A 144,179-nucleotide genomic window follows, 5' to 3' on the forward strand; every position below is an offset into this window, starting at 1 on the left:
TCTTTGTCTTTATCAAACTAATGTGTTTGCATATTTTCCATGTGGAACCTGTCTATGTTTAGGGAGGTAATAGCTTAGGCTAACCAATTCTAAATGACTCTAGTAGGCTACTTCGCAAAGTAGGGTCGTCACTAACGTTAGTTACTCCAGCCACAAAGTCACAAACCTTGCCTGTTTCTACAATTTCGCTTCTTAAGATCTGATTTGAAACCTAACCATAACATTCACCACACTGCTAACCATATGCCTCACCTAACCTTGAATTAAGACAAAAAAGCAAATGTTTGTTTTCATGAATTTTTACGATAATTATAGCCAATGTTGACTTGGTGGCTGTGGTAACCAATGACAACCACAAAGTAGCCCAAACGAAAATGAAGCAATTATTCCAAACCACAGCTCATTGTCGGAACACATATTTCCATACTTCAGATAGTCCATTTTGAATTTGTGATAAAATTGTCGTTATTTAGCAAGGAATGTAGCTCGTGTATCCCATCCGTTTTTATACGCATTTAATAATGTAGGTGCACTCAGCACGCATGTGTAGAGGTTGCGGTCAGAACGCAATTGAGTGAGTCAGACTTGAATGAGGAAAGGACGTTTAGGGAGCAGAGGTGTGACTCTTTGCTTGGTTTCTTTTTTGTCATGCCCCGCAAATGCACATGTACAAATTATTCATAGCATGTTATCGTTGTCTTCAAGACAACATTTCGACCAAATAGTAAATATCGATTTTTTACTTTGTTCAAGTAGAGGAGACCAGGGATGGTTGTAACACTTTTCACCTTTTCATCAGTTTCTCAAATATTGTTTATGGTAGTGTATTCAAAACTTGATACAAACAACCTACATCTGTCCTTTACAAATTGGTGTGGTTATTATATATGTAAATCAAACTGCAAATTCATGGTGTTGTTCCCCCCCCCCCACCCTCACCCACACACACTAAATAGTCTTTCTCAACCAAACAACAACTAGGCTAAACTAAACACCTGAAGAGTTTGTGGTGTATGGTTTGCGTGCATGCGTGTCTGAGTGTGTGACTGAATGTTGGACATGATCATATAATCAGAGTCACGGTTGTGACAGTGGTATAGCTGTCCTGGGTTACAGGCTTGGTGGGCCCATCATTTGCATTCCAAGCATTGCACCCAGACCTCCTTGGACTTGTTAAAATGCTCCATGCTCACAATTCAGACGTTCTCCTCGTTGGAAGAATCAGAATCTTCTGATTCAAGGTGCTTTGTTTTGGCTCTTTCTTAAGCAGGACAGTCTTGTCTTGCCTTGCTTCTTTCCAGATGTTTTTTTATGCAGGGCCATTTTTATTTCTGCCTTCTGAGTGCTTGGCTATCTATTGCTCTTCCAGTGCCTGCTTGACTGGTGTATCTGACAAAATCACTGTCTTTCTCCTTATCCTAACCCTTGTTGTAATTTTCATGGGCCCTGCTTTTGGGAAGGGGCGTACATCAACTGGGTTAAAATCAGAAGAATAATCAGGTGTTTCCCAGCTATGTGGGGAGGTGCCTTGTGGAGACGTGGCCTGGAAGGCACTTGGAGAGGTGGCCTGGAAGGTAGTTGGAGAGGTGGCCTGGGAGGCAGCTGGAGAGGTGGCCTGGGAGGCAGCTGGAGAGGTGGGCTGGGAGGCAGCTGGAGAGGTGGGCTGGATAGCAGTGGGCACAGTGGCCATAAATCAGCTGCCCTTAAGAGATACTCTGACAACTTCTGCTCCTGCTCATCCATGAAGACCCTGTTTCCACTACGGTAGCCTACATGAGGAAGCTCTCTCGACCCCTTCTCCAGTAGCTTCTTTCTCTCTTTGCAGAATCTGTACAGCATCACATGACATATGCTCGTTTCAAAGTGTGGAGAGGTACTCCCCTGTCTGCCTTTATTTTCCTTTATCTAGGCATGCTGAAAGTAAAACAAAATATGTACCAAAACCATTCAGTTTTACTCAGGGTTAGTTATAACATTTTCTCACAAGTTGTTACCATTAACCCTGATCCTTGCAGACATTAGCTAGCTTCCATTTGAGCTAAATGTTAAAACTTTAGCATTACTAACTTGCATCAAATATCTCTACACAGACTGGTTATAGACCTGATAAAAGTTTGGTGAATGGAACTACAAAGCAGTTGATACCATCACAAAAACACATTTTCAAAATAATTGCTTTCTTCCCTCAAAATCACATTTCTGTGATGGACATTTATCACATGGACTTGCTTTTTAACATAAGGGTTCATGACTAAACTGAGCATGTGCACAGTGAATCACATGATTCTACCTCGCTCCTGGTTGGAGGAATTGCAAGTGTTAGAACGATTCCGTTACAACCATCCCCGGTCTCCCCTACTCCAGTCCTACTCCATTACTCATGTTTTTTTCTTATGCCTGTTTTGCAGGTTATTTGGGCATTAATATGTGTCACATATCAGTTGGCAAACAATGTAAAAAAAAATATATATATATCATTGAGTTAATAAAGCCTTATACAAACATGGTCTCTTTTTGCTTTCTTGAGTAAGGCAGCTCAATAATGTAGGTGTTTCAGCCTGGCTCAGTGCTTTCTGTGGTGGTGGGGCAGCCAGCGGAAAATACAGAACGTTGCACCTGATTGGCTCAGTTTTCTGTCACTCATGGGATAGTACATCATCCCCAATTCTAAGATTAGAGCTCAAAGATGTTTGCCCCTTGGGTTCTGCCATAGAAGTGCCCATCCAAGAAGGCTCAAGGTCATTGGCCACAGATAGAATGACATCACGTTATATCTACAGTAGCTTTGATTGGACTGATCATGTCAACATCATACTGTAGCGACCCGCACAGACAGCTGTGTGTTATGTGCTAGGCTAGGAGGTGGTTGTGTTGTACTGACCAGTACCCGGTGTTCGCGGGGTCCGACATGTCAATCAACCTGCTATCTGCCAATCACGGAAATGCCTGGAATGTTCTGATGCCGGGCATCCTGGTGGTTGGCGGAGTGGCGTGGAGGGGGGTTGGGCATTGGAAGTTAAGACCAGGTTCAGCCTTTGTTCTCTCTCTCTTACGTCTGGGCTTCACAAGAGAAGGTCACGATTGGCTTGTGGGTTATCTGTCATCTATTTGGCGTGTGCTACGGCCCAAACAGTAGCCTGTGTAAAGTTGGTTCAATAAACCGTCAATTCGCAAACTCAAGCCTCTGTCTGGACAATTGTTCATTTATGATCTAGTCAGGTCATTACATTGGTGTCAGAAGTAAAAACGTTGATACAAGTTAGCCAGCTAGCTAGCTGACTTATGTGGCTAGCTACCGTAGGTGAGAACGGGGATTGAAAATGCTTCGAGGGAATCCGAAAGTGAAGGTGGAGGTAGGGGACGATTATGGCCAAGGAGGTGCGTGTGAATGGACGTCGGGGGTTCTGTCTGAGGAGGTCGTCGGAGCGCAGAGGCCGCTTGAGGGAGGACGTTAGAGTGATGGCCGCTGAAGCGGGCATGAGTGCTTCGTCGAGTGTATTTGCGCGGATTCTGGTGGGCGGACCGAAGTGGCGACGTCGACGCGGGGTGACGAGGAATCTGGGGCTCAGGATGTAAACAAACATGGCGGCGCCCAGTTCCCGGCTGCGTCCGTATCTGTTAAGACCCGAAGTATTCCGGTAAGGCGGATTGGGAAGCTTTTCATGCTCAGTTTGAACTGTTAGCTCATTTTAGGGGTGGTCGGATGAAGAAAGGGCACTGCAGTTGGCTTTATGCCTCACGGATGAAGCTCTGGCCTGTTTGATATTGATTAGCCCCGAGGACAGGCATGATTATGGTGCTCTAGTGGGAGCACTGAGGAGGCGCTATGGACAGTGTGTACAGCCCGGGCTACTGCGCTCCGAACTGAGGAATAGACGCAGGCAGCCTGGAGAGCCTCTACGGGTGCTAGCTAATGACATTGAGAGCCTCTCTCGGCGGGCATATGCTCACATGCCCCCTCCGTGCAGAGCGAGCTAGCACGGGACCAGTTCATACAGGCGCTCTCCCTACGGAGCTGCGCATACAGACCCAGCTGGCTCATCCTGAGTCATTGGAGACAGCCTTGGAGATGGCTTTGGAGAGGGAGCTGGTGTGGGCTGGGGCTTCAGCTGGGGCTTTGGTGGGGGTGCAGGGAGACACACCCTCTGTGCGAGCTGGGGGCAGAGCAGCCCGGAGCCGGAAAAGCCTGCTTGGGTGGCCGAAATGACAGAACTCATTCGGGCTGTGTCGCTACAGGCGGCACGAAACACAAGCCCTGGTCCCAGGGTCTGCTGGGGTTGTGGCCAGCCAGGCCATCTGCGCCGAGATTGCCCCATGTCCCCCAGAGCTCAGGGAAACAGCTCGGGGTCCGCATAGACCGGGTAGTGCGGACCCCTGGCTTTCTATCCCAACCACCATCATCTTCAGGAGGAGCCCACCGGCACAGACGGGAAGCAAGGCTCCACTTCCCCAGAAGCAGACGAGGGCAAGCGGATGGAGCCTGTTGTTGTGGTGGGCCGGACCTGTGTTGGGGACTTTTGTCATGTCCCTGTCACTGTGGAGGGGGTGCCCTGCTCCGCCCTGGTGGACACTGGGTCCACAGTAACCCTGGTGAGGCCAGATATTGTGCCAGGTTGGACTCAGTGTGAGCCTACAACTGTGCAGCTCCGCACAGTCACAGGTGAGCTGGCACCCATGAAAGGGAAGGGAATAATGACTCTGACAGTAGGGGGCAGGACTGTGCGTCATCCTGTGTGGGTGGCGGCTGTGCAGGACCCTTGTATCCTGGGGTTGGACTTTCTTAGGAGCACAGGCTGCCAGTTAGACCTAAATAGGGCACACTGAGCTTCCAGGGAGGGACGGAAGTCACCATGGCCCCCTAATGTCACATTCACTCAACCCAACAAACCCTTTACTCCAACAGTTAAAGCAGCAGAGACTCATGGCTGCGCCCCCTCCCCACAGCTGTGTGTGACTTTTCCCCAGTCCCCTGTCACCCCTGTCACCTCCCCTGTGTGTTACATTCCCCAGCTACCTCCATGACACAGCCCTCTGTGAGCCCGGGCCGCACCCCCAGCCCAGCTACCCCAGATGGGAGAGGAGAGGACACTGTCTGCAGTGAGGGAGATATGGGGGAGGAACTGTGTTGGTCTTGACCCCGAGCAGCAGGGACGGTTGTGGCAGTTGCTGTTTGAATTCAGAGACAGCTTTGCGTTGAGTGAGGAAGAGGTGGGTCAGACCCATCTGGTGCAGCATGAGATCGACACAGGTGATGCTCGACCCATCAAGATGCGTCCCCGCCGTATCCCGCTGGCACGCCAGGAGGCGGCAGACAAGGCTGTGTTGGAGATGCAGCGGGCAGACTTCATTGAGCCCTCAGACAGCCCCTGGGCGGCGCCAGTCGTCATGGTTCCGAAGAAGGGGGGCAAGCTGAGGTTCTGTGCGGACTACAGGCGGCTGAATGAGGTAACCAGGAAGGACTCATACCCCATACCACGTATCGATGAGTCGCTGGACCTGGTTAGGGGTCCTCCTGGTTCTCCTCACTAGACCTCCGCAGCGGCTACTGGCAGGTGCCCCTCTCCCCAGAGGCCAGAGCCAAAACTGCGTTCCCCACTAACAGAGGACACTGGCAGTTCAAGGTCCTGTGCTTTGGCCTGTGCAACGCTCCAGCTACTTTTGAGCGTTTGATGGACAGGGTGCTGGATGGCATCCCCGACAGCAGTGTCTGGTATACCTCGATGACATCCTGGCCCATGGCAGCTCCTTCCAGTCAGCCCTGGGGGCGCTACGGCGTGTGCTGGAGAGGGTGGCTGCCGCAGGTCTGAAGCTCCACCCCGAGAAGTGCCACTTCATGAGGAGAGAGGTGTCCTTCTTGGGCCACCGAGTGGGGAAGGAGGGGATCAGCACCATGGAGGACAAGGTAGGGGCTGTCAGAGACTGGCCCACCCCCACCGACCAGCGTCAGCTGAAGAGCTTCCTGGGCCTGGCCTCGTACTACAGGAGGTTTGTACGGGGCTTCTCAAGCATTGCTGCTCCACTGAACCGCCTGCTGCCGAAGGACAAGGCTTTCACTTGGACAGTGGAGTGTGAGGAGGCGTTCAACACCCTCAAACGTGCACTGATCGAGGCCCCGTGCTCGCCCCCTGACCTCACCTTGCCCTTTATCCTGGACACAGACGCGAGCAATGTGGGCATGGGTGGGGTGCTGGCCCAGGTGGGGCCAGAGGGGGGAGAGAGTGGTGGCGTACTTCAGCAAAACATTTGACAAACATGAGCGCCGCTACTGTGTCACCCGGCGGGAGCTCTTGGCTGTTGTGGCTTCCGTCAAACACTTCAAGTACTACCTGGGTGGTCTGCCCTTTACTGTAAGGACTGACCACTCTGCTCTCCAGTGGCTCATGTCTTTCAGAGAGCCAGAGGGGCAGGTGGCACGCTGGTTGGAGGAGCTTCAGCCGTATGACTTCACGGTGGTGCACAGGGCAGGGGCACGCCACTCCAACGCCGACGCCATGTCCCGTCGGCCCTGTACTGCAGACGGCTGCCGCCACTGTGAACGGAGAGAGGGACGGGAGAGAGAGCTGCGGGCAGAGGAGGGTGTCTGTGCCACAGTGTGTCGGGCGAGCGGGCCTGTCTGCTGTGAGCTGCAGACTGTCGACGTGGCTGAATGGCGGCAGCAGCAGGGACGGGACACAGACCTACAGCCAGTGCTACAGTGGGTAGAGGCGCAGGTGAGGCCACCATGGGAAGAGGTGACAGCGCTCTCACTCGCGACCAAAGGGTTGTGGTCGAAGTTTGAGAGACTGCGGCTGGCTGATGGCGTGCTACAGCGGGCATGGAAGGAGTCAGCTACGGGAGAGGAGAGGTGGCAGGTGGTGGTCCCAAAAGCATTGCGGGAGGCTGTGCTCCAGAGTACTCATGGGGGGGTGGGGACTGGACACTTTGGGGTCACAAAAACACTGCGCCGTCTCCGTCAGGGCTTCTACTGGGGGCAGCACAAGAGGGATGTGGAGGACTTTGTCGCCGCTGTGACAACTGCACAGCGAGAAAGGGCCCCCCAGGCCGCTCTCATGCTCAGCTCCAACAGTTCCCAGTGGGGGCTCCCATGGAGAGGGTGGGAGTGGATGTAGTTGGGCCGTTCCCCACCACAGACAGTGGAAACCGCTGGGTGCTCAAGGCCATGGACTATTTCACAAAATGGCCCGAGGCCTATGCTCTGCCTGACCAGGAGGCAGAGACCATCGTCGACGCCCTGACAGCGGGGATGTTCAGCAGGTTTGGAGCTGCAGAGTCCATCCACAGCGACCAAGGCAGAAACTTTGAGTCCCGTGTGTTCGCCACCATGTGTGAGAGGCTGGGTATGCACAAGACCCGCACTACTCCTCTCCATCCTCAAAGTGATGGCCTTGTGGAGCGCTTCAACAAAACGCTTGGACAGCAGCTGGCCATCGTCTCTTCCAAACACCAGCGTGACTGGGACAAGCACCTGCCTATGGTCCTCATGGCATGCCGCTCCGCTGTCCAAGACTCCACCTCCTGCACGCCTGCCCTCCTCATGCTGGGGGAGAGATCCGCACCCCTGCGGAGATGGCGTTGGTCGGCCCCTGGATAGCCCTCATGTTCCTCCGGGGCCGGAGTATGCCCGGAGACTCCAGGACCGCCTGGAGACAGCCCACACCTTCGCCAGAGAGCAGCTGGTGAATGCAGGTGTGAGGCAGAAAAGGAACTATGACGTGCACACCCGGGGAAGGCACTTTGTGGCTGGGGAGCTGGTCTGGGTCTACAGCCCCTAAGGAAAAAGGCAGATGCCCCAAGTTGGACAGTCACTGGGTGGGACCCTGCAGTGTCCTGGAGAGGGTAGGGGAGGTTGTGTACCGGGTGCAGCTTCCTCCCAGGGGAGAAAGGTGGCACTGCACCGGGACAGGTTAGCCCCATACAGAGGGGCCTCTTCTCCCCAAACCCCAGGAACCCCCACAATTCCCCTCTCTGGCAATGACATTCTCCAGGCACCCACCCTCAGGTGCCGCAGACAAGGCTCCAGACAGCCCACTCCCCCTGTCTCCCCCTGTGTCACCGCGTGGTTCCCCAGAACCACGGACTGTATTACCCGTTCCGCTTCCTTGTCCCCCATATCCCTGCCTTCATCCCCTGGTTCCCAGAGGGGCACTCTGCGACCATCACGGCCACGCAGGCAAAGGAGACCTCCGGGTCGCTTCAGAGACTTTGTTTGTTCCCTCGGGACGAGGGACTTTGTGGTGGGGGGCTGTGTAGCGACCCGCACAGACAGCTGTGTGTTATGTGCTAGGCTAGGAGGTGGTTGTGTTGTACTGACCAGTACCCGGTGTTCGCGGGGTCCGACATGTCAATCAACCTGCTATCTGCCAATCACGGGAATGCCTGGAATGTTCTGATGCCGGGCATCCTGGTGGTTGGCGGAGTGGCGTGGAGGGGGGTTGGGCATTGGAAGTTAAGACCAGGTTCAGCCTTTGTTCTCTCTCTCTTACGTCTGGGCTTCACAAGAGAAGGTCACGATTGGCTTGTGGGTTATCTGTCATCTATTTGGCGTGTGCTACGGCCCAAACAGTAGCCTGTGTAAAGTTGGTTCAATAAACCGTCAATTCGCAAACTCAAGCCTCTGTCTGGACAATTGTTCATTTATGATCTAGTCAGGTCATTACAATACTTTCAAAATTTTATCTAGCAAGCTAGCAGTCGTCACCATGAATTAAGTCGACACTCAAATCCTTTTCAATCCTTGTCATATGAAGAGATAAAACATCTCGGTGCTCATCGAACATTGAACATAAACATTACACAACAAGTTCAAAATCGCAAATTCAACAATGAGTGATTTGGAAAGGAATCAGTGGCAAACTGTGAGTTCACGGGAACTGGGAACTTGGGAAAAACGAGGTACCGCTGGGAAAATGCGTTTTAACAGTCATTTAACTCATTGTTGTAAATCTGTCGTCTTTCTCTTTGATAACAACATTTTCCCATGAAGAATCCGCCGCGCCACTTTCCTGTTCAAGCACATCACAACAACGTGAGTCCAAAAATGTCTTATACTGCTTCATAAATTATGTATGATGCCAGAGAGATATGTATACTGTAGCTAATAAAGTAATACTATGTGTATGTTGTGTAGTAAGCTGTTAGTAGCCCATGTGCCTCACCCTAATAATCTGGTCTATTTTCCTCAACGCGGTATTGTAAACACGTCTTTCGTGGCCGGCGTGTGCTTGTTTGCCTGTAACCTGTTTTAGAGAAATGTAATCATTGAATATTGTAAGAGATTTCATTGTCTGTTTATATGTAAGAACAGACCATAGGCAGTAAATGAGGCTGAATGAACTGTAGCAGTGGTAAGGTGTTGGGACAGCTTTATGTAGGCCCTGATAGTTTGTGGGCACCTTTTGGCATCGTCATAGTGCAATTAATGTATTGTTTAGTGTTGTGTTGTGGCTTTGTTGGCATGCATCCCACATTTCTTTTGTTTGCCCCACCAAGATTTACATGCTGACCTCACCACTGTATCTTCCGTAGCTTTGATAAGGCTGATGTCAACATCATACTTTCAAAATCTTAGCTAGCAAGCTAGCAGTCATCATCATGAATCACGTCAACAATCTACTGGCAAATCCTTTTCACTCCTTCTCATATGAATAGAAATTATACAGTGGGGCAAAAAATAATTTAGTCAGCCACCAATTGTGCAAGTTCTCCCACTTAAAAAGACGAAAGAGGCCTGTAATTTTCACCATAGGTACACTTCAACTATGACAGACAAAATGAGGAAAAAAACCTAGAAAATCACATTGTAGGATTTTTTATGAATTTATTTGCAAATTATGGTGGAAAATAAGTATTTTTCTATTCGATTTGTTTCTATATGTACAGCTACACCATAAAATGTTTGCAACCAAATTTAACTGAAATATGACATTGTGTGTAATTGCATTTTGTAGGAGTGCAGTGTAACATGTTGGTTGTCCAATACCAAAAATGCAAGAAGTTCATGAAGTTGCAGCCTGTGTTCTCTTATGGAGATTTCATCAATCAAGGTGAATATATGAACTGTCTGATGTATTTTCTTAATTGTACCATTGGGCTTGATTTGGGTCAGACCCATTCTGTTGCCACCTTGGTGACGTTTCTCTCTGTATTCTGATTAGTCTCTCTTTTTTGAAGTCCAAAATAGATTTGGACTGCCCTCTGCAGCACAAATGCACATTTTTGATGATTCCCAAACTGAGGTTGAGGAGGATGTCCTGCTGGACCTGATTGAGGCCATTCCAGACCTCACAATCAAAGATCTTGATGAAGGTATTTTTCTACAGCCACTCATATAAATATCGAGTAACATGAATGATAGATTGATTTATATTTGTACCATAACTTGTCCAGGAGTCCCACACAAACCTATTTGACCACAGTAAAAGTCTAGCAACACTAACTATGACCTAGCATTTTGTTCAAACTCATCTGTTTTGTAGTCTAGGGACTCTAGTGAATAGATTGACACACAATCAATTGTTTTTCCTGTAAATTGCTATATTTGTACCATATAGTGTCCATACTCCCCACATTAAGTTGTTTGATCACAGTTAAAGTCCACTTCCTATGACTAGCTTTTTGTTCAAAGTCATCTGTTTTGTACAGATAATTGTGTACGGTGCAATATGGATGTCCAATTTGAAAACGTATTGCATTTCAGATGATAGGTCACACTTTAAGGGCCGCAGAATGAGCAGCGATGCTCCTCTGGGTGTAAACTCTGTGTATTTGGAAACTATAAGTGCTCCTGAGTAGAATGGTCCCCCCCCTTTTACTCTGACACAAAGTACAGAAAATTGTGTTTGGTGCAATAAATTATAGGAGGACACACTCAAAAAACATTGTTGACCATTTAGGCTTGAAATATATACATATGGAATCTTGTAGTAACCAAAAAAGTGTTAAACAAATCCAAATATATTTTAGATTCTTCAAAGTAGCCACCCTTTGCCTTGATGACAGATGTCATGACTCTCTTGGCTAAGGATCTAAGACCTCAGATCAGCTTGACAATTGGCTTACATGACCAGACCCCTCTCACCCACGGAAGAAGGGGGGCTGTGACGGTCTATGACACCTCGCGCCAATAGTGAGCCTTATGCAGCAGAGAAACCTCTCTTGCTTTTTAGTATCAAGATTGGAATGTCTTTGTTACAGAGACATTTTGCCACCCAAAAACTCTAACGTCCAAAGAGTGAACTTTGGAACAATATTTCTAAGATTGGAATGTTAAGAATTGTCAGTGGGGACTAAAGAATAATCATGTCATATTGCTTTTTATTTTGTGATGTTATTAAAAACTGTATGAACCAAATACTGTAACTTAGGAAGGAAACCCCCTTCAGCTGTTAAGTTTCCATCCAATATGATGTTAATAATACAATATGAAGAACGATGAAATAATTGTTGGTAAAATAGGAATGTGATTTTAGTTTTCTAACGAGATCATAGTGTTCACATTCTTTGCACATTAACTAAGCCATGCCCCGAATGAGGTCAGAAGAGCATGTCAGTGTGATGGAACCACCCTTTTCGATCAGAGTGTTTAAAAGGACTCACTAAGACCTCACCTAGCAGACCAGCAGACGTGGAGCGTGAGCTAAACGTTACAAATGGTTGAAACTCCCAGACCAGAAAGCGTGCAGCTGTAGCTACACATTGAAATGGTTAGAAACTCTGAAACTCAACACGAGTTGAAGAAGATAAACTCACTAGACCAGAACATTTGACAGTCTGCAGATGTAAATGGATCTAGAACTTTGACTATCTACCCGAGAAAAGAGGCAAGAAGCTCATCACCTTTGGAGACCGGACAACTAAGAAGAAAGACATTGTGACCTCTGGTGAACAACCAGAGCCTTACACCCATCGAGCCATTCCCCATAAATGGATTGATTGGTTTCAACAGAGAGACAATGAACAAAGACATCTACGTGTGAATACATTATGTGTCTTACCCAAATGGGCGGCGGCTTGTGTGTAAGGTATATGGTTACTGTGAGCATATTTTCCAAATGTATGATAAATGTCCCTTTTTATCTATCTCTCTATTTTCCCCAACCCCTTTTCCATCTCTGTGTAACAAGCTGTCATATCTTGTCAGTCCACTGGGGACTTTTGTCTCATGTAAGTGTGTATGTGTATGCTGTGTTAATATTTAGTTAGTAAATCAATAATTAAATCAATTTGTGTAATACTGAATAATCAGAAAATGCTTGGGGTTCTTGCGGATTCAAGAAGTCTGCGACGTTTAGAATGAGACTGATATAAGGTAATGATTAATAAGTGACTATTATCAATATATAACTATATCTTTAGAGTTTAATTTGGGAGATGGTAACTCTATAAACAACTTCTTCCGTGGTACCCCAAAATCCAAATGAGTTAACTGTTACATGATTAATTTAATTGTGTAACAATTAAACATAGTTAGTGGATTGACTAAATAGCAATCATCAGATTAATGAAAGTCACGTCACGACAGCTTTGCACACTCTTGGTATTCTCTCAACCAGCTTCACGAGGAAGGCTTTTCCAACAGTCTTGAAGGAGTTCCCACATATGCTGAGCACTTGTTGGCTGCTTTTCCTTCACTCTACGGTCCAACTCATCCCACGTCATCTCAATTGGGTTGAGGTTGGGTGATTGTGGAGGCCAGATCATCTGATGCAGCACCAACACTCCTTCTTGGTAAATAGCCCTTACATAGCCTGAAAGTGTGTTTTGGGTCATTGTCCTATTGAAAAACAAATGATAGTCCCACTAAGTGGGAACCAGATGGGATAGCATATCGCTGCAGAATGCTGTGGTAGCGATGCTGGTTAAATGTGCCTTGAATTCTAAATTCGCTATTTCTGTGCTTTTAGGGCCCATAATGCAATACTTCCCGAAAATGGGTGTGGTTTCACAACGTTTTCCGATTTGAAGAAAATGGCATAAAATATGCAGCTGAAGTCCAATGAGAGCAGATACAAATTCATTTCTTTAACTAATTATGACAAATGTTAAGAAAATGTTGAGCAATGTAATGACTTTTCAAATAAGTTACCTTATGTTATGTTGGCTGACAATTTGTTAGATACGCTATCCTTACAAACCGCGTAGTATATCATTACAGCAGTATGTACCGGTATGTTAGCTAGCTACCTAACGTTTGTTGGCTACTAATACATCGAACTTCCCAGTATATTGACTATATGTTATCTAACTAACTAAAAAACGTTTATTGACCTGATTATTGCTGTCATTCTTAGTTTAGCTTAGTGGTATAGTCAATGTGCGTTCTCAATGGACATTTAGGTGCATTTGTTAATTTGCTCGGACTATCTACTCCAATTTCAGAGCACTTTCGTCTGAGTGTACCTGTGCCAGAGCACAGAATAACTGATGAATTTTTGAACACTCAACACCAGTTGAATATGGCCGGTGTCAGTAAACGTTGGCAAAAAATAGTAAATTGTTGCCAGCAGCGTAGTTACACTCACCAACGCTCTGGATAACATGAAAACAGCCGAACCAGCTCTGCTAGGGCGAGTAAAATGGTCAGAGTGAGGTTGTCACGCCCTGACCTTAGAGAGCTTTTTATGTCTCTATTTTGGTTTGGTCAGGGTGTGATTTGGGTGGGCATTCTATGTTCATTTTTCTATGTTTTGGTATTTCTTTGTTTTGGCCGGGTATGGTTCTCAATCAGGGACAGCTGTCTATCGTTGTCTTTGATTGGGAACCATACTTAGCTAGCATTTTCCCACCTGTGTTTTGTGGGTAGTTATTTTCTGTTTAGTGTTTTCTGCACCTGACAGAACTGTTCGTTGTCGTTTCTCTCTTGGTTTAGAGTTCCTCTGTCCAGTGTCTGTGTTCTTTTGCCCATCTTAATATTTTATTTTTATTGGCCAGTCTGAGATATGGCTTTTTCTTTGCAACTCTACCTAGAAGGCCAGCATCCCGGAGTCGCCTCTTTACCAGTTGAAACTGGTGTTTTGTGGGTACTATTTAATGAAGCTGCCCATTGAGGACTTGTGAGGTGTCTGTTTCTCAAACTAGACACTCTAATGTACTTGTCCTCTTGCTCACTCCTCTTTCTATTCTTGTTAGGGCCAGTTTGCGCTGTCCTCCGTAGGGAGTAGGATGCAGCATTGTACCAGCTCTTCAGATTCTTGTCAATTTATCGCATGGAATAGCCTTAATTTCTCAGAACAAGAATAGATTGACGAGTTTCAGAAGAAAGGTCTTTGTTTCTGGGCATTTTGAGTCTGTAATCGAATCCACAAATGCTGATGCTCCAGATACTCAACTAGTCTAAAGAAGGACAGTTTTATTGCTTCTTTAATCAGAACAACAGTTTTCAGCTAACATAATTGCAAAAGGGTTTTCTAATGATCAATTAGCCTTTTAAAATTATAAACTTGGATTAGCTAACACAACGTGCCATTGGAACACAGGAGTGATGGTTGCTGATAATGGGCCTCTGTACGCCTATGTACAGAGGCCGTTTTCAGCTACAATAGTCATTTACAACATTAACAATGTCTACACTGTATTTCTGAAAAATTTGATGTTATTTTAATGTACATTTTTTTTTTTTAAACATGGACAAACCTTTGAAATTTAGTGTGTGTAGATAGATAGATATATATAAATACTGTTTTTATAAATCACAGAAATACTTGGAATTTTATTTGTATTATAACTAGTACGAAATATATCGACAATTGTGCAAAGTTATAATTTTTACCCTAATTATTAATTTACAATGTATGCAGAACGGAATTATTTTGAAGAGTCCAAAAAACATTTGACCTGGAAGTACTTATTTATTTAGCTGTGTGAGTGTTTACATTAACCGGATGCTTCAAATGTATACATCCGGTGAAACATCTGTTTCTGTCTGATGGGACTGGCTCAGTGCGTATCCTCTTAGGAACATGGCCTATGATTAGTTAATGCTGGTGCTTAACCCGATGACAGACTCAAAACTGTTTTGCTACATGAGAAGGTACAAGAAAAAGGAGTTCAAACTTGGCAAGGTGGTTAGCTAGCTAGCTACGGTAGATCGAGAGGGGGTGTCGCTTGCTGTAGAAAAGGAAAACAACATGGCGGCATTGGAGCTCGAATGGATCCCAGAGACTCTGTACAACACTGCTATATCAGCAGTGGTGGACAATTACAGTCGATCGCGAAGGGATATTCGTTGCATCCCTGAGAATATTCAATTTGATGTGTATTACAAGGTACGTTCACAGTCTAGTTTGCTAACTATATAACGTAATGTTCGCGAGAAGTGACTCGTTTTAGCTAACATTGGCTATCAAACGCTTTGCAAAGCAAATACCAATAGTCATCTGACGACAAATTGTTTGTTAACATGTCTTAAAAGTGCATTTATTGCTGAAGTCCTAAATAGTAGCACATGTGTTCATGATTTTAATTGGGAGTGTCTCTAAACATCCTATGTTGTGATATGTGAAAACATTGTGTTTTGGACAAATTCTACATGTTGATAATCATTCTCTGACACGCCTGTCCTTTTTTTGCTTTCATAACCTGTTTTCGTGTTTCCCCAGCTGTACCAGCAGGGTCGGCTCTGCCAACTGGGGGGAGAGTTTTGTGAACTGGAGGTGTTTGCCAAAGTTCTACGGGCATCTGATAAAAGGTACTTGTTTGGTTCTGTATAGGTCATTATCAATCAAATGTCACAATGTGGTGTAGAGCATTCCATTTGGCTGCTGGGGGGCATGGAGACCCCTGGCTCTGCTAAAACCATTGACAACTGCGTGATGTTTAAGGAATTGTTAAATACATTTTTTAACTAGGTCTATTTGGTTTCAATATAATCAACTCTTGAATAGCATAGACAGATCTATGAATTTAATTTTATTCCACATTTAGCTCTATTAGAGTTATACAGCAAGTAACAGCATGCTTTTCATGATCAGTAAACATCAATTGATCATGTAATTTCAGATATGTGAGGGTAACTTATCCATTTGGCATGTATCTAGCTAAACAAATTTATGCCATTTATCATTTAGGTTGCTTCATCAGAGATTAGGCTTTTGGAAAGATCCTGACATCGGCAAGTCCTGGTAATGTTGTCAGTCGGACTTCTGTCATCACGACTCTAGACGGAAAATAAATCAAACAATATGTGGATATATCCATCTAGTTTATCACCTGAAAGTTAGCTTTTTAACTGACCATGTTGACATGATCTGTTATTCGCTAGCTAGCCAATTTGCAAACTGACGTGGTCCATCAGTCATGCCTGTCAGCAGCAATCGGGATTAAACACTCTTGAAAACAATGTTGAAAAGAGGATAATCTTAACTTCAATAGGTAGTCCTGCTTGTTGCCTTTGGAGTTCAGAGTGGACCGACTTAAACTCAATCATATGTTTGACATCTTAAATGATCTTGCTCCAAGTTATATGAAAAAACACATTGATATGGTCTATAACCAGCACAGTTACAATACCAGAGCTAGTGTTATGTCTTGTAAAATCACAAGAGTTAACAGTACTGCGAGGAGCACTTTTTTTTTCAATGCAGACATTTGTCTATGGAATAGCCTCCCCTTGGAGATCAAGCAATGAAAAAGTAGAATAGGAAAAAAAAGTAGAATAGAAAAGGTTGCCCAACTAAGAGAAACCACTCCACTGTCTTCTTGTGCCCTTACTGCTGGTCAGGTTTATTTATTTGAAAGATGGGTATGATTGTTTTTTAAGGTTAGAAAATGTGTAATGAATATGTTTTTGTTTTTTAAAGTTAATGAAAATTGCCACTTTAGGATGTTAATATACATTATTGTATTCATTGTTTGTTATTTTGGATTTTCACTGTTAATTTTCTGTATTCAGGGTTCACTCGAACATCGTTTTAAGCTTTGTTTTACTATTGACAGTTGGAGCTGATGTTGGAGCTGATTTTGGGATTGTATATTCACTGTTTAATCAAACTTTTAAAGTCAGCTACCGATATCAGGGCATATATTCTTAAATATGTCAAGTTTTTGTCCTTATTGCCAAACTTCATGAATACTTGCACCCTCAACTTCAAAACTCCTTTGCTAGTGTTGCGACGTTGTATTAGTTAATGTGACGACTGTTGCTTATCGAATGATTAAAGGTCTCTAATTGCGTGATTAACTGAATCAAGCAATTATTAACTCATTAACCTGGGGCACTATGGGAAAATGAGTTTTATTGAGTTTCTATTTCACAAACTAACTCTAAGAATATGAGAATATCGATTTTTACCACAGTCGCTAATTAATCAGTTTCCTCTACAGTGTCATTCTGAACGTCGCATAATCCGGGAATCTGCACGGACCCGGGTCTCACCAATGAGTTCGTACCACACCAATCTTAGTTGAGTATTTATTTACTAGAAAGCTAAAATGATGATAAAAGATACACATACACAACACACAGTCTAGGCTATTGATTAGAACTTAGTATATCGGGCCAACACACTATGGCGCGTGTCACCCAAAATGGGGATTTAAAAGGGAGAAAAAGAGAAAGTACACGAGAGAAATATATAGTTGGGTGCATTTGTCAGCTATGCTTATTTTAACCATAGCCTTGCCCCAAACTGCCGCTCTTATGGGCCAGAATATAATGATGTAATTACGTGTGGTAGGTATCAGATGGGAAGCTCCGCGTGGGTCGTTTAGGCTTCTCAATGAAGCACTTCTCAGGCGCAACTCTCTGGTCGTCCTCACAATGTCAGTGTCCTTTTGGTCAGACAGCTCTGTAGCTCAGGGCTCACAGCGTAGGAATGAAACAGTGTAGATACCACGATTCGATGGGTAGTGGAGGTTAGGTGGTCTGGCTTGAATTCACCTGCTTAGACACAGCTACTCATTAGTAGCATGGGTAGAAAAATATTTATTTGTCTTCAACCTTGGGTTGAGTTTTGGGTTCGTTGACTTTTTAGACCTTGGCTGCAGCTCGGGTCACTTAGTCTGATATGTTAATTCTTCACTCAGATGTCTTATACCCTCGGGTCAGAAGTGGGCGTCACCGCCTTTAGGGCAATTCTCTGGGCGTACCAAGTTAAGAGTCAAGGTCTAGATTTGACTCAAATCCATTTTTAGACAACTAACTAGAGGTCGACCGATTATGATTTTTCAACGCCGATACTGATTAATGGAGGCCCCAAAAAGCCGATACCGATTATTAATCGGCCGATTTTTATTTGTACTTTTTTTGGTTTGTAATAATGACAATTACAACAATACTGAATTAACACTTATTTTGACTTAATATAAAACATAAATAAAATCAATTTAGCTTCAAATAAATAATGAAACATGTTCAATTTGGTTTAAATAATGCAAAAACAAAGTGTTGGAGAAAGTGCTGTTTGAATGAATGATTACGGGCCTGCTGCTGCCCAGTCAGACTGCTCTATCAAATCAGACTTAATTATAACATAATAACACACAGAAATACGAGCCTTTGGTCATTAATATGATCGAATCCAGAAACTATCATTTTGAAAACAAAACATTTATTATTTCAGTGAAATACGGAACCGTTCGGTATTTTATCTAACGGGTGGCATCCCTAAGTCTAAATATTCTTGTTAAATTGCACAACCTTCAATGTATGTCATAAGTACGTAAAATTTGGGCAAATTAGTTCGCAATGAGCCAGGCAGCCCAAACTGTTGCATATACCCTGACTGCGTGCAATGAACACAAGAGAAATGACACAATTTCTCCTGGTTAATATTGCCTGCTTACCTGGATTAGTAGTTATAACTAGTGATTATGATTGATTGTTTTTTATAAGATAAGTTTAATGCTAGCTAGCAATTTACCTTGGCTTCTACTGCATTTGCGTAACAGGCAGGCTACTCGTGGAGTGCAATTGTTAGAGCGTTGGACTAGTTAACTGTGCGGTTGCAAGATTGTAACCCCTGAGCTGACAAGGTGAAAATCTGTCGTTCTGCCCCTGAACAAGGCAGTTAACCCACAGTATCTAGGAAGTCATTGAAAATAAGAATGTGTTCTTAACTGACTTGCCTAGTTAAATAAAAGGTAAAAATGTAATTTATTTTTTAAAATAATCAGAAATCGGTGCCCAAAAATACAGATTTTCCGATTGTTATGAAAACTTTAAATCGGCCCTAATTAATCGACCGTTCCGATTAATCGGTCGACCTCTACAACTAACTTCACATTTAATCTTTACCAAAACATTCTCTTTGATTTGGACATTTTCCACACAACGTACAATATATAAACACCACGCATATCCTAGGAAAACTCTTACAGTTACAATGTTTTCGTAATTACGTCATCTATTAACCTTTAATAACAAAACAAAAATGACATACATTTTCATATTCCATCTATCGTCATGACCACCATTGTGGCTGACAGAAGAGGACACAGGAATGTTGTCTGTGGCCTAATATTTACCATGGGCGTGAGGGGTCATAAAACCCCCACATCTTCAGACCCCTAGATCTCTCCTCTGTTGGGGTTGAGAGATAATCTGTAGGGTTGTGGTCTCCTGTAACCTGACCTGATCAGGACAGTCATGACACTAGTTATACAAGCATGTAACTAAGAAATATTCTTGAAATAAATGTAAAAATGATTTATTGTTTTGTTGACGCGAATCCAAGTTCAGTTTTGAAATCCATTGGCGTAGGGTTAGCTGGATGTTTCGAACTGGTCTTGGAACTGTGACAACAGGCATCCTCTCCCCGCTTAGCTCAATGGGATATGTAGTGATATGATTTTGTCAACACAGCCACATATGTACACAGTCTTGTACCCTTATTTTTTCTAAACTGCTGATTTATATCAGACTTTATTAATATAACGAGTAATCCGGGAATGTCTGGTTAATTGACACGCAAAAATAGCGACTCTACAGAGCACAATGACTACAATGAATGGATAAATTACTTCTGGACATGGAGCCGAGGAGCTCCTCCTCACCACACAATAGGAATCTGACCCCACAATTACGTGAAATGAAAGGGATCTGACAAGAGCCTTAAGCCAATGTTAAATGCCCTTGTCACACATTGACAGATGAGCCTTTATGCTGCTGTTCTCATGTACAGTTGAAGTCGGACGTTTACATACACTTAGGTTGGAGTCATTAAAACTAGTTTTGCTACCACTCCACAAATTTCTTGTTAACAAACTATAGTTTTGGCAAGTTGGTTAGACATGTACTTTGTGCATGACACAAGTCATTTCTCCAACAATTGTTTACAGACAGATTATTTAACTTTTAATTCACTGTATCACAATTCCAGTGGGTCAGACGTTTACATACACTAAGTTGACTGTGCCTTTAAACACATAATTTGAGTCAATTGTAGGTGTACCTGTGGATGTATTTCAAGGCCTGCCTTCAAACTCAGTGCCTCTTTGCTTGACATCATGGGAAAATTACTTTGGTGCGAGAATTGCAAATCAATCCCAGAACAACAGCAAAGGACCTTGTGAAGATGCTGGAGGAAACGTACAAAAGTATCTGTATCCACAGTAAAACGAGTCCTATGTCGACACAACCTGGCAGCTCAGCAAGGAAGAAGCCACTCCTCAAAAACCACCATAATAAAGCCAGACTACAGTTCGCAACTGCACATGGGGACAAAGATCGTACTTTTTGGAGAAATGTCCTCTTGTCTGATGAAACAAAAATGGAACTGTTTGGCCATAATGACCATCGTTATGTTTGGAGGAAAAGGGGGAGGCTTGCAAGGCGAAGAACACCATGCCAACCGTGAAGCACGTTGGTGGCAGCATCTTGTTGTGGGGGTGCTTTGCTGCAGGAGGAATTGGTGCACTTCACAACATAGATGGCATCATGAGGTGGGAAAGTTATGTGGATACATTAAAGCAACATCTCAAGACATCAGTCAGGAAGTTAAAGCTTGGTTGCAAATGGGTCTTCCAAATGGACAATGATCCCAAGCATACTTCCAAAGTTGTTGCAAAATGGCCTTAAGGAATACAAAGTCAAGGTATTAGAGTGGCCATCACAAAGCCCTGACCTCAATCCTATAGAAAATGTGTGGGCGGAACTGAAAAAGTGTGTGCGGGCAAGGAGGCCTACAAACCTGACTCAGTTACACCAGCTCTGTCAGGAGGAAGGGGCCAAAATTCACCCAACTTGTTGTGGGTAGCTTGTGGAAGGCTACCCGAAATGTTTGACCCAAGTTAAGCAATTTAACGGCAATGCTACCAAATACTAATTGAGTGTACGTAAACTTCTGACCCACTGGGAATTACATTTACATTTAACATTTAAGTCATTTAGCAGACGCTCTTATCCAGAGCGACTTACAAATTGGTGCTTTCACCTTATGACATCCAGTGGAACGTGATGAAAGAAATAAAAGCTGAATTAAATCAGTTTCTCTACTATTATTCTGACATTTCCCATTCTTAAAATAAAGTGGTGATCCTAACTGACCTAAGAGAGGGAATTTTTACCTGGATTATTATTTAATTTAAAAAATGTTTTAACCAAGTAGGCCAGTTGAGAACAAGTTCTCATTTACCACTGCGACCTGGCAAAGATAAAGCAAAGCAGTGTGACAAAATCAACAACACAGAGTTAAACATGGGATAAACAAATGTACAGTCAATAACACAATAGAGAAATCTGTATACACTGTGCCAATTAAGGAGATATGGCACTAGATAGGCCAATAGTGGCGAAGTAATTACAATTGAGCAATTTACATTGGAGTGATTATATTTGCAGATGAGGATGTGCAAGTAGATATACTGGTGAGCAAAAAAAACAAAACAAATATGGTGATTTAGGTAGTTGGTTGGATGGGCTATTTACAGATGGGCTGTGTACAGCTGCAGTGATTCGGTAAGCTGCTCTGACAGCTGACGCTTAAAGTTAGTGAGGGTGATATAAGTCTCCTACTTCAGTGATCTTTGCAATTCATTCCATTCATTGGCAGCAGAGAACTTGGAGGAAAGGTGGCCAAAATAGGTGTTGGCTTTGGGGATGACCAGTGAAATATACCTGCTGGAGTGCGTGCTATGGGTGGGTGTTGCTATGGTGACCAGTGAGCTGAGATAAGGCGGAGCTATACCTAGCAAAGACTTATCGATGACCTGGAGCCAGTGGGTTTGGCAACGAATATGTAGCGAGGACCAGCCAACGAGAGCATGCAGGTCACAATGGTGGGTAGTATATGGGGCTTTGTGACAAAACGGATGGCACTGTTATAGACTGCATCCAATTGGCTGAGTATAATGTTGGAGGCTAATTTGTAAATGACACCGCCAAAGTCAAGGATTGGTAGGACAGGCAGTTTTACGAGGGTATGTTTGGCAGCATGAGTGAAGGAGGCTTTGTTGCAAAATTGGAAGCCGATTCTAGATTTAAATTTGGATTGGATATGCTTAATGTGAGTCTGGAAGGGGAGTTTACAGTCTATCCAGACACCTAGGTATTTATTTTTTTTATTTTTTATTTCACCTTTATTTAACCAGGTAGGCTAGTTGAGAACAGGTTCTCATTTGCAACTGCGACCTGGCCAAGATAAAGCATAGCAGTGTGAACAGACAACACAGAGTTACACATGGAGTAAACAATTAACAAGTCAATAACACAGTAGAGAAAAAAAGGGGAGTCTATATACAATGTGTGCAAAAGGCATGAGGAGGTAGGCGAATAATTACAATATTGCAGATTAACACTGGAGTGATAAATGATCAGATGATCATGTACAGGTAGAGATATTGGTGTGCCAAAGAGCAGAAAAGTAAATGAATAAAAACTGTGGGGATGAGGTAGGTGAAAATGGGTGGGCTATTTACCAATAGATTATGTACAGCTGCAGCGATCGGTTAGCTGCTCAGATAGCTGATGTTTGAAGTTGGTGAGGGAGATAAAAGTCTCCAACTTCAGCGATTTTTGCAATTCGTTCCAGTCACAGGCAGCAGAGTACTGGAACGAAAGGCGGCCGAATGAGGTGTTGGCTTTAGGGATGGAGCCAGTGGGTCTGGCGACGAATATGTAGCGAGGGCCAGCCGACTAGAGCATACAAGTCGCAGTGGTGGGTAGTATAAGGTGCTTTAGTGACAAAACGGATGGCACTGTGATAAACTGCATCCAGTTTGCTGAGTAGAGTGTTGGAAGCAATTTTGTAGATGACATCGCCGAAGTCGAGGATCGGTAGGATAGTCAGTTTTACTAGGGTAAGCTTGGCAGCGTGAGTGAAGGAGGCTTTGTTGCGGAATAGAAAGCCGACTCTTGATTTGATTTTCGATTGGAGATGTTTGATATGGGTCTGGAAGGAGAGTTTGCAGTCTAGCCAGACACCTAGGTACTTATATCATTTGTGGTTGTCCACATATTCTAAGTTAGAACCGTCCAGAGTAGAGGTCGACCGATTAATTGGAATGGCCGATTAATTGGGGCCGATTTGAAGTTTTTATAACAATCGGTAATCATCATTTTTGGACACTGATCATGGCCAATTACATTGCACTCCACGAGGAGACTGCGAGACAGGCTGACTACCTGTTATGCGAGTGCAGCAAGGAGCCAAGGTAAGGTCCTATCTAGCATTAAACGTATCTTATACAAAACAATCAATCTTAACATAATCACTTGTTAACCTGTTTCTTCTACCCGGGACGCTTGCGTCCCAACTAGAGCTCTGGAAATGCAAATGCGCTACGCTAAATGCTAATAGTATTAGTTAAAACTCAAAAGTTCATTAAAATACACATGCAGGGTATCGAATTAAAGCTACACTCGTTGTGAATCCAGGCAACAAGTCAGATTTTTAAAATGCTTTTCGGCGAAAGCATGAGAAGCTATTATCTGATAGCATGCAACACCCCAAAAGACCCACAGGGGACGTAAACAAAATAATTAGCATTTCGGCGTTACACAAACCGCACAATAAAATAGAAAACATTCATTACCTTTCACCATCTTCTTTGTTGGCACTCCTAGATGTCCCATAAACACTATTTGGGTCTTTATTTCGATTAAATCGGTCCATATAAAGCCTAGATATCGTTATATGTAGACTGTGTGATAAACGAAAAAAACATCGTTTCAAAACGTAACGTCATTTTTAAAATTCAAAAAGTCGACGATAAACTTTCACAAAACACTTCGAAATACGTTTGTAATGCAACTTTAGGTATTAGTAAACGTTAATAAGCGATAAAATTCATCAGGAGGCGATGTAAAGATTATTAGCTGTCCGTCTGGAAAAATGTCCGGCTAGAAACTCAACGAAAATATCCGGTCCTAGACCGGATTAGATACGGTGTCCTGTATGTGTTTGACCAAGAAAAACTTGAAGGGAAATGACAAGACTCTAGACACCCTGTGGAAGCTGTAGGTACTGCAACCTCAGTCAATTAATTGTGGTTCACGTTTATCAATGGGTTCAAGTAGCGCATGGATATATTTTCCCCATTTTCAGTGATCAGTTTTTCCTGTGCTTTTCGATGTAAATGCCGTTCTGGTAAAGCCACAGCAGTGATTTAACCAGTTTTTTAAACGTCTGAGTGTTTTCTATCCACACAGACTAAGCAAATGCATATACTATATTCCTGGCATGAGTAGCAGGGCGCTGAAATGTTGCGCGATTTTTAACAGAATGTTCAAAAAAGTAGAGGGTCGGCTGAAGAGGTTAACTACACATGGTTGATGATATTACTAGTTTATCTAGCTTGTCCTGCGTTGCATATAATCGATGCTGTGGCTGTTAATTTATCATTGAATTACAGCCTACTTCTCCAAACGGGTGATTTAAGAAGCATATTTGCGAAAAAAAAGCACTATCGTTGCACCATTGTGTACCTAACCATAAACATCAACGCCTTTCTTAAAATCAATACACAAGTATATATTTTTAAAGCTGCATATTTAGTTAATATTGCCTGCTAACATGAATTTATTTTAACCTCTCTAGGGTACGTGGGACGCTAACGTCCCACCTGACCAACATCCAGTGAAAGTGCTGGGCGCCAAATTCAAACAGAAATCTCATAATTAAATTCCTCATTCCTCACATGTATTATACACCATTTTAAAGATGAACTTGTTGTTAATCCCACCACAGTGTCCGATTTCAAAAAGGCTTTACGACAAAAGCATACCATGTGATTTGTTAGGTCAGTACCTAGTCACAAAAAACAGCCATTTTTCCAGCCAAAGAGAGGAGTCACAAAAAGCAGAAATAGAGATAAAATTAATCACTGACATTTGATGATCTTCATCAGATGGCACTCATAGGACTTCATGTTACACAATACATGTATGTTTTGTTCGATAAAGTTCATATTTATATCCAAAAATCTCTGTTTACATTGGCGTGTTATGTTTTTCCTCCAAAAAATCTGGAAAAAAAAGCTAAGTCAATTTACAGAAATACTCATCAATAATGTGGATGAAAATACAACTTATGCATGGAATTAAAGATCTACTTCTCCTTAATGCAACCACTGTGTGTCAGATTTCAAAAAAGCTGTACGGAAAAAGCACACTGGAATAATCTGAGTACAGGGAACGGAGCTAACTCTCACGGGCGCCTGACTGAGCACATGGCCTTCTGGCAGACCCATGACTCAATCAGCTCTCATTCTCTCCCACTTCACAGTAGAAGCCTGAAACAAGATTCTAAAGACTGTTGAGGTCTAGTGGAAATCTTAGGAAGTACAATATGACCCCACAGACACTGTGTATTGGATAGGCTAAGACTTGAAAACCTACAAACCTCAGATTTCCCACTTCCTGGTTTGATTTTTTTCTCTCTTTTTTTCTTGGGTTTTTGCCAGCCATATGAGTTCTGTTATACTCACAGACATCATTCAAGCAGTTTTAGAAACTTCAGAGTGTTTTCTATCCAAATCTACTAATAATATGCATATCCTAGCATCTTGGCCTGAGCAGCAGGCAGTTTACTCTGGGCATGCTTTTCATCCGGATGTGAAAATACTGCCCCCTACCCCAAAGAAGTTAACTAGGGAAATTGTGTCACTTCTCTTGTGTTCTGTGCAACAGAGTCAGGGTATATGCAGCAGTTTGGGCCGCCTGGCTCGTTGCTTCAAGCATTGCGCTGTTTATGATTTCAAGCCTATCAACTCCCGAGATTAGGCTGGCAATACTAAAGTACCTCCAATAGTCAAAGTATATGAAATACAAATGGTATAGAGAGAAATAGTCCTATAATAACCACAACCTAAAACTTCATACCTGGGAATATTGAAGACTCATTTTAAAAGGAGCCACCAGCTTTCATATGTTCTCATGTTCTGAGCAAGGAACTTAAGCGTTATCTTTTTTACATGGCACGTAATTGCGGTTTTACATTCTTCTCCAACACTTTGTTTTTGCATTATTTAAACCAAATTGAACATGTTTCATTTTTTATTTGAGACTAAATAGATTTTATTGATGTATTATATTAAGTTAAAACAAGTGTTCATTGTTCATTCAGTATTGTTGTAATTGTCATTATTACAAATATATATGGGAAAAAAATTGGCAGATTAATCGGTATCTGCTTTTTTAGTCCTCCGATAATCGGTATCGGAGTTGAAAAATCATAATCGGTCGACCTCTAGTCCAGAGTAGTGATGTGATCTTAGAATTCCTCACAATCAAATGTCGACCGCATTATCTACCAAGAGAATTCTCTTCAATTAAAATCGCAGCCGCATATATTCCCCCCCCCCAAGCAGACACATCGACGGCCCTGAACAAACTTTATTTGACTCTGTAAACTGGAAACCACATATCCTGAGGCTGCATTCATTGTAGCTGGGGATTTTAACAAGGCATGCTTCAAGTGGGCCACCATTGTTCCTGTTCCCAAGAAAGCCAAGGTAACTGAGCTAAACGACTACTAGCACTCACTTCCGTCATCATGAAGTGCTTTGAGAGACTAGTCAAGGACCATATCACCTCCACCCTACCTGACACCCTAGACCCACTCCAATTTGCTTACCGCCCCAATAGGTCCACAGACGACGCAATCGCAACCACACTCCACACTGCCCTAACCCATCTAGAGGAGGAATACCTATACGAGAATGCTGTTCATCAACTACAGCCCAGCATTTAACGCCATAGTACCCTCCAAACTCGTCATCAAGCTTGAGACCCTGGGTCTCGACCCTGCCTTGTGCAACTGGGTACTGGACTTCTTGACGGGTTGCCCCCAGGTAGTGAGGGTAGGTAACATCTCCACCCCGCTGATCCTCAACACTGGGGCCCCACAAGGGTGCGTTCTGAGCCCTCTCCTGTACTCCCTGTTCACCCACGACTGCGTGACCATGCACGCATCCAACTCAATCATCAAGTTTGCAGACGACACGACAGTGGTAGGCTTGATTACCAACAACGACGAGATAGCCTACAGGGGGGAGGTGAGGGCCCTCAGAGTGTGGTGTCAGGAAAATAACCTCACACTCAACGTCAACAAAACAAAGGAGATGATCGTAGACTTCAGGAAACAGCAGAGGGAGCACCCCCCTATCTATCCACATTGACGGGACAGTAGTGGACAGGGTAGTAAGTTTTTAATTTCCTCGGCGTACACATCCCGGACAAACTGAATTGGTCCACCCACACAGACAGCACGTTGAAGAAGGCGCAGACTTCAACTGTATGTTTGTATCACGTCTTTATGCCCTGTCTTTGTGTGTGTGCCTGCAGACACCTCCTGCACCACTGCTTCCAAGCCCTGATGGATCATGGGGTGAAAGTCGCCTCCGTCCTGGCCAGCTCCTTCAGCCGTCGCTGCTCCTACATTGCAGAGTCTGATGCCCATGTGAAAGTGAAGGCCATTCACTTTGGCTTTGTTTTAGGTAGGCCCCTGCACCCATCAACTTTCCTCACTTTTCTTCAACTTTTGTGTCTGGTTGTACTAATGTTGACCCTGTCCTGTAGGTGGCTTTCTGTCTGACGCAGGCTGGTATGGTGATGCAGAGAATGTGTTTCTGGCGTGTCTGCAGCTGTGCACACTGCATGATGAGGTTCTGCACTGGTACCGTGCTGTGGAGTGCTGTGTCAGGTAAGTTGGTCCCAGAGAGTTAGTATATTCTGTTCTGATTCTAGTTCTATGGCTGGTAACTCCTAGTTTATATTTGACCACAAAAGCTTGCTAGACTCAACACTTTCTCTTAGGTTGCTTCATGTCCGGAATGGCAACTGCAAGTACCATCTTGGTGAAGAGACTGTCAAGTTGGCCCAGCTGTACATGGACAAACTGGCCAAACATGGTCATCAGGCCAACAAAGCTGCACTCTATGGAGAGCTGTGTGCTCTGCTCTTTGCTAAGAGCCTTTATGATGAGGTATTTTGCGTTAAAGAGATACTTTATATCAAGTGGTGGTTAGATTTTTTGGTGTTCTGGTTTTTCCTGTAGATATCATCACCTATATCATGTCTTGTGCAGGCCTACAGGTGGTGCATAGAGGCAATGAAAGAGATCACAGTGGGTTTGCCTGTTAAGGTTGTGGTAGATGTCCTAAGACAGGCTTCCAAGGTATGAGTGCTCCCTTTCCCTGTGTTGGACTATGAATGGATAAACAAATAGTTTTTGAGATGTTCCCATACGGTCATATGAGCCACTGTAATGCTGTATTAGTAATTTATGCTACTACAGACTGTAGTTGGCACTTAGCTTGGTTTCATGTGTTTGGACCTACAGGCCTGTGTAGTAAAGAGGGAGTTCAGGAAGGCAGAGCATCTGATAAAGCATGCTGTTTTCCTGGCACGGTAGGTTAGTTTCACAACACTGTGTGTTGTAAAATGTATAAGTCTCCTTCTGTCTCCTTCACTAATGTCTGTTTCCTTATTGTTTTACAGTGAGCATTTTGGACACAAGCATCCCAAGTATTCAGACACTCTCCTTGATTATGGTTTTTATTTGCTGAATGTGGATAACATCTGCCAATCAGTTGCAATATACCAGGTGAGAGAGTTGGTCTGAGATGTACAGTTGAAGTCAGAAGTTTACACACACTTGGGTTGGAATTAAAACTCGTTTTTCAACCACTCCACAAGTTTCTTGTTAATAAACTATATTGTTTTGGCAAGTCGGTTAGGACATCTACTTTGTGAATAACACAAGTCATTTCTCCAACAATTGTTTACAGAGATTATTTCACTTATTGTGGGAAGCTTGTGGAAGGCTACCCGAAACGTTTGACCCAAGTTAAACAATTTAAAGGCAATGCTACCAAATACTAATTGAGTGTATGTAAACTTCTGACCCACTGTGAATGTGATGAAAGAAATAAAAGCTGAAATAAATCATTCTCTCTACTATTATTCTGACATTTCACATTCTTAAAATAAAGTGGTGATCCTAACTGACCTAAAACAGGGAATTGTTATGAGGAATAAATGTCTGAAATTGTGAAAAACTGAGTTTAAATGTATTTGGCTAAGATGTATGTGAACTTCCGACAACTGTAGATAGACAGCAGAGAGGGGAGGTGTATCAAATGTGTGATATTGAAACTGTGTTAATATTGCAGACGGCTCTAGATATCCGGCAGTCGGTTTTCGGGGGAAAGAATATCCATGTGGCCACAGCACACGAGGACCTGGCATACTCCTCCTATGTGCATCTGTACAGCTCTGGCAAATTTGACAATGCACTGTGAGTAATCGTTTTGTCACCATTGAGACAATGACTTATCAACGACCCAAGCCCACCTCAGCTAATCCCTACCATTGTGACGCAGAGTTGTCATAATGCTTCAGCAAATGTGCAATATATCAGGGGCGTCGGTAGACACAATATAAGTAACCTAATTTATGTCTCTTTAACTGCCGTAATGCCTCTACTGATTTTACAGCTATTGCATGCAGTAATCATGTGCCTTTGAACCAGATTTATACTGTTAGCATTAAGCCGCTGAGCCCTAGGAGGAAGTCCACTGTGTGAAGCGCACCCTGCACTAACACAAAGAACATGAGCACATCTACTGCTGCTAAGCTTCCCAGTAAAGCAATAAAGCAAGCAAGCATCCTAGAAGAAAAGTGCTCAAAATAGCCCACGTAAACATATGTAGCTTAGAAAACAAGGTTCATGAAATCAATAATTTGCTAGAAACGGATGACATTCATATTCTGACTATTTCTGAAACTCACTTAGATAAAACCTTTGATACAGTTGAAGCAGTACAAGGTTATAACATTTACAGAAAATATAGAAATGCCAATGATGGAAGTGTTGCTGTTTATGTTCAGAACCACATTCCTGTAAAGATTAGAGAGGATCTCATGTTAAATACTGTTGAAGTAATATGGCTACAGGTTCATCTGCCTTACTTAAAGCCCATTCTAGTGTGAATCTGCTATAGATCACCAAGTGCAAACAATCAGTATCTGGATAACGTGTGAAATGCTTGATAATGTATGTGATATCAACAGAGGTATATTTTCTGGGTGATTTTAAATATTGGTTTTCATCAAGCTGCCCACTCAAGAAAAAGCTTTACACTGTAACCAGTGCCTGCAACCTACCAGGGTAGTTACAAACAGCACAGGAATGAAATCATCAACATGTATTGATCACATCTTTACTAATGCTGCAGATATTTGCTTGAAAGCAGTATCCAGATCCATCGGATGTATTGATCACAATATAGTAGCCATGTCTAGGAAAACCAAAGTTCCAAAGGCAGGTCCTAATATTGTGTATAAGAGGTCATACAAGAAGTTTGGTAGTGATTCATATGTTATGGATGTAAAGAAGATGTTGGTCCGTGGTGTGTAATGAGTAGAAAACCGACAATGCACTTGACATATGAAATTGCTTATTCAAGTTAATAATAAGCATGCGCCCATTAAGAAATTGACTGTGAAAACTGTTAAATCCCTGTGGATTGATGATGAATGGAAAAATTGTATGGTTGAGAGGGATGAGGCAAAAGGAATGGCAAATAAGTCTGGCTGCACAACCGATTGTCAAACTAATTGCAGATTGAGAAGTCATGTGACTAAACTGAATAAAAATAAACTACACTATGAAACAAAGATAAATTAAATAAAGAATGATTTGCACATTTCTTTTTCAATTATCTCCTAAAATGACATACCCAAATCTAACTGCCTGTAACTCAGGACCTAAAGCAAGAATATGCATATTCTTGATACCATTTGAAAGGAAACACTTTTAAGTTTGGGGAAATGAAATGTGAAATGAATGTAGGAGAATATAACACATTAGATCTGTTAAATGGTAATACAAAGGAAAAAAACACGTTGTTTTGTTATTTTTCAGCCCAGGCATAATTTAGGTTTTGGACACTAGATGGCAGCAGTGTGTGTGCAAAGTTTTAGACTGATCCAATGAACCATTTATTTCTGTTCCAAATTTTGTATCAAGACTGCCTATTTGGTTTTTTAATACATTTTCAAGTTCATAACTGTGCACTCTCCTCAAACGATAGCATGGTATTATTTCACTGTAATACTTACTATAAATCGGACAGTGCAGTTAGATTAACAAGAATTTAATCTTTCTGACGATATCAGATATGTCCATGTCCTGGGAAATGTTCTTGTTACTTACAACCTCATGCTAATCGCAATAGCCTACGTTAGCTCAATTGTCCCGAGGTCGGGATACCGATCCTGTAGAGGTTAAATGACATTTTGGGGGGGGGAAAGGCAAACTCACCTCCATCATTCTTTTAATCAGATGGCTCATTCATCACAAAACCAACTGATATTGCCAACTACTTTAATGTTGAAAAGATGGCGCTGGAGAAGAAGCCTGACGTTTTACGTGTTCCTATCCAATTGTGTTTTTTGTTTGTTTCTTTGTGTTTAGCTTTTTTTTAAAACTTATTTTGTACATAATATTGCTGCTACTGTCTCTGATGACTCAAAATAACTTCTGGACAACAGAACTGCGATTACTCACCACGAACTGGCAGAATCCTTTATTTCCTTTAAATAGCCCGGTGTGAATGACATACTGCTTTCCCGGGAACAGGCCCAGATCCCTGTCATTTGCGGGAAGAGAAAAAGGGGCTAGAGGGTAGGCTGCCTTCTGAGAATTCGTAGACGGTCGAATAAACCCCCACTGCCTTCGATTCTACTAGCAAACGTGCAATCTTTGGGAAAATAAAATCGATGACCTATGGGGAAGATTAAACTATCAAAGGGACATTCAAAACTGTAATATTTTATTCTTCACGGAGTCGCAGCTGAACGACGACATTATCAACTTACAGCTGGCTGGTTATACGCTGTATCGGCAGGATAGAACAGCGGCGTCTGATTAGACAAGGGGCGGTGGACTATGGATTTTTGTAAATAACAGCTGGTGCACAATATCTAAGGAGTCTCAAGGTTTTGCTCGCCTGAGTTAGTGTGGTCTACAGCTTATCATGAGATACTCTATCTACAGTGGTTGCTCCACTAAGAGTTTTGCAATGATGCTGCGGGATTTAGAGGTAATCTGTGGTTTAGTACGGTACCCTGTGTCACCACTTCATTGCTCCAGACCAGTGCAAGGGGGAGTTAGAGCACTGATTATGCTTTTGGGTCCTACTGTGTATCTAACTGACAATGAATGGGTGACATAAACCTAAATAGAAACTGATAATTGTGCACTTTTTGTTTTTACTTCATTATTATTTACTAAAACTGTTACACTAAGGTTTTTATTGTGTTAGGAATATTTTGCTCTTACTGTAGTACTGTAGCCCACTTCCGACCGGTCGTGTTGTACTGCGCCTGGGTGGCACAATGTTCTGTGTTGCTACAGATGCTGGTTCAGTACCCGTGCCGTCCTTGACTGGGAGACCCATGAGATGACTAGGTTTTTAGTTTCTCTCCCTCTAAAAACAGAAATAATATTAAATAACAAACTGGCTTTACTTACAAATTAGTAACAATGTCTCACCCCATGTTCAAGAATGGCCTTATCTCACTCATTTTATGTTATTTGAAAACGAAATCATCTCCAAAATATTTTTCTAAACAAAGCAATTTATTATTATTAATTTAGAATCATATTAAATCTCCTTGGATATTCTCACAGATATATTATTAACCATGTTATTAGCAGGACTATATATATTGGTCATGGCTCCTGAGTGACACATTAGGATTGCCTTGCAGTTCTCCAGCTGTATCTACTGAAAGCATGTGAGGTTCAAGGCACGAGGGCAGGGGGCATGGGATGGGCCGCAGAGCTGTGCACAGAAGACAGACCTAGCTAATGGGGAAGGGAGGATGGGGGTGGACCCCCACCCCGCCACACTATACAGAGCAACACTTTTTAAGGGGCATTGCACTAATAATGGCGCTGACTAGGGAAACGTTCTCGCTGTTTTAGCAGGTAGCTGGACAATAGATTTGCATAGATGGAGGTTAGAGGGAGAATTCTATCGTCAAATGTATTTCTAAGTTAACTTAGGTTCTAAGTATTAATATTATTATTATGTATCACATCCGACCGTGATTGGGAGTCCCATAGGGCTGCGCACAATTGGCCCAGTGTTTCTCTCCCTCTAAAAACTGAAAAATGTTTTGGCCTTTATTCAGATTACAATCGCTCACTATTGTTTTTTTGAAAGCTAAATAACCTCCAAAATATCGTTATATATTATCAAGTTGATGGCACAGTCATATAGCGGGCACCTACATAAAGCTGAGTGACTCACTCATTCATGGCTTTGGATCCAAATAAATACGTACCAACATGCTTTCTGATCGTCTTTTAATAAAGAAATGTTTTGGTGAAACTTACCCCGGACAGCATGTACGGTATTATAATAGCCCATTTATGTTATTAGCAGGCTATTAGCAGGACAATATACATTTAACAACACCTCTCTGTATTTTGATACTTTGTGGATGGGGCCTCCAGAGTGGCACAGTGCAAAATGCATTGCTACAGATGCAGGTTCGATACCCGTGCCGGCCACCACCGGGAGACCCACGAGGCGGGTTTTAATTTTTATTTCGAATCCTTCAATCCTCAGGTTTTCTTGGAATAGAATCATTATAATATTAATCAAACAATTAATATCGTCTACCCAGAGATTTTCCATCTGTATTGTTCGTAGCTGTCTACATACCACCACAGACAGATGCTGGCACTAAGACTGCACTCATTGAGCTGTATTCTGCCATAAAAGCAAACAGTAAAATGCTCACCCGGCGCTCCTAGAGGCCGGGGAAAGGAATGCAGGGAAACTTAAATCAGTCTTACTAAATTTCTATCAGTATGTTAAATATGCAACAAGAAGAAAAAAAACTCTAGACCACCTTTACCACCATAATTCTGCTTACAACCAAAAATGAAAGCAGGATGAACCAGTGACTCGGTCAGATGAAGCAGATGCTAAGCTACATGACTGTTTTGCTAGCACAGCCTGGAATATGTTCCGGAATTCCTCCCAATGGCATTGAGGAGTACACCATATAAGTCATTGGCTTCATCAATAAATGCATTGATGACGTTGTCCCCACAGTGACCATAAGTAGCGGGACTCTAACCCGGAAGCTTATAAGAAATCCCTCTATGCCCTCTGACGAACCATCAAACGGGCAAAGCGCCAATACAGGACTAAGATTGAATCGTACTACACCGCCTCTGACGCTCGTCGGATGTGGCAGAGCTTGCAAACCATTAGACTACAAAGGGAAGCACAGCCGAGAGCTGCCCAGTGACACAAGCCTACCAGGCGAGCTAAACTACTTCTATGCTCGCTTCGAGGCAAATAACACTGAAACATGCATGCGAGCACTAGCTGTTCCGGGAAGACTGTGATCATGCTCTCCACAGCCAATGTGAGTAAGAACTTTAGCCAGGTCAACATTCACAAGGCCGCAGGCCCAAACTAATTACCAGGACGTGTACTGCAAGCATTCGCTGACCAACTGGCAAGTGTCTTCACTGACATTTTCAGCCTGTCCGAGTCTGTAATACCAACATGTTTTATGCTGACCACCATAGTCCCTGTGCCCAAAAACACTAAGGTAACCTGCCTAAATGACTACCGACTCGTAGCACTCACATCTGTAGCCATGAAGTGCTTTGAAAGGCTGGTCATGGCTCACATCATCACCATTATCCAAGAAACCCTAGACCCACTCCAATTTGCTTACTGCCCTAACAGATCCACAGATGATGCAATCTCTATTGCACTGCCCTTTCCCACCTGGACAAAAGGAACACCTATGTGAGAATGCTATTCATTGACTACACCCTAGTGCCCTCAAAGCTCATCAATAAGCTAAGGACCCTGGGACTAAAGACCTCCCTCTGCAACTGGATCCTGGACTTCCTGACGGGCCGCCCCCCAGGTGGTAAGGGTAGGTACCAACACATTCGCCACGCTGATCCTCAACACAGGGACCCCTCGGGCGCGTGCTCAGTCCCCTCCTGTACTCCCTGTTCACTCATGACTGCACGGTGAGGCACGACTCCAACACCATCATTAAGTTTACAGATGACACAACAGTGGTAGGCCTGATCAACGACGAGACAGCCTATAGGGAGGAGGTCAGAGACCTGGCCGTGTGGTGCCAGGACAACAAACTCTCAATGTGATCAAGACAAAGGAGATGATTGTGGACTACAGGAAAAGGAGGACCGAGCACGCCCCCATTCTCATCGATGGGGCAGGTTGAGAGCTTCAAGTTCCTTGGTGTCCACATCACCAACATACTAACATGGTCCAAGCACACCAAGACAGTCGGGAAGAGGGCACAACAAAACCTTTTCCCCCTCAGGAGACTGAAAAGATTTGGCATGGGTCCTCAGATCCTCAAAATATTCTACAGCTGCACCATCGAGAGCATCCTGACTGGTTGCATCACTGCCTGGTATGGCAACTGCTCGGCTTCCGACCGCAAGGCACTACAGAGTGTAGTGCGTACGGCCCAGTACATCACTGGGGCAAAGCTTCCTGCCATCCAGGACCTCTTTACCAGGCGGTGTCAGAGGAAGGCCCTAAAAATTGTCATTGACTGCTCTCTCCCGCTACCACACGTCAAGCGGTACCAGAGCTCTAGGTCTAGGAGGCTTCTAAACAGCCTCTACCCCCAAGCTATAAGACTCCCTGACCATTTGCATTGCCCCCTCTCTTTTACACTGCTGCTACTTTATCATTTATGCATGGTCGCTTTAATAACTCTACCTACAAGTACATATTACCTCGACTAACGGTGCCCCCGCACATTGACTCTGTGTCGGTACCCCCCTGTAAATAGCCTCGCTATTGTTATTTTACTACTGCCTTTTAATTAATTGTTACTTTTATTTCTTATTCGTATTTATTTTTATTTTTTTTTAACTGCATTGTTGGTAAGTAAGCATTTAATTTCACAGTGACTAATTAAAATTGTGACTAATTAATGTGACTAATTCAAATTTGATTAGATTTTTTTAATTTGGCAAGATTCGCAAACTTAGGCATGACATGCCAGCAACAAATGCTGACACTACATATCCAAGTCGATCTGACCAAATTATGACAGACAAGCATTGTAATTTTAAATTCTGTGATGTTAGTGTGGAAGAGGTGAAAATATGATTGTTGTCTATCAACAATGACAAGCCACCGGGGTCGGACAACTTGGATGGAAAATTACTGAGGATAATAGCGAATGATATTGACACTCCTATTTGCCATATTTTCAATTTAAGCCTACTAGAAAGTGTGTGCCCTCAGGCTTGGAGGGAAGCAAAAGTCATTCCGCTAAGTCCCCTTTACCAACCCTTAGTAAGCTTTTGGAAATAAGTGTTTGACCAGACAATGCTTGTACAGTAAACAAATTGATAACAAACTTTCAGCATACATATAGAGAAGGACATTCAACAAGCACAGCACTTACACAAATGGCTGATGATTGGCATAGAGAAATTGATGATAAAAAGTTTGTGGGGGCTGTTTTGTTAGACTTCAGTGCAGCTTTTGACGTGATCGATCAATGTCTGTTGCTGGCAAAACATATGTGTTATGGCTTTACACCCCCTGCTATATTGTGGATAAAGAGTTAAGCCAGAGTGTCTATATGCAGATGACTCAACACTATACATGTCAGCTACTACAGCGACTGCAATGACTAAAAGACTTAACAAAGAGTCGCAGTTAGTTTGAGTGGGTGGCAAGGAATAAGTTAGTCCTAAATATTTCAAAAACTAAAAGCATTGTATTTGGGGCAAATCATTCACTAAACCCTAAACCTCAACTAAATCTTGTAATAAATTATGTGGAAATAAAGCAATTTGAGGTGACTAAACTGCTTGGAGTTACCCTGGACTGTAAACTGTCATGGTCAAACATATTAATATCATAGTCGCTAAGATGGGGAGAAGGGTGTCCTTAATAAAGCGCTGTTCTGCATTCTTAACAGCACTATCAACAAGGCAGGTCCTACAGGCACTAGTTGTCACACCTGGACTATTGTTCAGTCGTGTTGTCAGGTGCCACAAAACAGGACTTAGGAAAATTGCAATTGGTTCAGAACAGGGCAGCACGGCTGGCCCTTGGATGTATACAGAGAGCTAATATTAATAATATACACGTCAATCTCTCCTGGCTCAAAGTGGAGGAGATTGACTTTCACTTTTACTTGTATTTAAGAGGTGTTGAATGCACCGAGCTGTCAGTTTGAACTACTGGCGCACAGCTTGGACACCCATGCATACCCCACAAGACATGCCACAAGAGGTCTCTTCACAGTCCCCAAGTCCATAAGACTATGGAAGGCGCACCGTATTACATAGCGCCATGACTACATGGAACTCTATTCCACATCAAGGAACTCTATTCCATATCAAGTAACTCATGGAAGCAGTAAAATTAGATTAAAAAAACAGATGATAAAAAACACCTTATGGAACAGCGGGGACTGTGAAGCAACACAAACATAGGCACACGATAACATACACACGATACATACACATGGATTTAGTACTGTAGATATGTGGTAGTGATGGAGTAGGGGCCTGAGGGCACACAGTGTGTTGTGAAATCTGTGAATGCATTGTAATGTTTTTCAAATGGAATATACTGCCTTAATTTTGCTGGACCCCAGGAAGAGTAGCTGCTGCTTTGGTAGCAGCTAATGGGTATCCATTATAAATACAAATTCCACAGGGCTCGGCAGTATACCATATTTTACTATATACACCGGTATTGATGCACGGACTGGTTTGGATTTTTACTTTACCTTGTATAATGGTATTTTAATGTTTGATTTGTTAAGTGTGTAAATGCCACTCTGCCCCGTGTAATGTCCATTTTTATAGTTTATTCTGTTTGCTTCTTGAGTTGTCTCTCCCTCCTTCCACACACACCAAGCCCCACCCCCATCATACCCTACTCATAAAGCATATTTAGAACTTTTATTCTAAAAATGTGAACAATTATGTGCTGATATTTAGGCCATGTCGCTCAGCCCTATGTCACCATCTCTTATGACCTTAAATTTAGACCAAGGTACTTGGTTTCCATTCATGTTATGTACTCTTACTTGTATTCCAACCTCTGAAGTTCATGCAGGCCATGTTTGTGCTTTAGCTTCTGATGTAACTGTGTCGCTGAGTTCAATCTGTTCCCCTGCTGTGCCCTCTGGGTATTTTGTGTACAGATTCCATGCAGAGCGGGCCATAGACATTATCACTCACATTCTCCCGGAGGATCATCTGCTGCTGGCCTCCTCCAAAAGAGTCAAAGGTAAAAACGGCTTTCACAACTATCTGTGTACTCCTGTTCCCCGGCCTCTGTGATGGGCACACGGATGTCTGTGAATCTCACGGGTATCAATACGTTCCACTGCGGTAGAGTAAATTAATGTAGAGGATTTGTGTTATCATGGAGGTGATGAGAGGTCTGTAATTTGGAGAATAAATAGATTGGATCAGTAGATATCTTTCATTTCCTAACTAACTTGTTCAGATGACCATCTGACTCTGTCCTCTTTCTGGCTGTGTTGTGCTGTTCTCTCAGCTCTGATCCTGGAGGAGATTGCTATTGACTGCCACAACAAGGAGACAGAGGAGAGGCTGCTCCAGGATGCCCATGACCTCCACCTCTCCTCTCTCCAGCTGGCCAAGAAAGCCTTTGGGGAGTTCAATGTTCAGACAGCGAAGCACTATGGCAACCTGGGCCGCCTCTACCAGTCCATGAGGAAGTTCAAGGTCAGATCATCCCTCCCTTTCATCCAAGTGTCTGTAGAAAGCATGCAGTGGTTGACATCTGACATACTGTCATCCTATGCTCTGTCTGGTAAACTTCCATCCAAATCTTCTCCACAGTGTTTACCAACCCTGTGATTTCACTTTGATAGCAGGAAGTGAATCCTCTTTCTAAGGAGGCTTAAATGTCACAGGGGCTCTGTGGTTTTATGGTAGTTGAAAATGCAAACCCCAAGGCTGTGGATGACTGAGGTCTCACTTACCCTGTTTGTTTCAGGAGGCAGAGGAGATGCACATCAAGGCCATCCAGATCAAGGAGCAGCTTCTGGGTCAGGAGGACTATGAGGTGGCTCTGTCTGTGGGCCACCTAGCCTCTCTCTACAACTACGACATGAACCAGTATGAAGATGCAGAGAGGCTTTACCTGCGCTCCATTGCTATCGGTCAGTCTTCAGGCTAGATTGGGGTCTATTCTTCCCTTGTGTACTCTTCTTTTTTTGTAATCTATTCTTCCTCATTCTACCATTCCATATTCTTACTAGTGTGTGTGTGTCCCTGCAGGTAAGAAGCTGTTTGGGGAGGGCTACAGTGGACTGGAATACGACTACAGGGGCCTAATTAAACTTTACAACTCTGTGGGGAACTATGAGAAAGTCTTTGAGTACCACAATATTTTATCCAATTGGAACCGGCTGAGGGACCGGCAGTTTGCTGTGGCTGATGCCTTAGAGGACGTAAACACCAGCCCCCAGGCCACCGGGGAGGTAGTGCAGTCCTTCCTACTGTCACAGAACAATGGGGCTGGCCCACCTGCTTAGGCTCACCACACAGACACACACATGCCCACATACTGATAGAAACGCTAAAGGTGTTCATGGCTCACTTACATTTGTTGAACACACCCTCTCCACATCAAGCTATATGGTTGGCTATGGGAAAATGCACTATCGCCTGTGGAATGCATATAATCTAGTGTTTTTGTCCTCACTTTTGCGCCCATGGGGGCATTCTCCTGTGATCAAACCGGTACTGAACATTTGATGGAAGGAACCTCTTGCCATCCACTTCGCATCATCTAACATCGCTTTCATCACCTTCAGTCTTCTGTAAGAGGAATTGAGAAAAGGGGGAAAAATAAAACAACGACATCATAGTGTGTTCTAGCTCTAGAATAGGAATTGGTTTGTTTTCTGCTTCCTTTTTGGTCAGCGCTTGCCCTTTGTTGACCATTGGGATGTCCCCTACAAGCATGGATGGAGCACCTTTTTACTTTGGCCAATTATAAAGAGCAAGTTACTTTTTCTGGCTGGAATCCTTATTTTATTGTTCTAATGTCATGAGGGAGTTTACAAAATCTTCAGTTTCCTTTTTGCAACACCTGTTTTTGTCTCCATCTAAAGGCGCTGTCTTTATGCTTGTGCTTAAAGGTTGTCCGTGATTTGATGAATTTGAAATGCACCAGTGTGTGTATTAAATTTGACCACAATTGTGCTCAGTAGATTTGTTGTTGTTGCACTTACGTGTAGTTTATTTGAAAGTGTACGTGGGTACTTTTTTTTTTAGGAATTAAAATGACAAGTATTTCTAAAGAATTTCATATAGCTAAACCAAAAACAGGTGAGCTTAAACCTGCTATTCAGATGACTCCCTCCCTGTGTTCCAGTGCAAACGCCCAGACGGAGGTCCTCTAGCATCGTCCCCAGGCTATTGTGCATATAAGCCTGGTACATCGATTCAAAGTTGGCCTTAGTGGGAGTGACCGTACGGAGTAAAGTATTTGTCATTTAATTTTAGCCAATCACACAACTGCGAGGCATGGCTCTGTGCTTGTGGTATGCTAGCGTACGGGGGAGGGTTAGGGGGAAGGTTGTGGGAGATGATTGGTTGTTAGATTAAGCCTATGCTTCAGGAGTTTCTCCCGGGCATTCTGTACTGGCTAACGAAGGTCAAGTTTGACCCGTTGGTCTACCAGACTCTTCGGGCATTTGGGCTGAAGTGTCTGGGAAGGAGATTAGGGGTCCTCAAACACACCATTAACAATATAATAGGCCTTGTGTTTTCATTTTAGAAACCATTTGCCTAGTGAAGGATTACCTATTCCAAAGTAATGTAGTAAGTACCCCATTGTGTGTGGACTAGGTCAATGGAAATTAATTGCCTTGTTTTTGAACAAATGCATGTCTGTCTAATGGATGTTATTGTTACATGTGCTGTTATGTTTCAACTGAAGTCCAAGCCTTCGCCTTAAAGGACAATCAGCCAAAGGTGCTCTTGTTCTGGTTCTTAGCATGCTTGTTTTACAAATACCCACACTGGAGAGAGACAGGAAGGTCATATGTTTGACCTGACACACTACCGTTCAAAAGTTTGGGGTCACTTAGAAATGTCCTTGTTTTTGAAAGAAAAGCACAAAAAAATGTCAGTTAAAATGACATCAATATTGATCAGAAATAGTGTCGACATTGTCAATGTTGTAAATTACTATTGTAGCGGGAAACGACTGATTTTTAATGGAATATCTACATAGGCGTACAGAGGCCCATTATCAGCAACCATCACTCCTGTGTTCCAATGGCACGTTGTGTTAACTCATCCATGTTGATCATTTTAAAAGGTTAATTGATCATTAGAAAACCCTTTTGCAATTATGTTAGTACAGCTAAAAACTTGTTTCAACAGTGAAGAGGCGACTCTGGGATGCTGGCCTTCTAGGCAGAGTTCCTCTGTCCAGTGTCTGTGTTCTTTTGCCCATCTTAATCTTTTCTTTTTATTGGCCAATCTGAGATAAGGCTTTTTCTTTGCAACTCGGCATCCCGGAGTTGCCTCTTCACTGTTGACGTTGAGACTGGTGTTTTGCGGGTACTATTTAATGAAGCTGCCAGTTGAGGACTTGTGAGGTGTCTGATTCTCAAACTAGCCACTCTAATGTACTTGTCCTCTTGCTCAGTTGTGCACTGGGGCCTCGCACTCCTCTTTCTATTCTGGTTAGAACCAGTTTGCGCTGTTCAGTTTCTTGGCAATGTCTCCCATGGAATAGTCTTTTCAGAATAAGAATAGACTGACGAGTTTCAGAAGAAAAGTCTTTGTTTCTGGACATTTCGAGTCTGTAATCAAACCCACAAATGCTGACGCTCCAGATACTCAACTAGTCTAAAGAAGGCCAGTTTTATTGCTTCTCTAATCAGAACAACAGTTTTCAGCTGTGCTAACATAATTGCAAAAGGGTTTTCTAACACAGGAGTGATGGTTGCTGATAATGGGCCTCTGTATGCCTATGTAGATATTCCATTAAAAATCTGCCGTTTACAGCTACAATAGTCATTTACAACATTAACAATGTCTACACTGTATTTCTGATCAATTTGATGGTATTTTAATGGACAAAAATTGTGCTTTTCTTTCAAAAGCAAGGACTTTTCTAAGTGACCCCATACTTGTGAACGGTAGTGTATACACTATATATACAAAGTATGTGGACACCCCTTCAAATTAGGGAATTCAGTTATTTTATGTATAAAATCGAGCACACTGCCATGCAATCTCCGTAGACAAACATTGGAAATAGAATGGCCTGTACTAAGAGCTCAGTGACTTTCAACTTGGCACCGTCATAGGATGCCACGTTTCCAACAAGTCAGTTCGTCAAATTTCTGCCCTGCTAGAGCTGCAATGTCCACTGTAAGTGCTGTTATTGTGAAGTGGAAACGTCTAGGAGTAACAACGGCTCAGCCGCGAAGTGGTAGGCCACGCAAGCTTACAGAACAGGACCACCGAGTGCTGAAGCGAGTAAAAATCGTATGTCATCCGCTGCAACACTCACTACCAAGTTCCAAACTGCCTCTGGAAGCAACGTCAGCTCAAGAAGTGTTTGTCGGGAGCTTCATTAAATGGGTTTCATGGCCGAGCAGCCGCACACAAGCCTAAGATCACCATGCACAATGCCATGCGGCTGCTGGAGTGGTATAAAGCTCGCCGCCATTGGACTCTGGAGCAGTGGAAACACGTTCCCTGACGTGATGAATCACGCTTCACCATCTGGCAGTCCGACTGACCAATCTGGGTTTGGCGGATGCCAGTATAACCCTACCTGCCCGAATGCATAGTGCCAACTGTAAAGTTTGGTGGAGGAGGAATAATGGTCTGCGGCTGTTTTTCATGGTTCAGGCTAGGCCTCTTAGTTCTAGTGAAGGGAAATCTTAATGGTACAGCATACAATGACATTCTAGACGATTCTGTGCTTCCAACTTTGTGGCAACAGTTTTGGGAAGGCCCTTTTCTTTTTCAGCATGACATTGTCACTGTGCATAAAGCGAGGTCCATACAGAAATGGTTTGTAGAGATCTGTGTGGAAGAACCTGACTGGCCTGCACAGAGTCCTGACCTAGACCCCATCGAATACCGTTGGAATGAATTAGAACTACGACTGAACCAGGCCTAATCGCCCAACATAAGTGCCCGACCTTACTAATGCTCTTGTGGATGAATGGAAGCAAGTCCCTGCAACAATGTTTCAACATCTAGTAGAAAGCCTTCCTAGAAGCATGGAGGCTGTTATAGCAGCAAAGGGGGGACCAACTCCATATTAATGCCCAAGACTTTTAGTTGTTTGACGAGCAGGCCATGTAGTGTATCTGTGAGTTAATTCATGTTGTCCTCAAATCAAGGACACCCAGTCTTTCTGAGTGAAGACCACTAGCCCCATTTGTCAGCCAGCTTTCCTCAACAGCTTTATGAAAAGTATTGAACCATGGGCGATGCATTAGGATGAACCGAGTTACAAAGATGAACACTGCAGAACAAGGGACAGACAGATTAGCTACAAAGTCATAATCTGAACAAGTGAATCAAATAGACATTGTTGTTATCTTGATTTCTAACCCTTTCACCCCCAAGTGCTTTGCCTGTGTAAATCTGACAATAGAAAGTGTTGATTTAAAAAATTAGATGTTGAAAGAGGTGATCCACCTTGTAATCGGAGGTTGTGGTCCATCCTGGCTGCTATATGGCTGTCTGTATGTCCTTAGTTTGGTTTACAAGGCTCTAATTGTTTCTTATGAATGTTACTGGAAGGGATCCTTAAAAAATCTTATGGTATTTGTGATTGCAGCACACACCCTATCCTTTCTGTCAATGTCCGCAAGACTGCAGTAAGATTAATTGACGGTGTCTCTGGAAGCAGACAGCTCTTAAATCAGGAGTTTCATCTTGGTTTGTTATAGGTGGAACAACTGTTGAGAGTTTCTCTTCAAGACAAGTTTGCCACTGGAACTGGAGCAAGTACAGCCCATTTAAGCTTTTTATTTAGTTTTTAATACATGTGCTGTCTATATTCTCACATGCATTGCAATACGCCAGCCTTTTTTTACGGCACATTTATTTACACACTAACATCATTTTAACCATTGCTCACTCTGAAACTCTCCTGTATATGGAAGGTTGTCCAATTCTACAAGTATAAATATGGGCAAGTTTCATAGACCTACATTAAGGCCACTCTTGGACTAAAGTTTTGATTAAGGTTATGATGAGATGGCTAAACTTAATTTTAAGAGGCTTGCATCACCTGTATTTAATCCATAGTTAACTATGTTCTTGAAATCACATTTAAAGGTTGTGATTATTAACAGATAATTTGTCCAACTCCTGCAATCATTTAATCTTGGTCTGTGAAACTGTTCCTACATGTGTTAAAGAGTATAAGTACTGTGCGTCTGGGTTACAAGTGTAGACACATTGAGTTTAGGTATGACCCTGAGAGAAGTATCTGACAGGATTTGCAGAACTAGATTGCCGATATTCCATGCATGCATTATCAGAGTTTAAGGAACTGTGGTGTGCGTTGAAGTGATCTTTTGATATGTATGTATTCGTTGCATACTGTTTGTATTGCTGCCTGCTACAAAGGTGTGTGTATACAGTCCTCTAGTTAAGAGTGGTCTTAGTGGTTGTTCCTCATGCTGTCCATGTCTACCCAGAAAGGTAAATGAAATTATTGTAATGTGTGTACTGAAAACATGAAAATAGTTGTCATTTTATGTATTCTCTCCATTATTTGAATGCCTTCTGCAGTACCTCCAAATCAATTTTTGACAGTTAGCAACAGTGGGTCAGCCCATTATTCGGTAATGGGATGGGTTCTTAAAATGAAATAGCACAAAAAAAAATATTACATGAGGGCTTTCAAGCATCTTCTTTTGCTTCATGTCAACACTGTAGCTACCATGTTTTTGTACATTAACATTTTACATTGGAAATATTGTTCTCTTCAAAGCTCAGAAAATATGAATATTAAAATGTCAAAAAATTAAAGAGGTATTAGTGCAGAGCGATGAAACTATTTGTTTCATTATTACACAACTAATTGACAGACGTCGGTTCAATTACTTGAATTCCATGTAGTAGTTTTTTTAAGCGCGCCGTTTCTCTAGAGATAATTCACTAGAGAAATGAAATCAAGAACTATATGGGACGCTTCGCTGAAGGGATTTGTAGTTTTTCATTAAGCAAATGTTCAAACGATTTCAGCACAGAAATATTGTAATTAGCTACAATGACCATAATCCATTGCGTATATTTGCCTGCTTAGATACACTTTTATCAAAGACCGTAGAGTATGTTTTGGAACTGTGCTTACATGCTTATGAAAACACCGCAGCTTGCAAGGGGAATATACACAACACAACGATGAGAGGGGGATGGAGACAGTTCGTGAAGTATGCCTTTTATCTACTTTCAAAAACGAGAAATGATTGTCGGACATCTCTGCTGCAGATTTAGGTAGGCTAGCCTACCTAAATAGAATTACTAAAGACAGTACAGTATGGGGAGAACAGAGATAAAGTTAGATGTTTGTTTGGCTGGCTACTACTACCTGCAAACAACCTGGTCTCGGAGCATTTCGTATTATTCTGTACGGAAATATGAACCTTCCATTTAGTAAGGTTACGTTTCATATGGTGTGTATTAGTTTGTGAATATCCATCATCCATTTCGTATCATATGTTACCAATTGCAAATCATATGCTATGTTACGAATTAGCCAAACATACCATATTATTTTGAATTTTCTAAACATGTTATCATTCCAATTAGTTTGGGCTAACGTTAACTAGGCTAGGGATTAAGGTTAGGAATTGGGTGAGTTAACTTTTTTTAACTAACATTCTAACTAGTTGTAAAGTAGCTACAAAGTAGTAAATGAGTTTCTAAAATGCTGAAGTTGTCAAGATGAGATTTGAACACTTTGTATTGCTAGACATTCACGTTATACACCCACCCCGACCAACCACCCTACTTTAGTTGCCTTAAGTAACCTTCTGTCTTATGTAACCATATCAAACTTAACATATACTAGTTTTAGAAATTGAATTTACTATTTTATGTCTAGTCTGAGACCAGGTTGTGAGCGGAAATGAAAATAGTTTAAGGAATAAAAAATAAAGTAGTCAAATAAAACCAAGTAATGTACACAACTGAAATATTTTATTTCATACTAATGTCCTATTTTTCTATTTGGTCCTGACAGAGAATGAAATACTTCAAATGTTTTGGCAATTGAATGTTCACTAATTATTTCATAATGCATTAAATGTAACAAAAAAACATCGACAACCGTGATTATTTTGTTATAATTAAACCGAAACAACCTCAAAAAGCACTAACATGTAAACATTGACATCATTAGTGCCACAGTGCGCACGTTTATGGCTACATTCATGAACGTTATTTGGCTTGTGTATGTGACGCAAGCTCCAGCAGAACTCTGCTAGACTGGGTAGCAGTCTTTTTTAGCTAACATTCCAGTGGCAGTAGCAAGGAATGGAATGTTAGCTAACTAAACTGCTACCCAGGCTAGGACTCCGCCACTGCACAGTCCAATGCACCACCATTAAATTATATTAAACTTGTTTGTACATTGACTCTGTGTCCGTTATTATTTGCCAATAAATACTACAAGGATTACTAAATTGCTGGTCAGTAAGTATTGAATATGTAAACGCACATTCCTGAAATAATTCAAGGGCCTTGACAGGTGATCACGTGACTCGGGGGGGGTTGTCGTTGGCAAGGCGTCAGTAGACGCATAGCTGGCTACATTATTAGATAGTTATGACCCGTGTGTGTATAAGCTAAACCAACAAAGCAGTTCATAACAATCTGTTTTATTTGTTAAGATGTTGCTATGAAATGAGAAAAACATGGGAGCTAAAGAGTCAAGGATAGGTTTCCTCTCGTACGAAGAGGCCATCAACAGAGGTAACAATTGATCATTTGCTAACCTTGGCTCGCTGTAAACATTAGCGTTATAGACAGCTAGCTAATGAAGGTAAGGCTAGCTAACTGTTGGGTGGGTAATGTGTTAACAGTACTAACGTTACTAGCTAGATGGCGACCAACAATGGGACAGGCAACTAACTAGCTAGATAACCTTGTCAATTTTACTAAAGTGTAATTTAAATATACCAGCGGGTCCAGGTAGGCGGTTAGCTAGGTAAATTAACAGGCTATCTTAAATTGACCCTAAAACCGCTACTGCCCTCGGGATCAGGTAGAGGCCAACGACCGGAAACTAAGAACTAGAGCTATCTGCACTTCGGTCAACTAGAAGTAAATTAATGACACCAAGTAGCCGCTGTTTGTTGACATTGTGTGTGCCTGGTGGTACTGTGTGGGCGGATTCGATTATGCTGAGCGGGGCACCGGGCAAAGGCCAGTAACGTCATCGAGCGAAAATGGGAGGGAGGAGCGCCATTCTCAAATCTAACAGTAATTTGTGCATCGTTTCCTAAATCTTTCAATTTTCTAACTATTTTTCATTGCGAAGGCAGATGAAGCGTTTTATCAAAAACAATAACTTTTGCATGGGATAACACAGAATCCTACCAATGACTACACGTGCTTAATTATGTCACCTTTGTTTTGAGCTGACATCGAGGTGGACTTTAAAAGGGGCTCCTGCTTCATGCCTGGGAGGCAGCCCAGTTCCAACTTTCAACAGATGCAAAACACACACAGGGCACCCAGGTGCGATTTAATTGAACCCCCTCAGTGTTAAAATGTTAATATTCATGATCCACTATATATACAAAAGTATATGGACACCCCTTGCTCTGGACACCCATCGGCTATTTCAGCCACACCTGTTGCTGACGGGTGTATAAAATCGAGCACACAGCCATGCAATCTCCATAGACAAACAAGAGCTCAGTGACTTTCATTGTGGCACCTTTCTAACAAGTCAGTTCCTCAAATTTCTGCCCTGTTAGAGCCGCAGAGTGTTAAAGCGCATAAAAATAGTCTGTCCTCGAGTTCCAAACTGTCTATGGAAGCTACATCAGCACAATATCTGTTTTTGTTGGGTGCTTCATGAAATAGGTTTCCATGGCTGAGCAGCTTCGCACAAGCCTAAGATCGTCATGCGCGATGGCAAGTGTCGGCTGTAGTGGTGTAAAGCTCGCTGCCGTTGGACTCTGGAGCAGTGGAAACGCATTCACTGGAATGATGAATCGCGCTTCACCATCTGGCAGTCCGACGGACGAACCTGGGTTTTGCGGATGCCAGTAGAACGCTACCTAACCAAATGCATAATGCCAACAGTCTCAACGTCAACAGTGACGAGGTGACTCTGGGATGCTGGCCTTCTAGGCAGAGTTGCAAAGAAAAAGTCATATCTCAGACTCGCCAATAAAAATAAAAGATTAAGATGGGCAAAATAACACAGACACTGGACAGAGGAACTCTGCCTAGAAGGGCAGCATCCCAGAGTCGCCTCATCACTGTTGACGTTGAGACTGGTGTTTTGCGGGTACTATTTAATGAAGCTGCCAGTTGAGGACTTGTGGGTGGGCCTATGACCTCCCAGGCCCACCCATGGCTGTGCCCCTGCCCAGTCATGTAAAATCCATAGATTAGTGCCTAATTAATGTATTTCAATTGATCTATTTCCTTATGAACGAACTCAGTAAAATCATTCAAATTGTAGCATGTTGCGTACATTTTTTTCTTCAGTATAGTTAGCTGACAGAGCTAACGTTAACTAGCAGTTTACTGATGTTGGTGTATTTGTCTCTGCCAATACTGTATTGTTGACATGGTGTCTGTCCTTTGTGCCAATGTTTCTAGTTAATATATGATATTCAGGCCTAGCCTAGAGCTAGAACTTGTGCAATCAGGGACCTTGAAAAGCCATATACAGTGCATTTGGAAACTATTCAAATCAAATCAAATTTTTTCAAACCATACACATGGTTAGCAGATGTTAGTGCGAGTGTAGCGAAATGCTTGTGCTTCTAGTTCCGACAATGCAGTAATAACCAACAAGTAATCTAGCTAACAATTCCAAAACTACTACCTTATAGACACAAGTGTAAGGGGATAAAGAATATGTACATAAAGATATATGAATGAGTGATGGTACAGAGCGGCATAGGCAAGATACAGTAGATGGTATTGAGTGCAGTATATACATATGAGATGAGTATGTAAACAAAGTGGCATAGTTAAAGTGGCTAGTGATACGTGTATTACATAAGGATGCAGTAGATGATATAGAGTACAGTATATACGTATACATATGAGATGAATAATGTAGGGAACATTATATTAGGTAGCATTGTTTAAAGTGGCTAGTGATATATTTTACATTTCCCATCAATTCCCATTATTAAAGTGGCTGGAGTTGAGTCAGTGTGTTGGCAGCAGCGACTCAATGTTAGTGGTGGTTGTTTAACAGTCTGATGGCCTTGAGATAGAAGCTGTTTTTCAGTCTCTCGGTCCCAGCTTTGATGCACCTGTACTGACCTCGCCTTCTGGATGATAGCGGGGTGAACAGGCAGTGGCTCGGGTGGTTGCTGTCCTTGATGATCTTTATGGCCTTCCTGTGACATCGGGTGGTGTAGGTGTCCTGGAGGGCAGGTAGTTTCCCCCCGGTGATGCGTTGTGCAGACCTCACTACCCTCTGGAGAGCCTTACGGTTGTGGGCGGAGCAGTTGCCGTACCAGGCGGTGATACAGCCCGACAGGATGCTCTCGATTGTGCATCTGTAGAAGTTTGTGAGTGCTTTTGGTGATAAGCCGAATTTCTTCAGCCTCCTGAGGTTGAAGAGGCGCTGCTGCGCCTTCTTCACGATGCTGTCTGTGTGGGTGGACCAATTCAGTTTGTCTGTGATGTGTACGCCGAGGAACTTAAAACTTACTACCCTCTCCACTACTGTCCCATCGATGTGGATAGGGGGGTGTTCCCTCTGCTGTTTCCTGAAGTCCACAATCATCTCCTTTGTTTTGTTGATGTTGAGTGTGAGGTTATTTTCCTGACACCACACTCCGAGGGCCCTCACCTCCTCCCTGTAGGCCGTCTCGTCGTTGTTGGTAATCAAGCCTATCACTGTTGTGTCGTCCGCAAACTTGATGATTGAGTTGGAGGCGTGCGTGGCCATGCAGTCGTGGGTGAACAGGGAGTACAGGAGAGGGCTCAGAACACACCCTTGTGGGGCCCCAGTGTTGAGGATCAGCGGGGTGGAGATGTTGTTGCCTACCCTCACCACCTGGGGGCGGCCCGTCAGGAAGTCCAGTACCCAGTTGCACAGGGCGGGGTCGAGACCCAGGGTCTCGAGCTTGATGACGAGCTTGGAGGGTACTATGGTGTTGAATGCCGAGCTGTAGTCGATGAACAGCATTCTCACATAGGTATTTCTCTTGTCCAGATGGGTTAGGGCAGTGTGCAGTGTGGTTGAGATTGCATCGTCTGTGGACCTATTTGGGCGGTAAGCAAATTGGAGTGGGTCTAGGGTGTCAGGTAGGGTGGAGGTGATATGGTCCTTGACTAGTCTCTCAAAGCACTTCATGATGACGGAAGTGAGTGCTATTCTGACCCCTTTACTTTTTCCACATTTTGTTACGTTACCTTATTCTAAAATTGATTCAATATTTGTTTTTTCTTATCAATCAACACACAATACACCTTCATGACAAAGCTAAAAGTGTTTCATTCCTCTCTGCTGATCCTCCCCACCTCTGTCAGGTTGGATGGGGAGTGTTGCTGCACAGCTATTTTCAGTTCTCTCTAGAGATTTTCGATCGGGTTCAAGTCCGGGCTCTGGCTGGGCCACTCAAGGACATTCAGAAACTTGTCCCGAAGCCACTCATCAAGTTTTATGTTACATGGGCCGAAACAACAGTGAAATTCTTACTTACAATCCGTTATCCAACAATGCAGTTAAGAAAATACTTTAAAAAATATATAAAAGTAACAAATAATTAAAGAGCAGCGGTAAAATAACAATAGCAAGGCTATATACAGGGGGTACCGGTACACAGTCACTGTGCGGGGGCACTGGTGTCGAGGTAATATGTACATGTAGGTAGAGTTATTAAAGTGACTATGCATAGATAATAAGAGCAGCAGCGTAGAAGAGGGGCGGGAGAGGCAATGCAAATAGTCTGGGTAGCCATTTGATTAGATGTTCAGGAGTCTTATGGCTTGGGGCTAGAAGCTGTTTAGAAGCCTCTTGCACATATACTTGGTGCTCTGGTACCGCTTGCCGTACGGTAGCAGAGAGAACAGTTTATGACTATGGCGGAGTCTTTAACAATTATTAGGGCCTTCCTTTGACGCCTCCTGGTATAGAGGTCCTGGATGGCAGGAAGCTTGGCCCTGATGATGTACTAGCAGTATACTGCTAGTATACAACTTCGCCTCCATCCTGCATTGTCTTGGCTGTGTGCTTAGGGTCTTTGTCCTGTTGGAAGGTGAACCTTCGCCCCAGTCTGAGGTCCTGAGCGCTTTGGAGCAGGTTTTCATCAAGGATCTCTCTACTTTGCTCCGTTCATCTTTGCCTGCATCCTGACTATTTTCTCAGTCGCTGAAAAACATCCCCACAGCATGATGCTCCCTCCACCATGCTTCACCGTAGGGATGGTGCCAGGTTTCCTCCAGATATGACACTTGGCATTCAGGCCAAAGAGTTCATTCTTGGTTTAATCAGACCAGAGAATCTTGTTTTCTCATGGTCTGTCATGTGCTTTTTACTGAGGAGTTGCTTCCTTCTGGCCACTACCATAAAGGCCTAATTGGTGGGGTGATTCTGAGATAGTTGTCCTTCTGTAAGGTTCTCCCATCTTCACAGAGGAAATCTGTCATTCTGACAGAGCGACAATCAGGTTCTTGGTCCCTGACCAAGGCCCTTCTCCCAAAGTTGCTCAGTTTGGCTGGGCAGCCAGCTCTAGGAAGAGTCTTTGTGGTTCCAAACGTCATCCATAATAAGAAAGATGGAGGCCACTGTGTTCTTGGGGACCTTTAATGCTGTAGAATGTTTTTGGTACCCTTCCCCAGATCTGTGCCTCGACACAATCCTGTCTCGGAGCTCTATGGACAATCCCGTCAACCTCATGGCTTGGTTTTTGCTGTATCATGTGCTGTCAACTGTGGGACCTTATATAGACGTGTGCCTTTCCAAATCATGTCCAATCAATTGAATTTACCACCGGTAGACTCCAAGTTGTAGAAATATCTCAAGGATGATGCAAACAGGATGCACTCGATCTCAATTAAGTCTCATAGCAAAGGGTCTGAATACTTTTGTAAATTAGCTATGTTTTGTTATTTGTAATACGTTTGCAAAAATGAATAAAGACCTGTTTTTGCTTTGTCATAATGGAGTGTGTAAATTGCTGAGGATTTTTATTTAATAAATTCTATAGTAAAGCTACAGTGTCTTTGGAAAGGCAAAATGTGGAAAACGTAAATGGGTCAGAATACTTTCCAAAGGCACTGTAACTAACAGCTGACGAAGCTAACTAGCAGTATACTGTTGTTGTTGATGATGATGGTGGTGTATGTGCGTCTGCCAGTTCCCTATTGTAGTGCTGAGCACTTGCAAGCATTTCTAAATCTGGCTGGGTGGCAGACATCTACCTTCCCGCAATTACTGATTAGTTATGATAGTTGCTATGGTAATACAGTGTAATAGCTATTGTGGGTTTGGTTTAGACTGCCTAAGATTCTATTGTTGACCATGGTTTAATTTAATGCTCTGCCTGACCATACAGTCAATGTTTTAATTCACAGAAAAGCTTCTTCACAATCTCTGTGTCTCTATCCCTCCCAGTAACTAATGTGGAACTCCAGCGTCTGAAGGATGCCTTCCGGAGGACCAGTGGCCTGTCCTGTTACATGAGCCAGCAGTGCTTCCTCAGGGAGGTGCTGGGAGACGTCGTACCACCCAGGATTGCTGAGGTGAGCCTTGTTCAACAGACAGACGGCCCCAGTGTTACATGAGGTCTGATGGGAGAGTCTCAATGTAATTTCCGCAAGCCGTGACACCCACCATTTCAGATTGTTCTGATATAGTTTCTGTAGTTCGAAACAGATAAGAGGAGCATTCCTGCTAAAGGTCTTCACGTATCCACCTGTACCTGAGATCACCTTTCCCGGATCCAGAATTCTATGTCACAAGTCGGTTTGCACATTTTGGGGAATATTCAGAGGTGGAAACTTTCTGTGGGATTTAATGGGAATATATGCAAATTAATATTAATACCATTTAAATGTAGATGTTTTTTGCATTGGATATATTTACCATATCATATGGAGACAGAATAAAAACTTTTTATCTTATCATAGTGGACATAATTGCAAATGATAAAATCCTTCCAATAGAAAAAAAAAAAAAAAAAACTTTTGTTACGAATTGAACATTAATTAAATTAGTTGACTCTTCACATGGGATGATTTCACTGAACAACAAAAGGGAATATTGAATGATCCCCACTGATCCATTGCATCTGCTGATATGGACTGCCTCATCAAGGATCCCAAAAACGTTTTCAACATACATCCATAAAATGATAGTCTAGAAACTAAAGCTTTGGTTGTCTTCCTCTCAGGCTTCCATTTCTTCTCCCTGGACCTCCTCAATGTCCACCTCTTGAACATCAGACTCTGAGGCCTCATCTTCACTGTCACTTTCCAACCCTGTTGAGGATGGCTCATTGTCAGGCACAAAAAGCCCAAAAATTGCCCGGATGACCACCAATTTTTCAACCCATGTATTGGTCAGCCTGTTGCGTGCTTTGGTGTGTGTGTTCCCAAACAAGGACCTTTTGCATTCTGAGGCGGCTAATGTTTGTGGAATTTGGAGAATGATTGATTGAGGCAACAGGGGAAGGCACCTCAGATCCACAAAGTCCCTTCCACCAGGTGGCTGATGAGATATGTTGGCACTGCCATATTGCATCTCCATCCCAAAGCCCTTGCTTAGAAGTGTACTTTGCCAGACTGCCAAGAACCTTGCCCTCATCCAGGCCAAGGTGGCGAAACACAATAGGCCTTGTTGATCTCTGCACCAGACAGGATGCTTTTGCCAGCATACTTGGGGTCCAACATGTACACTGCGCGTGTATGGGCTTCAGGCAGAAGTCTTCATGCTTTTTGATGTATTTCAGAACTGCAGTTTCCTCTGCTTGGAGCAACAGTGAAGTGGGCAGGGCAGTATGGATTTCTTCTCTTACATCTGCAAGCAGAGTCTGAACATCAGGCAGGATGGCATTATCTCCCTCAATCTGTGCAATGGCTACTGCTATAGGTTTCAGGAGTTTCGGGCTGCTTATCACTCTTTCCTGAAATATATCATCCAGGAGGATTCTCTTGATGGGGCTGTCCATATCAGCAGACTGATATGGCCATTTCTTGGAGAGACTCCTTCCCCCCAGGAGACTGTCAAACATGATCTTGACAACACCACCACAACGGGTGTTGCAGGGCAGCTTCAATGTGGTGCTCTTATTCTTCTCACTTCAAATCTAATATTATTTGTCACATGCGCCGAATACAACAAGTGTAGACTTTACCGTGAACTGCTTACTGACAAGCCCTTAACCAACAGTGCATTTCAAGAAGAGTTCAAATATTTACCAAGTAGACTAAAGTAAAAAATTAACACAATAACTAGGCTATATACAGGGGGCACCGGTACCGAGTCATTGGGGGTACAGGTTAGTTGAGGTAATTTGTACATGTAGGTGGGGGTGAAGTGACTATGCATAGATCACAAACAGCGAGTAGCAGCAGTGTACAAAAGGGGGGGGTCAATGTAAATTGTCTGGTGGCGATTTTATTAATTGTTCAGCAGTCTTTGCTTGGTGAGATTGCTGCTATAACTACATGACCCTTCACATACCTTACCATTTCCTTGGCTCTCTTGTAGAGGGTATCCATTGTTTTCAGTGCCATGATGTCCTTGAGGAGCAGATTCAACGCATGAGCAGCACAGCCAATGGGTGTGATATGAGGGTAGGACTACTCCACTTTAGACCAAGCAGCCTTCATGTTCGCAGCATTGTCTGTCACCAGTGCAAATACCTTCTGTGTTCCAAAGTCATTGACTGCCTTCAGCTCATCTGCAGTGTAGAGACGGTTGTGTCTATGCTCTTGTAAAATACTGTTTGAAGGGTGGAGATGATGTAGTTAATTAGTTCTTGCCCATTCTACCACCAATCAGAGATGATTGCAATACAGTCTGCTTTCTCTATGATTTTCTTGACCTTCACTTGAACTCTGTTGAACTCTGCATCCAGCAAATGAGTAGATATAGCATGTCTGGTTGGAGGGGTGTATGCTGGGCGAAGAACATTCAGAAATCTCTTCCAATACACTTTGCCTGTGAGCATCAGAGGTGAACCAGATGCATACACAGCTCAAGAAAGACATTCATCAGCATTTCTCTATGTTCCTCCATTGAGTCCAAAAAAACTTCTGATTCCAGAAAGACCATAAGCTGTTGCTATCGATAACGTGTCTGATTCATAATTTTCACCTCGAATAGAGGGACATTTGTCAGAGATTGCTTGTTGTGAGTGCTGATGGAACTTTATGCACTTGGCCAGATTATTCTGCATCTTTGTTGCATTCTTTACATGATTTGACACTACATTAGCTGCAGTGAAATGTCTACACATCAGATAGTGCCCGTGGCATTTTCCTGTAAAGAGTTGAAAAAATTTGTTTAAAAAAACAACAAATAAAATTCCATGTACAGATAAATAGTTAAGCAGTTATATTAAACAACTCCTTTGTAAAATAAATGTTTAAAAAAATTAAACATGTATGTAAACAGGGGAATTAACACTCCTCAGTTAGCAGGCTCAAGCGAGCTAAAACCCACATGGTAGCAAAAACGAACTAGCAGAAATTGTTAACAAGGTAGAAATTATTTAAACACACTTTGCTGTAGGCTACTATTTACTGGGGTGAATTTATTTGATATGACAGAGTTCAAACGTAACAGAATGCATGTTGTCCTTGGCTCAGATAGTGTAGTTGTGTGGGCTCAATAGCATCTCATTAGTGTGCAAGATATTGAGAATCAGCTGTACATGTGATGGAAGAGTGCACTGCGAATGTGATGGAAGAATGCACTGTGCTTGCAGAGGGTTGCGATTCCATTGAATTGGGGATAGTTTAACCAAAAGGCCGAATGTGACTGCTGCAGTAGAGAGAGCGAGACATTTTATAATTTATGCTGATGGTTTTGCATTTCACGAGAGTGAAAAGTCAAAAGTTTGGACACACCTACCCATTCCAGGGTTTTTCTTTATTTTTTGCTATTTTCTACATTGTAGAATAATGGTGAAGACATCAAAACTATAAGATAACACATGGAATCATGTAGTATCCAAAAAAGTGTTAAACAAATCAAAATATATTTTATATTTGAGATTCTTCAAAGTAGCCACCCTTCGCCTTGATGACAGCTTTGCACACTCTTGGCATTCGCTCAAGCAGCTTCATGAGGTAGTCACCTGAAATGCATTTCAATTAACAGGTGTGCCTTGTTAAAAGTTAAACAGTTTTTTCTTAATGCAGAAGATACCAAATAGGGGTAAAATACCAAGTCCATATTATGGCAAGAACAGCTCAAACAAGCAAAGTGAAATGACAATCCATCGTTACTTTAAGACATAGACAGTCAATGTGGAAAATTTCAAGAACTTTTAAAGTTTCTTCAAGTGCAGTCGCAAACACGAAATACAATGATCAAACTGGCTCTCATTAGGACCGCCATAGGAAAGGAAGACCGAGAGTTACCTCTGCTGCAGAGGATAAGTTCATTAGAGTTAACTGTACCTCAGATTACAGTCCAAATAAATGCTTCACAGACTTCAAGTAACAGACACATCTCAACATCAACTTTTCAGAGGAGACTGTGTGATTCAGGCCTTCATGGTCGAATTGCTGCAAAGAAACCACGACTAAAGGACACCAATAAGAAGACTTGCTTGGGCCAAGAAACACAAGCAATGGACATTAGACCGGTGGAAATCTGTTCTTTTGGTCTGATGAGTCCAAATTAGATTTTTGGTTGCAACTGCCGTGTCTTTGTGAGACGCATAGTAGATGAACGGATGATGTTGGGGTGCTTTGCTGGTGACATGGTCTGTGATTTATTTTGAATTCAAGGCACACATAACCAGCATGGCTCCCACAGAATTCTGCAGCAATATGCCATCCCTTCTGGTTTGCGCTTAGTGAGACTATAATTTGTTTTTCTACAGGACAATGACCCAATATACACCTCCTGGCTTTTTATGGGCTATTTCACCATGGAGACTGATGGAGTGTTGCATCAGGTGACCTGGTCTCCACAATCACCTGACCTCAACCCAATTTATATGGTTTGGGATGAGTTGGACTGCAGAGTGAAGGAAAAGCAGCCGACAAGTGCTCAGCATATGTGGGAACTCCTTCAAGACTGTTGGGAAAGCATTCCTCATGAAGCTGGTTGAGAAAATCCCAAGAGTGTCCAAAGTTGTCATCAAGGCAAAGGGTGACTTCTTTGAACAATCAAAAATCTGTTTTTATTTGTTTAACACTTTTGGTTACTATATGATTCCATATGTGTTATTTCATAGTTTTGATGTCTTCACTATTATTCTACAATGTATAAAATAGTAAAAATAGAGAAAACCCTGGAATGAGTAGGTGTGGCCAATATTTTGACTGGTACTCCATGTGTGGCAAAAGTTAATAGATATCTAGTAAATAGAAGATGGAATTAAAAATACGAAATTGAAGGTTATAGGTGAAGGATAGGCGTCTAGTAACCGAACGAATAGAACGACCGACCAGCCGGCTTGGGTAGCAACCCTAGATTTTTGTTGGGACTACATCTTGTGGAAGGATGAAATAAAAAATCATTTTGTATCCTGAGAGAGGTAGTCACGCTTTTTATGTCTTCAGAAAAGTTTGATTCTTTTCAGTACAAAGTCATACACACAGTGTTTTGTTCATGAATAATGATGTGTATTTAGAGGTTACTCATAAGTGGATGGTATTGTTAAGATGCACTTGTAATTGTACTTTTTAGGATGATATCAACATGTGGTTAATAGCTAGCTAAGGTATTAGCAGGCTATTTATTGTATGTTTGAACGATGGCTAGCTCCTCGAATGATTCCAGTCCCTCCTATTGTGTATCTGCTGTAGAAAGATCAAATATTCAGAACATATGTGCTCTACAAATGTTTTATTTCCTTTTGGATGCAGGTATGTGGTTTTATCTTTGTAAAATATGTTATGTATAATAAGGAGAGACTATTAATTTTTGTATTCGAAAATCATTTTGATGCACTGAACGAGAAGAGGCGACGATTCTCAGAACATATGTGCTCTACAAATGTTTTATTTCCTTTTGTATGCAGGATGCAGAGAGTGAGTTCTGCTTGATTAAAACTACCTGGTCTCCAAAGTCCACGTCTATAGTCTCAATCAACCACACACAGCGCAGTTACAGCAGTGCAGTATAGCACCGGTTACACATATTCTTATTATTGTTTCATTCACTTGTCTTTTTGACCTGCACTGTTGGAGTTCAGATCTTAAGAATTTCACTGTACCCTATAATTACATCTCCGACCGACTAATAATCTAATCTAAATTCAGATTTTTTTCTGGATGAGGAAACCTAGTCATACGTAGCTATAATTTACAGAAATCATAAATGTTTACATTATTGCTGAATAAGGCTATCAAGTGTACTTTTTCATACCAGTGTTGTCAAACAAGAAATTATGCCTACAATTTAGTTTAGGGCAGCTGGCGAAATCCCGATCGGCATTTGATGCAGATATTGAACATCAAGATCGGCATTTAAATTAGACGGTTCGTTTTCAGGCAGGTTTGGTGAGATTGCCTTTAAAATTGACCAATAGTGGCCACGAATACACGAGCACAGTGCTTCTAGACTGCCCCTGTGAACCTAGCTAGCAGTGATACTCGAAGACTATTTTAATTGCATAAAAAATGTGCAGTATTGAGTCATTTTCAATATCTGCATCAATTGTAAATAAGAAACATATTTTTCTTTCCATAATGCTCACAAATAGCAGCCATGTTCGAGTATATTTTTGTTAAAATCTTTGCGAAAACCTTGTGCAATCTGGCTAGCTAACTAACACATTTAGCATTGCGTCAAGCTAACGCTAGTACTAGCACGGTCGTGTCAGTTAGCAGTTAACTTCTGCTAGCAGATGCTTTGAAATGTCTTGCTCGTTATTAATTTGAGCCAACGTTATTTATGAATATTCACCTTGCATTGGGAACCTATTTCCCTTTATAGCACTTTGCTGTCACACAGTTTGAATAAGGAGGCGGCTGCCATTGTTTGTGCGGAGAGTGAGGCATGATTCCTTGTTCAACTTGATTGAATCGGGCAACTGGCTAACTACTGTACACTGAGTTGTGTGGGATTCTGTGTTTCACATTATAGCCATTACCATATGATTAAATATTATCTGATGTTGTTTGTGTGAGGTATCTGCATTTGTGCACTGGAGAATCCATTATGAGATTAAACAACTGCTTGCTACTTGCCTGTTTGTTTGTGTGACAAGAACTGAATAACATGGTGTGACTTGCATGTTGCAAAACTAGATAACAGCCTACCAATTTGTAAGTCGCTCTGGATAAGAGCGTCTGCTAAATGACTTTAAATGTAAATGTTAAATGTAAAATAATATTAATCAAAATAAGGTTATTTATGAAAATATGTCAGTCATTATTTTAATATTTTGGTAACCCGTTGTATTAAATTGATAATGCCCTCGAAGCCGCTGCTTGGAGGATATATTGGCATGGGTTGCCTAACAACACCTGTGCCAATATATCCTCCAAACACTGGCTTCGAGGGCATTATCACTCAACCGTAGGATGAGAAAGTGTATGCACTGCAGCCTCAGTTATCCTAGCTAGCTAACTGTACTAAGTATTCATATTTGATAATAAATAACCTAGCTATGGCAACTATTAGTCTACTATAGCGCGAGTTGGCTTGGTTGGTTGCTGTCTCTCCCTCCTCCTTTTTGGACACGTGATGACCTTTAATTCTTGCAACATTATTATGCTGTAATGTAATTTGATCTCTGAGAAAATAAGCTATTGGCCATTTTCATTTATATGATTCACATAATATTCAATAAATATAGTACCTAACATCCGATTTGGACCAAACTTGTTTTTTTAAGACATGAGGAATCCAAAGTTCAATAAGCCACCCACATATCCCACCATAACAACCAGTATACAATATCAGTTCTTTATGTCTGACAAGAAGTATGGAGCTGTGGCTTGGGAGTATTGCTTCTTCATCCTTTGTAATGGATTCCTTGTTAATTTTTCCCCCTGTTCAAAGAAATTAGTCATTAAAGTTAGGTTTATGGCCCACCATACAACCTGATATTACCAAATTCTGACCACTAGATGATGCTGTTCCTGTCATTAGGTGGGGGAAAAAAATCCATATCTCTGTGTCCAGTATGAAGGAAGTTGAGGTAGTTTTGCGATCCAACACTAACTAGCCTTACCCATAGACTTTTAGTCATTGAGCTTATCTGCTAGCATGAAGTAACCCTTTAATGGTGCAGATGGTGCTTGTTTTGGAACATAACGTGTCCTCTCTATTTGGCCAAGGAAATAACCCTGCTGGATAACTTGGATGCATGAATTTCACCTTTTATGTCCATGTTATCATCCACAATTACAATCCAGTATTCATCATAGCAGCAAACTAGAAAATCAGATGCTCGCACATTCACCATTTTGTATCTATGGATTTTCTGAGGACTAAGTCAAACTTAATGGCATAATCTGTGTCAGAATCTAGGTTTCCATTCAGTTTTGGACAGATTTTCATGCAAATATTTTAAAATCTGCATAAAACAATGTGCATTTTAACACCATATATTTTTCCATAACTCACTTATTGTGGATAAAAGTATGCACTTTTGACGTAGTGCACATAAAATAACTTTTGCGGTTAAATTCTTATGTATTGAATGAAAATACAAGGTAAATGGGTTTCATCGCATTTAATGCTACTGATGGTTTTGGCACAAACGGTTGCGTTATATAGCAAACATGCCCACTCTGGTCTTGCCACTTGCACTCTAACCAACAGCTCGCAGATGCAATACGGGTAGGCTACCTATATTGAAAATATTATGCATATACCGATGTAATTTTTATTTGTCAAAAGGCAGCCAAGCATCGATCATCGTCACTAGTATAAGACCCTCGCTTTTTAAAGGAGCATCAAGCACATCAAATTAACTTTCACCACCCTGTGAAGTTCATCCTAATTTATTTAATCTGTAGTCTAATAAACTGCATCGTTTCCCTAGTCGTAGTGGGAGGACCACGCAAGTTTACTTCGATATGATGTTTATTATATCAATATTTGCGCATAAATATTTGCTCATTTATGCGAGAAATGGCAGTGGAAGAAATTTTACCGACACCTTGTCAAATGAACAAATTGTCTGTCGGCATATATGAAATTGTACTGGCGTATCCTGTTTCCATCAGCCCGGTCGTGACTTTTTTCATTCGTCAGGTAATTTATCCGCATGAAGTGATTGGATGGAAACCTGGTTACTGGAAACTCTGCACCTATGAGGCTTTTGTAGAGTGGAACAAAGTGATGGAAGCTGCAGGGTCCTGGCAGAGTCATTGTGTTCGCATATCTTTCCCTGAGTTCTATGCTCACATTTTCCATGCCCTGTTCTATGAAAAACACTTTCACATCACATCTATGCACCACACCATCAGGTCCACAAATGCATGGCAGCCCTTGTCCACCTTTACTGCATTTAACGTTAGTGACATTTTGATGTATTGTACATACACACAGAATGTGTTCCAGATGAGCCGACTGCCACACAATGCTTCGGACAGACTGCAGTGTATTTTTGAACGCTGCATACAGTTCTTTAAGGTTGCACAGAATGAGTATTTTCTGCTCGTGAATTTTGAATTTGACAAAATCCTTTTTTCCTGGCATAACTCTACTATATACATCGTCATTGTAGAATCTAATGACTAAATCCTCAACTGGAAAATCATTGCCAAAGAGTGTTCTGGTTTGGCAACTCCATGATACCTTTCTCTGAAGCCAGTTTTCTTGCTGCCCTTATGTAAACACTGACATTAAAGACCTCTTTAGTTTTGACTATAGACCATAATGGTGGAGCCATTTATTAATATTTGTCTCTTTTACTTTCTGCTGGATAATTATTTTTTTATTTCATTAAGTAAATGAGCCTGTCAAGATCTTCAGCATTTTTATTAATTTCTTTAACGATCTCTGGCTGCTCTGAGGCGCCAGTTCCTCAGGAGATACATTGACAGCTTGAGCAGCCTGCTGATGTATTGTGCATCTTTGATCTTGATCTGCACATGAAGATTTATTTTTGCGCAGGATACCTTGGAATGAGATGCCTCTCCTTTGAGCTGTAGTGGACTTAACACCAATGCCACTTAAACTGGAGTCAAGACAGGACTTCATTCTTTTAGCAGCCTGTTCACTGTCAACATCATGACCAGATGAATTTTGTCGATCTCCATTGTCACTTTTCATTGAAAGCAATGCGACATTATGGACACAATTTAATTCCAGGGATGACATTGCCACTGAACAGAACAGTCCCTTAATTCTTAGCTACCTCCACATTTACTTCTGAGTGATCTATTTACTGCTTTCTTGTGATTATTAAATGGATCACAACATTTTATTTTGAAGTTTGAGTAGATAATCAATAGCTTTTGCAAAGTGTGTGGTCATCCTCAAGTCAAACCTGTCCTCCATGAAAACAATTTTAGTTTGTCCTCTTAGCCACCTCATGCTTCAAACTAACTGCCCTTGAATAGTCCATTGAATGGCAACTCTCAGAGGTATTTCCCTATGGTGCAATTCTCATTAAGGGGTTTCCTACTAGCCCAAAACGTTGGAGCAATTGGCAAGTGACTGAAATGCTGAGCATGACAACCCTATTAAAAAGAGAACCAATTAGAACATTTTCCATAAGAAACTGTTAAACCTACGCAATAAACCATTATATAAACAATTAAGCCTTCACCAATAGAAACTATTGGAAAACACAATGTGCTTTGGGGGTATTTACCTTTTTGAAGACCATTTAGAGACCAGAACCATTAGAACTGCTGTAGCCTAGTGGTTTTCTTGTTCACCGGAAAAGGTCTAACTTCAGACCTTTTTTGAAGGGATTTGGCCACATACTCAATGTATTCTCAACCAATAAAATGTTGCTCATGAGGTTGAAAACCCCTGCGCCTATACCTCTACCTGGGTAGTACCCAACTTCAGCTGTTCTGATTGGGAGGTTAACCTGTCCTCGTTCCGAATCTCAACCAATCCTAATCTTAACCATTAATTTGTATTGAATGTTTTTTATTTATTGACAACTTCTAACTGGATATAATAGTGAGCCTGTTTAGCAGCAACACCACCGTCTAGTGGTCAGAACCTGGTAATATCAGGCCGTATAATGCATTCAAATGGTCTTTCAACAAAATGTTTCAGGAACGCTTATCTGTTTCAAACTACAGAAATGATTTTGGAACCATCTGAGATGGTGGGTGTCAATCCTCTTTCTTGTGTTTTTTAAGGTGGAATTACTCAGGAGGGACTGTAGCCTGTTGTGCTCTTCTGATATGAGTCTAACTAGCTTACTAACCTGGGCAAGCTTGCATATTTGAATTCAGCTTTAGTCCACCTGACAGGGTTATCAAAGATAATATACCTTTTTATCGATTTCTGAAAGGGAACTCACTCTCCAAATTACAACAACAAGTAGGTCAGGACTGGAACGGAATGAGTTGATATTTTTGACCTGAATTGAACCCAGCTCCCTTCCCCTGTTTCTAGGTGATATACAGCTCATTCGGTGGGACCTCTAAAGGCCTGCACTTCAACAACCTAATTGTTGGCCTGGTTCTCTTGACTAGAGGACGTGATGAAGAAAAAGCTAAATGTGAGTATTGTAACCGACAGACTTATGGAACCTCTATAGATGCTTGTGTTGACCATGTAATTACAAGAATAATCATATAATTACATATATAATTTAATAGGATCTCTGAGAATAAAAACAAACAAATAGACCTTCACACAAATGGACCCCTCTTTTGTACTGGTATCTAATTTGTATTCTTGAAAATGTCTTTGAAAATGTCACCCCCATTGTGAATCACACCTGACAGAGTTGCTTATCAGGCTAAGCTTCTTTTTGTGGCTCTCCTTCAGACATTTTCAGTCTGTTTGCCAGCGATTTGGGCAATCATGCAACGCGAGAGGACATGGAAAGCATGCTGCAGACTGTGGATGGAGAGATCCCACTTTCTCTCAGGAAGTGTTTCTCTGAGGTTAGCTCATATGCCTTATTTGAATGAATATGTATGGGTAGCTGCCAAAACAAAGGAAACGCCAACATGAAGTGTCTTAGTAGGGCTTTGGGCCACCACGAGCTGCCAGAACAGCTTCAATGTGCCTTGGCATAGATTCTACAAGTGTCTGGAACTCTATTGGAGTTCTTCCACAACAAAATCCATAATTTGAAGTTTTGTTGATGGTTGTGGAAAAAGCTGTCTCAGGTGCCACTCCAGAAGTGTTAAATTGGTTTGAGATCTGGTGGTTGAGAGACACACACACACTTTAACCTCCCTAAGCTCCTTTGAGACCCCTCTTTCAAATTCACTGAGATTTCTTCTTCTAGCCATGGTATTCAAAATAATGGGCAACTAGGCATTTTTATACATGACCCTAAGCATGATGGGATTTTAATTGCTTAATTAACTCAGAAACCAAACGTGTAAAAGCACCTGCTTTCAATATGCGTGGTATCCCTCATTTACTTAAGTATTTCCTTTATTTTAGCAGTTACCTGTATTTTACTGTTTTAAACACACATTTTGACAGCCATGTTTTCACAAACTGTATGACCACCAGGGTTGCAAATCTGCTATTACACGCTTACCAGGTCTATTTGATTTGTTCACTACAAACATGCCACGTATCCTTATCTAATGTAGCCTTATCTAATTGTAAGCTGCTGACAGAACTTATGTTACCTGTTTGGGGTGGCAGGTAGCCTAGTGGTTAGAGCGTTGGGCCAGTAACCAAAAGGTTGCTGGATCGAACCTCAGAGCTGACAAGGTAAAAATCTGTCGTTCTGTCCCTGAACAAGGCAGTTAACCCACTGTTACCTGGTAGACCGTCATTATAAATAAGAATTTGTTCTTAACTGACTTGCCTAGTAAAATAAAGGTTCAATAAAATAAGTGCCCAGGGCCACTAATGCTACTTTACACAGGAAGATAATTCCAGTATGTGTTTTGCACCTTTGTTCAAGACTTAGTGGAGTTCCTGTTATTTTCTTTACCAGGGTGAGAAGGTAAATTATGAGAAATTTAAGAGCTGGCTCCTGCAGAACAAGGATGCCTTCACCTTCTCCCGCTGGCTCCTGTCCAGTGGGGTGTGTGTCACCCTGACAGACGATAGTGACACACCCACCTTCTACCAGACCTTGGCTGGAGTAACACACTGTGAGTGACTGTCATCCTGATCCTTTGGGAGATGTACTAAATAATAACCTAGGCTAAGGGTCTTGTCATGCCACTTATAGATTTTTTTTCTTGCAGTAGAGGAATCGGATATCATTGACCTGGAGAAGAGATACTGGCTGCTGAAAGCTCAGTCTCGGACAGGACGATTTGACCTGGAAACATTTGTCGCTTTAGTTTCTCCCACTATTCATACATCCCTAAGTGAAGGTAAGAGAATACGCAGGATGTGGATTTAATTTATTGGATACTTCTTTTGAAGGCGGTCGTTACATCCATTTCTCCTTCTGTGCAGGTTTGTTTCATGCCTTTGATGAAAACAGGGACAATCACATAGATTTTAAGGAAATCTCATGTGGACTATCTGCTTGCTGCAGAGGGCCTTTGGCAGAGAGACAGAAGTGTAAGTAGATACAAGCACTAAGCCTTGCTGTTTGTCATTCTTTCATCACATTGTCAGTTTCAATGTGTGACTTTCCTCTTGTTTCTTTTCCCCAGTCTGTTTCAAAGTGTTTGACGTTGACCATGATGGGCTTCTGTCTCGAAAGGAAATCACAGAAATGGTTGGGGCATTACTGGAGGTGTGGAAAGACAATCGCATAGACCTTCTACCTGTAAGTACGATTTGGCCAGACTGGACATATGATGGACATACTGTAGATAATGATAACTGTTGTAATGTTTGTAGTTAGATTGTTTTGTTTTAACTTGTCCCATTACTACTCTGGGATCTTACTTAAGCCTTACCCTGCCTCTGTCCCTTAAGGAAGCGGACACTAATGTCCATGCCGTTGTGGAAGACATCCTGAAGGAGCATGACACCACTAAGGTATTACCTTACTGCTTGCGTGACTTTGGATTCATATAGATTTCTTTAAAGTTGTCAGAAAATTTTGAAACCGGCTATTGGTGGTTGTTGTGTTCTTTAGCAAGGGCATTTGACCCTGGAGGACTACCAAATATGGAGTGTGAAGAGTGCATTTGCCAATGAGTTCCTCAACCTGCTGTTTCAGGTAAGAGCCAGCCACCATGTGTTTCTACTTTGGTCACCATTATGTGCTGTGTGTGCTTTTCTTGTTCTGCTGGATCACCAATCTTCTGCTATCGTGTTGGTCTCTAGGTGTGTCATATTGTCCTGGGGCTGCGGCCTGCTTCCCCTGAAGAGGAGGGACAGATAATCAGGTATGTGTGTCTGTGTCACCATGTCAGTGTCCTTTCCTGCTGTCATACACATTCTTCCTTACCCCCTCATCAATCAATCAAACACTCACGAACTCACTCACTTGTGTCTGCAGGGGCTGGTTGGAGAGGGCGAGCAGACACGGCCTCCAGCCAGGAGACTACTGGTTCCTCATAGCAGTGCCATGGTGGCAGCAGTGGAGGGACTACGTCAAATATGTAAGGAAGGCTTTTTTGCTGCTTGACACCATGACCATCTGTTTATCATACTGTGCCCATTCTACACTATCATTTCTTTGCTGATGTGATTGTGGTTGTTGGCGTCTCTTCCAGGATAACAAGCATATTGTGGTGGAGCAGCCATTAGTGTTTGACACAGTGAGGAGTGGTGTAGGGGCAGGAACCCAGGCCAGGGCAGAGCAAGGCCCAGAGAGGGAGAGCATGGCCAGCTCCCACAGCTCCACAGAGGAGAAGTTCGTAGACAACATCTCCAGTGCATCAGAGGCCTCCGAGACGACCAGCGGCAGTGAGTGGCTAAGAATTCTCAGCATCCCGCGTAACACTTAGTATTAGCAACAGTTGGATACTAGTACAGCCTAATAATAAGGAAATGCACCACTCATTATACCTGCCTGGCCTTGCATACTGTGTGCTGAGAGTGAGTGTACAACTGAATGTCATTGAAAACCATTCATTTGCTCTCCTCAGGCCTTCTACCCCGGGGCTCGACTGCTACGGATATCTGCTTTGCCCGTCAGCATGATGACACAGACAACCAGTGCTTCCTGGGGGCTGATGGGAACATGGTGGTTCTAAGGCCTAGGGCCATCGATAACCAGCCTCTAGTCAGATCAGAGCCCTTAAAAGTAAGTTAGGCACCACAAACAACACTGTGGAAGGGGATGAACTAATTGGAGATTAAAATGTTCCTCTTCTTCAAACTGGCCTTGCCATATTATTTCAGTTTTAAATCTGTCCATCTTGAACTGTTCCCCCAGGCTCCCACATTGACTATGGAGGGGGCCTACTGAGGCGCTCCCCGTCCCTGATTCTAGGCAGGGACTTTGAGGTTGTGCCAGAGCCTGTGTGGAGGGCACTCTACCACTGGTACGGAGCCAACCTGGGTCTCCCTAGGCCGGTACGTACATTTCAACTCTGTAAAGCAGGACCACTTGTGGATTTTCCATTAAACCATCACCATTATCATCCCTATTGATCCGGACATTGTGATAACCTCACATTCCCATCCCTTCTCCTGTTGGCATTCCCAGGTGATCAGAAACACCAAGACAGACTGTGCTGAGCTGGAGCTGTTACCCCGACACCTGCTCTTCCTGAGGCAGCAGCAGCCCCCCCCCCGCACCCCCCAGAACAACGTCTGGGTCAATATGGGTAAGAGGTTCCTCTGCATGCGTTTCCAGCGCTTCTCCAAAGGTTACAAAGCAAAGGAGGGACAAGAATAGCACAGTGCCCTAGTGACTTTCTGCCCAAGAGTGTCCAGGGCCATTCAGCATGTTGATCTGAAAAGCATGTCCACTCCCGACTGCGAATGATTGAAAGACCACTCGTGCGATAGATGCATTCTGCCTACAACACAATCACGACTCAATCTTGCAAAGTTAGATTTGGGTGGTTGCATTGAAGGGGGCTGATATTATATTGATTCAAACATAATTCCCACATTAGAGGGAAGCGTTGATCTGTTTAAGGAAGTATGTAACTGGGCAAAGTAGTAAAGTTTAATCACTAGAATTCTCTGCGCGGGCTGGCATTTCTTCTGCACAGCAGTCCAGGAGGAGGAAGGCACTTAGAGGGAACATTGGTCACAAGACTTGGGGCAGCACAGGGACACACTTTTAACCAAAATATCACAGATGAGACGACAGATGTCCACATGCCCCTGTAAGGGCGGGAGGTTACCATGGTAGCATGACTAGAGTCATGTTTGTGTCTGTGAGATTGAGTCTGTCTAGTAGAAGCGTGGTCTTCTGTTCCCTAGCTGTTGAAACTCAAACATAGGAAAACAACCTAGCTTGTCAACAAAACAATGTAAAAGCCAAGAAACACAAGGACAAAAAGTCTCACTTCAGCAGACTTTCGTTTTAAGTAAATTAGACCAACTTTTATGCCTGTGAGCAGCGCTTCTAAAAATAAATCTTTCACTCCGCTTATCACGTTCGCACAGCCCCAGCCAGGCAGTGTTGCAGTGTAAGATGAAATGGGCTATGTTGGATCTGGGCCTCATATGTCAGAGCATTAGACCAACGCAACATGGTCTGTGGATTTTCTTCCACACCCGTTCCTGTGCTTTTTACCAATCATGTGTGCAGAGCAGTTCAATGTGTCCGTGGTGTCTCCCTGAACTCCCCCAGGTAACGTTCCCTCTCCTAGTGCCCCCCTAAAGCGTGTGTTGGTCTACACGGGCTGTTTCAGTAGGGTGGGCACCATCAAGGACATCCATGAATACCTGTCCCAGAGACTCCGCATCAAGGAGGAAGACATGCGCCTCTGGCTCTACAACAGTGAGGTTGGTGTGACTCATAGAAGGTTGACCCTTCGTCAACATACACGGCAGGGTTCTACCCAAAGAATGTAAGAGGGGCACTGCGCCACCATGTGGACTTGGCTGCGCCACTATTCATAAAAGAAACACAAATAAATAAATACAGAATGTAAACGCACACACTGTGAATTGCTCTTGCCTGGACCTCATACCTATGGTCCCTGTTCTGTAGATCATTGAATGACATTACTAGGATAATTCTAGAAAAGACACTGAAGAATATTAAATAATTATTTTGCACTTAACCAGTGTGTGCCGCTTTATTTGTTATCATTTAAGGCTCTAGATTGCAGGAAATGGCACTTACAGGTGTTCAAAAAACACACATCTCTGAGTCCAAAGGGGGCCACGGCCCTCCTTGGGACCTCCCCCTCGACTGATTCATCAGCAACACCTTGTTTAAACAAATCCCGGGGAGAACCCTACACTGCACAAACAGACGTGCACATTAAACACTCAAACTCAAATACTCTCACACACTCTAATTTTACAGTTCAAAACATTGTATTCCACAGAATTATCTGACCCTCCTTGATGATGAAGACCATTCCCTGGAGGGGTTGAAGATCCCAGATGAACAGTACATGGTCATAGAAGGTATGCATCGTAACGACTCTCTGTGTTTTTAATGGCTCCATCATGTGTTGTCAGGATGAGTAGATGAAGACACTTTTTTATTTTCATCAGTTCGGAACAAGGACATGAGCTGGCCAGAGGAGATGTCTTTCATCGCTAACAGCAACAGGATGAACAGACACAATGGTAAGACCGTCACTGCATACAGTTACAGCACCAACACAACATTAGCACTCCTATTATGTAATCATTATTGATCATTTAACATTAACTGAGCTGATTGCTACTTGGATGTATTATAAATAAGTCTGTCAGACAGTACTTGTTATGTGGTCTCCAAACATATTGAAGGGGTCGTACTGACTGCTGTAGAAGCTTTTGATGGATGAATAGCGTCCTCAGACTGTTGCCTCCTGCTGTTGTTCACAGTCCCTACTGAGAAAGGTGCCACTGGACTGAGCAACCTTGGCAACACGTGCTTCATGAACTCCAGTATCCAGTGTGTGAGCAACACCAAGCCTCTCACAGACTACTTCACCTCAGGAAACCACCTTTACGAACTCAACAGGTATGTGTGTGCATTATTTTAGACTTAAAAGAATACATGCTTATTATACAAGAAAGTATTATTATACATGCTTATTATACTCTTTCGGCAGAACATTGTTCAAATAAATCCACAGCAAGCAGAGATGAGTGTGCAAGTTTCTTTTTAACTTGTGCTGTTTGTCTCCATAACAGGACCAATCCAATTGGGATGCGGGGTCACATGGCCAAATGCTATGGTGATCTGGTTCAGGAGTTGTGGAGCGGAACACAGAAGAACTTGGCCCCTCTGAAACTCAGAGTATGTCCACAAACAAGCCTCCAACTGACCCCCCCCCTTCTTTCAACCTAAAAAATAAGAGTCAAATGGTTGTCTTTTTCCATTTTCTCCTTGTCCTCCGTCTCTTCCCTCAGTGGACGATAGCGAAGTACGCTCCCCGGTTCAATGGCTTCCAGCAGCAGGACTCCCAGGAGCTGCTGGCCTTCCTGCTGGATGGCCTTCACGAGGACCTGAACCGTGTTCACGAGAAGCCCTACGTGGAGCTGAAGGACAGCGACGGACGACCAGACTGGGAGGTTGCTTCTGAGGTCAGAGTTCATACACACTGTTCCTATCGTCATGGTGGGGAGATCCAGAAATAAGGCCTCAGGTGAATCACCTCATGTAGCTGTTGGGAGTATAAATGTTGATTTGGAGGTATAACTGCTAGAAGTTATCCTTTGTAGCTCACTTGGTAGAGCATGATACTTGTAACGCCTGGGTAGTGGGTTCGATTCCCGGGGACCACCCAAACGTGAAATGTATGCACGCATGACTGTGAGTCGATTTGGCTTAAAGGGTCTGCTAAATGGCGTATATTATTGTCTGGTGTGATGGTAAATTGTGTTCCCCCAGGCGTGGGAGAATCACCTGAGGAGAAACCGTTCCATTGTGGTGGACCTGTTCCATGGCCAGCTCAGGTCACAGGTCAAGTGCAAGACCTGTGGCCACGTCAGTGCACGCTTTGATCCCTTCAACTTCCTCTCTCTCCCTCTGCCCATGGATAACTCCATGCACGTAGAGATCATAGGTGAGCCTTATAAATCAAATTGTATTGGTCACATACGCATATTTAGCAGATCTTATTGCGGGTGTAGTGAAATGCAGTGTATACAGTACTACAGTGCAACATCCAGAAAATACATTCCAAAAGATTAAACATAAGCATCATATTGGAGATATGTCTCAGGAAGTCTGTCGCCTGTCCACCCTTTCTTTTACTGGACTCTGAGCTTTACAGTAACAGTGTGGTGTTGAATAGAAAGCTAATTTGTTCCTGTTGTCTTTTGAGGGAACGTATATTGGATCCTGTGCCTCTGAAACACTTTGCTCTTTGCTTCCTCTGTCCAGTCACTAAGCTGGATGGGTCATGCCCAGTGCGGTATGGGCTCCGGCTCAATGCGGATGAGAAGTACACAGGCCTGAAGAGACTCCTGAGTGAGCTCTGCTGCCTGAATCCTGAGCAGATCCTCCTGGCTGAAGTACATGCCTCCAACATTAAGGTGGGGCCGTCATCTATCCTCCAACACTGTACATCCATCCATCACACTGTCAATATCACAGTCTGCACGTAGACTAATGATTGTCTACCCTATTTTTAGAATTTTCCACTGGACAACCAGAAAGTGCGTCGGGCGGTGAGCGGCTTCCTGTGTGCGTTTGAGATCCCGGTGCCAAGTGCGCCCACGTCTGTGGTGTCCACTCCCACACAAACAGATGGTATACCAATTGGTTCTTCTGTTCATTAGCGATGTTTCATCTCTTTTCATTCCTTTTTTAAAGGCAATCCGTAAGAAGTGATGAAAGGGGTTTAGAATCCAAACACACCTTGGAATGTAAACAAATGCACAGGTTCTATTAAACAGATGAAAAAAGGTAGATACTTTGACACTGGAAAATATAACGTATAACATTTGTTCCTCGTGTCATCTCCAGAAGCTCAAGCACTAGCCTATGGGAACGCTACCATGGTAACTGACAGTAACTCTCTGAACCTGGGACTGATCCCCAAGGGCATGCCCAGCACTGTGGTTCCCTGTGGCACAGAGGGCAGCCTTGCTAACGGTCTCCCCGACGGCCCCGTGTTGCTCCCATCAGACAGCCCCTTCACTGGGTACATTATCACCATCCACAGGAAGATGGTAAGAACTGCAGGATGGGCTAAAGATGGAAAGACGATTAGCAGTGCATCAAGATTAGTCAAAGTCTATATAATGCTCACTCCTAAACAATGTGTCATTTGTGTTTGTTTCGTAGATGCGGGCAGAGTTATACTTCCTGTCCAGTCAGAAGAACCGCCCCAGCCTGTTTGGGATGCCATTGATCGTGCCGTGTACAGTCCACACCAGGACCAGGGACCTGTATGATTCTGTGTGGACCCAGGTGTCACGCCTGGCCAGTCCCTTGCCCCCTCAGGAGGCCAGCAACCACGCCCAGGACTGGTCAGTCTCTCCAGACCACTCTCTGTATTTTGTCAGATGGCTTTGCAGTGTTCTCCTAAAGGTACAGGTGTGTGATGCTGATCGGTGTGTGTATGTGTGTGTGAACACAGTGATGACAGCATGGGCTACCAGTATCCCTTCACCCTGCGCGTGGTGCAGAAAGATGGCAACTCCTGCGCTTGGTGTCCGTGGTACAGGTAATTAAGTCTCACACAGTACAACATATCACTATACGGTTGAAGATAGAGAATCTGTTCATTGATACCCTGTATTGTTGTCCCCCTCAGGTTCTGCAGAGGCTGCACAGTGGAGTGTAACGAAGAGAGGGCTGCTGTGGGAAATGCCTTCATGGCTGTGGACTGGGACCCCACTGCTCTGCACCTCCGCTACCAGACCTCTCAGGAGAGGGTAAGAGAGACATGAGGCTGGGGATAACAGCAGCAATGGAACCCTAGGGGTCATATCAATGTATTTATTCAATATCTAATGGATATACATCATACACTAAGTCATGTTTGTCTGTCCTGCAGATCGTGGAGGAGCACCCCAGTGTGGAACAGAGTCGCAGGGCCCAGGCAGAGCCCATCAGTCTGGACAGCTGTCTGCAGGCCTTTACCAGTGAGGAAGAGCTGGGAGAAGATGAGCTCTACTACTGCTCCAAGTGCAAGACCCACCGCCTGGCCACCAAGAAACTGGACCTGTGGAGGCTGCCGCCCATCCTGGTCAGACATAGAGCTCATTCCCTCTGCGTTAACTTCCCTGTCCTTTCCCTATTCATATGTGTCAATAGGCAACAGTTGAAACCTATTGAAATATACATGAATAACCCCCAACTCAAGCATTTAATGCAATGTCTGAAGTGCAAGATTGCACATGACATCACCCACTCTAAAACTCCTTTATTCTGCCCATTTGAATTGCAGATAATTCATTTAAAACGGTTCCAGTTTATGAATGGGCGGTGGATCAAATCCCAGAAGATTGTTAGGTTTCCCATGGAGACGTTTGACCCCAGTGCTTTCCTGACCCCAAGAGATGCAGACCAAAGCCAAGAGAACTGGAGGGATAAGCTGGGGGAGGAGCTACATGACACAGAGGGAGGAGTGAAAAAGTCTGGGGGTGGAGACACTGTCTGTAACCCTGCCCTGACTCTCAACAATGGGAAAGGTTTGTATAAAATCTTGACGGGTTTCAGATGTACCTGTCATATCCCACTTATTATTTTAAGGAGGCTGGTGTTCTTCTATGAATATGTGTCTGTTTGCAGACCCTCTGTGCTCAGGGAGGATGGCCAGCACCCCCCTCAGCAAAGACGTCTGTCCCAACTGCAGCCCTGAGAGTGAGGGCAGGAGGCAGGGCCGTGGGCTGGTGTTTCCCACGGGAAGCAGGTACCAACTGTCCCTCAGTAAGGAGAGCCTGGACAGTGGCAGGGAGAGCCCCATGGAGCTGGAGGCCAGCAGGACGAGGATGGGGAGCATGGGAGAAGGCCTCAGTGACTCCACCTCTGGTGAGGACATGGCCAGAGAATGTGACAACACAAAGTCTGTGTCTGAGCTCAACAGCAATGGCTACACCGAGAACAGCATGGATCTGGAGGCCTCCCAGGGCCAAAGAGACCTGGATCCCATGTACAACTTGTATGCAATTTCAGTAAGTATTAAGTGGGTCAAATATTTGTTTTTCTCTGTAAGAATTTTACTGTCCTAGCCTGAAGCCTGAGAGTAAAGTAACTGTCTATCTACCATCTGAAATATCCTCTTAACCCCCACTCACTTTTGGGTTTGCAGTGCCATTCGGGGATCCTAGGAGGAGGCCACTATGTGACATACGCCAAAAACCCAAATGAAAAGTGGTACTGTTACAACGACAGTAGCTGTAAGGTAAGTTGTATGCCAAAAACAGAACTTATCTCTGCTATGTGATGCAGTGTCCATTGTCATCTGTAACTCAGTTATTTAAAGTTCACAAGTATAAACAAACCTCACTGTGTTTTCTGTGTTCAGGAGTTGCAGTCAGAGGAGATTGATGCAGACTCTGCCTATATCCTGTTCTATGAGCAGCAGGAAGTGGATTATTCTCTGTTCATGCCCAAAACTGACGGCAAAAAGATGGCCGACACAACTTGCATGGACGAGGACTTTGAGTCTGACTATAAGAAGTACTGTGTTCTTCAGTAATGGACTGTCTGTCGATATGTGTCAATGTGCTGCCGGTTCATCGACATGCTTGTGCTACAAAACCACCTTACTATTTGACTGAAATCTCTCAGGTTGAGATGAGCTGAAGCTTAGAAATCATCCCTGGTGGTTAGAAGTGGACAACCAACCATTTTTACACCTTCATAGTGGATGGATCTTTTTTTTCAAGTAATGGTACTCAAGTGTATTTCCCGCTTGCGATGTCAAACAAAACGGTGGGCTGTGTATTGGTTTGTTTTGGGGAGTGACAATGCTTAGGCCCATGGTGTTGGTCCTAGGCCAAATGTGACAGTGTGTTTTTGTTTGTAAACCAATGCCAGTTGCAATATGCCATTAATGTTTCGACACATTGATTGGTACGCTCTGCAGTTACATCCCCTCATTGAATAATACAAAAAAATGATTGCAGTAGAAGCAAGTGTTCACTACCTCATCATACCCTGCTTTGGACAGGAGTCAAATGCAATGTCCCAATTCTAAAATTCCCTTTTTTGTTGTCCTCCTCAAATGTAAATGATTTAGACTCGCCTGGATTATATTCAGTGTTTCTGAACTACATTTATGTATTTGCATTGCAATGTATCTTTTGTGTTTGTTTATCGTGTCAGGTCTTTTAAGAACAAAGCCTCAGACTCTCACCGATCTGAGAGGATCTTCCTGTAGCGTCTGCTTTGTACCAATTGTGTGCAGGTCCATTCCAACAACATATCAGTCTGTTCCATCACAACATTGTGATGTTATCACATCAACAGTCGTGTCATTACAGTATGCCACCAACAGGCTGTATCATTGTGCCAAATTTAACACAATTCTTTATATACACTACCGTTCAAAAGTTTGGGGTCACTTAGAAATGTCTGTTTTTGAAAGAATAGCACTGTTTATTTGTCCATTAAAATAACATGAAATTGATAAGATATACAGTGTAGACATTGTTAATGTTATAACATTTTTTTTTTACCTTTTAACTAGGCAAGTCAGTTAAGAACAAATTCTTATTTTCAATGATGGCCTAGAAACAGTGGGTTAACTGCCTGTTCAGGGGCAGAACGACAGAATTGTACCTTGTCAGCTCGGGGATTTGAACTTGCAACCTTTCGGTTACTAGTCCAACACTCTACCCACTAGGCTACCTGTCGCCTCGGTAGCTGGAAACGGCAGATTTATTTTTATGTAATATCTACATAGGCGTACAGAGACCCATTATCAGCAACGTCAACAGTGAAGAGGCGATTCTGGGATGCTGACCTTCTAGACAGAGTTCCACTGTCAGTGTTCTTTTGCTTGTCTTAATCTTTTCTTTTTATTGGCCAGTCTGAGATATGGCTTTTTCTTTGCAACTCTGCCTAGAAGGCCAGCATCCCGGAGTCGCCTCTTCACTGTTGACGTTGAGACTGGTGTTTTGCGGGTACTATTTAATGAAGCTGCCAGTTGGGGACTTGTGATGTGTCTGTTTCTCAAACTAGACACTCTAATGTACTTGTCCTCTTGCTCAGATGTGCAACGGGCCTCCCACTCTTTCTATTCTGGTTAGAGCCCGTTTGTACTGTTCTGTGAAGGGACACAGCTTTGTACGAGATCTGCAATAGCTTTAATTTCTCAGAACAAGAATAGACTGACGAGTTTCAGAAATAAGTTATTTGTTTCTGGCCATTTTGAGCCTGTAATCGAACCCACAAATGCTGATGCTCGACTAGTCTAATGAAGGACAGTTTTATTGCTTCTTTAATCATAACAACTGTTTCAGCTGTGCTAACATAGTTGCAAAAGAGTTTTCTAATGATCAATTAGCCTTTTAAAATGATGAACTTGGATTAGTTAACACAACGTTCCATTGGAACACAGGTGTCATGGTTAGGCCTCTGTACGCCTATATAGATATTCCATTAAAAAAATCTGCCGTTTCCAGCTACAAGTCATTGACAACATTAACAATGTCTACACTGTATTTCTGATCAATTTGATGTTGTTTTAATGGTCAAATGTGATTTTTCCTTTTAAAAAAACAAGGACATTTCTAAGTGACCCTAAACTTTTGAACGGTAGTGTATACAGTTGAAGTTGGAAGTTTACATACACCTTAGCCAAACACATTTAAACTCAGTCCTTGCTCGCACACGCTTTTTCAGTTCTGCCGTCAAATTTCTATAGGATTGAGATCAGGTCTTTGTGATGGCCACTCCAATACCTTGACTTTGTTGTCCTTAAGCCATTGTGCCACACCTTTGGAAGTATGCTTGGGGTCATTGTCCATTTGGAAGACCCATTTGCGACCAAGCTTTAACTTCCTGACAGATGTCTTGAGATGTTGCTTCAATATATCCACATTTTCCTTCACAAAATAGATGGCATCATGAGGCAGTGCACCAGTCCCTCCTGCAGCAAAGCACCCCCACAACATGATGCTGCCCCCCCCCCCCCTGCTTCACGGTGGGGCTGGTGTTCTTCGGCTTGCAAGCCTCCTCCTTTTTCCTCCAAACATAATGATGGTCATCAAGGCCAAACAGTTCCATTTTTATTTCATCAGACCAGAGGACATTTCTCCAAAAAGTACGATCTTTGTCCCCATGTGTAGTTGCAAACCGTAGTCTGGCTTTTTACTGGCGGCTTTGGAGCAGTGGCTTCTTCGTTGCTGAGCGGCCTTTCAGGTTATGTCGATATAGGACTTGTTTTACTGTGGATATAGTAACTTTTGTACTGGTTTCCTCCAGCATCTTCACAAGGTCCTTTGCTGTTGATCTGGGATTGATTTGCACTTTTCGCAGCAAAGTACATTCATCTCTAGGAGACAGAACGCGTCTCCTTCCTGGGCTGTGTGGTCCCATGGTGTTTATACTTTCGTACTGTTGTTTGTACAGATGAACGTGGTACTGTCAGGCATTTTGAAATTCCTCCCAAGGATGAACCAGATTTGTAGAGGTCTACAAAAAAAATCTGAGATCTTGGCTGATTTCTTTTGATTTCCCCATGATTTCAAGCAAAAAGGCACTGAGTTTGAAGGTAGGCCTTGAAATACATCCACAGATTCACCTCCAATTGACTCAAATGATGTCAATTAGCCTATCATAAGCTTCTAAAGCCATGACATTTTCTGGAATTTTCCAAGCTGTTTAAGGGCATAGTAAACTTAGTGTATGTACATTTCTGACCCACTGGAATTGTGATTAAGTGAAATAATCTGTAAACAATTGTTGGAAAAATGATTTGGGTCATGCACAAAGTAGATATCCTAACCGGCTCGCCAAAACTATAATTTTTTAGCAAGAAATTTGTGGCGTGGTTGAAAAGTGAGTTTTAATGACTCCAACCTAAGTGCAAACTTCCGACTTCAACTGTACATTGTTTTATTTAACTAGGCAAGTCAGTTATGATGAAATTCTTATTTATAATGACGGCCTAACACTGGCCAAACCCTGACGACGCTGGACCAATTGTGCACCGCCCTATGGGACTCCCAATCACGGACGGTTGTTATACAGCCTGGATTCGACCTAGGGTGTTTATAGTGACGCCTCTAGCACTGAGATGCAGTGCCTAGACCACTGCGCCACTCGGGAACCCTAATGCAAGTCATGAGATCACAAATTCGAAGGGCAGAAGTTGTGAATAATGTTGCATCTTTCTGAATGCCATGGGTATGGGGTATTTGATTTAGGCAGAGTGGGACATTTGACAGTTTGAGCGGTTGTACCTTACCGTTATTCAACAAGTGAATAGCTAGCTTTTCCCTCTGAGCTTTGAAAGATGTATTTACTGTAACTATATTGACATACACTGTATGTGACACATAGGAGTTGAATTGAATCTAATCAGATGGAGAAAAAAATCACAAACTCTAGGCTGTGAGCTATAGTATATCCATTACAATACACAGCTCTAATTTCTTAAGTCTTGTTGAGGTATATGCTTTTTTGGTGAATCAATTACTGATTATAACAGCTGGACAGAAACCTACCAACTCTACTTGGCCTATGATGGTAGAATGATACACATCCTGATAACAATTATATTTTTTTACATTTTTAACATTAGCCGGCTATTGCCGTGGTCATTTTCAGAATTGTCCCCCCGAAAAGCTTTATGCAGTGAATACTACTGAATGATTTATTTATTTTGTTTTATGTCTATTTCGTTTTTTAATTTATTAATTTCATGTACTTTTGTAAAATGTTTAAATTTAAAATATATTTTGCAATAACCCTTGAGGAAAAACTTAAATGTACATAAATACTTTTGGAAAAAGGATGTATTGGAATATGAACTGTAAAGATCTGCCTTGTATATGGAGTGAATTAGTTTCTGTAACTATTAAAGCAGCCAATGAACTACACAGCCTGTCTCCCTTTTTCTTGTACAGACTTATTCGGCGGCAGGTAGCCTAGTGGTTAGAGCGTTGGACTAATAACCGAAAGATTACAAGATCGAATCCCCAAGCTGACAAGGTAAAATCTGTTGTTTGGCCCCTGAACAAGGCAGTTAACCCACTGTTCCTAGGCCGTCATTGAAAATAAGAATTTGTTCTTAACTGACTTGCCTAGTTAAATAAAGGTTTTTTAAAAATTGGGATGGTTAAACATGAAAAATGTAATGTTAATGTATAATGGTCATGACTTAATAACAATGTCATAACTAGCCTAAACTAGACAATATTCTCAGAATGGTCTGTTGTATAGTAATCCCCAGGAGTTAATAAACCTTAGGACCACATATGTTCGAGAAGCAAAGCTCAAAGAACTGTTATAGAAGTACTTCCTATAAGGAAACCACAATATAGACACCATGTCGGCCCCCATCCCCCTTAGATATGTAACTGTTGGTGAATGTAAACATCAGAGCACTGCAGGGAAATGCCTCCCACCTCATAGCACTCCATGACACACACGCTTGATAACCACAGAGATGACTAAATGGCACCTTTTTTTTTTTTTTTTTTTTACACATGGCCAAATTTCCAGCTTTAACTCTTAATGTTTAATTTAAAACAATAAGTGGCCCGTCATAAAGTGTTAATCAACAGCCACTTCTTTTGTCACCCAAAAGCTCATACTAGTGCATGATTGGAGGATGACTTGAAAGCTAAATTTTTGCAGCGAGACAGTGGTGCTGAAGACTAAGCTCTTCTTTCCTGTGAGTGAGGGACAACAGGAAGTGAGGTAAAGAACATATGTAGGTGGTCCACAAAGTGATCACAATAGAAAAGATTTCACATGAATTTGGATAGAAGGTGTTTGAATATCTACCTGCATGGGCTCTGGGTGAGATCTCCTCTCTATATCAGCTCAATATAACTAATTAAAAACGAATTATAGCTCTATGCCTACTTCAAATAACATTTTATTGGTCACACACATATTTAACAGACATTGCGGGTGTAGTGAAATGCTTGTGTTCCTAGTTTCAACAGTGCAGTAGTATCTAACAATTCACAACAATACACATATCTAGAAGTAAAGAATGGAATTAAGAAATATATAAATGTTAGGACGAGCAATGTCGGAGTGGGATTGATTAAATTAGAATACAGTATATACATATAAAATGAGTAAAGCAGTATGTAAACATTATTAAAGTGACTAGTGTTCCAGTATTAAAGTGGCCAGTGATTCCATGCCTATGCTGTCATGTCTTTGGCATCATTAAAAGTGAAGATTTATTTCATCAAATCAATTCTCTAATTATTATTATGTGATTAAACTAATCATGTAAACGTAATTAACTAGGAAGTCAGGGTACCAAGGAAAATCTTCAGATTACCAAGTTATAACTCTTCAGATATTTTAATATCTGATCAATTAGTCTTCTACTAATGAATTATTCTTTACCTCATGCCAGTCTCATTCCAAACGTCGTAAATTGTTGGTTATCTCCGCGAACACAGCCTTTACTTTGAATCATCCATACACCAATTGGCTTAATCATTTATTTACTAACTAAATAATCACAGAAATGCATAAACAAACAAACAGTAGATCGGTTGCTAACAAGGATAGGGAAGATTCCCCAATGGGCTAAGCCAATATGATGGCTTGGTGGACAAAGGGAAGTGGGTGTGGACAGAAAGAGTGGGAAAGACAAAAGGGATCAATACACACAGTTGATAATTATATTTATTGAAATGCTAATCCTTTGCACATGAACACTCACTCATTCGGGAATAATTGCAATCGATATATATTTACACCCATGTGTCGTCGTGATCTCTTCGCATCCCAGGTTTACATCATTTCTAGCTGCAGACTAGTAATTAGTATCTAAGATTTGCTCTTATTCTGTAGGGATCGATAGTCTCAGAGTTGAACCATTTCCAGCCGTGTAGCCAATGCTCCACGTGGTATGGTTAGGAATTCAATAACTATTCGCAATCACAGCTCACGCTGGTGGGTTTGCTTAGTCTTGGTACTCAAACCTGTGCCACGTCCGTTTACACAGAGGTACGCATGGTCTGAAGAGGATTTCCCCGGGGGGGGGGGGGTATTAGTAACAGTAGAAAAGGCGGTTCTATGATGCCTGATCATGTCTGTGCTCACGGGGGCAGGCCAATGACTTAGTTAAACTTTAAAGGGAATTCAATTCTATCACATTAAAGGTTAACATCACATTACATCAGTTCACAAATAGTTTCATCTTCAACTCATTCATTTTATACAAGAATTAGATGGAAAGGAGGACGGAAGTTTACAAACACTTAGGTTGGAGTCATTAAAACTCGTTTTTCAAACACACCACAAATTTCTTGTTAATGAACTATAGTTTTGGCAAGTCGGTTAGGACATTTACTTTGTGCATGACACAAGTCATTTTTCCAACAATTGTTTGCAGACAGATTATGTCACTTATAATTCATTGTATCACAATTCCAGTGGGTCAGAAGTTTACATACACTAAGATGACTGTGCCTTTAAACAGCTTGGAAAATTCCAGAAAATTATGTCATGGCTTTAGAAGCTTCAGATAAATTATCAGAAGCTTCTAAAGCCATGACATCATTTGACTCAATTGGAGGTGTACCTGTGGATGTATTTCAAGGCCTACCTTCAAACTCAGTGCCTTTTTGCTTGACATCATGGGAAAATCATAAGAAATCAGCCAAGACCTCAGAAAAACAATTGTGGACCTCCACAAGTCTGATTCATCCTTGGGTGGAATTTCCAAACGCCTGACAGTACCACGTTCATCTTTACAAACAATAGTACACAAGTATAAACACCATGGGACCAAGCAGCCATCATACTGCCCAGGAAGGAGACGAGTTCTGTCTCCTAGAGATGAGAGTACTTTGCTGCGAAAAGTGCAAATCAATCCCAGAACAACAGCAAAGGACCCTGTGAAGATGCTGGAGGAAACAGGTACAAAAGTATCCATATCCACAGTAAAACAAGTCCTATGTCGACATAACCTGAAATGTCGCTCAGCAAGGAGAAGCCACTTCTCAAAAACCGCCATAAAAAAAGCCAGACTACGGTTTGCAACTGCACATGGGGACAAAGATCGTACTTTTTGGAGGACTGTCCTCTGGTCTGATGAAACAAAAATATAACTTTTTTTCCATAATGACCATCGTTATGTTTGGAGTAAAAAGGGGGAGGCTTGCAAGCCGAAGAATCACGGGGAGCACGGGGGTGGCAGCATCATGTTGTGGGGGTGCTTTGCAGCAGGAGGGACTGGTACAAAATAGCTGGCATCATGAGGAGGAAAATTGTGGATATATTGAAGTAACATTTCAAGACATAAGTCAGAATGTTAAAGCTTGGTCGCAAAATGGGTCTTCCAAATGGACAATGACCCCAAGCACACTTCCAAAGTTGTGGCAAAATGGCTTAAGGACAACAAAGTCAAGGTATTGGAGTGGCCATCCCAAAGCCCTGACCTCAATCTTATAGAAAATTTGTGGGCAGAACTGAAAAAGCGTGTGCGAGCAAGGAGGCCTACAAACCTGACTCAGTTACACCAGCTCTGTCAGGAGGAATGGGCCGAAATTCACCCAACTTATTGTGGAAAGCTTGTGGAAGGCTACCCAAAATGTTTGACCAAATACTAATTGAGAGTATGTAAAGTTCGGACCCACTGGGAATGTGATGAAAGAAACAAAACCTGAAATAAATTCTCTTTACTATTATTCTGAAATGTCACATTCTTAAAAAAGTAATGATCCTAACTGACCTAAGACAGAGAATTTTTACTCTGATTAATTGTCAGGAATTGTGAAAAACTGAGTTTAAATGTATTTGGCTAAGGTGTATGTAAACTTCCGACTTCAACTGTAGTTATGTGCGTTTCCTGTCTTCTCTGAGGTCACCAAATGAAACACGCTCGTCATACCCGTCCCTTAACCTCTCTAGGGTACATGGGACGGTAGCGTCCCACCTTGGCAACAGCCAGTGAAACTGCAGGGCGCCAAATTCAAAACAGAAATCCCATAGTTAATATTCCTCAAACATACATGTATTTTACACCATTTTAAAGATACACTTGTTGTAAATCCAGTCACAGTGTCCAATTTCAAAAAGGCTTTACGACGAAAGCAAACCAAACGATTGCTACACAGCCATTTTTTCCAGCCAAAGAGAGGAGTCACAAAAAGCAGAAATATAGATACATTCATCACTAACCTTTGATGATCTTCATCAGATGACACTCATAAGACTTCATGTTACACAATACATGTATGTTTTGTTCGGTAAAGTTCATATTTTTATCCAAACATTTGAGTTTACATTGGCGCATTATATGTTCAGTATTTCCAAAACATCCGGTGATTTTGCAGAGAGCCACATGAATTTATAGAAATACTCATAATAAACATTGCTAAAACATACAACTTGTGCATGGAATTTTAGATCCACTTCTCCTAAATGCAACCACTGTGTCAGATTTTTTAAAAACTTTACGAAAAAAGAAAACCATGCAATAATCTGAGTACGGCGCTCAGACGACAAATCAAGCCAAACAGATATCCGCCATGTTGGAGTAAACAGAAGTTGGAGTCAACAGAAGAAAAAACATTATATATATTCACTTACTTTTGATGATCTTCACCAGAATGCACTCCCAGGAATCCCAGTTCCACAATAAATGTTTGTTTTGTTCGACAATGTCCATCATTTATGTCGAAATAGCTCCTTTTGTTACCGTTCAATTCACAAATCCAAACTCACGACGCGTGGGCAGGTCCTGTAAGGGTTTTCCTGTGGTGAAGGAGAGGCGGACCAAAATGCAGCATGGTGGTTATTCATGTTTAATTTATAAAGACACTATACATGAATAAACTAACAAAACAATAAACGTGCAAAAACCAAAAACAGCCCTATCTGGTGCAAAACACAGAGACAGGAACAATCACCCACAAAACACAACACAAAACAGGCTACCTAAATATGGTTCCCAATCAGAGACAATGACTAACACCTGCCTCTGATTGAGAACCATCTCAGGCCAAACATAGAAATAGACAAACCAGACACACAACATAGAATGCCCACCCAGCTCACGTCCTGACCAACACTAAAACAAGGAAAACACATACGAACGATGGTCAGAACGTGACAGAACCCCCCAAGGTGCGGACTCCGAACGCACAACCTAAACCTATAGGGGAGGGTCTGGGTGGGCATCTGTCCGCGGTGGCGGCTCTGGCGCTGGACGTGGACCCCACTCCATAATTGCCTTAGTCCACCCCCTTAGAGTCCCTTGAGTGGCGACCCTCGCCGCTAACCTTGGCCTAGGAAACCTAACAACGGGCCCCACTGGACTGAGGGGCAGCTCCGGACTGAGGTAGCTCAGGACTGAGGGGAAGCTCGGGACTGAGGGGAAGCTCGGACTGAGGGGAAGCTCGGGACTGAGAGGAAGCTCAGGCAGGTTGATGGATCTAGCAGCTCCTGGCTGGCTGGTGGTTCCGGCAGATCCTGGCTGACTGGCAGATCCTGGCTGACTGGCGGATCCTGGCTGACTGACGGCTCTGGCAGATCCTGGCTGACTGGCGGATCCTGGCTGAATGGCGGATCCTGGCTGAATGGCGGATCCTGGCAGATCCTGGCTGACTGGCGGATCCTGGCAGACTGGCGGATCCTGGCTGACTGGCAGTTCTGGCGGATCCTGGCTGACTGGCGGATCCTGGCTGACTGGTGGATCCTGGCAGACTGGCGGATCCTGGCAGACTGGCGGATCTAACTGTTCCTGGCAGACTGGCGGCTCTGGCGGATCCTGGCTGACTGGCGGCACTGGCGGCTCCTGGCTGACTGGCGGCACTGGCGGCTCCTGGCTGACTGGCGGCGCTGGGCAGACTGGCGGCACTGGCGGCGCTGGGCAGACTGGCGGCACTGGCGGCGCTGGGCAGACTGGCGGCACTGGCGGCGCTGGGCAGACGGGTAGCTCAGACCGCGCTGGGCAGACGGGAAGCTCCGGCAACGCTGGAGAAGAAGGCTCTGGCAGCGCTGGACTGAGGAGCACTGGCGCCTCTCAAATGAGGGGCTCTGGCGCCTCTGGCATGAGGGGCGGGAGCTCTGACAGCGCCGGACAGGCGGGAGACTCTGGCTGCGCTGGAGAGGAGGAAGGCTCCGGCAGCGCTGGACAGGCGAGACGCACTGTAGGCCTGATGCGTGGTGCTGGCACTGGTGGTACTGGGCCGAGGACACGCACAGGAAGCCTGGTGCGGGGAGCTGCCACCGGAGGGCTGGTGTGTGGAGGTGACACTGGATGGACCGGACCGTGAAGGCGTACTGGAGATCTTGAGAGCAGGGCTGGCACTAACCGCCCTGGCTGGATCTTCACCCTAGCCCGGCAGATGTGGGAAGCTGGGATGTAGCGCACCGGGCTAAGCACGCGTACTGGGGACACCGTGCGAACCACCGCATAACACGGTGCCTGACCAGTGCCACGCTCGCCACGGTTAGCACTGCTAAGAGCACTGTAGTGCTGAGATGGCACAGGACGTGCAAGGCTAGGGAGATGCACAGGAGGCCTGGTGCGTGAGGCTGGCACCATCTTCACCAGCCGACTAGCACGCACCTCAGGACGAGTATGGAGAGCTGACACAGGTGTCATCAAATCCCCGACACGCTCCGTCGGTGAATTCCGTGTCTCATGCACCAACACAGCAACTCTATATCTCTCTCCTCCAATTTCCCCATTAACTCCTTCACAGTCTCTGCTTCGCTCACCTCCAACACCAGCTCTGGTTCTGAGCTCCTCCTTGGCTCCTCACGATAAACGGGGGGAGTTGGCTCAGGTCTGACTCCTGACTCTGCCACACTCCCCCTGTGCCCCCTCCCCAATACATTTTTGGGGCTGACTCTCGGGCTTCCGTCCACGCCGCCGTGCTTGCGTCGCCAACCTCATTCTCCTGTAACCTTCCGCGCACTGCTCCATCGAATCCCAGGCGGGCTCCGGCACTCTCCCTGGGTCGACCGCCCACCTGTCTATTTCCTCCCAAGTAGTATAGTCCATATTCTTGCCAACCAAACCGTCCTCCCATGTCCATTTCGCTTTTCGCTGCTGTTGCCCGTTACCACGCCGCTTGGTCCTGTTGTGGTGGGTGATTCTGTAAGGGTTTTCCTGTGGTGAAGGAGAGGCGGACCAAAATGCAGCGTGGTGGTTATTCATGTTTAATTTATAAAGACACTATACATGAATAAACTAACAAAACAATAAACGTGCGAAAACCAAAAACAGCCATATCTGGTGCAAAACACAGAGACAGGAACAATAACCCACAAAACTCAACACAAAACAGGCTACCTAAATATGGTTCCCAATCAGAGACAATGACTAACACCTGCCTCTGATTGAGAACCATCTCAGGCCAAACATAGAAATAGACAAACCAGACACACAACATAGAATGCCCACCCAGCTCACGTCCTGACTAACACTAAAACAAGGAAAACACATACGAACGATGGTCAGAACGTGACAGGTCCAGGTGAAAGTTCAGAAGAAAAGTCATATTACAATTCGTAGAAACATGTCAAACAATGTATAGAATCAATCTTTTGGATGTTTTTAAATCTTCAATAATGTTCCAACCAGGGAATTCCTTTGTCTGTAGAAATGCAATGGAACAGAACTTGTTCTCACGGGAACGCGCGAGACTGAGCTCGTGCCTCTCCCCTCTCATTCGCCCCCACTTCACAGTAGAAGCCTCAAACAAGGTTCTAAATACTGTTGACATCTAGTGGAAGCCTTAGGAAGTGCAATATGACCCCATAGACACTGTGCATGCTAAGAGTTGAAAAACTACAAACCTCAGATTTCCCATTTCCTGGTAGGATTTTGTCTCAGGTTTTTGCCTGCCAAATGAGTTCTGTTATACTCACAGACATCATTCAAACTGTTTTAGAAACTTTTTCTATCCAAATCTACTATATGCATATTCTAGCTTTTATGGCTGAGTAGCAGGCAGTTTAATTTGGGCACGCTTTTCATCCAAAATTCCCAATGCTGCCCCCTACCCTAGAGAAGTTAAGTGTCCACGGACCATTCCCACCTTCTCAGAAGTGGACATTTTGTTTCATTTTCCCATTTTGGGGATTTAGGGGTTCGGCCATGTGAAATCCTTTGTTCACTCTGTGGTCTCTCTGCATGAAAAGGGGAAGAGAGTCTCAGCCAGGAATTTACGACCTGAGATGACAGAACCTGGGTGTGGGAGAGACAGAGAGGGGGAAGCCCCAATCTATACCCAGAAAGGGACATGTCATGACAATGTATATAGGGCAGCAGCTACTAAGGTGCAGGGTTGAGTAACCGGGTGGTAGCTGGCTAGTGATGGCTAGTTAACAGTCTGATGGCCTTGAGATAGAAGAAGTTTTTCAGTCTCTTGGTCCCAGCTTTGATGCACCTGTACTGACCTTTGCCTTCTGGATGATAGCGGGGTGAACAGGCCGTGGCTTAGGTGGTTGATGTCCTTGATGATCCTTATGGCCTTCCTGTGACATTGGGTGCTGTATGTGTCCTGGAGGGCAGGCAGTGTGCCCCCGGTGATGCGTTGGGCAGACTGCACCACCCTCTGGAGAGCCTTGCGGTTGCTGGTGCCGTATCAGGCAGTGATACAGCCCGACAGGATGCTCTCAATCGTGCACCTGTAAAAGTTTGAGGTTCTTAGGGGCCAAGCCAAATTTCTTCAGCCTCCTGAGGTTCACACTGTTTGTGTGGGTAGACCATTTCAGATCATCAGTGATATGTATGCTGATGAACTTGAAGCTTTCCACCTTCTCCACTGTGGTCCCATCAATGTGGATGGGGACTTTAGAACAACTCCTTGCTCATCATTTCACATTTTTGCTCTTGATTCCTCAGATGAAGGCAATGTGCGCACTCAAAAGAACAATGTCATATGTGAATACAAGCAACAATCACACAGAAACCTCCCTCATCAGCAACGTAACAAGACATTCAAATATAATAAATGATCTTGATAATACATTCTCAACAGATCCTGAAGTAGGTGAGTCAAATAATCATATGTCATGTGAGAAGTTTACTGAGGGCGGTTTCTCATGCTGTGATGTAACGGTGAACATGTCTTTTCTCAGATGGTGTCAAATTTAATGGGATGTTCTACATTTTAATCGGTATTTCTGGGTTTACTGTTACCATTGTCCTTTTACTGGCCATTCTGTGGACAATGAAGTAAGTTTATAGCTCAACTACTTGTTAACATATCAAACGTGTACCTTTCCTTAATACAGTATCAGCAGCGGATGTGTTTATTCCATACTGGATGCAGTAATATACAGTACAACTAACTTTCTTCATACCCTTTCCAGGTATCGCACTTTGATTCACACCATTCGAGAGCTGCAGGGTGTTGAGGGTCTATTGGGCAGAGCTCCTCCATCCAACCCCCCAGCTCTAAGTCCCCTAACCTTGAGGAAGTGTCGAGTGCGTGAGACTAGAAGCCCACTAGAGCTTGTCTCTGTCACTCTGGGACAGGAGTATCAGAACACTAGCTCGCCCACTCCCCTGCTCAGGCAGACAACCAAGTCAGCTTCTAGGTCTCTCTGGAGATCACAGCAAACGGTAAACTCAGGTTGAAGAAAAAGCTACAGGGTAAAATAACATTCTCATACTTAAATCTAGCTGTAGAATGTTGTAACAGCGTGGACTTAATTTCCCAGGGTTCCTGCTTCAACACATCAGGGCTGTGCATGCAGCAACTCATCAAAGCAGGGAGGGAAGGGGTGTACTACAAGGCTAAGATGACGCGTGGCACATGCAAGGGTCACTCCATTGTCACCTGCAAGATGACCAAAGAGGGTAAGGACAAATCCACCAAGCTTACTATTAAACTCAGCTAAAAAAGTAACGTCCCTTTTTCAGGACCCTGTCTTTCAAAGATCATTTGTAAAAATCCAAATAACTTCACAGATCTTCATTGTAAAGGCTTTAAACACTGTTTCCCATGCTTGTTCAATGAATCATAAACAATTAATGAACAAGCACCTGTGGAACGGTCATTAAGACACTAACAGCTTACAGACAGTAGTCAATTAAGGTCACAGTTATGAAAACTTAGGACACTAAAGAGGCCTTTCTACTGACTCTGAAAAACACCAAAAGAAAGCTGGCCAGGGTCCCTGCTCACCTGCGTGAACGTGCCTTAGGCATGCTGCAAGGAGGCATGAGGACTGCGGATGTGGCCAGGGCAATAAATTGCAATGTCCATACTGTGAGACGCCTAAGACAGTGCTACAGGGAGACAGGACGGACAGCTGATCGTCCTTGCAGTGGCAGACAACGTCGCCTATGGGCACAAACCCACCGTCACTGGACCAGCAAAAAGTGCTCTTCACCGACAGGTCGCAGTTTTCTCTCACCAGAGGTGATTGTCGGATTTGCGTTTATTGTCGAAGGAATGATCTTTACACCGAGGACTGTATTCTGGAGCGGGATCGATTTGGAGGTGGAGGGTCCATCATGGTTTGGGACAGTGTGTCACAGCATCATCGGACTGAGCTTGATGTCATTTTTTTTTAACCTTTATTTTACTAGGCAAGTTAGTTAAGAACAAATTCTTATTTTCAATGATGGCCTAGGAACAGTGGGTTAACTGCCTGTTCAGGGGCAGAACGACAGATTTTTGTACCTTGTCAGCTCGGGGATTCGAACTTGCAACCTTTCGGTTACTAGTCCAATGCTCTAACCACTAGGCTACCCTGCCGCCCCATTGCAGGTAATCTCAATGCTGTGCGTTATAGTGAAGACATCCTCCTCCCTAATGTGGTGGCCTTCCTGCAGGCTCATCCTGTCATGACCCTCCAGCATGACAATGCCACCAGCCATACTGCTCATTCTGTGCGTGATTTCCTGCTAGACAGGAATGTCTTGGTGGAAGAGTAGGGTAACATCTCACAGCAAGAACTGGCAAATCTGTTGCTGCAGTCCATGAGGAGATGCGCTGCAGTACCTAATGCAGCTGGTGGCCACACCAGATACTGACTGTTATTTTTTATTTTGACCCTCCCTTTGTTCATGGACACATTATTCCATTTCTGTTAGTCACTTGTCTGTGGAACTTGTTCAGTTTATGTCTCAGTTGTTGAATCTTGTTATGTTCATACAAATATTTACACATGTTAAGTTTGCTGAAAATAAACACAGTTGACAGTTTGAGGACGTTTATTTTTTTGCTGAGTTTATTTAACGTTGTTAGTCAATACCAAAAAGACAATGCACTGTACTCCTCACAATAATACATGTACCAATCACAGCCCTCACCATCAGAGGTTTACTGTTTGAAATGCACCCAGGAGCTTATACCTACCAAAACAGTTGATAAGCGTGGTTTGTTCTCTGTAGGGGTTACCCACAGGAGGGTAGCCAGAGAGGTGAACATCATGAGGAAGCTAAGTACCCACAAGAACGTGCTGCAGCTGCTAGACTGGAACATCACACAGGGTAAGAGTCACAGACTCGTTTATTAAGCATTCATTGTTTCTGAAATTTGGACCTTGGCAAAAAGTTATACAGTAAGGTGGTGTTGTGTGTGTTTCATTTTCCTTTACTCCAGCTCCTTACATGCTGATCCTGGAGTCGGTGAGCAGTGGGACCCTGCGCAGTTTCCTGCAAGTGAATCAACACCAACTGAACAGGGACAGTGATTTGCAAAAGCACTTCACCACAGCAGCATATCACATTGCCCATGCAATGAGACACCTGCGCTCTAAAATGGTACATTAGAATAATTTGAAAAATCCATCAGCAATGTCATATATTTCACTTTTGTCTGTGGTCACCACACATACATATTTGACTACAGTCCCCATAATCTCTGTTGCACAATTGTTCATACTACAGGTGGTGCACTGTGACCTAGCCCTGAGGAACATCATGGTTAACCATTTCCCCAGAGAGGTGAAGCTGGCGGAGTTTGGACTGGCCCAAGACCTGACTCTTTTGAGCAGTCGTCGCAGCAGCCACAAAGGAGACCACTTGGTGAGGAGGACTGTCTTGGAGTCACCCAGACGTTGTGACCAGAGCATAATTTAACTTGGCTGTTCTTTTTGGTTCTGTTCGCAGCAAAAAGTGCCCCTGCGTTGGTATCCCCCAGAGTACTTCAGAAACAACTACTACAGCTTCAAAGGGGATGTCTGGGCATTTGGCATTGTGCTGTGGGAGATGCAAACATTTGGTAAAATGGAAAGAGCACCTGAGATTAACTGAGAAAAATGTATTCACTAACGTATTAATAATGAATTTTCATTTTTTTAGGGGGTAGATCAAATTGAATATTAAAGATAGATTGTAGCTTCCATCAATGTAATTGTCTGCATCATTTCCAATCCCCAATATGTATTTTTTGTAAATGTATATAGTACCAGTTAAAAGTTTGGACACACCTACTCATTCAAGGGTTTTTCTTTATTTTTACTATTTTCTACATTGTAGATGTTTAACTTTGCTGTTTCACAAAAGTTTTGAAAATATATCAATTTTACAGACACAGTATATTTTACATTTGTGATCTTGTTGTTATTAGTCCCACCCTTCAGCTCCATTCAACCCCTCCCATCTAGCTCTTAACACCATCCATACTGGATTTCCATTTGCCATGTATTTTTTAACAGTGCTGTAATGATTTGTCTTAATATTAGGGACCTTACCATATCCCAACCTGGAGACTTTAGAGTTGGTGGTGCACTACATCTGCTCTGGACACAGGAACTCAGAACCAGAGACATGTAGGCCAGAGATGTGAGTAATTATCCCCCTTCAGATACTTTTTTTACATGGAATATTTCCAGGCATATCTGACTGCTCATGTGTATTTGCATGATACTGGTGCGCTAGTAAACTTAGCAAAAGAAAGAAATGTCCCTTTTTCAGGACCCTGTCTTTCAAAGACAATTCATAAAAATCCAAATAAATACAGATCATTGTAAAGGGTTTAAACACTGTTTCCCAATGAATGAACATGCACCAGTGGAACGGTCATTAAGACACTAACAGCTTACAGACGGTAGGCAATTTAGACTAAAGAGGCCTTTCTACTGACTCTGAAAAACACCAAAAGAAAGATGGCCAGGGTCCCTGCTCGTCTGCGTGAACGTGCCTTAGGCATGCTGCAAGGAGGCATGAGGACTGCAGATGTGGCCGGAGCAATAAATTGCAATGTCCTTACTGTGAGACGCCTAAAACAGCGCTACAGGGAGACAGGATGGACAGCCGATCGTCCTCGCAGTGGCAGACCACGTGTAACAGCACCTGCACAGGATCGGTACATCCTAACATCACACCTGCGGGACAGGTACAGGATGGCAACAACAACTCCCTGAGTTACACCAGTGTTTATGCCACATATCCCTTTCCTTCTAGACTGCAGATGATGAAGGACTGCTGGCTGGAGCCCTACACCCAAAGGCCCTCGTTCAACGACATAGTCAGTGTCCTGGAGAACATCCTGGAGGATGATGCAGTGAGTGTGGCGTTTTCAGTTACCGTTCCCCTTGCATCTCCCATCCTTCTCTGTTGTAAAAACGTATTTAAGAGGCAATCTAGGCATGCAAAATGTTACCTTTCCATGCAGTAATTTGTGTTTGTATATTGTCTGCAGGATTACATCAAAGTGAACAACAGACTAGCCAATGTTGGATATGGTGACCAAGAGTCTGCCTTACCCTCCTTCATGACGACTGAATATGTGCAGAGAGGAAGAGGTGAAGCCTCAGTATATAGATCATCTTTGATATGTGCAAGTTACTTCATGAATAACATGTTTGGATGTGCATGTTTGCAAAATCTGCTTTTTCTTTTACTTAGGGAAGTAGGTCTACTACAATGACCTTACACTGAGTGGACAAAACATTAGGAACAGCTACTTAATATTAAGTTGCACTTCCTTTTGCTCTCAGAACAGCCTCAATTCATCGGGGCATGGACTACAAGGTGTCAAAAGCATTCCACATGGATGCTGGCCCATGTTCACTCCAATGCTTCCCACAGTTGTGTCAAGTTGGCTGGATGTCCTTTGGGTGGTGGACCATTTTTGATACACACAGGAAACTGTCGAGAGTGAAAAACCCAGCAGTGTTGCAGTTCTTGAGACACTCAAACCGGTGCGCATGGCACCTACTACCATACCCCTGTTCATAGGCACTTAAATCTTTTGTCTTGCCCATTCACCCATTCACAGAATAGCACACATACACAATCCATGTCTCACTTGTCAAGGCTTAAAAATTCTTCTTTAACATGTCTTCTCCCATTCAGCTACACTGATTGAAGTGGATTTAACAAGTGAAATCAATCAGATCACAGCTTTCACCTGGTTCAACTCCAGGTGTCATAAATGCATGACCCTCCCCTTGTACTGTAAAGTAAATGGAATTAACTAAAATAATAATAACTGTAGTGACCCTGTGTTTATAAATGTGGATATCAACTTTGCCACTTCTGCATGTTTTTGTGGCACAGTTGGTGCAATGCAGGGCTATGGGCCAGAAGGTTGAGGATTCGCTGACAACCACAGAAGAGCTCATTCTCCCTGCCTGTTTCGTCACTTCAAGATCAAAGCCGGTTGCAGACAATGATCAGCTGGGGGGAATCAGATTTTCAACATTTTGATGCCAAATCTTCCACCAACAGGTTTATGTGCCAATAAACCAATTAACCAACCAATAAACAAAACATACCGACTTCGGGTCTTCAATATCACGGTTTTCATTTTCAACACAACAACAAATATACTGTCTCGACAAACAGAAAACACATCCCTTCCTACCTTAGGCTTACCAAGTATCAAAGGCTTAGCTAGACAATCTCTGAATGTCATTCAACTTTTTGGTCTCTTTCCAATTATCAAATTGCAGCTGGACAGTTTGGATTGATTGATTGATTTTATTTGTCAGTAAAAAAAAAACATATACAGTATAAACAAATCATTGTAAAAGTGACTGGGATTGCACAATAAAGTCAGGGACTAATTTCCATTGTGGCCCCTACATTTGCTGCAGCATATGCTAGTAATATATGGACTAAATGCGCGTCTAATTTACACATCTCCATCTGACTTTCGGGGGTCAACCTATTTTTTTATTGTAAATATTATTTTTGATTTATTTCAGCTGTATAGTTTTAAAACAGCATATCACTTGCATATTGTTGCTTTAAATCAGTGTGCACCGGAGCACTATGTCATTGTCTTTCTCTCTCTCCATTAATTCCATTCAAATTGCATCCAAAATAGATAATCCTGTTCAAAAAGTAATATATATATATATATCCTAGCCTACCTCTTTCAGCAAATCATTTCAGATAATAAATTATTATCAGTCAAACGACCACCCCTCATCACTGTCAAACGACCACCCCTCATCACTGTCAAACGACCACCCCTAATCACTGTCAAACGACCACCCCTCATCACTGTCAAACGACCACCCCTCATCACTGTCAAACGACCACCCCTCATCACTGTCAAACGACCACCCCTCATCACTGTCAAACGCTCCCTAAAACACTTCTGTGAGCAGGCCTTTCTAATCGACCTGGCCCGGGTATCCTGGAAGGACATTGACCTCATCCCGTCAGTTGAGGATGCCTGGTCATTCTTTAAAAGTAACTTCCTCACCATTTTAGATAAGCATGCTCCGTTCAAAAAATGCAGAACCAAGAACAGATACAGCCCTTGGTTCACTCCAGACCTGACTGCCCTCGACCAGCACAAAAACATCCTGTGGCGGACTGCAATAGCATCGAATAGCCCCCGTGATATGCAACTGTTCAGGGAAGTCAGGAACCAATACACGCAGTCAGTCAGGAAAGCTAAGGCCAGCTTCTTCAGGCAGAAGTTTGCATCCTGTAGCTCCAACTCCAAAAAGTTCTGGGACACTGTGAAGTCCATGGAGAACAAGAGCACCTCCTCCCAGCTGCCCACTGCACTGAGGCTAGGTAACACGGTCTCCACCGATAAATCCACGATTATCGAAAGCTTCAATAAGCACTTCTCAACGGCTGGCCATGCCTTCCGCCTGGCTACTCCAACCTCGGCCAACAGCTCCGCCCCCCGCAGCTCCTCGCCCAAGCCTCTCCAGGTTCTCCTTTACCCAAATCCAGATAGCAGATGTTCTGAAAGAGCTGCAAAACCTAGACCCGTACAAATCAGCTGGGCTTGACAATCTGGATCCTCTATTTCTGAAACTATCTGCCGCCATTGTCGCAACCCCTATTACCAGCCTGTTCAACCTCTCTTTCATATCGTCTGAGATCCCCAAGGATTGAAAGCTGCCGCAGTCATCCCCCTCTTCAAAGGGGGAGACACCCTGGACCCAAACTGCTATAGACCTATATCCATCCTGCCCTGCCTATCTAAGGTCTTCGAAAGCCAAGTCAACAAACAGGTCACTGACCATCTCGAATCCCACCGTACCTTCTCCGCTGTGCAATCTGGTTTCCGAGCCGGTCACGGGTGCACCTCAGCCACGCTCAAGGTACTAAACGATATCATTACCGCCATCGATAAAAGACAGTACTGTGCAGCCGTCTTCATCGACCTCGCCAAGGCTTTCGACTCTGTCAATCACCATATTCTTATCGGCAGACTCAATAGCCTCGGTTTCTCGGATGACTGCCTTGCCTGGTTCACCAATTACTTTGCAGACAGAGTTCAGTGTGTCAAATCGGAGGGCATGCTGTCCGGTCCTCTGGCAGTCTCTATGGGGGTGCCACAGGGTTCAATTCTCGGGCCGACTCTTTTCTCTGTATATATCAATGATGTTGCTCTTGCTGCGGGCGATTCCCTGATCCACCTCTACGCAGACGACACCATTCTATATACTTTCGGCCCGTCATTGGACACTGTGCTATCTAACCTCCAAACGAGCTTCAATGCCATACAGCACTCCTTCCGTGGCCTCCGACTGCTCTTAAACGCGAGTAAAACCAAATGCATGCTTTTCAACCGATCGCTGCCTGCACCCGCATGCCCGACTAGCATCACCACCCTCGATGGTTCCGACCTTGAATATGTGGACATCTATAAGTACCTAGGTGTCTGGCTAGACTGCAAACTCTCCTTCCAGACTCACATCAAACATCTCCAATCGAAAATCAAATCAAGAGTCGGCTTTCTATTCCGCAACAAAGCCTCCTTCACTCACGCCGCCAAGCTTACCCTAGTAAAACTGACTATCCTACCGATCCTCGATTTCGGCGATGTCATCTACAAAATGGCTTCCAACACTCTACTCAGCAAACTGGATGCAGTCTATCATAGTGCCATCCGTTTTGTCACCAAAGCACCTTATACCACCCACCACTGCGACTTGTATGCTCTAGTCGGCTGGCCCTCGCTACATATTCGTCGCCAGACCCACTGGCTCCAGGTCATCTACAAGTCCATGCTAGGTAAAGCTGCGCCTTATCTCAGTACACTGGTCACGATGGCAACACCCATCCGTAGCACACGCTCCAGCAGGTGTATCTCACTGATCATCCCTAAAGCCAACACCTCATTTGGCCGCCTTTCGTTCCAGTACTCTGCTGCCTGTGACTGGAACGAACTGCAAAAATCGCTGAAGTTGGAGACTTTTATCTCCCTCACCAACTTCAAACATCAGCTATCCGAGCAGCTAACCGATCGCTGCAGCTGTACATAGTCTATTGGTAAATAGCCCACCCATTTTCACCTACCTCATTCCCATACTGTTTTTATACTGTTTTTTTTATTTATTTATTTACTTTTCTGCTCTTTTGCACACCAATATCTCTACCTGTACATGACCATCTGATCATTTATCACCCCAGTGTTAATCTGCAAAATTGTATTATTCGCCTACCTCCTCATGCCTTTTGCACACATTGTATATAGACTGCCCATTTTTTTTCTACTGTGTTATTGACTTGTTAATTGTTTATTCCATGTGTAACTCTGTGTTGTCTGTTCACACTGCTATGCTTTATCTTGGCCAGGTCGCAGTTGCAAATGAGAACTTGTTCTCAACTAGCCTACCTGGTTAAATAAAGGTGAAATAAATAAAATAAAATTTAGCTAATGAATGATGGGCTATAAATAAGCTTCTAACTCATAGCCTCTGTCTCTTGCACAATACACACCATGTACTCTGCTGGCCTTTCTCCTTAAAAAACGCTTCTTTGCTCTTGGAAAAGCTGGACTACAATAGCTTGCTGGAAGAATTTATTTTTAGCATGTCTTATACTAATAGACTGTTGGAAGAAGGATGCAAGCTCTTGTTTGCTGAATGTCACTCCCTGATCTGTTTCACCTGTCCTTGTGATTGTCTCCACCCCCCTCCAGGTGTTGCCCATCTTCCCCATTATCCCCTGTGTATTTATTCATGTGTTCTCTGTTTGTCTGTTGCCAGTTTGTTTAGTTTGTGAAGTCAACCAGTGTTTTGTCTCAGCTCCTGCTTTTCCCCAGTCTCTCATTTTCCTCACCCTCCTAGTTTTGACCCTTGCCTGTCCTGATTCTGTGCCCGCCTGCCCCTGACCTTGCCTGCACCTTTGCCCCTACTCAGATTACCGACCTCTGCCTGACCTGAGCCAGCCTGCCATCCTGTACCTTTGCCCCCAATACTCAGTATTATCGACCCCTGCCTGCCTTGACCTGTCGTTTGCCTGCCCCTGTTGCTGAAAAAAACATTGTTACTTCAACACAGTCTGCATTTGGGTCTTACCTGAAACACAATAGCTGAATGATAAATACAGCAGCCAATACAACTCACGGCTGGGGAGTTTGAAAGAAGAGTGAACTCGGGATGGCGGTAGGCTATAGCAGTTATTTGTTCAGACCCGTAACCATTCAATCTTAATGAAGAGAAAGGGAAGTAATCTGCATCTTATTCTAGTTCTATATTATTCAAGTATGTCATTACAATGAAGGTCTGGAAAACAAAACTTTTAACTGTTGAATGCAAGGAAATAATGAAGCAACAATCAAGAAAGAACAGGTATGCAAATACACACATTGCACAACGTTAAGTAAAATATTTTGAAATGTATACATGCGTCAGCTTACAGCCTAATTGTAACTGTGTAGGCCGTATGTCCTGCACCAGCATCATTATTACATTTAGCTAACATTAGATAGTTAGAGAGAATCTGACCTTTGCCTCGATTCAGGAGTCTCGTAGTCTCGTCCAGATCATCATGGCTTTTGTTGTTCTTTATTATAACCACATTAGCAGCTAAATAGCATTTCATTTTGGGGGAGTAAACACAGATGAATATATTGATAAAAATCACCTTATTGTAGAGAGATTTACAAGGTTATCAAAACGTCAGGCCAAGGTAAGCCTACATGAAACACAACCCTTATTTTAAGTGTTTCTAAAATCCCAGATGGGGAAAATTAATGGTGGAAAAACGATTTTAAACATTTCCTGTTTGCACACTAGGTTTTATGGGAATTATGACTCATACTGTGGTACTCTAATCAATCCACACTCAAAGATATTTGTTTACTGGAGCTTGTTTCATTTACCCAAGAGAGCATAGCCACATCTATGGGCATTTATGTTTTTCTGTCTTGTGTAATGTGCGGTAGCCTATCATAGGCTATGTATTGGTAAAAATAGATAATGGCACAATCCTTTGGTCTTTTTTGGGCTTGGGCTCATAAAATGCCTGTAATGTAGGGATTATAAAATAAATATATTTATTGTAAGGCTCATCAGGCTCAAGTAGTATCAGACTTGATTTTACAAGCTGATCAAAGCTCTAATCAAATCCAGACATATGCTTTAGAATGACACTTCCGGTCATGAATACCACTGGTTTAGGGCCAAAGCAGTGGAATGGGGTGAAATTTCAGTTTTTCCCATGTCGCTTTTTTTTGCCAAAATGTGCAATCCGCACTCCGACCTGCGAAAGGCAGCAATACGCAAACACAGCGTCGAGTCTGCCGGAAAGCCACACGAAGAAGATCATCTATTTACCGCTGAAATAAAGGTGGGAGGAAAACTAAAGCGAGGAAAATACAATTCAGGGTAAGTTACCAGGTCAATTAAGTTATTTAGAGAGCGTCGCTGGCACACACAAGTGTGTTTATAATGGGATAATAATGGTGTTACGAGTCAACTAGCTAGCAAACAGTAGCTAGCTTGCCAACTCGATTCATTTTGACCGCATATAAACTATGATACACAATCCAACGTTAGTTATAAAGCTAGATAGATAGACGTGTGCCACACGTGATTAGATATAAATAGTGATAGCCTAGAAAACTAACGTTAGCTGGCTACATTCCAATATACTGTATTTTCTTATGTAGAGCTTGCTAGGTGTGCTGTCCTCTGTCCCTCATTTTTATTGCATAGTAGCATCTAGCTAATATGCAGTGGGCCCTTACCTAACTAGCATACAGTTTGTGTTGCCTGTAGCCTTGGATTCCTGGTGGGAGGAGCTCAAATCACTGCATAACAATCGTTGCCAGTAGCTAGCTAACGGTTGGCAACCATATGCCTGCTATATTTTTGTAATGAGATGAGATCTATCTAATGCAGACCATTTAAACACTGATAAATGGACTCAGTCTCCATACATTTGTGTATGTTGTGGTAAACAAACACCTTTAGGCCTACCTCTGTGTGATTTCCTGTTTATGTTTCCCCACATCCCAAAAAGTGGCTCTCAGCTCTCTGCTATGTCTTTGGAGAAGACCTCCGATCTGGCCAATGAGAACACATGTCTGCCGTCCTCACTGACCCTTGACCTCCGCTCCCCACATAGTGCTCTGCTTGATTCTGACCTGAGCAAGAAAGCCAAAGGCACCACCTCCACCAAGAAGCGCCACAATTATGCCACATCCACTCCTCTGGACCTGCTGAATGGCACCAAGGGCGGCAATGACATTGATGAGGATGAGTGCAGTCAGCAGCGAGAGGAGGAGAGGGTCCGGAACCAGGAGAACGAGCAGGGCCAGCACAGCACAGGGATCAATGCCAAGTGGCTCAAGGAGGATCAGAATCAACTGCGCAAGGTGGCAGAGAGGCAGCAGGACCAGAATAGAAATTCTGACCAAGATCTGAATCACAACGAGAGCCCAGAAGGAAACCCCAACCAGAACTCTTTAGTGGTGGACCAGCAGGTGGAGGACAGTGAGCAGAACCCCTCTTCTAAGACCCTGAGGTCCCTGTGCTCTGACCTGAATGAGCCTCTGCTGATCGAAAACTCAGAGGCCCCTCATGGGAAAGAGGAAGATGAGGAAGAGCCTCTACTTCTTCCAACAGGCGGAGAGAGGGACACAGACTCGTCTGAGACGCAAAGTAGCAGTGAGTCTCAGAGAGATGACAGTAGAGAAGTCAAGGAAACCTGCTTGCTGTTTCAGGGCAGAAATGCAGCACCCAGTGACGAGGACTCCAGCTGTATGTCACTGTCTCAGGGCAGCACAGCCAACAGCACGCCGGAAGGTGACCCAGGTAAGGGGGGCAACAAAATGTCTTAACAATGAATGGGCTTTGAGTGAAATGGTTGTGTATAAGCTTTGCTTTTGCCGTAAACAGGGATTGTGACACAATCAAATAGTTTTCCGGGTTTGAGCATCTATTGTCATCTCTTATTTCCTAGTTCTCTCTTTACATTTATCTCACTTGTTCCTCCTCGTTGTATAGAATCTTACTGGGAGCGCAGTGCGTTTGAGACGGACACAGACCTGCCTGCGGGGTGGATGCGGGTCAGAGACGAGTCCGGTACCTACTACTGGCACATCCCCACAGGCACCACCCAGTGGGAGCCCCCCTCTCCCCTAGAGGAGGGAGAAGCCCCAGAGAGACCCTCCAGTACCTCCCCTGTCATCACACCCAGTGAGGAGCCACAGGTGAGAGTTAGAGGGCAGTGATAGTTTAGTTTATTATGATCCACATTAGCTACTGCATGTGCAGCAGGTACTCTTACTGGTGCCCACATAAAACATACAAATACATGACACAGTACAGTTATAAGATATTACATTTAAAATAAATAAAATAAAACGCTTTGCTATGTCTTTCTTTGCATCTGACTATATTACCGGAAAGTAATCAAGATTGGACAAGATCCGAGCCTGAACAACTAGTGCAGTTGATTTTTGTGTCAAACACTTTTTAAAACAGACATACCCCTCTCCATCTTCACAACAACTTTGTCATTAAGACTTAACCATGATAACTGACCATCCAATGTTACTACTAGGAGTTCAGCTTCCTCAACTTGTTCAATGGTCACACCCTTTATGCACATCTCCAGTTGAGGTTTAGGTCTTAGATAATGTTTTGAACCAAATAAAATGCTTTAAGATGTATTTAAGACCTGTTTACATTTACATTTAAGTCATTTAGCAGACGCTCTTATCCAGAGCGACTTACAAATTGGTGCGTTCACCTTATGACATCCAGTGGATCAGCCACTTTACAATAGTGCATCTAAATCTTTTAAGGGGGGGGGGGGGTGAGAAGGATTACTTTATCCTATCCTAGGTATTCCTTAAAGAGGTGGGGTTTCAGGTGTCTCCGGAAGGTGGTGATTGACTCCGCTGTCCTGGCGTCGTGAGGGAGTTTGTTCCACCATTGGGGGGCCAGAGCAGCGAACAGTTTTGACTGGGCTGAGCGGGAACTGTACTTCCTCAGTGGTAGGGAGGCGAGCAGGCCAGAGGTGGATGAACGCAGTGCCCTTGTTTGGGTGTAGGGCCTGATCAGAGCCTGGAGGTACTGAGGTGCCGTTCCCCTCACAGCTCCGTAGGCAAGCACCATGGTCTTGTAGCGGATGCGAGCTTCAACTGGAAGCCAGTGGAGAGAGCGGAGGAGCGGGGTGACGTGAGAGAACTTGGGAAGGTTGAACACCAGACGGGCTGCGGCGTTCTGGATGAGTTGTAGGGGTTTAATGGCACAGGCAGGGAGCCCAGCCAACAGCGAGTTGCAGTAATCCAGACGGGAGATGACAAGTGCCTGGATTAGGACCTGCGCCGCTTCCTGTGTGAGGCAGGGTCGTACTCTGCGGATGTTGTAGAGCATGAACCTACAGGAACGGGCCACCGCCTTGATGTTAGTTGAGAACGACAGGGTGTTGTCCAGGATCACGCCAAGGTTCTTAGCGCTCTGGGAGGAGGACACAATGGAGTTGTCAACCGTGATGGTGAGATCATGGAACGGGCAGTCCTTCCCGGGAGGAAGAGCAGCTCCGTCTTGCCGAGGTTCAGCTTGAGGTGGTGATCCGTCATCCACACTGATATGTCTGCCAGACATGCAGAGATGCGATTCGCCACCTGGTCATCAGAAGGGGGAAAGGAGAAGATTAATTGTGTGTCGTCTGCATAGCAATGATAGGAGAGACCATGTGAGGTTATGACAGAGCCAAGTGACTTGGTGTATAGCGAGAATAGGAGAGGGCCTAGAACAGAGCCCTGGGGGACGCCAGTGGTGAGAGCGCGTGGTGAGGAGACAGATTCTCGCCACGCCACCTGGTAGGAGCGACCTGTCAGGTAGGACGCAATCCAAGCGTGGGCCGCGCCGGAGATGCTCAACTCGGAGAGGGTGGAGAGGAGGATCTGATGGTTCACAGTATCGAAGGCAGCCGATAGGTCTAGAAGGATGAGAGCAGAGGAGAGAGAGTTAGCTTTAGCAGTGCGGAGCGCCTCCGTGATACAGAGAAGAGCAGTCTCAGTTGAATGACTAGTCTTGAAACCTGACTGATTTGGATCAAGAAGGTAATTCTGAGAGAGATGGCGGGAGAGCTGGCCAAGGACGGCACGTTCAAGAGTTTTGGAGAGAAAAGAAAGAAGGGATACTGGTCTGTAGTTGTTGACATCGGAGGGATCGAGTGTAGGTTTTTTCAGAAGGGGTGCAACTCTCGCTCTCTTGAAGACGGAAGGGACGTAGCCAGCGGTCAGGGATGAGTTGATGAGCGAGGTGAGGTAAGGGAGAAGGTCTCCGGAAATGGTCTGGAGAAGAGAGGGGATAGGGTCAAGCGGGCAGGTTGTTGGGCGGCCGGCCGTCACAAGACGCGAGATGTCATCTGGAGAGAGAGGGGAGAAAGAGGTCAGAGCACAGGGTAGGGCAGTGTGAGCAGAACCAGCGGTGTCGTTTGACTTAGCAAACGAGGATCGGATGTCGTCGACCTTCTTTTCAAAATGGTTGACGAAGTCATCTGCAGAGAGGGAGGAGGGGGGGAAGGGGAGGAGGATTCAGGAGGGAGGAGAAGGTGGCAAAGAGCTTCCTAGGGTTAGAGGCAGATGCTTGGAATTTAGAGTGGGAGAAAGTGGCTTTAGCAGCAGAGACAGAAGAGGAAAATGTAGAGAGGAGGGAGTGAAAGGATGCCAGGTCCGCAGGGAGGCGAGTTTTCCTCCATTTCCGCTCGGCTGCCCGGAGCCCTGTTCTGTGAGCTCGCAATGAGTCGTCGAGCCACGGAGCGGGAGGGAGGACCGAGCCGGCCTGGAGGATAGGGGACATAGAGAGTCAAAGGATGCAGAAAGGGAGGAGAGGAGGGTTGAGGAGGCAGAATCAGGAGATAGGTTGGAGAAGTTTTGAGCAGAGGGAAGAGATGATAGGATGGAAGAGGAGAGAGTAGCGGGGGGAGAGAGAGCGAAGGTTGGGACGGCGCGATACCATCCGAGTAGGGGCAGTGTGGGAAGTGTTGGATGAGAGCGAGAGGGAAAAGGATACAAGGTAGTGGTCGGAGACTTGGAGGGAGTTGCAATGAGGTTAGTGGAAGAACAGCATCTAGTAAAGATGAGGTCGAGCGTATTGCCTGCCTTGTGAGTAGGGGGGAAGGTGAGAGGGTGAGGTCAAAAGAGGAGAGGAGTGGAAAGAAGGAGGCAGAGAGGAATGAGTCAAAGGTAGACGTGGGGCGGTTAAAGTCGCCCAGCACTGTGAGAGGTGAGCCGTCCTCAGGAAAGGAGCTTATCAAGGCATCAAGCTCATTGATGAACTCTCCGAGGGAACCTGGAGGGTGATAAATGATAAGGATGTTAAGCTTGAAAGGGCTGGTAACTGTGACAGCATGGAATTCAAAGGAGGCGATAGACAGATGGGTAAGGGGAGAAAGAGAGAATGACCACTTGGGAGAGATGAGGATCCCGGTGCCACCACCCCGCTGACCAGAAGCTCTCGGGGTGTGCGAGAACACGTGGGCGGACGAAGAGAGAGCAGTAGGAGTAGCAGTGTTATCTGTGGTGATCCATGTTTCCGTCAGTGCCAAGAAGTCGAGGGACTGGAGGAAGGCATAGGCTGAGATGAACTCTGCCTTGTTGGCCACAGATCGGCAGGTCCAGAGGCTACCGGAGACCTGGAACTCCACGTGGGTCGTGCGCGCTGGGACCACCAGATTAGGGTGACCGCGGCCACGCGGTGTGGAGCGTTTGTATGGTCTGTGCAGAGAGGAGAGAACAGGGATAGACAGACACATAGTTGACAGGCTACACAAGAGGCTACGCTAATGCAAAGGAGATTGGAATGACAAGTGGACTACACGTCTCGAATGTTCAGAAAGTTAAGCTTACGTAGCAAGAATCTTATAGACTAAAATGATTAAAATGATACAGTACTGCTGAAGTAGGCTAGCTGGCAGTGGCTGCGTTGTTGACTTTGTAGGCTAGCTGGCAGTGGCTGCGTTGTTGACACTACACTAATCAAGTCGTTCCGTTGAGTGTGATAGTTTCTACAGTGCTGCTATTCGGGGGCTAGCTGGCTAGCTAGCAGTGTTGATTACGTTACGTTGCGTTAAAAGAACGACAATAGCTGGCTAGCTAACCTAGAAAATCGCTCTAGACTACACAATTATCTTTGATACAAAGACGGCTATGTAGCTAGCTATGTAGCTAGCTACGATCAAACAAATCAAATTGTTGTACTGTAATGAAATGAAATGAAAATGTGATACTACCTGTGGAGCGAAGCGGAATGCGACCGGGTTGTTGAGTGAGGAAGTTCTATTCGGTAGACGTTGGCTAGCTGTTGGCTAGCTAGCAGTGTCTCCTACGTTAAGGACGACAAATAGCTGGCTAGCTAACCTCGGTAAATTAAGATAATCACTCTAAAACTACACACTCTAAACTACACAATTATCATGGATACGAAGACAGCAAAGACAACTATGTAGCTAGCTAACACTACACTAATCAAGTCGTTCAGTTGAGTGTAATAGTTTTTACAGTGCTGCTATTCGATAGACGGTGGACGTTTGCTAGCTGGCTAGCTGCTGGGCAGATAGCAGTGTAAGACTACGTTAGGACGACGAAATACGATAATTACGCAATTATCTTTGATACAAAGACGGCTATGTAGCTAGCTAAGAAGAAATTGCTAAGATTAGACAAATCAAACCGTTGTACTATAATGAAATGTAATGAAAAGTTATACTACCTGCAGACCGAAGTGCGGATGCGACCACTCGCTCCAACCCTGCAATCATCAGCATACATACTAATTTTAAGTTCTTGTAAAACAAGTGGCAAATCATTTGTAAAAAATAGAGGTACTGTACATATCTAATGTTAGAGAAGTTTCCATTGAAGAATAGTCTATTGGATAAGTAACTCTCCAACCATGTGATGGCAGGGGACGTAAAGCCGTAACAAGTTTGTTTTTTCAATAAGAAATTATAACATCAAAGGCTGCACTGAAATCTAACAATACATCTCCAAATAGGGCTTTTGTGGTGACCGTATTACCGCCGCACCGGCAGTCATGAGTCATGACAACAATAAAATTCCACCTGACCATTGAGTCACGGTAATCTCCTCTTATGCACTCTGGACATGCGTTGGTAGTACTAACGCGCTAACGACCATTAGGTCGCTAATGGCCTGGTACTCGGGGATCTATTGCCCCTCTAACCACTTTGACATCAGTGTAAATACAATTGAAAATCACATCAAACACTATCACTATTACTATCAAAACAGTATCATGCTTTTAAAACTCACCGCACAGTTATTGATTAATTTGAAAAAAGATGTTTAACAACAGGTTGAAACTGAGTGGAAAACATGGTTGTTGTGGATGTTGTTTCAAAGCTTAACACAACGAAATATACAGTGCTTTCTAAGGCGATTCATTTGGTTTAGTTAGCCTACAATTAGAGTGAATTTGATTTTGAATAGCCTAATAATGGCAATTAAAAAATATATTTTTATAATTAATAGGCTGACACTACCTTAACTACAGAATATCTCACTACCATGTGTTTCCATCTTCTCTCTCTCCTTCATTCCTTTCTCGAGCTGCAGAGAGAGGGGCTGACAACAGAAATATGTTTATTTGTGATAACAATGTTCCTGAACAGATTTCACTTGGTTTCCCAAATTAAGCACTGGGTAGCTGCAGGAACAGGGTTGGAGAGCCCATGGCATACAGAGATTGGGCGGAATATCACCTGTCATGAAACGAGAGGCTGCATGCTCCTCAAACAGGGGTTGATGCATGGAGTGAAATAACCGGAGGAGCCTACCAGGCATGATAGAAAAATGAACCGCCTGGAAATGTGCCCCTGTTCCTTCCCATAATGGGTAATTCTAAATCTAAACTGATTTGACTTAATAGTAAAGACAAGATTAAATTAAGAATAGTCTGATGGATGAAAATATGATCACTTGAGAGAACGGTGTGTGCAGCCTGAAGCAAGGAACAGAGCGCAAGCTTTTTTTGTTGTGACTTTCTCAAATCATCAATAGCCTATAGTCAAATCTTGCAGCCCATATGTTTTTATTTCTAAGGTTTGTACCATTCACAACTAAATTTGCCAAATAAATCCCTGTCTTAAGTCAGTTAGGATCATCACTTTATTTTAAGAATGTGAAATGTCAGAATAATGGTAGAGTGATTTATTTCAGCTTTTATTTCTTTCATCACATTACCAGTGGGTCAGAAGTGTACATACACTCAATTAGTATTCGGGAGCATTGCCTTTAAATTGTTTAACTTGTGTCAAACGTTTCGGGTAGCCAACTTTGGAAGTATGCTTGGGTTCATTGTCCATTTGAAAGAACCATTTGTGACCCAGCTTTAACTTCCTGACTGATGTCTTGAGATGTTGCTTCAATATATCCACATAATTTTCCTCCTCATGATGCCATCTACTTTGTGCAGTGCACCAGTCCCACCTGCAGCAAAGCACCCCCACAACATGATGCTGCCACCCCTGTGCTTCACGGTTGTGTGTTGGTGTTCTTCGGCTTACAAGCCTCCCCCTTTTTTCTCCAAACATAACAATGGTCATTATGGCCAAGCAGTTCTATTTTTGTTTCATCAGACCAGAGGACATTTCTCCAAAAAGTACGATCTCTGTCCCCATGTGCAGTTGCAAACGCTAGTCTGGCTTTTCTATGGCGGTTTTGGAGCAGTGGCTTCTTCCTTGTTGAGTGGCCTTTCAGGTTATGTCGATATAGGACTCGTTTTACTGTGGATATGGATAATTTTGTACCTGTTTCCTCCAGCATCTTCACAAGGTCCTTTGCTGATCTTGGATTGATTTGCACTTTTTGCACCAAAGTACGTTCATCTCTAGAAGACAGAATGCGTCTCCTTCCTGAGCGGTATGATGGCTGCATGGTCCCATGGTGTTTATACTTGTGTACTATTGTTTGTACAGACGAATGTTGTAACTTCAGGCGTTTGGAAATTTATAAAGCCATGATATAATTTTCTGGAATTTTCCAAGCTGTTTAAAGGCACGGTCAACTTAGTGTATGTAAACGTCTGACCCACTGGAATTGTGATACAGTGAAATATTCTGTCTGTAAACAATTGTTGGGAAAATTACTTGTCATACACAAAGTAGATGTCCGAACCAACTTGCCAAATCTATAGTTTGTTAAAAAGAAATTTGTGGAGTGGTTGAAAAAGAAGTTTTTTAATGACTCCAACCTAAGTGTATGTAAACTTCCAACTTCAACTGTAGGACCGTTTTCAAATGACCACTTTTGAGTTCAAAATAGCCACTTCGCCTCGGAATGGGAAAAATATTTTTTATATTTTATTCAGCTAAGTTTTATTCTTCTTACTATAAAGTCATATAATATAAAATTATGGCACAGGATTTATAAGCATATATTGTCTGCTAAGTGGACAAGCCATTGGCATGGCACATAGCCAGGTAACATACAGTAGGCCAACTCATATTCTGCTCTTCTGAAATACATTTTCTTCATATCGTTGTTTATTTAGACCTGCCTAAAATAAATAATGGATTTATTCTGATGGTGTATATTAAATTGATTTATTCAATTGTTTTTATTAGATTCAATGGCGCACATCTGTGGCTTGAATACAGCTTGGAGGCCTGGAGATGCTAAACGTGTTTATTTTAATTAACTGTCAGTTACCGTGAGACCGGCAGTCTTTTGCATGACAATAACCACCTGATAAAATGTAATGACCTCCACAGCCCTCGCTCCAACTACAGTATCTTATTATACATTTATTTTAGCCAATCATCAATCATCTCAGTTAGTGCATTACAAGTTGAGTACCCTTTCCTATTCGCATGCTTGTTCTTTGAAAAATAGCATTTTATTTGTTCAAACACAATTTTCTCCATCAGTTTTCGAAGAACAGGCAGCAAACTGATTGGGTGGCTGTTAGACCAGCAAAGGGTGCTTTACTATTTTTAGGTAGTGGAATTACTTTAGCTTCCTTCCATGTCTGTGGACACAGTCCTTTAGGTTTTGGCCTGACTGTGGCAATTAGGGTCACACAGTCATTGTATTTCCATTTAAGCACCCACTGCTAGTGCTAACGGATTTAGTTTCCTACTTCTAATTGGTCCTTGTCTCTTTTTTTGTATCTTCAGTTGACGTGGAGTAGTCTCACCCAGTCCCGCCCCAACAGGTTTAATGACGAGGAGTTCTGGAAGGTGAGTTGCACAAATGTACTTGAAACAAACCTAACATCAATGCAGTTTGCAAACCTTTTTTCAAAGGTTTTCAATGTTTAGATATCAACTGCTTATTATTTTCTATCTCAAATGTGGAAATGTGACTTCTTACTGTTGTTGGTATGTCTTCAGGAGGAAGATGCAATGGCTGATCAGACCCTGAAGGATTTTGAAGGAGCCACATTGCGTTATGCCTCTATCAATCTCAGGTGAGTCCCCCCCACCCTTCAGGTACAATGTATTATCATTGTATGCTTATATTGTCTGATTCCTTTCACATCCAGCTGTTCACAGTCTGAAGGAAAGGAGAAGATGAGCTCACTCATCAATGACCTGGACGCTAAGGTATGTGCTCTCACTCAGACAAATAGACATAACCAATCATTCCACTCCCATCCCACACACATTCTTTTCTGTTTTAACACTCAACATGCTCTTAATCACTCTTTCCCTCTCCTCGTGTCTCTCAAAAGGTTTTTGCTGTGCGGTCTCTGGGCTGGGTGGAGATATCAGAGGAGGAGATGGCTCCAGGGAAGAGCAGCGTGGCTGTCAACAACTGCATCAGACAGCTCTCCTACCACAAACACAACCTGCACGACACGGCTGGGATCTGGGGAGAGGTCAGAGAATGGCTTATGTGTGGGAATATTACCTGGATAGTGTTGGTAGAACAATGTTAAGAGGAATGTTCTGTAATGTGTTTTCACACAGGGAAAAGACATGCTCCTTGTTCTGGAGAATGAGACCTTGAACCTGATTGATCCTTTGGGCCAGACTCTGCTGCACACCCAGCCTATCGTCAGCATCCGAGTGTGGGGAGTGGGCCGGGACAACGGCAGGTCAGTCCCCTGCTACTCTAACTACACTTCACCAAAACGCAACATGTAAAGTGTTGGTCCCAAGTTTCATGAGCTGAAAATAAACATCCTAAACAGTTTCCATACACTGAAAAAGCTTATTTTGCTCAAACTTTGTGCACAAATTTGTTTACATCCCTGTTAGTGAGCATTTTTCCTTTGCCAAAATAATACCTGACAGATGTGGCATATCAACAAGCTGATTAAACAGCATGGCCATTACACAGGTGCACTTTGTGCTGTGGTTGTGCAGTTTTGTCACATGACACAATGTCACAGATGTCAAGTTTTGAGGGAGCGTGCAGTGAATGTCCACCAGAGCTGTTGCCAGAGAATTGAATGTTAATTTCTCTACCATAAGCCGCCTCTGTTGTTTTAGAGAATTTTGCAGTACGCCCAACCAGCCTCACAACCACAGACCATGTGTGTGGCGTTGTGTGGGAGAGTGGTTTGCTGATGTTAACGTTCTGAACAGAGTGCCCCGTGGTGGTGGGGTTATGTTATGGGTAGTCATAAGCTATGGACCACGAACACAATTGCATTTTAACGATGGCAATTTGAGATCACAGAGATACCGTGATGAGATCCTGGTGCCCATTGTCGTGCCCTTCATCCGCCGCCATCATCTCATGTTTCAGCATGATAATGCACGGCCCCATGTCGCAAGGATCTGTACATAATTCCTGGAAGCTGAAAATGTCCCAGTTCTTCCATGGCCTGCATACTAACCAGACATGTCACCCATTGAGCATGTTTGGTATGTTCTGGATCAACGTGTAAGACGGTATGTTCCAGTTCCCGCCTATATCCAGCAACATCGCATAGCCATTGAAGAGGAGTGGGACAATTCCACAGGCCACAATCAACAGCCTGATTAACTCTATGAGAAGATGTGTCGTGCTACCTGAGGCAATTGGTGGTCCCACCAGATATTGACAGGTTTGCTGATCCACGCCCCTACCGTCTTAAAAAAAAGGTTTCTGTGACCATCAGAGGCATATCTGTATTCCCAGTCATGTGAAAGCCATTTTAATTGACTGATTTCCTTATATGAACTGTAACTGCGCTGTAACTCAGTGCAATCTTTAAAGTTGTTGCATGTTGCGTTTATATTTTCAGTATACATTTCTTTATATTTAATCCATATTTGAATACTAAAAATATGTGTGCCAGTTTACTACAGACAATGTTTCTTATTTTGGTTTTATTTGTCTGGCTTTTGTTGCCTTATTTTGTGAACCCTGCTTTTTCTGTTGAATTGATTAATTTGGGGTTCTCTCTCTAACCGGCTGCACTTGGGCACACAGGGAGAGGTAGTGTATTGTTATTGTCGTATCCGCCATCTTCCGTCATGTCACATAGAATTGATCATAGTTGTGGTTTTCATAGTTAGCACATTGATTCCACACCCCTATCCCATAATGTTCAATCACACCCATGATTTCTCAATCACACCCATGACTTTCTGATCAGTTTCTATAGACGAGAATGTTTGCTTAGCTATTAATCATAGTTTGACAACACTAATTGTTCTCAGTCCTAATTGTTAGTACATTTGTTCATTGTTGTATTTGTGAAAGCTTATGCTATTAGGTTGCTAGTTCTCTTGAGTAAATCCTGATATTATCAAAATGTATTGATTTCAGCATTGTCCATTTCATCTGCCTCAATTGTCATGATCAGCCTTTATAACGGCCTCTCAAGAGACGCCTCTTTGTTTGTGTTAACTTTAGGGACTTTGCCTACGTGGCGAGAGACAAACTCACTCATGTTCTGAAGTGCCATGTGTTCAGGTGTGATACACCTGCTAAGAACATTGCCACCAGCATGCATGACATCTGCTCTAAGGTAAGCCCATCTGCTTTGGTGCACTGCACCATACTCAGATCTCCACGTTGAACCTGAATGAAATCTCCCTTTTTTCACCTAACTTTGGGACTGGGGTTCAGGGGTCGTTTGTGTCTTTATTTTTTGACATGTTGTATCGGGTCTTTCCTGTCATTCCTTTTCTGTAGATAATGGCCCAGAGGAAATCATCCAAGTCCTCTCTGAACAGACTCAACATAGACCCCTCTAAACTGGTGGACATTCCTTTCCAGGGTAAAACACTGGCACTTGATGTATGACGTAGGCTTGGTGGTATACCGTATACCGGGGTGTTTGTGAGTTAGTCCCTAGTCACTTGGTGTTTGTTTACAAGCACAGAATAACGAGAGACTGGAGCCTTGTGAGTCACTCACTGTTGTGCAGCATGCGCCATGTGATCTAATTGCAGTATGGAATTCACAACTAAATGGTTGCCAGCTAGATATCTAATAACAATTAAGTTAGCTGTCTAAAATGTGTTAAATGCTCTGCAGTTGTGCATTTGTTCTGCTAATTTAGTAGCTAGTTAGCCGTCTAGCTAAGTGGTTAGCTTGGTTACAGCAGAAAATCTGTTCCTGGATCAGGTGCCTAATATTTGTTTTGTGCGTGCAAGCAAACTGTGAGTACCATTTTTGAGTTAGTTGTATAGTTTAGGTCAGATGCTATAAAATGTTTGCTTTGCGCTCGTTAGCATTTAGTTAGCATTCTGTATGGGATTTTACATATACTTGTTACTCTGTAATCTGAAGGTTAGCAATGCTATCAGTGGGGTTTGAAAACAGCGTCCCTTGTGTTCAGTGCTGGTATTACCAAATATCCTGGTATGGTACAAGGTCGGTATGACAATCTGGATTCTGCCAGAGCCTAGTATGACCATATACTTACTGTATAATCTAAAACCAAATGTATTTATGGGCAACTTCAGGTCCTTTGTATGGTTTTAATAGGATGTCACCGTGGTTTTCTGTCTCTCCTCTCCCTACAGAATTCCCTGCACCAAAGAATGAGCTAGTCCAGTCCTTCCAGGTACGTTACCTGGGTAACGTGCCGGTGGCTAAACCCGTAGGTAAGGAACGCTTTGGTAAGGAATGCTTTTTCTTCTCTTTCCTAGAGTTGTGATGGGTGTGTATTGAATTACATTTCAGGTAAACTTGTGTATATTTCTCGGTCACTGCCTGTATATAACCTTCCACTTGTCCTCCCGTATGTTGGTACTGTAATTAAATGAATACTGACTTTCAACTAAGTTGGGGTTCACTTAATGAAATGCACTCAATATACATTGACTTATTGAATGTCTCAAAGTATTGCATGTGTTCTACTAATTTCTTCTACAGGTTGTGATACTGATGTCTTATTGTGTGACGTCTCTACTGCTATGAGCTATCCTCTTGTTAGGGATATTGAGCTATTACCTAACACTTGGTTTTCTGTGAAGTATGAACTAACACAATTCCTGTAATTCCTTCCTTTTTCCTGAAATTCTCAGGTATTGAGTGTACTCAGATGTGCAGCTAACCTGAGTGGTATGTCCTATCCAGGTATGGACCTAGTCAACGTAGCCCTCAACACAGCAATCAATTCCAAAGAGAAGGAAGAGTGGACGCCAGTTACTGTGAACGTGGCTTCAGCCACACTGACAATAGTCACAGCTGAGGTGAGCACACACACAAATGTACATGCACAATCTCAAAAATATATATATTTTTAATGTCTTTCCAATATGAAGCTCTGAGGTTGTTTAAATTGCTGTGGGAATAGTCTGACCCAAGGTGTTCTGTTGTGTTCCCTGCAGACAGAGGAGGTTCTTTCTGAGTGCCGGGTGCGGTTCCTGTCCTTCATAGGCGTGGGGAAGGACGTCCACACCTTTGCCTTCATCATGGCCGAGGGCCCCGGGGACTTCATCTGCCACATGTTCTGGTGTGAGCCCAACGCTGCCAGCCTTAGTGAGGCTGTGCAGGCCGCCTGCATGGTGAGTGCAACGTTTCTGTCAGCCAACGATTGAGGGCTTTTGGCCAATACAAATGCATTCAAGCAGACAAATAAAAACTTTGCCGGACACATTGTCCAGCAGAAAATATCCTTATGAAAATAAATATCCTTTATAAAGTTGTAGCGGTATTTATTAGAGAGGGGTAAAGAAAGATTTTGTTTGGGCGCCAGGCAGGTATTAACCATGCCGAAAGGAAAAGAGTAGAATAGAGAGAGTACCACTACCACCATTTAGCTTCCTTCTCATGCTAGTCTAATGCTTGGTTGTGTAGTTCGCTTAAAGATGCCCAAAACAGTGCAAATGAAGTTAGATAACTAGCTATGGTACCAAGGATGGAAACTCAGATAAGTGGACAAATAAATTGACACTGAAACAGAGGATATTGGTAAGCCAGATGGACAGAGAGATGTGCAAGGAGCCAATGTTCACTTGGTAGGCTATCATTCCTCCTTGCATAATAATTGTTGGCACTTCCATGTGGTGTCAATTAAACGGCAGTGGGCACAACTAAAAATGTGAATGGACTTCTATTTGATATGGCAACTTTTTCAGAAACATTAGGTGAGTGGTTCTTCTAAATGGGAGGAGTTTGCAGGGATTGGACTGTTTTACTACGCGGTAATATTAAACATACACAGCCTTGTTGCACCAAATATATTTTGAGTCCAAGTTTAATTTTATATTCAGATTTGGTGCTTATGTTGTGTGAATTTTGACAGCTGCGCTACCAGAAGTGTCTGGACGCCAGGCCCCCCAGTACCAGCTCCTGCCTGCCAGGCCCACCGGCCGACTCCGTGGCACGTCGTGTGGGCTCCAGTGTCAAGAAGGGGGTTCAGAGCCTGCTGGGCAGCTTCAAGAGGTCTGGGTCCCAGACGCCCTGAGAGGTGCCAACCAACTAACCCACTCCAGTCCACCCCCAGGCCCAGCCCACCATGCCAGCCATGGCTCTCCTCACTCCTCCATTCCCTCTCTCTCCCCCCACCCTGAGGTGTTATGGTATAACCTGCTTCCCTCTCAACACCTGTCATCTCTTTTAGATGTGATGTCAGAGCCGTGGGCAGTGTGGGCTGCCGGTGTGGTTGGGGTACCAGTGAGCCTAGCACTGCCCACAGCTGCTCCACGCTTTTCACTTCCTTCACGTAATCCTTGGTTGGACAAGTAGGCCATGTTTTCCTTCCATTGTTTGTTTAATCTGTGATCTGTAAAGAGGAAACTGCTGGACTCATGGACAGTGGTTTGAATGACAGCAATAGTTGGTTAAACTTGGTTTAGGTTGCAAAGTACCAACACTAATTATGCTTAGGAAAGCAGTACTGTTCTGTAACATTGTCTCTGCTGTTTGTTTTGCAGAACAAATATAGTATATTATTTGTGAGGATAGAAATGGAAGAAGTGCAATTGAATTGTGAATGTTGAACTCATGCCATTTGCTTGTGGAACTATCATGTTGTTTTTCATTTTTAAGTAGATTTGAAAGAAATGATTGAGAAATAAAATGGCATGAGAAGTCTATATAAAATGCATCATGGTGAATGTCAGTGGTGGAAGAACTAAGACTCGCTAGCTACGAATGTAATATTCGGCAAATAAAATGCTAATCGTTTGGGTCATTAAAATCTATACTTTGTACAGTACATTTGTTAATGCCTAAATAGCTTAGCATCCCCTCTTCCATCTGATGGAGCTGGTAAATCAGCAAGTGCATTATCTTTATTTTATAGCTATATTTTTATTTGTATGTGTATTGCAAATTGCACTAAAAAAGTGTAGTTCAGCTCCTCAAATCTGAAATGGAGATGGCATACTTTTAGAGCATGGCTCAAGTTTTAATGAAACCTCTCAAATCTCAAAGAAAGCTTTGGCTATCTTTTACTGCACTCCAGCTGTATACCAAGTGGGGGGTACTGTATGTTGGAGTCGAGGAATATATCATCTTTGTGATGCCAAAGCTAGAAGAATCATGTGTTTTTAATGGTGTTCCTCTTCAGATCTATTGTGTGGAAATTGACCTGAAGGTGATTTTACCATCCTTTTGTTATGTTCAGATAAATAGATGCAACATTTTTTGGTTAACAACATTTTTCTTTCATGTACGTTTTTACACAAACGTGTCAAGTGTGATACGCTGTTCCCTCTACTCTTCTCTATGCATTTTTTGTCTGTTTTTTGTTACGTCTCAGCAGAGTGACAGAGCTACTGAGGTGTCCCTGCACACTAACATCTGCCAACTTCGGTCTCTTAGCCAATTGGGTCTAAGGGCAGATGGTACGTTTAGTAATGTTGCGATAGACATGACACTGACAAATAAGATTGTATTTGTCACATGCGCCGAATACAACAGTGAAATGCTTATTTACAAGCCCTTAACCAACAATACAGTTCAAATTACACCAAAGTATGTCATTAGCACACACTGTTCGTTTAACACCGACATTATTTTATTTTACGTTTTTGGAACTTATGACTGCCCTCGGGTGGGCTTTCAAATAGTCTTGTTCATGAGCAGTGTGTCTGACAACACTATAGGAGAGCTAAGAAGCCTGACACATTCAGTCTACAGAAGGCATTTTGTTATGCAGAGATTGCCACAGACAGTGGTTTTCTGTGATCGAGACAGACCTAAAGTATGTGTTGGAGTTTCTTCCTTGCGGTGTAAGTCTTACGAACACTTCACTGCATATGAACACGACATCTTTAAAATACTTAATCCCATAGTTGACTGACTAGATTTTCCCCTTTTTTTTGAATGCAGTTGGTTCAAAATAAGTTATTTTTTATGAAATTATATTTTTCTAAGTGTGTATAATATACTGTATCTGTGAGGTAGTTTTTTTTTTTTTGCCTCTGTTCTAACCACTGTGGTCACTGGTGCATCAGTGTTTCCAAATCTGTATCGCTAGACTATAGTTATCCTCCTTCACATTATAGCACCACAGTTCTTCTTCCTCTCTCTTATCTGTTTTGGACAGCAGTTTGACCTGACAATAATGAATTTGACTAATGCCTTGCTTCAGCTGCTCTGTCACTAAGTTTTGACTCATAAAAACAGAAGTGTATGTACAATTTAGTTTTTTGGTTTTACACATTCAGAATTATTATTTTTTTTAAGTTTTTAACTGCATTTGTGTCCGTGTAATTTCCTTTGCTCCTATAATTGTTACTCCTTACTATACACACTATGTACTCCACTACTTACTATAAGTGTCAGACATTGGTTGCCTTATACAAACAGAGCTTCCTGGTGTTCTATTTGATTTTGAATGCACACTGTGTAATGTTGTACCATGCTTTGCTTCTGGAGGCCTCAATACTTTCAAGAAATGTTGTGTTTTGTGGCTATAGATATGACTACATTAATTCAAATGTTTTTCCTCCCATTTCAATAGTGACTGTCACTACATCTCATCCACATATTTCTCACCTGTTTCTTTTCAGTTTTGCTGAGAAACCTGTTTTCACCCGTATATTCACTACAGTGTAGATGCCAACCTATGGGAGCACATTGCATGGCTGACCCATAAATGGTATATAAGGACTGACCCCAGACTCAGAACAGGGGAGCTCAGAGGTCTTCCGTGTGTTTCAGCTCTGTGAGGACAAATATAGGACACGATAGGAAGTCTTGGGTATACGTTTAACCTACCCATTGGATCAAGCGTGTACATTGGATACGCTTGAGATATTTAGGTTGCTTTGGTGACATTTAAATGATAAATATATGTCTAATTAAGGATTAGTCATGGCAATGAAAAAGTCATATGCTTTTCTTTAATTTAAGATGAATATTATTGAATGATTACACGTTAAGGGTGAGAAACAGACTTTGCTCCAAATGAACCGCAACACTAATATGATAGGGATGTGATCATGTCCTCTGTCATACGCCATGGAAAATATATGTACATTCTCTTGACAAACCTGAACTTTTGTGTGCCTTTTGTTTGTTTCGCATGATGTGTTCAAAGAGTATTAAGAAAACCTTGAAGTGATAGCTTTTGTTCATACTGTATGTGAGCATTTTTTTAATGTTTTGTTTCCTTTAATATCCACTGATGACTGTAATGCAAGAAAAAGGGTTATTTTTTTTAATTATATCTAAATAATGTAAATGAGATGTTATGTATATGTAGTACCAGTCAAAAGTTTGGACACCCTACTTATTCAAGGGATTTTATTTGTCCTATTTTCTACAAGACATCAAAACTATGAAATAACAATTGATAGTCCCACTAAGTGCAAACCAGATGGGATGGCGTTTCGCAGCAGAATGCTGTGGTAGCCATGCTGTTTAAGTGTGTCTTGAATTCTAAAGAAGTCACATACCATGTCACCAGCAAATCACCATCACACCACCTGCTTCATGGTGGGAACCACACATGCGGAGTTCACCTACGCTGTGTCGCATAAAGACAGCGGTTGGAACCAAAAATCTCAAATTTGGACTCATCAGACCAAAGGACAGATTTCCACCGGTCTAATGTCCATTGCTAATTTTTCTTGGCCCAAGCAAGTCTCTTCTTATTGGTATCCTTAAGTAGTGGTTTCTTTGCATCAATTTGACAATGAAAGCCTGTTTCACGCAATCTCTGAACAGTTCATGTTGAGATGTGTCTGTTACTTGAACTCTGTGAAGTGTTTTTTTAGGGCTACAATCTGAGGTACAGTTAACACTAATGAACTCATCCTCTGCAGCAGAGGTAACTCTGGGTCTTTCTTTCCTGTGACAGTCCTCATGAGAGCCAGGTTTTCGCGACTGCACTTGGAAGAAACTTTCAACGTTTTTGAAGTGTTCTGTATTGAATGGCCTTCATGTCTTAAAGTAATGATGGACTGTCGTTTCTCTGCTTATTTGAGCTTTTCTTGCCAATAATATGGACTTGGTCTTTTACCAAATAGGGCTATCTTCTGTATACCACCCCTACCTTGTCACAACACAACTGATTGTCTCAAACGGCATTAAGAAGGAAATCAATTCCACAGATTAACTTTTAACTGTGCACACCTGTTAATTTAAATGCATTCCAGGTGACTACCTCATGAAGCTGCTTGAGTGAATGCCAAGAGTGTGCAAAGCTGTCAAGGCAAAGGGTGGCTACTTTGAAGAATCTCAAATATATTTTGATTTGTTTAACACTTTTTTGGTTACTACATGATGTTACTACATGATTCCATATGTGTTATTTCATAGTTTTGATGTCTTCACTATTATTCAACAATGTAGAAAATAGTTAATTTAAAAAATAAAAAAAAACCTTGAATGAGTAGATGTGTCCAGACTTTTGACTGGTACTTTACGTAAGTCACTCTGGATAAGAGCGTCTGCTAAATGACTTAAATGTAAATGTATTAAAATTAACTGTCACAGGACAAAATAAAAAGTGGAGCTGTTTCGTTGTGGGCCGTTGTCCGCTGAATAGCACTGTGAGTATCTGGGTGCACATCACCTCATTCAGGATGCACTCCAAACATGGTTTAAAAACAAACAAAAATTGGATTACTTGTAGAAGACCAGATGCATACACAGTTTGCAATGAATGACTTGGAAATGTTTTTTTCATCATCAATGTGAGTGAGAGACTGAAGAATATTGAGAATTCTCCTCATGCTCCTGGTTGTCTCAGTTTACAGTTGAAATGAAAAAAATGTACAAACTAACATGAATATTTATGAGGCTGTGTCAATAAAACAAAGCCAACACCATCTACAATTATTTCAACATTTTATTTCCTCCTCTCCACGTTGCCTGCTGTTAATAATCTAAATGAGTTACACACCGGAAGGGGTAAATATAATCACATGTAAATATGCTGTGTTCCAGTTGACAGTCAGTGGATTACCATTTCCATAGCCTCTTCTCCCTGTATTTGCTTTCTTCTCGTTTTTCTAATTGTCCTAGCAGTACTTCTGTTGATTTTCAGTATGCAGCCTCCTCAGTCCAAACTCCTCTGTTGTCTCACAGACCTTTATGTCTGTCATCATAGGGCATTACGTTTAGATTTACAGTGCCTTCAGAAAGTGTTCACACCCCTTGACTTTTTCCAAATTTTTTGTTACAGCCTGAATTATAAATTGATCAAATTTACATTTTTTTTGTCATTGGCCTTTACACAATGCACCATAATGTCAAAGTGCAATTATGTTTTTTTAATGTTTACAAATGCATTAAAAATTACAAGCTGAAATGTCTGAGTCAAGTATTCAACCCCTTTGTTATGGAGAAAATGTGTGCAATAATAGTGTTTAACATGATTTTTGAATGTCTACCTGATCTGTACCCCACACAGAATTATCTGTAAGGTCCCTCAATTGAGCAGTGGATTTCAAACAGATTCAACCACAAAGACAAGGGAGGTTTTCTAATGCCTTTCAAAGAAGGGCACCTATTTGGAAAAAAAAAGGCATATTTAATACCCCTTTGAGCATGGTGAATATATTAATTACACTTTGGATGGTGTATCAATACACCCAATCACTACAAAGATACAGGCGTCCTTCGTAACTCAGTTGCTGGAGAGGAAGGAAACCGCTCAGGGATTTCACCGAAAGGCTTTATAACAGTTAGACTTTAATGGCTTTGACAGGAGAAAACTGAAGATGGCTCAACAACAATGGAGTTACTCTACAATACTAACTTCATTGACAGAGTGAAAAAGAACCCTGTACAGAATACAAAATATTCCAAATATGCATCCTGTTTGCAACAAGGCACTAAAGTAATACTGCAAAAAATGTGGCAAAGCAATTCACTTTTTCTCATCATAAAGACTAGCTTAACTGCACTGTATCTGTTGTTGAGCGCATGTGCCAAGGCCAGAATAGGCACACTTGCTATTTAACACAACAGTTTCTGTGACAAAACTATCGGTAGAGTTAAAAATGACGGAAACGCATTGAACTTTAGATTTTATTTGGTGCATGAATTTTTTTTTTGTGCGCTACGTCATCACGCACTGACTTTTATCCTCAAGTTTGTTTGGTGGAAACAAATCAAATTTGATTGGTCACATACACATATTTAGCAGATGTTATTGCGGGTGTAGTGAAATGCTTGTGTTCCTAGCTCCAACAGTGCAGTAGTATCTAAAAATTCACAACAATACACACAAATCTAAAAGTAAAACAATGGAATTAAGAAATCTATAAATATTAGGACAAGCAATGTCGGAGTGGCATTGACTAAGATACTGTAGAATAGAATACAGTATAGACATGAAATTAGTAAAACAGTATGTAAACATTATTAAAGTAACTAGTGTTCCATTATTAAAGTGACCAGTGATTTTATGTCTGTAGCGAAGCAGCTTCTAAGGTGCAGGTTTGAGTAACTGGGTGGTAGCCGGCTAGTGACGGCCTTGAGATAGAAGCTGTTTTTCAGTCTTTTGGTCCCAGCTTTGATGCACCTGTACTGACCTCGCCACATGGATGATAGCGGGGTAAACATGCCATGGCTCGGGTGGTTGGTGTCCTTGATTATGTTTTTGGCCTTCCTGTGCTGTAGGTGTCCTAGAGGGCAGGCAGTGTGCCCCCGGTGATGCTTTGGGCAGACCGCACCACCGTCTGGAGAGCCCTGCGGATGCGGGCGGTGCAGTTGCTGTACTAGGCGGTGATACAGCCCGACAGAATGCTCTCACTGTTGCGCCTTCTTCACCACACTGTCTGTGTGGGTGGACTATTTCAGATCATCAGTGAAGTGTACGCTGAGGAACTTGAAGCTTTCCACCTGCTCCACTGCGGTCCCAACAATGTGGATAGGGGTGTGCTCCCTCTGCTTTTTCCTGAAGTCCACGATCAGCTCCTTGTTGTTGAGGGAGAGGTTATTTTCCTGGCATCACTCTGCCAGTGCCCTCATTGTGTGTAATCAGGCCTATTATGGTTGTGTTGTCTGCAAACTTGATGATTGAGTTGCAGCTGTGTGTGGCCACGCAGTCATGGGTGAGCAGGGAGTACAGGAGGGGGCTGAGAACGCACCCTTGTGGGGCCCCAGTGTTGAGGATCAGTGAAGTGGAGCTTTTGTTTCCTACCTTCGCCACTTGGGGGGCAGCCCTTCAGGAAGTCCAGGACCCAGTTGCATAGGACGGGGTTCAGACCCAGGGCCCCGAGCTTGATGATGAGCTTGGAGGGTACTATGGTGTTGAACGCAAGGCTGTAGTCAATGAACAGCATTCTTACATAGGTATTCCTCTTGTCCAGGTGGGATAGGCCAGTGTGCAGTGCAATGGTATGCATCGTTTGTGGATCTATTGGTGCGGGAAGCAAATTGTAGTGGGTCTAGGGTGTCAGGTAAGGTGGAGGGGATATGGTCCTTAACTAGTCTCTCAAAGCACTTTATGATGACAGAAGTGAGTGCTACAGGGTGATAGTCATTTAGTTCAGTTACCTTTGCTTTCTTGGGTACAGGAACAATGGGATGCGCATGCTCTGAGGCCGCAGCTAGAGATGCCGTCTGGGCTGGAAGCCTTGAGAGGGTTAACACGCTTAAATGTCTTACTCACGTCAGCCACGGAGATTGAGAGCCCGCAGGCAAAGAAGGTGTTTGGTTGTCTGGGACCAAGACGTCGGAGTTCGCGACGTGGCTGGTTTTCTCTATGTTATCCGTGATTGTCTGTAGACCCTGCCACATACGTATAGTATCTTTGCCGTTGAACTGCACTCCACTTTGTCTCTGCACAGCCATGTCGCGGACACCGACTGTTTGATTGCCTTACGGAGGGAATAACTACACTGTATTCAACCATATTCCCAGTCACCTTGACATGGTTAAATGCGAGGGTTCGTGCTTTCAGTTTAGCACGAATGCTGCCATCTATCCATGGTTTTTGGTTTAGGTAGGTTTTAAAAGTCACAATGGGAACAACATCCTCAATTCACTTCCTGATAAACTCAGTCACCGTGTCCGTGTATGCATCAATGTTATTATCCAAGGCTACCCAGAACATATCCCAGTCCGTGTGATCAAAACAATCCTGAGGCATGCATTCCGATTGGTCAGACCAGCATTGAATAGACCTTAGCACGGGTACTTCCTGTTTGAATTGTGGAGCAAAATGGGGTCCACTGGTGGAAAACGTTGCATATTTTCTTTATGTGGATTTTTGAATATATGCATGAAAATATATCGCAAATTGGATGGAAACCTAGCTATAGACTGACCAGGTGAATCCAGGTGAAAGCTATGATCCCTTATAGATGTCACCTGTTAAATCCACTTCAGTCAGTGTAGATGAACGGGAGTGGACAGGTTAAATAAGGATTTTTAAGCCTTGAGACGATAGAGACATGGATTGTGTATGCGTGCCATTCAGAAAGTGAATGGGCAAGATAAGATTTAAGTGTTGATCAGGGTATGGTAGTGGGTACCAGTTGCACCGGTTTGAGTGTGTCAAGAACTGCAACACTGCTGGGTTTTTCATGCTTAACAGTTTCCTGTGTGTATCAAGAATGATCCACCACCCAAATGACTTCCAGCCAAATTGACACAACTGTGTGAAACATTCTCTTTTGACTCCTTGTAGTCCATGCCCCAATCTAATTGAGATTGTTCGGAGGGCAAAAGGGGGTGCAACTCAATATTAGGGAGGTGTTCATAATGTTTAATACACTCAGTGTACAATGGAGTGCTTACCAAGAAGATAGTGAATGAGTGGCCGAGTTACAGTTTTGACTTAAATCTATCTGAAAATCTATGGCAGGACCTGAAAATGGTTGCCTAGCAATGACAACAACTAATTTGATAGAGTTTGAAGAATTTGGAAAATAATAATGGGCAAGTGTTTTTTACAATACAGGTATAGAAAACTCTTAGAGACTTACCCAGAAAGACTCACAGCTGTAATCACTGCCAAAGGTGCTTCTACAAAGTATTGATTTAGGGGTGTGAATACTTAAGTAAATTATATATTTCTGTATTTAATTGTCAATACATTTGTAAAAAATTCTACAAATACTTTTACACTGTCATTATGGGGTATTGTGTGTAGATTGGTGAGAAAAAAACTAAATTTAACAAGAAAATGTGGAATAAGTCAAGCAGTATGAATACTTTCTGAAGGCACTGTAGCTGATAGGCCTACAGATTCCCTGGGAGGAAGTGGGAAACAAGCTCTGTTTTGATACTGTGCCAATCATGATTTGATATGATTCAGCTTCCTAAGATGCTAATCACATCATTAATTATTTCCATAATTGTCTCCTCTATTTGGAGTCTTGTTAGAACGAGGAATAAGAAGTCTTGTGTCTCCAAGGGGATGTGGTGTTTGTAAAGTGTCCCTACTGTACATTCTCCTCTACATGAATGAGAATAGATGGAACCATAGTCTGAGTGAGAAGGACCATTCACAAAGTACTGTATCTCTATTCAAACTGCACCACATGCCAGCCCAGCACAAATGAGAAACTAAAAGTCTTATAAATGTTACTCAGAGTTTAAATGACTTGCAATCAAAACAGTTAGATTATCTTGTAATTATTCCATGAGGGTTTTATTACAGGCATGCGTGAAATATGTTATCAAGCGAGTCTAGATTGATATTCACCAAATGAAGGTCCTTAATGTGTGCTAATTTAATTTTGTGCGTTGACATGACATGTTAATTATGCAAATAGTTTAAGACAATGTCTTAGTTCAGTGAATTGCACACTCTCTGACCTTTCAAGTATCTTCCCAGTCCAGGCATTTTCTCCTTATGCTTCCTATTTCTGAAATTCACTTCTTCCACAATTCTGATTTCCAAAAGAATAATTTCCTTCCATTAATCAAAAAATTCACCATAGGGAAATGCAAGCGGTTTATGCTGCTGTTGAGCTGTGCACATGCTGATGTTATTAATCTAAACAGCAAATACACATGTTGATGTTAGTTTCTGTCAGAGCACAGCAGGGAAACATCCCGAGGTAGTCTTTTAAATAGGATATGCTCTCACAGAGACTGTCACAGCAGCAAAATGAAAAGACTTAGCCATGTACAGGGCTGCCTGATTACATTTTTAAATGAATGACAAAACAGAAATTGATGCTTCTTTATTTTCACTTTAGCTGCCACTTGCCTCAAAGCCGATGTTGCAACGGTGTGCTATTCATTTACCCAGGCTCTCAGAATCACCACGGTGGAATAATGCATGAATAATCATTTATCCATTTCACCTCAGCCATTGAGAGAATGACAGTTGCCAGATACTTCGAATATCTTTATGCAAAACATCTGTCTGTTGTTGAAGAAGCACTTTGTTCCAAGACAATATATTCCCTCCATCCTTTTCTAACCTGTCCTTCTTCCTCCAGCATACAGTATACCTGCCAAAAGCCTTTGATTACCCCGGTGAGCCCTGCCATGGCTGTGATGATGCTGAAGCTGGTGAGTGAATTTTTATATATTTTTTGTCCTTGGGTTAATGGTGATGGGGAGAGGGGTATGTGAGGCAGGGGCAAGCTAGCCTTAATCCACAGCACTGGCTCCAGAGGGAGTCTGCTAGCCTGCTGGGGGGTTTCCATGGGCAGTAATCTCTGGGAATGACATGAGATGACACGTCCAAGGTGCTTCATAACACTTACTTTCTCGATCATCTCTCCTTTTTTACCCAGCTACCTTCTTTTCTTCTCAATTTCTGCCTTGTGTTTTCTCCGGGAATTTGCCGCCTTGGAGCAATGGATGACATACAGAGAACATAGAGTGTACTGTAACTGTTGTTTGTATTTATCTTGGTGTGGCATGCCTGAGTGTGTGTGGTTCTGGCAGCAGTGAGATATGGCCCCCAGCTCCCTGCTGTGAAGCAGCCACTCCTAGGGGATGCCTCTAATTGCATATACATGTGTGAGTTTAATAAAATGTTGAGGATCACCTAATGATGATTTATTGTCAAAACCGGAGAATGCTGCCTGCCTATAAGAGCCAGGGGGAATAGAGGCCCATCGCACAGCCAAGAGAAGAAATCTAGTAAACATGAACCCACAACGATTGTCTGTTTTCAGCTCGCAGTCGAAGCACAGAGATACAACATTCATGGTACTGAATACAGGACATTTTATTCACGCCTGGATAAGGAACCTGTCATTTGCCATGTAACAAGTTAAATTTCTGTTGCCTATGTCACAGAATGAATGCGTATAGATTAAGGAATTACCTTCCTTAAAATACTGTATTGCGGTGAAATTGTAAGGCAGTCTTAAAATCACTACAGGCTATCAAATAAAAAAACATTTTGACCCTCCACTATGCAGTCTTACTCTCCTTGTATTACCTTTGGTTCAGATGTTTATGCTCATAGACTCATTAGACTTAAATTATCTCCTATTTGATGATTAAAGATTTAATGGTGCTTCATTAATCACCTTTTAGCTGCTGGCAGTGAGCTTTCTGTTAGACACACACACGCACGCACACGCACGCACGCACGCACGCACGCACGCACGCACGCACGCACGCACGCACGCACGCACACACACACACACACACACACACACACACACACACACACACACACACACAAACAACTGAACACTATAGAGAGGGGAGAGCTGAAGGAGAGAAAAAATAAAAATGTATGACAACTGAAGGAGCTTTGACTGATAGAGGACTGTGGGCACACCATATCTCACCTGCACGGCATCATCAGCTCAGATTCAGGACCAATCTATCCACATGAGTGATGGTTCTGTTGAAATAGAACGGGGTGATTTGGAGTTCACCTGTGTCCTCACCTTCAACCCTTAAAGCATTCAATTCCACACACCCTTTCCCAGTTCTTCAATTTACAGAAATGCTCATTCTATTCTGTTTTTGCTGGCATGAAATATCCACAATTTTAACTCCTTTTGGACTTGGTATAGGCAAGACTCGAGATCAGATGGAATGTGTGGAAAGAGATCTACATGTAGCAATACCAAATACAGCTTTAAACTCTCATGAAAGGAAATACTCTTGTACTTGCTCCGCTATTGCAGTTTAGAACAATGATACGTTTTACCGTGATTTAAAATAATAATAAAACATTTTGATTTCACCTTTATTTAAAAATGTATGTACATAACAAATCTATGTACAGTGTGTGCAAATTTAGAAGAGTAGGGAGGAAGCCAATAAATAGGCACTAGAGGCGAAGATAATTACAATTGAGCAATAAGTAATAATATGGGGATGAGGTAGTTGGGTGTGCCATTTACAGATTGGCTGTGTACAGGTACAGTGATCGGTAAGCTGCTCTGACAGTTGATGCTTAAAGTTAGAGGGGGAGAAATATTACTCCAGCTTCAGAGATTTTTGCAAATCAAATCAAATCAAATCCAATTTTATTTGTCACATACACATGGTTAGCAGATGTTAATGCGAGTGCAGCGAAATGCTTGTGCTTCTAGTTCCGACAATACAGTAATAACCAACAAGTAATCTAACTAACAATTCCAAAACTACTGTCTTATACACAGTGTAAGGGGATAAAGAATATGTACATAAGGATATATGAATGAGTGATGGTACAGAGCAGCATAGGCAAGATACAGTAGATGGTATCGAGTACAGTATATACATATGAGATGAGTATGTACACAAAGTGGCATAGTTAAAGTGGCTAGTGATACATGTATTACATAAGGATGCAGTCGATGATATAGAGTACAGCATATACGTATGCATATGAGATGAATAATGTAGGGTAAGTAACATTATATAAGGTAGCATTGTTTAAAGTGGCTAGTGATATATTTACATCATTTCCCATCAATTCCCATTATTAAAGTGGCTGGAGTTGAGTCAGTGTCAGTGTCAGTGTGTTGGCAGCAGCCACTCAATGTTAGTGGTGGCTGTTTAACAGTCTGATGGCCTTGAGATCGGTCCAGTCATTGGCAGCAGAGACCTGGAAAGAAAGGTGGCTAAATGAAGTGTTTGCTTTGGGGATGACCTAGCAAAAACGTATAGATGACCTGGAGCTAGTGGATTTGGATATGGTTATGTAGTGAGGGCCAGCCAACGAGAGCATACAGGTCGCAGTGGTGGGTAGTATATGGGGCTTTGGTGATAAAACTGATGGCACTGTGATAGACTACATCCAGTTTGCTGAGTAGAGTGTTGGAGGCTATTTTGTATATGGCATTGCCGAAGCCAAGGATCGGTAGGATAGTCAGTTTTACGAGGGTACGTTTGGCGACATGATCTCCTCTCATTCTCAGAAGACACAGAGAAGGACAAATGAGCAGGAGATGAAGAAGACAGGAACCACATGGAATGAGGTCAAGAAAACCACCCAGACCAGAGTTCACTGGAGAGTGGAGATATACTATTTAGGCCCTTTGCTCCACTAGAAGCTGAAGGGAATAAATCAAGTCCTCTCATTGCCTTAGCCATGTGGCCGTATACTCATTCATTTAGCCACTTCACTCACCTATTCTTGAAGGTGTGAAATCATTTTCATGGCAAAGAAAGTCTGTAACGTCAAATCCAATGTGGGTGGATGCTAAACTAAGGACATATGACTGACTCTCTTCTGTGAATGTATACTCCCCAGGGAGTTGAGTGGGTTGGAGGCTATTTATGAATACTACCGTACCATTCTCAGTTGAGTCTGTGAAATTATACTCTCAGGAGGAGAACATTACAGATTAGAAAATATTGTAGGTTATGGTCTGAATACCAAATGGGCTCTAGTTCCATGTTATCTGAGAAGCAGCAGCTTTGCGGTACTGAGAGGCTTGTCAGAATAGATGCTGTTCCACTTGAATGAGCTTGAGTGTGAACTAGGCAGCTCCGTGAGTGGCATTTGTCTTCCTCTCAAACACCCGTCCCCTTATGACTAAATGACCTAAGCTCATTGACCGAGCACCATGGAAATCTATCTGAGGATGTTGTTTATGCCTAAGCCCCTCGAAAGTGTACTCATTCTAAACTCACACAGTCACATTTGCACCCACATACATGCACATTCATCAGATACCAGCAGAGGGCAATCATGAGCCTTACCTTTCTTCTCTTCTCCTTTGTGAGTCCAGACCCTCTGGATGTACCTGATCCTGTCATACTATTTTACCAATGGATTAGACATACCTGAGAGCCACTCAAAGGAGCAATAGTGTATGTTTTACAGGGTTTAAGTCCTCTGTAATGCATTATGCTCAGCATTATACCTGCTCCTAACCATCACTGTTGTCCAGTGGGAGGTTGAATTCTGGGCCAGCCCAGCCATAGATGTTGGCTCTCTATTTGGCTTTATGTGTGTCAGAGGCAGATGCCAGATCACTGTCTCTCTCACACTTAATCAATAAGCCTATCTTGATTAGTCAACTGTCTACCAAGCATCTAAGTCAGACCTCAATGAGGTGGAGGTCTATTGGCAATGATCTTTCTGCTGATCTGTGCAGTTCTACTGTCTTGTTGTTTTGACATGTTCAGGACATAGTGCAGCTGAGCTCCAGTATGGGCGGGGACCCCACTGGGGAGGACTGGGGCAGTGTGGGAACACACTAATCCCTGTAGTGGATGTGGGGACACACAGGGCCTGTACAGCCAGCTGTCCCAGCAGATGCTGAGAGTAGAGGAGAGGTGAAGTCACACACATGGGTATGGGGGCATCAGTCAGTGTGCTTTGGTGCATGTTTATTTCTGTGCTAATCCAGTGTTTCGTGAAATAAAAAGTGAGCATTCTATGTGACCTCTGTTGATGGGTAATGTCTGTGTATGGCAACAGAAGGAATGGGTAGTAGACCTGGAGAGAAAATAGCATGTAAATAGCTACATAGTTTACAGAGCAGACATGACTACATCTAAACCAAATGACATATTGCACCAACCTTTATTTCTATGTCATAATGCTCAGTCTGCAATGCTAGGCTACCTTGGAGCTTGTTGGCTGGAACTCTCCTTTGTCCACATTTTGAAATACAGAAAGAGAGAGGGAGGTAGAGGAGGGAGGAGTTGCTACAGTAGTTGACTGAGGCATGTGTACCATAATAAATCACACAGTGAATGAGGAGAAAAACATGTCTCTCTGAGCTCCTCTGGATCAAAGAAAGACCATCACACGGCTTGTTAGAAAAACACATGTAACCAGCTGCACATAACCACCTGCACGTAAACACACACACACACACACACACACACACACACACACACACACACACACACACACACACACACACACACACACACACACACACACACACACACACAAAAGGCACAGCCTCCCCTTCACTCGCCACACAAGATCAAACATTTCCAAGACTCATCCTGCATCAAAGACCCTGTCGGTGAGGAATACAACATCATTATGTACTCCTACTCTCTCCTTTAAGGTGGAGGGAGTTTGTGAAAAATGCCCAAAAAATTGATAATAGCGCATACATTGTTCTAAAACCTTAAACATAGTATATAAATGTGCCAGTTGCTCTTTCCACTAGATTGGCAGCTCAGTACCTCACACTTTCTGAAGTGTTTGGACAATAAAATATAATAAAAAACAGTTTTAAGTATAAATTGCTTCCTGCGTTGGGTGAGATGAACATTGCGCGTTGGGCTATTGAACAATGGGAAAAGGTCAGCCAATCACAATGCAGATTAAATGGCAAAAAGTGTCATTTTAATTGATCTCATTGACTAATTGGTTGTGCTCCAATTACACTGATGATGTTTCACGGTTGAGTGAACGTGTGATTCTGGGTTGGGAGGCTGGTATGATTTCTCACAGTTGACCCAGTGCACCAAGTCCTGTGGTGATATTGACATAATAAGCAGGTGGAGCCAGTGTTGAATAATGCTTCTCCACTGTGGTCTCTTTGTATCCCCCAAAGCTTCTCTCCCATATCTCCTCCACCGTGGCCCCACTAGGCTCACAGCCCCTCCCCCAGCCTCTCCTCCAAGCCCAGCACAGAACTTTGGGGGTGTGTAGAGGGGGAAAGAGAATATTTATGGCTGAAATTAAACACAGTGACATGCACATCAGGAGAGCAGAAGTTAGGGTGATCAGCAATGTGGAGAACTGTGGAGGTGTAGGACTGCCATAGCTCATGAATGCTAATGCTAGCTCACTTATGAATAACTAGTCTAAAGAGGAAAGGAATGACAATTCTGGATGGATGATAAAAAATAATCGAATTATCTGCTCTCCTCCAACCTGTAAGAGGAATGCACAAAAACCTACCAGGAGAGTGTATGAAGTTTAAAGATGAGGAAGTTATGGGTTTTACTCTGGAGGAGAACTTTCAAAAGGATATTGCAACATAAAAGGATAAAAGATTACAATGAAACCATTTTGTGTTTGTGTTTTCATAATGGAGGCTATTTGTGAAGTTGACAGAAGGGGCTATGCACTGGAAATCACACGTCTCTTTGTCATCAAGCAGACAGGTCACGCTCACCTGAGCGAAACCTGGGCGATTCATCTCCTCTGTCTGATCATTGCTTTTCTATTCTACTATCATCAACTCTCATCTCCATCATCTGTCTCATTTGTCATATGCAAATGCTGCCACTTTAAATATTTACTGCTTGGTTTCCCAAAAACTGTTGATGAATGCTTCGACCAAACAAAGGCATTCCCATAGAAAGGGAACAACATTTAAGGAGACATAAAGGAGAAGACATCTGAGTGTCAATCCTTTATCCTTTCAGGTGGCTCTGTGGGCCCTGCAGCGTGACTGAAGCTAGGTATTCAACAGGCCAGGTGTGGGGGCATGAAGCCAGCGTTTGTTTATGTTTGTTTATATCACCAGACGGCTAGACTTTTTTGTATGGCTGTCATGTCTTCAGCCGCTCAATCCCAGGATGTTATCAGTGCTTGGTGCTATCGAGGCCCTCTGTCTGCTCTGTCTGGCTCCCCACAGGTAAAGGTCAGGCCCAGAGCAGAGACATGCCCTTCCTTTCACTACATCCGCACATAGCCCTCCGCTCCAACAAACCACGGTCCTCCCAAACACTGTCTAACACCCTGAACCAGACACTGCAGCCTTCTAATCTACTTCCTGCTCCTGTGATTGACACTATTCATCTCTGTATTGTTGCTCTTGATTGTCTCATTCACAATCAACTCTGTCATATTTTCCTATTATCCAGGGTTTCTCCGGATTAGGTACCAGACACAATCAGGTGAGATGCTTCTCCGGCAGGTGAACAGAATGTGACTCACCATCACATCTTTGATAGTTCTAGACAGATACCATACAACCAAACTGCAGAGCATTCTGACGCAAAAGTAAGGCAATACTTTATTTTCCTTCATCAGAAATTCACACTGCAACCATGGCTTTGTGGTGAGAAAAGTGGCTAAAAAGTCATAGCTTGGTCTGTAGCTAGGTAATTGCTGTACAGTGTTCTTCCTTTCTTTAGTTCTTTATATAGTATGTAGGTGTGTGTATCTTCAAATTCAAATGTTGTAATGCCAATTTGATAACCCGTCGGGATTTAGCATTTTGCTGCATAGTTTATGTATCCCAGGTCATGGAGCAATCATTCCCCATCTTTCAACTCTCCTCATCAGTACCTCTATCTGTTCACAAACACATGTAATTACAACATTGATTTGAAGAATAATTCTCTCTTTCTCATCTCTCCTCTCTCACTCTCTCACTCTCTCACCCTCTCAGTTTCCCATTGTCATCATAATATCCTTCTGAAGCATAACCATAATTACTGATGGAGAAGAGGGGGGCATAAGAGAGGCTACTGAGAGCGTATCAACCATTTGACGGGCTGTTTTGTTTTGGGCGTTCATGAGGGAGACTTCCTCACTCCTCGAGGGGGTAAATTAAGATCCAGTCTCTATGCATGAGTGAGTATGAGTTTGGCTTCCCAGAAGCCCACTCTGCTGCGGAGGATTGTGCGTGCCTGCCTGCCTGGTATAGCCTGGGGGAGGCGCTGCCAGGTGGAACAACAGGGAGGGTCTGCTTACTGAAGCTCACATGCCACCCAGGAGAGGGAGGGTTACCTGGGCAACCATGCTTATTGACAGTTACTAGCTTGTGGTGATCTACCCTGGCACTGCATCAGTAATGAGAGCGTGTGTGCTAAAAGAGGATGTGATATTAGAAAGGGATGTGACAGCCTTGTGAATTCTCTTTAACACAAAGGAGCTTGTGGTTTTAAACCCATAGTTACCAAAGTGCATATGCGCGTGTGAGTGCGTGTGTGTGTGTTTGTGTATGCTGCCTGTGTTCCTGCCTGTGTGTAAGATCTTTCCATCAGGCAGCTCTGTCATGCCACTGCAGTATCCAGCACAGAAGCTGAAAGGCATGCAGGTCAATAACACGGTTCAATAATGCAGAGAGAAAAGTTCCAACACAGGTTGGACACAGAAAGTTTAGTATCTCCAAAAGATAGGGCATCTCTCTGAAAACCCCAATGTCCGAAGGAAAAGTGAGATTCAAAGCAGAACCTGTGCAGAATGTGTCACAGAGGAGACGACGCATGGCACAGAGCTGAGACAGGTTAGATGCCTTCGGTCTATTACTGTCTCAAGTTATTGAGTGTTAGCTGTGGGTCTTTCTCTCAGTCTCATATTGAGGAGGAACACTCACAGAGAACTGTTCAACAGATTGCCTAAGTAATAATTGATCTAACGTCACTAATCCATAATAAAAAACCTTCATGAAAACTTTGAGGAAAATGAATATACGTTATATTATCTAACAATTTACTGGCAACAGAATTTCTTGGAAATAATGTATTTCTTAAATAGCAAATCTTACCATTTTTACAAAGAACAGGTCGGGATGGGGCCTTTATAGATGGATTTAATAGGTACAGTATCTTGACTGCACAATCCCATTGTAACTCAATGATTTGGTAGGGTTCTTAGCACTACTCAAGTATTGTATTTCTGATTTTGAAATGACTTACTTTTCCTCATAGTGGTGTGTGTACAATGAATGTCCTAACAGGGTTTTATGGCTCAGTTGAAAGTCCCGTTAGGTGTGAGGGATTCACCTGCAGATCTGTCCGCGGAAAAGCCCCTATTCCGTCATTGAGTGTGTGCTTCATTTTTACATCACGCTCAGCAAAATCCACAGTGTTGAGCAGTGTAATCAGAAAGCTTTGGAGCATAGAGAAATGTCTGAATACTCCATTCTCCTGCTGCTAGTTGGACCTTTCAGTATGTACTGAATATCCTGTCATTTATCCTTTCTCAATCGCCAAGGTAACTCTCAACAACCGGATTTAGATGCCAACGATACCCAAGTCAGCAAGTCTACCCAGCATAGCTATTTGAAACAGACACGAAGCAATCCCTTTCAGTGTTGAAACAAAGTTGAAACATCTTTGCTTAGAGGTAAGTGTTTTGATACAGATGACTTAGTACAGATGTGAGGTCATCAGGAAGTGCATGGTCATGCTTGGCTGATGAATCTCACACAGTCATTATTCTGGAATGCAGCGCATCACATCAGGGGTTGACTATTAGTGAAGCCCATGCGGTGAGCCATTGACATTCTGCATCCGCGCTGGGTGGTTCTGAGTTGTGCTGAGTTAGGTCTGGAATCTCTGCACTAATCTAATAGAAACGGTAAATAGTGTTAGCTAAAAGACCAGTTCTGCTGGCATCGCAAGTCAGTTTTTTTTTAAACCTCTACTCTGACCTTGTTGAAGGATTCACGTGTTTCACAGGTGCATTTCTGTGTGTGTGTGAGGTGGAGAGAGAGGGAGAAGGCGAGAGAGAGAGAGAGAGAGAGACAGAGAGAGATAGAGAGAGCAAGAGAGAGACATTTGTACATTGTTAAAACACTGTATATATATAATATGACATTTGTAATGTCTTTATTGTTTTGAAACTTCTGTATGTGTGATGTTTACTGTTAATTTTTATGGTTTATTTCCCTTTATATATTCACTTTATATATTATCTACCTCACTTGCTTTGGCAATGTTAACACATGTTTCCCATGCCAATAAATCCCTTGAATTGAATTGAATTGAATTGAGAGAGAGGGGGGGGGTAAACACACACAGAGGGACACATAGAGGAATAGCTAGATTGAGTATGTGCAGTGGTACCATTATAGAGTGGGAGGATGTCTTTGCAGACAGCTTGATAGTGAAAATTGGAGTGAATGTGGACTGATGAGATGTGACACTTTGCTGAATGGGAGGATGAGAAGGTCAGTGACTGGGATGAATAACTCCTCCTCCCACATGGGAACAGTACCTAGACTCTATCAGCGCCACAAGCCACGGAGGCTGTAACAGAGATTTACTGAGCAGCTTCAGCTTCGCCTGCATGGTGGAGTCAGAGACAGTCACTTCCTGCTCCTCAGCATTAACAACTACTGTGAAAACACAGGCCACATGTACAACTGAGGAGAGGAAACACTGATTATCAAGGACTGTAGTAATTGGCTGACTACAGTACACTGAGTGTACAAAACATTAAGAACACCTGCGCTTTCCATGACATAGACTGTCCAGGTGAATATAGGTGAAAGCTATGATCCATTACTGATGCCAGGAAGGTGTTCCTAATTTTTATTTAACCTAGATTTTTATCAGGGAGTCTCTTTTACAGATGAGCCCTAAATTACATCAATTACAGAAAATACACACATCAAAATATAAATTCAAAATGCAAGCATATAGAAAAACATGGTAATAAAATAAAACATCACATTCGTCAGTAATACGGTTCTCAATCAACTTTCTGAATTGCCCTAGAGGCACCAGAACATCACATTTAAGAACATTTAGAAAATTGTTCCACAAATAATTTGCAAGAAAACTGAAAGCTGACTTATCTAACTCAGTAGAGTCATTTTCAGAGTTAGACATCCCTGAGACTGTGTGGTAACTCGTATGTCCAATTTTTTACAGAGGGAATTTTTTGGAAAAGGGCTTTATGAAAGCAAAACATAGCAATGTATCAACCTACGTGACATCAAATAGGGCCAACCAACTTTCTTGCAGAGAATGCCGTGATGAGTACTAAAATTGTCACCCGTGATAAACCTCATCTACCAGCTTTAATGAAGCGGCAGCTGCGTTCATATAGATGATGTTGCCATAGTCTAGGACCGATAGGAATGTCAACTGAATAATCTGTTTTCTACTATTTAACGAGAGGCAGTATCTATTTCTATAGAAGAAGCCCATGTTTATTCTCAGCTTCTTAACTAACTCATCAATGTGCTTTAAAAAAAACAAACAGCTTTTCATCTATACAGATGCTCAGATATTTGTAAGCAGGGACATGATCAATATGGACACCATCCAAAGTACATAAGCTTAAATCATCAGTTATTTTATGCGCTCTAGAGAACAACATATACTTAGTTGTACCTGCATTCAGTAATAATTTCAGGTCGGTAAAGTTTTTCTGTAATACAATGAAGGCAGACTGTAGTTCAGATGTTTGGTATACTTAGTCTATATTGGAACTGTTAACCTTGTTAGCCTTTGCATCACAGTAACTCTGCACTGGGTTGTAGTGAGAGTGAGACAGATGGATCCAAACATTCAACTTGTGTTATGTTGTTAGATGCGGATGTCTGAGAAACTGAGAAAATGCACTGGTCTTGATTTCTCTCTCTCCTGCAGAGATGATACACTGCAGAGGAAGTTACTCAGTTAGTTAATTAACAGTCCAGGGAGAAAAGCCAAGCAACAATCTTTATCTCACTTCTAGACTCTCTTCATTGACTGTGAGGATGAATAGGATTCTCTCCGAGAGCGTGTGAATTGTGTGGCCTGGACACTCAAAGAGGTAGAGGTAAGGGTTTCTGTTTGGCCCTGGTCAATGGTGTTAAATGGGGTGGATTTTTGACTACAATCGAGGTGAGAGCGTGATAGTTGTCTCTCTGTCAAATAACACTAGCACTGTAGGGATGGGAATCAATTAATGTGGGATGTTTGGTACAGATGTTATTCCATTTGGTAACATATATGTTCAGCATGGGATGTTCCTGTATGCTGTGTATGCTGTGTATGCTGTGTATGCTGTCAGTCAACCAGATCAATGTGACCGAGTGAAAGACATCTGCTCTAAGGAGGGAATCCACTGTATAAAATACAGGTTGGTAGGTCACCCTGACTAAGAGTGGGATAATGCAATTATAAATGGCTGTGTTGGCTGATTTCCAAGTCTGTAAAAAGTACTGCCTTGTACTACTGACATTGATCAGGTGCTCTCTCGACATGTCTTTTTAATGATGAATAACTCTCTGAGAGGGCTCAGCTCTATAAGTCAAGCTATAGAGCAGGGTTCCCCAACTGGCAGCCAGCGGGCATTTGGCCCCCCAAGTTTTCTGAGCATTAGATATAAAAGACTGTAAAAATACCAGCAAATCATCTCAAAGTGAATTTAATTTTGGAAATCTGTTCCAAAGTATTCCCACGTATAATAGAGAGATACAGTATACAGTGCCTTTTCAAAAAGTTTACAAATTAATAAAAAATGAAAAGCTGAAATGTCTTGAGTAAATAAGTATTCAACTCTTTTGTTATGGCCTAAATAAGATCCGGAGTAAACATGTGCTTAACAAGTCACATAATAAGTTTGCTACACCTGCAACAACATCTGCTAAACACGTGTATGTGACAAATCAAAATGGATTTGATTTGTTAAGTTGCATGGACTCACTCTGGGTGCAATAATAGTGTGGCTTTTGAATGACAGTTGAGCAGTGAGTTTCAAGCACAGATTTAACCGCAAAGACCAGGGAACTTTTCCAATGATTTGCAAAAAGGGCACCTATTAGTAGATGGGTAAAAAAAGAAATATGAATATCCCTTTGAGCATGGTGCAGTTATTAATTAGAATTAGAATTGTGTATCAATACATCCAATCACTACAAAGATACAGGTGTCCTTCCTAACTCAGCTGCCGGAGAGGAAGAAAACCACTCAGGGATTTCACCATGAGGCCAATGGGGATTTTAAAACAGTTACAGAGTTTAATGGCCATGATAGGAGATAACTGAGGATGGATCAACAATATTATAATTACGCCACAAAGAGAGAAAAGAAGGAAACCTGTACAGAAAAAATCATTCCAAAGCATGCATCCTTTTTGCAACAAAAAACTAAACTAAAGTAATGTTGCAAAAAATGTGGCAAAGAAATGAACTTTTTGTCCTGAAAACAAAGCGTTATGTCTGGGGCAAATCCAATAGAACACATTACTGAGTACCACTCTCCATATTTTCAAGCATAGTAGTGGCTGCGTCGTGTTAAGCACAGGCAAATTTCTAAAGGAAATCATGGTTCAGTCTGCTTTCCACCAGACAGTGGGAAATAAATTCACCTTTCAGCAGGACAATAACCTAAAACACAAGGCCAACTCTACACTGGGGTTGCTTACCAAGAAGACAGTGAATGTTCCTGAATGATCGAGTTAAAGTTTTTACTTAAATCTACTTGACAATCTATGGCAAGACCTGAAAATAGCTTTCTAGCAATGATCAACAACCAATTTGACAGCTTGAAGAATTTTTTAAAGAATAATCGGCAAATGTTGCACTATCCAGATGTGGATATCTCTTAGACTTACCATCTGCATCTGCACTCGGTCCGCAGGTAGTATTACATTTCATTATAGTACAACGGTTTGATTTGTCTAATCTTAGCAATTTTTCTTCTTAGCTAGCTACATAGCCGTCTTTGTATCATAGATAATTGCGTAATTATCGTATTTCGTCATCCTAACGCAGTCTACACCGCCCTGCAGCTAGCTAGCTAGCTAACGTCGACCGTTAGCTAGTCCACCGTCTAACGATTAGCAGCACAACTTACACTCAACTGAACGACTTGATTAGTGTAGTGTTAGCTTGCTACATAGTTGTCTTTGCTGTCTTCGTATCCAAGATAATTGTGTAGTTTAGAGTGTGTAGTTTTAGAGTGATTATCTTAATTTACCGAGGTTAGCTAGCCAGCTATTCGTCGTCCTTAACGTAACAGAACTTCCGCACTCAACAATCCGGTCACATTTCGCTTCGCTCCACAGGTAGTATCACATTTTTCATTTCATTACAGTACAACGGCTTGATTTGTTTGATCGTAGCTAGCTACATAGCTAGCTACATAGCCGTCTTTGTATCAAAGATAATTGTGTAGTCTTGAGCGATTTCCTAGGTTAGCTAGCCAGCTATTGTCGTTCTTTTAACGCAACGTAACGTAAATCAACACTGCTAGCTAGCCAGCTAGCCCCGAATAGCAGCACAGTAGAAACCATTACACTCAACGGAACGACTTGATTAGTGTAGTGTCAACAACGCAGACACTGCCAGCTAGCCTACATATTCAACAACGCAGCCTCTGCCAGCTAGCCTACTTCAGCAGTACTGTATCATTTTAATCATTTTAGTCAATAAGATTCTTGCTACGTAAGCTTAACTTTCTGAACACTCGAGACGTGTAGTCCACTTGTCATTCCAATCTCCTTTGCATTAGCGTAGCCTCTTGTGTAGCCTGTCAACTATGTGTCTGTCTATCCCTGTTCTCTCCTCTCTGCACAGACCATACAAACGCTCCACACCGCGTGGCCGCGGCCACCTAATCTGGTGGTCCCAGCGCGCACGACCCACGTGGAGTTCCAGGTCTCCGGTAGCCTCTGGAACTGCCGATCTGCGGCCAACAAGGCAGAGTTCATCTCAGTCTATGCCTCCCTCCAGTCCCTCGACTTCTTGGCACTGACGGAAACATGGATCACCACAGACAACACTGCTACTCCTACTGCTCTCTCTTCGTCTGCCCACGTGTTCTCGCACACCCCGAGAGCTTCTGGTCAGCGGGGTGGTGGCACCGGGATCCTCATCTCTCCCAAGTGGTCATTCTCTCTTTCTCCCCTTACCCATCTGTCTATCGCCTCCTTTGAATTCCATGCTGTCACAGTTACCAGCCCTTTCAAGCTTAACATCCTTATCATTTATCGCCCTCCAGGTTCCCTCGAGAGTTCATCAATGAGCTTGATGCCTTGATAAGCTCCTTTCCTGAGGACGGCTCACCTCTCACAGTTCTGGGCGACTTTAACCTCCCCACGTCTACCTTTGACTCATTCCTCTCTGCCTCCTTCTTTCCACTCCTCTCCTCTTTTGACCTCACCCTCTCACCTTCCCCCTACTCACAAGGCAGGAAATACGCTCGACCTCATCTTTACTAGATGCTGCTCTTCCACTAACCTCATTGCAACTCCCCTCCAAGTCTCCGACCACTACCTTGTATCCTTCTCCCTCTCGCTCTCATCCAACACTTCCCACACTGCCCCTACTCGGATGGTATCGCGCCGTCCCAACCTTCGCTCTCTCTCCCCGCTACTCTCTCCTCTTCCATCCTATCATCTCTTCCCTCTGCTCAAAAACCTATCTCCTGATTCTGCCTCCTCAACCCTCCTCTCCTCCCTTTCTGCATCCTTTGACTCTCTATGTCCCCTATCCTCCAGGCCGGCTCGGTCCTCCCCTCCCGCTCCGTGGCTCAACGACTCATTGCGAGCTCACAGAACAGGGCTCCGGGCAGCCGAGCGGAAATGGAGGAAAACTCGCCTCCCTGCGGACCTGACATCCTTTCACTCCCTCCTCTCTACATTTTCTCTCTTCTCTCTCTGCTGCTAAAGCCACTTTCTACCACTCTAAATTCCAAGCATCTGCCTCTAACCCTAGGAAGCTCTTTGCAACCTTCTCCTCCCTCCTGAATCCTCCTCCCCCTCCCATCCTCCCTCTCTGCAGATGACTTCGTCAACCATTTTGAAAAGAAGGTCGACGACATCCGATCCTCGTTTGCGAAGTCAAACGACACCGCTGGTTCTGCTCACACTGCCCTACCCTGTGCTCTGACCTCTTTCTCCCCCTCTCTCCAGATGAAATCTCGCGTCTTGTGACGGCCGGCCGCCCAACAACCTGCCCGCTTGACCCCATCCCCTCCTCTCTTCTCCAGACCATTTCCGGAGACCTTCTCCCTTACCTCACCTCGCTCATCAACTCATCCCTGACCGCTGGCTACGTCCCTTCCGTCTTCAAGAGAGCGAGAGTTGCACCCTTCTGAAAAAACCTACACTCGATCCCTCCGATGTCAACAACTACAGACCAGTATCCCTTCTTTCTTTTCTCTCCAAAACTCTTGAACGTGCCGTCCTTGGCCAGCTCTCCCGCCATCTCTCTCAGAATTACCTTCTTGATCCAAATCAGTCAGGTTTCAAGACTAGTCATTCAATTGAGACTGCTCTTCTCTGTATCACGGAGGCGCTCCGCACTGCTAAAGCTAACTCTCTCTCCTCTGCTCTCATCCTTCTAGACCTATCGGCTGCCTTCGATACTGTGAACCATCAGATCCTCCTCTCCACCCTCTCCGAGTTGAGCATCTCCGGCGCGGCCCACGCTTGGATTGCGTCCTACCTGACAGGTCGCTCCTACCAGGTGGCGTGGCGAGAATCTGTCTCCTCACCACGCGCTCTCACCACTGGCGTCCCCCAGGGCTCTGTTCTAGGCCCTCTCCTATTCTCGCTATACACCAAGTCACTTGGCTCTGTCATAACCTCACATGGTCTCTCCTATCATTGCTATGCAGACGACACACAATTAATCTTCTCCTTTCCCCCTTCTGATGACCAGGTGGCGAATCGCATCTCTGCATGTCTGGCAGACATATCAGTGTGGATGACGGATCACCACCTCAAGCTGAACCTCGGCAAGACGGAGCTGCTCTTCCTCCCGGGGAAGGACTGCCCGTTCCATGATCTCACCATCACGGTTGACAACTCCATTGTGTCCTCCTCCCAGAGCGCTAAGAACCTTGGCGTGATCCTGGACAACACCCTGTCGTTCTCAACTAACATCAAGGCGGTGGCCCGTTCCTGTAGGTTCATGCTCTACAACATCCGCAGAGTACGACCCTGCCTCACACAGGAAGCGGCGCAGGTCCTAATCCAGGCACTTGTCATCTCCCGTCTGGATTACTGCAACTCGCTGTTGGCTGGGCTCCCTGCCTGTGCCATTAAACCCCTACAACTCATCCAGAACGCCGCAGCCCGTCTGGTGTTCAACCTTCCCAAGTTCTCTCACGTCACCCCGCTCCTCCGCTCTCTCCACTGGCTTCCAGTTGAAGCTCGCATCCGCTACAAGACCATGGTGCTTGCCTACGGAGCTGTGAGGGGAACGGCACCTCAGTACCTCCAGGCTCTGATCAGGCCCTACACCCAAACAAGGGCACTGCGTTCATCCACCTCTGGCCTGCTCGCCTCCCTACCACTGAGGAAGTACAGTTCCCGCTCAGCCCAGTCAAAACTGTTCGCTGCTCTGGCCCCCCAATGGTGGAACAAACTCCCTCACGACGCCAGGACAGCGGAGTCAATCACCACCTTCCGGAGACACCTGAAACCCCACCTCTTTAAGGAATACCTAGGATAGGATAAAGTAATCCCTCTCACACCCCCTTAAAAGATTTAGATGCACTACTGTTCCACTGGATGTCATAAGGTGAATGCACCAATTTGTAAGTCGCTCTGGATAAGAGCGTCTGCTAAATGACTTAAATGTAAAAATGTAAATGTTACCAGAAAGACTTACAGCTGTAATCACTGCCAAAGTATTGACTCAGGGGAGTGAAAACTTATGTCAAATAGATATTTCTATATTTCATTTTCAATAAATTAGGTAACATCTCTTAAAGCATCTTTCACTATGTCATTATGGGGTATTGTAGATGGTTGAGAAAAATATATATTTAACACAACAAAATGTGGAATATGTCAAGGGGTATGAATACTTTCTGAAGGCACTGCATACACTGGAGTTGCTTACCAAGACACCATTGAATGTCCCTGAGTGGCCGAGTTCGAGTTTTGACAAATCGCCTTGTTAATCAAGACTTGAAAATGGTTGTATAGCAATGATCAGCAACCAACTTGACAGAACTTTAAGAATTTGAAAAAGATTGATGTGCAAATATTGTACAATCCAGGTGTGCAAATCTTTTAGAGAATTACCCAGAAATACTCACAGCTGTAATCGTTGCCAAAAGGTATTCTAACATGTATTGATTCAGAGGGTTGAATACTTATCTAATCAAGATATATTCGTTTTATTTTCCATGTATTTTTTTATGTTAGACATTTTTTTTCACTTTGACATTACAGAGGATTTTGTGTAGATTGTTCACAAAAACAAATACAATTACATTCAAGGGGTGTGAATACTTTCTGAAGGCACTGTATGTGATCATATATAAATGTAAGTAAGGTTTGAAATGATTATGTTTTAGGCAAGTATTATATCTGTTTTGGCTTCTTGAGGTCAATTTGCAGTCTACAAATTATTTGTAATTATGTTCCTGCCCCCTGACCTTCCACTCAAAGAAAGAAAATCGGCCTGCGGCTGAATCTAGCTGATGATCCCTGTGTTAGAGACAGACAAGTTTCTTTTGATGTGCTTCTTTTTATCTTTATCTTTTTGGAGGACATCTTTATCTCTGGCAATCTAATCAATATTGACCTTTAGATGTAGCATGTTTGATATTCACATCCTTATAAGTGAAACGTATCACATTGCCTTCTCTTGATTCAAGGAACCAAATTGGTGTCAGTTCATGGAGTAGGCCTCCAAGCAATTTTCCCCTCAAAATGTAATTCCTCATACAAATGTGATTAAAGC

At 43.1% G+C, this 144,179-nt stretch overlaps 3 protein-coding genes and 1 pseudogene across 4 annotated transcripts; all 4 read left to right on the top strand.

Moving 5' to 3' along the window:
• Positions 1-14,887: 14,887 nt before the first annotated feature.
• Positions 14,888-45,220, top strand: LOC115105782 (amyloid protein-binding protein 2-like). Its single transcript, XM_029628159.2, has 13 exons — positions 14,888-15,263; positions 15,597-15,685; positions 27,719-27,870; positions 27,953-28,076; positions 28,190-28,358; positions 28,461-28,550; positions 28,716-28,783; positions 28,874-28,979; positions 29,548-29,672; positions 38,639-38,724; positions 38,998-39,188; positions 39,463-39,628; positions 39,747-45,220. Exons 1-13 carry the CDS (start codon positions 15,126-15,128, stop codon positions 40,001-40,003), a joined length of 1,761 nt encoding a protein of 586 aa, XP_029484019.2. The 5' UTR covers positions 14,888-15,125; the 3' UTR covers positions 40,004-45,220.
• Positions 45,221-47,257: 2,037 nt separating this feature from the next.
• On the top strand, positions 47,258-79,965 carry LOC115105783 (ubiquitin carboxyl-terminal hydrolase 32-like; annotated as a pseudogene).
• Positions 79,966-80,788: 823 nt separating this feature from the next.
• Positions 80,789-94,763, top strand: LOC115104715 (fibroblast growth factor receptor 2-like). Its single transcript, XM_029626069.1, has 13 exons — positions 80,789-80,890; positions 88,926-89,073; positions 89,162-89,258; positions 89,396-89,648; positions 89,747-89,885; positions 91,428-91,526; positions 91,639-91,799; positions 91,926-92,063; positions 92,148-92,259; positions 92,723-92,822; positions 93,444-93,543; positions 93,682-93,784; positions 94,542-94,763. The coding sequence occupies exons 1-13, from the start codon at positions 80,843-80,845 to the stop codon at positions 94,574-94,576; spliced, it is 1,533 nt and encodes a 510-aa protein (XP_029481929.1). The 5' UTR covers positions 80,789-80,842; the 3' UTR covers positions 94,577-94,763.
• Positions 94,764-99,963: 5,200 nt separating this feature from the next.
• Positions 99,964-120,826, top strand: LOC115105784 (amyloid beta precursor protein binding family B member 1-like). Of its 2 annotated transcripts, none has more exons than XM_029628162.2 (14): positions 99,964-100,072; positions 100,710-101,503; positions 101,696-101,901; positions 109,845-109,907; positions 110,061-110,137; positions 110,213-110,273; positions 110,402-110,548; positions 110,640-110,767; positions 112,519-112,633; positions 112,801-112,885; positions 113,637-113,732; positions 114,193-114,308; positions 114,447-114,623; positions 115,364-120,826. In XM_029628162.2, the coding sequence occupies exons 2-14, from the start codon at positions 100,729-100,731 to the stop codon at positions 115,523-115,525; spliced, it is 2,208 nt and encodes a 735-aa protein (XP_029484022.1). In that variant the 5' UTR covers positions 99,964-100,072; positions 100,710-100,728; the 3' UTR covers positions 115,526-120,826. The 2 variants fall into 2 exon arrangements, with proteins under 2 accessions (XP_029484022.1, XP_029484024.1); XM_029628164.2 differs by having other exon boundaries at positions 113,637-113,717.
• Positions 120,827-144,179: the final 23,353 nt, after the last annotated feature.

The sequence above is a fragment of the Oncorhynchus nerka genome, linkage group LG22 (genome assembly GCF_034236695.1).
Source record: "Oncorhynchus nerka isolate Pitt River linkage group LG22, Oner_Uvic_2.0, whole genome shotgun sequence".
NCBI lineage: Eukaryota > Metazoa > Chordata > Actinopteri > Salmoniformes > Salmonidae > Oncorhynchus > Oncorhynchus nerka.

Bases quoted from the DNA above. Each gene is read 5' to 3' on its own strand.
- LOC115104715 (XM_029626069.1), top strand. From the start codon at position 80,843: ATGAATTTGGATAGAAGGTGTTTGAATATCTACCTGCATGGGCTCTGG. The intron at 91,527-91,638 runs GTAAGAGTCACA...CCTTTACTCCAG, and splicing joins AGACTGGAACATCACACAGG to CTCCTTACATGCTGATCCTG. The intron at 92,064-92,147 runs GTGAGGAGGACT...TTCTGTTCGCAG, and splicing joins GCCACAAAGGAGACCACTTG to CAAAAAGTGCCCCTGCGTTG.
- LOC115105782 (XM_029628159.2), top strand. From the start codon at position 15,126: ATGGCGGCATTGGAGCTCGAATGGATCCCAGAGACTCTGTACAACACT. The intron at 15,686-27,718 runs GTACTTGTTTGG...GTGTGCCTGCAG, and splicing joins CTACGGGCATCTGATAAAAG to ACACCTCCTGCACCACTGCT. The intron at 28,784-28,873 runs GTAGGTTAGTTT...ATTGTTTTACAG, and splicing joins CATGCTGTTTTCCTGGCACG to TGAGCATTTTGGACACAAGC.
- LOC115105784 (XM_029628162.2), top strand. From the start codon at position 100,729: ATGTCTTTGGAGAAGACCTCCGATCTGGCCAATGAGAACACATGTCTG. The intron at 110,549-110,639 runs GTCAGAGAATGG...GTTTTCACACAG, and splicing joins CGGCTGGGATCTGGGGAGAG to GGAAAAGACATGCTCCTTGT. The intron at 114,624-115,363 runs GTGAGTGCAACG...GAATTTTGACAG, and splicing joins CTGTGCAGGCCGCCTGCATG to CTGCGCTACCAGAAGTGTCT.